The following is a 144,179-nucleotide window of genomic DNA, read 5'->3' as shown; positions in this document are numbered from 1 at the left end:
TATATATATATATATATATATATATATATATATATATATATAATGTGTGTGTGTGTTGCATATATATTCAATACTTGTTATCCATAATGTCATGCTGCAGTTTCCACAAAATATTTTCACCACCTGTACACTTTTGTTCATGGTATTGTGACAATAAAGTGATTTGATTTGAATTGGTCACATGTCTTTTGTTCGTCAGTTGTACTGTAGGGTGCTAGGTAACAATTGCAAATTGTTTAAGTCATGGAAGAACAAGATTATGATAGGGACATCAAAAGCAAGCAAGAGGAAGAAAACCAGGAGAGTTCTGATGAGAAGGAAACTGAATGTGATTCTATGATGCTCAGGACATTTCACTATGCATGCATTTTGGTGGCTTCATCTGATTAAAATAATTAAAAACTAATTTTTATTTCTCTTCAATATGATTTGTCTTTAAATGCTACTTTAGCTGTCTTTATGCTGTATTCTCCAGTAAAGTATTGCACATGGTGTTGGATAATAAAGTATGGTGAATATTCTGTAGGGAAGGTGTTTGGTAAATACCCCATTTAATTTTGTAAAATTTTGTACAACACATAATTACTATGATTGTTTTAAGAAATTAATATGTGATCATTAATTACTCCGTTATGAAGGGAATGCTGAAAGATGCACTAGAAGAGACTGCATGGACTATTGCTACAGACACTTCATGCACAACTGAGGGTGATGCACCAGAGAAATATCAACAGGAATCCTGTACTGTATTATAAGCAAGATGAGGATGGACATTACTGATGTTTAGTGCCGGAAGAGGACAAAGATGAGACATTTTTGACACAGAGATTAGAATTAGGTCTTTTATATTATGATTCTTTGAATTGCATGAAATGTATGGCTTTTTTGCATCATAAACCACACACTGTCTGTACCTTGTCTTACTGAATGACACATCAACATTGTGTGATAGTACAATAAAGTGTCACAGAATGTATTGCTTTTTAAATTGTTGTCTTTGTTTACAGTCAACACTGTATTCTTGCTCCTGATCTAATTAAATAAATGGAGCCCATTCCAAATAGGCACTAATGTGTATTTTTTGGGGTCTATTCTTATTCTAAGATAACTATGACTTGCAACTTACATATTGGCAAGTTGATGAAAAGACAATCTTAAAAATCTGACTCAACACAGTTTGTTGTCCATGATGATAATAGATCTGTGTATGTTTTACTGCCCTTCCATCCCCAGGGGCCCAGTAGAGTCCCCTGGAAAAGCAAAATAATTTTTTTTTCCAAGTTTTCAAACATATATGGAAAGGTGGTATAAAGGTTTTTTTTTAAAAGTGCTCTTAGTAAAATAACAAATTTCAGCCTGTCTCCTAAATATGTCATAATGTTTGCACAATTAACATGTTTAGATATACCTTTGTTCAAAAAAGATGGTATTTCCCCCATTTTATTATTAAATATTTTAAACTGCATGTAAGAACTCTACTCTGGGTCACTGCAGCTTTCTTCGTCTGTCGAGTGGATTAGCAACAAGCGCTTGGAATAGACAACAACACTCCAGATGTAAGCACAAGTGGTTTATTGTTCTCTACTACTAAAGAAGGGGCAATCCCATCTTTTATACAGCACACTCACATAAGCCTTCATGTAGGCGTGTTCATACAAAATTAAGAAGCACTTCTATACATGGTATGGAAGAATACAGATAGTCCAGAGCAGCTGGATGAGAGAATAAACAAAAAGAAGAGAGTGCAGCCGCATCCAACTGGTTCCCTGCCGACAGACAACCCTGAAAAAGGCAGATAACACACAGGAGAAAACATTCTTATCTAGAACTAACTCTTTCTAACTCTTAACTGAAGTAAACTGCAAAACTATTAACTCAAGGAAACTACACTGCAAAACACATTAATTCTTATAATCCCCTCTTCCAGACTCTCCTCTAGAGTCTGGATTCTCCTCTATCCTTTTGTGGCAACGGGCGATATCCTGCAGAGATAGCAGACACCATAGTATACATACGTTGTGTAAAACATTTCACAATACATGGGCCAAAAATACACAATAAAAACAAAATAAGTAATACCGGTATTATCATTGAGACATAAGGTGCAAGCGTGCCAAATAGGCTAGAGAGAATACCCCAATTCCAATTGTTATTTCTAGATTTTAGCTCATCCTCATATATCTGTGATGAGATTTGTTTCATTGTTGTTACTGCTGTGCCAATTGACCCTTCAGGCTCATCATTCGATGGGATATAGGTGCAGCACTTATCACCTACTACCGAACAAACCCCTCCCTGCTGAGCAAGCAACATATCAAGTGCCAAACGGTTTTGCATCACTACTTGTCTCACCGCTCTCAGTTCATCTTGTACCCCTGCCAGTGCAACTGTGGTGCTGTTAACAAATGATGCCAGTCGATAATGCATGATGTCCTGTTGTTTCATTAGGTCTGAGACGCCGAACTGAGGTATCATTGACTTCCAGAACCGAGTCCAGTGTGACCTCATCTGATGTTCATCAGGGACGTCCTCGTTGTCAGCTGACCTTTTGCTCCTGAAAAACTGATCACATTGTATATGCATAACAGTCACACGATGTTGTAGCTGTACTGGTGCACAGAGACCTGTCCACTTCATCTCGTAAGTGTTGTTGACAGTGTCCTCACCACAGTACCAGTACCAGTCATTGGCCAGTACTGCACCTTGCGCTGGCCAGGGGTTTTTCACAGTACAAGTTCAGGGAAATGCAGGAAGGGTTTTTAGAAGTATAACAGCGAGAGGAGAATTCCCCCCTTTCAGTACACCTTGTCGTGTTTTTCTCACACGAACCCCTCTTGAACCTTGGGCAGTAACGTGCTCCATCTGTCTCATGTATTATTTGTTTACAATTTGTAGCACTTATACCTGTTACGCTTTTACCTGATGTCCCATTAAAACAATAAGGAAACATAAAACCTTCTGGTAAAACCAAGCTAATTTTTACATCAACAGGATTGGTTTTGTTATATTTGGTTGTTTTATTCATTGTACAATAACTACGGCTGACATTCAATCGGCCACCAGGGGTGGTCTCTTCCGTTCTACATTGTGGAGACCATATGTATGTTTTCCCTGCATAGTCTGGACAGAACACAGTAAAATTCATTTATATACAAAGGGTTTTAAGGATATGGTTATTGCAGAGCTGAACACTTCCTGACACACTACACAAGGTGCATTGGTCAGTTGACGCGCTGTCCAGTTGGCATACTGCCAGAAGAGGTTTCTTTTGGCCTCCTCCGTTGAAGCGTTGGGTACCATGAATCCAGCTAGGACAATACAGGTTATTGCTCTGGAAAACAAAAGAAGTTAGTATATACAATTCATCTCCTTCATTTCATGGGTTTCACCCGAGTTGCGTGGATCCACTGTGGAAAAAGATCTGTTAGAACAGCCGTTCTTGTCACAGCTAGTATCTCTGTAGGCCCATCGTACAAAGGGTCATTAAGGCCCTCAGGTTTTAGTTTCTTTATCAATACTTGATTACCCACTTCAAAGGGGTGTGAGTTAGCTTTAGGGACCGCAGGGTGTTTTATGTTAACCCTTTCCCAGAACTCAGTTAATTTGTCTATTAGGCCTACAGCATACTCAGACATGTGATCAGTTATTACCACACCTATCCCTACCGTTCCGTGGCGCCAAGGGATGGGAAAAGGTCGGCCCATCACCACCTCATAGGGTGATAGATTATCTAAATTTGGCTGAGGCATCATTCTTAGGTCCGCTAAGACAATTGGAAGGACCCTTGTCCAATCAGATGTATTCATACTCACCATTGCTTTTCTTATCTTTTGTTTAATGGTCCTATTCGTCCTCTCTACAAAAGCCGAGGATTGTGGATGATAGGGTACGTGCAATCGCCAGTCAATCTGTAGCTCTTTAGCTAGTTGCTGTGTCACTTTTGATGTAAAAGGTGTGCCTTTATCAGAATCTATTGACACTGGGATACCATACCTGGGTATGATTTCTTTGGTTAAAAACTGCACTACCACGTTGGCATTTTCTCTGGCACATGGAAAGGCCTCCACCCACTTAGAAAATTTGTCCACAAACACCAAGAGGTATCTGAAAGGTCCCCTCTTGGGCATGTGTGTAAAATCAACCTGCCATTCAGTAAGTGGTTGGTTAGGCCTTGGCAGGTGTTGATGCTTTGCTGGAGCTTTGCTTATATTGTTTTGAGCACAAACCAAACATCTGTCAAGCATGTCATTAACCGTGTGTGGTAATTGGTCAACGCAAAATAAATCTCGCATTGTCTCTAGTACCCCTCTTCGTCCGCGATGAGTGGCACCATGAAATTCGCGGACGAGAAACTGTAAATCAGACGCAGGTAAACAGAGGCGACCATCATTGTCACGCCAAAGGTCATCAGGTCCCTGAGACGCAGAAAAAGCTGACCTTGTTCCAAAATGGAATGCACTATGACATCTATTCCCTTTGCCTTGTCCTCTGATAAAGGATATTGTTTAATATATACACGATCGATGTGTTTAATAGTGGCAGTCTATGGTGAACAAGAGACGGTACCTACATCATCCTTATGGGCAGCCCACAGACTAGCTGGTAATTGTGCTAACTCAGGCCACGTTTTAGGTTGACAGGTGGACAACAGTGACACCTGCAGGCCGTTCAGGGCGCCTACTTCATAGCACACCTCGTCCGAGGTGTGTACAACCAGTTTGCCATTTTTAAACCTCATTTCTACCCCTAGGGCAGCCATTAGGTCCCTTCCCATTAAATTATAAGAACATGATGGCATATATACAAATCTATGATTTAATCTGCAAGAGCCTACTTTCAATTCTAAAGGCGGTGTGAGCGGTGTGAAGAAAGGGGTACCATCAATCCCTACAGAATCAACACTCTGATTAGAGAGTGGCCCCTCGTAGCCCCCTCCCATCGATGACATAGTGGCCCCTGAGTCAATGAGAAAAGGGTAATCCTGCCCTAAAATGGTGATCATAAGAGTGGCAGGCTCATTTTCCTCTAATGCGAATCCACCTAAGTGAATCCATGCATCTTTAAACCTCTTAAAGAAAACGGGCACGGGTTCTTTCTTTTCCTGTTTACAGTTAGTCACATGTGAAAGGACCCGATTAGCGTGTCTCTCACCTATAAGAAATTTAGTCAGCTGCTTCTGGAGGGTGGCTAAAGCGTCAGGGTTGTCTCGCCAGAAAAAATAAATTCTACTCGCGGTCCTCTTAGCGCTCGAGGGTTTTTTACTCTCCCCGTCTTCTTCCTCATCCTCTACCGCCCTTGTATGGGACTCGTCATTGTCTGCGTGTAGACAGGGAACTACATCGAGTCTCTCATTATATCGAGTAAGCGCGTTTCATCGTACTTATTGCCCATTTTTGACATGATTATAAACTTATAATCGGCACCAGTAAATTGGCTGTGGCGCGACAATTTTATCAACATTTCCACGAAGTGTAATGGTTTGTCCACTTCTGGTAACATGCTCAAAATATCTTTTAAAGTCGAGACGGACGGCGGAGTTATCTCTATATGGCCCTGCCGTTTTGCTATCCACAAATGAGCTTCATTTATTTTCTCAACGGGTGCTGACGGGGGCGCGCGGGGGGCGCGCGGAAGTAAGAGGCGCGGGCACGCTAGGCGCGGGTGCAGGGTAAAACGGCGGCGCGCATGGCGGGAATGAGGAAATAGACGGTAATTCTGGATAGAGTTTAGTTGCTTTTATCAATTTGGTTTTCTGCAAATTCGACTCAGCCTCGACTAACAATTGTTTCTCGCTCTTCCCCTTAGGCTTTTTTGGCACGACATTCTTGACCGATTTCGGCAGCGAAATGCCTTGTTTATCATTCCACACAGTTTGCATCTTCAACCAAACATCATACCCGTCTTTCATATACTTTTGGTCCCAATCAGGGTCGCCCTCGCCCTTATATGTCAATCGAAAGGCTTGTGCCATGTGATTTGGGTCAAAAGAACCCGTTCGCGGATATGTAGGATACATCCCATTGGCTTCGGTCCACCCCGCCAAATTATCTACCCAGAGATTTGTATAAAATCCCCAACTACATCTATTCATCCAATCACTTGGTGTTTCGCCAGGAGTTGGTTTAGGATAGGTGGTTCCTATGACAGATATTAGCCTCCCCACAAGACAGACCGAAACTCGTGACGACCCACACTTTCACTTTTGATTTCGTTTTCTATTTGTTTAGCGCGCTCTTCTCAGCCTCTCGCTGAGGGTATTCCTGCGTCAGTCCACAGATAGTCAAACTATACTTTGTCTTATCCGACTACGCATCAAAACAATAATGTCACTAATCAGGTAGTCAACCAAACTTGTCTTACCTGATCAGAGACATCACGTCGGGGTCACCAAATTGTAAGAACTCTACTCTGGGTCACTGCAGCTTTCTTCGTCTGTCGAGTGGATTAGCAACAAGCGCTTGGAATAGACAACAACACTCCAGATGTAAGCACAAGTGGTTTATTGTTCTCTACTACTAAAGAAGGGGCAATCCCATCTTTTATACAGCACACTCACATAAGCCTTCATGTAGGCGTGTTCATACAAAATTAAGAAGCACTTCTATACATGGTATGGAAGAATACAGATAGTCCAGAGCAGCTGGATGAGAGAATAAACAAAAAGAAGAGAGTGCAGCCGCATCCAACTGGTTCCCTGCCGACAGACAACCCTGAAAAAGGCAGATAACACACAGGAGAAAACATTCTTATCTAGAACTAACTCTTTCTAACTCTTAAGTAAACTGCAAAACTATTAACTCAAGGAAACTGCACTGCAAAACACATTAATTCTTATACTGCATTACCCATAAGCCTCTGCCATTCAAGCGCAAAAGACATGGCGCTGGTATTTGTAGTTTAACAAAGCTATTCTCAGGGTTAGGGTTACGATCTCGGTAAAGTGGTAATATCTCACAACGTAACAACACTGCATTGTTAACTGAAGGTATTATTGACGTAATAATAACAGCAAAACGTACTTTGCAACATTAAGCGTTTTTTTTATTTGTGTTAAAACAGTCCAATCACAAGGACGTCTGCGAGTGCCAAGAGAACTTCCAAGCCAATGGCAACTCAGTTGAGCAGAAGCGTCACACTTACTTGTCCATATATGGTCATTGATGACAGGGAGCTTCCGGGTTCTTGTGGCGAATGGACAGATAATCAGTTAAAGATTTATTTGTCTCCACCCAGTATAAAACTGCAACAACAGATTGCATCGTGTGGTTAACCTGATGCAGCAATATTTATAAATTAATTGAAGATCTGATTGGTCACATGAGAAGTTAAACTAGCATTTCCAGACTCTCGCTTCTCGAGACAGATTTGTTCAATAAAAATCAACACGGAAAGAAAGGCAGACTATGAGGTGTGGACAGATATCATGTACTGTTAGAACGGGAAGAGACAGCACAAATTTGTAAAGATTAATAAAGAATACAATGGACTTAATATAAACTTTATGATATAAACACTCTGACATGAATGTAAAAACCACATAAGCTTCGAACAAACAACACAAAGCACTGTTACAGCACCAAGTGTTTTCAAAGGTGTCAAGATCATCCATATGCTTATAATAAATTAAAATCAGTCAATATCCTTGCTTGTACCATATTTGAAAATACAACAATTACATTCTGTTCCAAGTTGTGTTCAATTTTCTTCTTCCTACTCATATAGACAGCCATCTTGGCCTGTCCTATTACAAAATTCAACAATTGACAAGAAAATATTCTAACGTTAGATAACAACACTTTCTTGGATGGCATAGAAAGCGGGAGTACAGGAGTAAAAAGATTATCCACAACTATACCAGTCTCAACTAACTCATTTGCTTTCTCAACTGAGCTAAGAAAAACAACTGTGGCACTGTTCATCCTGGAGGCCGACATGATGTGTTCATGTCCCAAAACCTCACGTACAGTTAGGCAACAATCCTCTACACTCACCGTGGACGCCACTTTCACACCATGGCGCCGCGTGAGATTACTCAACACCTGTGACCATGGGGCCTTCATGCTGCCCGCAAAGTGAGCAGCATCACGCAGCCCGACAAGTCAAAAAGGTATCAAACACTTAAAAGAGGAAAGCCCAAGAAACCCAAAGCAAGAAAAAGAAAAAAAGAGCAGGGTTCACTCACACTCACCTGTCCGCTCACGCTCAACACCTGCACTGGAAGTGAGAGAGAGAGAGAGAGAGAGAGAGAGAGAGAGAGAGAGAGAGAGAGCATTTACAAGAGATGGCTTCTTAAAAGAGCTGCTGGAGTATGTGATCTGACTTAACTACAAGAGTGAAAAAACAAATTGAATTACTTCACAAAAAACATATTAAAGGCGTAGAAAGCATTGCGGTTACTGTGCTTTAAAAATAGTATACAGTAAAAACAGTTACCGTGGTAAAAATATGGTAAGTATTGTTGTTCCTGTGCTTTAACTACAAATACCACAGTAAAACTAGGGTTACGGTGGGAGAAGCATTTTGTGGTTATTGTGCATTGACTACACATGACATCGTTGAGCGACAGTTACTATGGTAAACATATGGTAAATGTGTGGACTTTTTACACGATCCCTTTCCCACCATAGGCAAATTTTAAATGAATAACTTCATTCATAAACATGGAACAATGGAGTATTTTATGAGACAGTCCCTCTATATGTATCCTGAAGTCATCTAAATCCATCTTCTAATGCGTTATTTTGCTGGTCTTTGGTCCGTGTACAGTTGTAGGCGTTGGGGAAATGATCGCCTCTGCTGGTACTCCAGTTGTAACTTCACCTTCATACATGTGTGCGGTGATTAAGGATGTGGATCGATGATAACAGCCTTCTCAGCTTACCAGTAGGCTCAGCAGATCCCTTCTGGTCCATATCTGTGACTTGATAACCACTGATAACGGCCATTCAATCAACTGATGTCATTCGAAGTGGGTGGTTGTGAGGCCGGTTGGATGTACTGCCAAATTCTCTGAAACGCCTTTGGAGACGGCTTATGGTAGAGAAATGAACATTCAATTCACGGGCAACAGCTCTGGTGGATATTCCTGCAGTCAACATGCCAACTGCACGCTCCCTCAAGAATTGTGACATCTGTGGCATTGTCATTTTAGGGTGGCCTTTTATTGTGGCCAGCATAAGGCACACCTGTGCAATAATCATGCTGTCTAATCAGCATCTTGACATGCCACACCTGTGAGGTGGATGGATTATCTCGGCAAAGGAGAAGTGCTCACTAACACAGATTTAAACATATTTGTGAACAATATTTGAGAGAAATAGGCCTTTTGTGTACATAGAAAAAGTCTTAGATCTTTGAGGTCAGCTCATGAAAAATGGGGGCAAAAACAAGAGTGTTGCGTTTTTTTCAAAATTTTGTTGAGTGTATATTTTTTATCACAGGCAAACTGCTCATCTCTGGATATTAGATTCATTTTCTTTAAAGACTGAAAGAAAAGAGAAGCAGATTCTTTACAATAATTAGACTTATAAAGGTCTGAATAGAAATTACTACAGAAAGAGGCAATTTCCTTGGGATTATCTGTCAAAGTACCATTAACTTGCAATGAATTAATAGTAAGATTCCCAGAATTATGTTTTTCCATTCTAAAAAAATAAGCAGAGCTTTGTTCTCCTTGTTCTAACCATTTCCTCCCAGAACGAACATAGGATCCTTCAGCAATTACCTGGGTGACGTACTAATTCTCGCGAGATTCAGACATGCGTCTACTTAAAGTGCATTCGAATATGCCTACTTACCTACTATACAGTAGGGGAGAAGCAGTAGGCGAGTGAATAAGTATGTCCGAAACCTCAGTATTCATTAAAGAGTAGGTGAGAATTACCTCAGTGATGTACTAATTCTCGCGAGATTCAGACCTGCGTCTACTTAAAGTGCATCCGAATATGCCTACTTATCTACTATACAGTAGGGGAAAAGCAGTAGGCGAGCGAATAAGTATGTCCGAAACCCCAGTATTTATAGAAGAGTAGTCAAGAAGTTCCCGGATGTCCTACTGCTCAGATTCTTGAGTGTTCATCAGATGGATACTTTTCAATCCCAGGAGGCCATGGGAGATCAATATGTCATCATCGAACGTGATGGAGAACAGCGACGAGTGTGTTTACAAATGTGAGTATTATCAATCAAAAACACGGTTACATGTTAAAATCACATTTGTTCAGCTACTGTATAGTAAACTGTTGATTTGCTGAAGGTGTAAAGACACATTACAGTATATTTATGATTTTGCTGTAAAAACATGTTTTATGTATAGTGAACAGTGGATCTCCAGTAAACACACACGTCTCCAAAGTGCATTTACATAAACCATATTCATCTTAAAAAGCAATTACCAAAGGTTTATTTAACATGAGACAGGAAAATGTACTAAAAGAATTACAGATGAGCATATCACAACATGGACACACATCTTGAGTGAGTGATGTATGTGTGCTGTTATGTAGAATTCACTGTTGTCAACACTGCTTTAGATGAATGCAAGTAATGTAAATAACCAAATCTACGTGGAATAACTAAATATAAAGTTATCTATTTCATTCGTCCATTAGTATTGTCGATAAATTGAGGAACATTTGTGCTGGATAAAAAGTCAGTGAACACATCAGCAACTACCTCAACATGTAAATAAATATAGCATTGAGCAGATAAATCATAGAGGTGACTGAATCTTGTCTGGATGTTACAGGGACAGATGAGATATGTGTGTTTTTCCAGTGCAGCGTGACTGATGGAGAAATGCTGCTATCAAAAGCTCTCAGTGATTATGAAATGAATAAAACATCTTTTAAATCTTAAGTTGTAGTTTATTTTACTTATGTCATTTAGCAGACGCTTTTGTCCGAAGCGACTTACAAATAAGAAAAACTAAAAGATCCATTTGCAGTTTTATTTTCAGAGCCCAACAAAAACATCCATATGAGCAAAACAGGAAACACCGATAACATACAGGAACAGAATGCAATACTGACGCAACTAAAGACAAAATGAACAAGATATTTATAGGGTGAGGCTAATGAGTCAATGATAACAGGTGGCAGTAATGAACCAATAATAAGTGCAAGGGTGATGGGAAACGCAGTTCAGAACACCCAAACAATAACTCAAAGAGAGTGCCCTCTGGTGACTAAACTGGGCACTCCAACAACTGACATTACCCTCCCTCTAAAGAGCGGCTTCCAGACGCTCCATAAAAAGTCAAGAAGTTTCAGGTGGGAGGTGGAATGGAGGTGGATTAGGGGGAGGGATGGTGGGCCAGGTCCATGTAGTGGAAGATGGATTAGAAAAGATGGCAGAGTGGGAGGCCAGGGCGGGGCCAGCAGAGCAGGCAGCAAAGGTGAGGCTGATAACCACCTTAACAGGACTAAGACGACCAATAGACCTCCAAATGACAACATCATGACTACAAAGTGAAGCACCAAGAGTTTAATAACTGCCTCAACGGCTGCAACAGGATGGACCGATAACTCGGCTATGGTCTCCTTGACCAAAACAGGGCAGGCAGACAGTACAACAGTTTCTTTAGCCATAACGGGGCAGACTGAGAGTTCAGGAGTGGGCGCCACCACCCAGAGAGGAGCTGAAGCGGACACCGCTGCCCCGGGAGGCTCCGCAGCAGAAATCGCCACCCCGGGAGGAACCAGAGCAGGCCCAGGAGTGAACGCCCAGACCGGAACGAGCTCTGGAATGGACTCGTAAATTTGAGTGGGCTCTGGAGTGGTTTCTGTGGGCTCTCGGACTGGAGCAGGCTCTAGAGTGGATTCTGAGGGCTCTCGGACTGGAGCGGGCTCTGGAGTGGACTCCAAGGGTTCTTGGACTGGAGCGGGCTCTGGAGTGGACTCCGAGGGCTCCCGTACTGGAGCGGATTCGGAGGATTCCTGGATTGGAGTAAGCTCTGGAACGAATTCGGGGGGATCCTGGACTGGAGCAAGCTCTGGAGCGGACTCGGGGGGGATCCCGGACTGGAGCAAGCTCTGGAACGGACTCGGAGGACTCCCGGACTGGAGCGGGCTCTGGAGTGGACTCCGAGGGCTCTCGGACTGGAGCGGGCTCTGGAGTGGACTCCGAGGGCTCTCGGACTGGAGCGGGCTCTGGAGTGGACTCCGAGGGCTCTCGGACTGGAGCGGGCTCTGGAGTGGACTCCGAGGGCTCCCGTACTGGAGCGGATTCGGAGGATTCCTGGATTGGAGTAAGCTCTGGAACGAATTTGGGGGGGATCCTGGACTGGAGCAAGCTCTGGAGTGGACTCAGAGGGTTCCTGGATTGGAGATAGCTCTGGAGCAGACTCAGAGGGATCCTGGACTGGAGCAAGCTCTGAAGTGGACTCGGAGGACTCCCGGACTTGAGCGGGTTCTGGAGTGGACTCTGAGAGCTCCTGGACTGGAGCGGGTTCTGGAGTGGATTCTGACCACTCCATGACTAAAGCGGTTTCTGTGGCAATCTCTGGGACCACCAGAGCAGACCTTCGCCTGCGGTTCAGAGATGGGGAGGCTTCACTATCCTCTGGAGATGTTATGATGGATTCGGGCATCCTCGGGAGCACTGCAGTGGGCTCAGATCGACATGACATCACTAAACTGCAGTAACGAGATAGTCAATGAAACTCCAAAAATCAAGAGTTTTAAGCCCCTCCATCTCAAAAGGAGGCAAGGGATTGTCTAGACACTCATTAAAAATCTTGTTAAGCTCAGAATTACAAAGTTCCAATCCTACCGACAATGTCCAAAAAGTCTGTGCCAGTCCACCCACTTACATCCCCTGTTGCCGAAGACCCGCCAACATCCTAAGCCGAGCTTTCTGCTCCTTCTTCGAAGCAGGAGGAAGAATTCGAATGCCCATGGTCCACAAATCGATAGCGAAGTCTAGATGCTGGATCTGTAAGTGGCGTCAGTATTCTGTCACGGAATGTTCACACAAAAAAATCCATTTGCAGTTTTATTTTCAGAGCCCAACAAAAACATCATCCATATGAGCAAAACAGGAAACACCGATAACACACAGGAACAGAATGCAATACTGACGCAACTAAAGACAAAATGAACAAGATATTTATAGGGCGAGGCTAATGAGTCAATGATAACCAGGTGGCAGTAATGAACCAATAATAAGTGCAAAGGGTGATGGGAAACGCAGTTCAGAACACCCAAACAATAACTCAAAGAGAGTGCCCTCTGGTGTCTAAACTGGGCACTAACAACTGACTATGACAGCCGGTGTCCCTGCCCGGTGGAGTCGCACGGTAGAGTTGATGGTCTTTACACTCTTCGGTCTTCACACTAAGAGGGCTTCACACGACGACTGCCGCGGTATAATAACCTTTTTTATACCACTCCAACAAATCACCATTTCAATTCAGCTGGACCCACTTTCCTGTTTATCAACTAAAAATGGCCAAGCAAGTGCACACACTGACAAGATACGCGATACAGTACGAGACCAAACGCGATTTCAGCACCTCTCAACACAGTAAACAAAATAAGCGTTTCCTAGCAACGGCAAATGCGCTAAACACTGAGACAAGTAAATACACTTACGAGCTGATTTTAAACTTCCGCTGATAGACTGCTTCTCTTAAAGACTATTTCATTACACTGCCTTCTGCTGGCGCTTGAACCCACTTTCCTGTTTATCAACTAAAAATGGCCAAGCAAGTGCACACACTGACAAGATACGCGATACAGTACGAGACCAAACGCGATTTCAGCACCTCTCAACACAGTAAACAAATTTTAATTATTGTAATTTCAAACAGAGCTATTACAGCGATTTTCTGATTGTTGATTACTGTGCATTTGATGCAGTGCTTTTGTGATGGAGCAGGTGAAGGCAGCATTTGTGAAAAAAAAAAAAAAGGAAAACTTGAAACAAAAATATAAAGTAAGAAATCGTTTTGTTACTTCTAACACAAAAATCAAATGACATTGTGCTGTTAAAATGACTGCTTGTGTATGATATTTGTGCATCTTTGCAGGATCTGAAATTTCCACAGACTGGTGTGTGCAGTGAGGATGGAGAGTCCAGAACAGCATCCTGGAAATGGTCTAGAGCCATGAACGAGATGCTCCATCACTCCACCTGACCTTTCTGCCTCATTTGGGCCAGATGCTGCTGTGGTCTCTTCATCATCAGTGACCCCAGAGCCAGTGAGAACATCTAGAAAAAGACCAAAAGACATGGAGGATGTGATTTTTGTTCAAGTTTGTTCTGCTGGTTTCTGTTCATACAACATCAGTCAATGGAGCACGAGTTTCAGAAGCTTCAAAAGCATCATCAAATAATTTCATGAAAAATCTAAAAGCCAGTCTCCATTGACTGACATTGTATGAACAGAAACTAGCAGGACAAACTTGACCAAAATCCCCTTTTGTGTTTGGAAAAACCCACACACACACACACACAAGGATTGAACAGCATTGAGGCGAGTAAATAATGACTGAATTTATATGTTTGAGTGAAATAACCCTTTAAAGCCCCAAATAGAAATTGTATGAAATATATGTAAGCATTTATATTATAGTAGTACCTTGAAGAAATTAAGAAATAGGCAGATTTATTGAGCGTTTGTGCATTTACATTTTAATTTATATATTTTTTTTTTACATTATTTATTTATTTATTTTTACATTTACAATATGCATTTGGCAGACACTTTTATCCGAAGTGACTTACAGTGCTCTTATTACAGGGAATCCAATCCCCCTGCAGCTACCTGGAATGAAGACACAGGTGGTGATGAATGCGAAGATCGAACCAGCAACCTTCTGCTTACCAGTTCACTACACCACAAAAGTAATGAAGCTATATTAAAATTTGCATGTAATTGTAAACATATGAAATGAAATTTGGCAAGAAATGCATGAGATGTAAATGTTTTACAGGTAGTTGTTCTCATAGAGAGTAGGCACACAGATGTTTGGAGCAGACACAGCTGCAGCCAGATTGTCCCACACGTTCTCCTACTCTTGTTCAAGATTGTGTGGTACGGGGAGCCTCATCCTCTCTGTGCACTCAGGCAATGATAGCCTTGATGTCCCTTTCTCATCCATGATCAGATTCATTCTGACTGCAGCAATGAGGAAAGTGATGGACGGCAGAGACAGTATTCATCAGTAACATATATATATTTCTATATATATGTTTACTTTTCTATATATATGTTTACTGTACTTTTTCTATTTGTATTTTGTAAACTTGAGGTTTTTTCTTAATTTTGTTGGACAGTTGTACAATACATTTCACTACATGTCGTACTATGTATGTATATGTATGTGACAAATAAAATTTGAATTTGATACAGGTGAAGGTGGACACGGTGGTCAGCTGCTTCATCAGAATAAAGCTGCAGAACTGGCTCAGCTGTGTTGAGATGGCAGTAGGATGTGGGCTCACCATCTGTAAATACATGATTGTCACAATATGTTTGAATAAAGCTTTTTTTCATGTGTCCTTGACTTGTATTTATTTATTGTCATGATTACTTTTATTTATTGTTTTACTCATTTATTCGTGTTTCCTGTTGTTGACAGTAAATAAAATATAATTGTTTCATTAACATATGCATTAATTCATTACCTGACTGAAAATTGAGATGTATTCACCTTGCCTGAATTTGTCTGTGTAGTCATACATAGCTATGGCATATGAAAGAGCAAATTACATTTTGCTTGTTTTACTAAAACAAATATAATTATTGGTCAGCATTTATCATTATTATTGTTCATAAGTGTTGGGCTACCAATGCTTTCTGAGGTCATCTTAATTTCTAAGTAGTAATACTTACCTTTTTTGAGTGCAAAATCAACAGTCTTCTCCAAAGGCAAGATCTTCGAGCAGCTGATCGACGTCTCCTTTGTGCAGATATTACAAACATTGCAAACATGGAAGAAAACGTACTAGGTAGGGTTGTGGATTTATTGATGCTATGAGGTGTTTGTGCGCTTGTCGCTCTTATTTTCCTTTTATTATAATTTATTATTATTACTGAAGAACATACAAGCTCAGGGAAATATGGTAGTATCTCTAACAATGAACAATCATAATGACCAAAAAAAAAAAAAAAAACCCAGAAACCATAACTATAATGGGTTTGCGTACATCATAGTATGATATTATATGCACAGGGGAAAAAAAAGATTAAATATCTTTGCTTAATCATAAAATCATAATGCATTAAAATTACATTTGTTTTTGTTATTTATAAGCCTCAGGGATAAAACAAGATAGTTCAACAAGAAAAAGAAGGAAACGAGATTTAAGCCAGTTTTGTGTGTGGGTGAACAATTTTGCACATAAAATTAAGAAATTAATAACATATTCAAGAGATAACGATTTAAGTTTAAAAAATATATATATATATCTTCAAGGACTAAACTGTGGGCTATATTAGTTAGAGTTAAAAATATAAAAACTTAAATCAACCCAAAATGTATTGGTTATACTACAATCATAAGGGCAGCTGTTTCTTCAACAAGACCAAAAATGAATTCCATAAGCCTGTCGCTCATTTCTTTTAAGTTTGTTTTTGCGCTTGCTATGACATCATAAATCACATGATAACGTAAACATGGCGGATCACATTCATACTCAATGAGATTTGGCTGTGGAGCACTTTTAGCACTCTTTAAGTAAGTGCTTATTGAAATTAAGTACCTACTCGGATGCAGTTTTAGGATGCAGCCACTGTTTCGTTCGCGATCGGTGCAGGTGGTTGTCACTCTTTAGCTCCCCCCACGGCGCGCCTCCAGGAGCTTGGCTTTTTTTCGGAGAGAATCGTAAAGCTATATCTTTCTTTTATAAATATGATAAAATTAAAGACTTTTTGGAGATATGAAGGATGCAGTGCTACTCTATAGGTACTCAAGATTAACATGAGATTGTGTGTGTTATGCCCCCTTTAAGCTTCCTGTCCGCCATTTTGATTTTCTTTGAAAAAAAAATTACTGTTTGTCCCATTATCACCAAATTCAACTCAGATCAATGATGTTTTATGCTGCAGCTATATTTATTTATTTCTGTATAGCATACACAAGGGAGCTTCTTATTTGTACAGTATTGTTTACGGCAGTGGTTCTCAAACTGGGGGTCGCAGAATAATTTAGTGATTATAATAAATATTTTTCAATATTAAAAGTAAATGCTACAAATAAATATTTTCAGATTTTTAAAGATATTACTGATTAGAGTGTTTTAAAAAATAATGTTAAATAATTTTTCGCGACTCGAAGATATCACTGTGCAGCGACTGGCTCGCTAGTTGTCACTACAGAGCGCAACTGCAGAGATGGATAAATTTGTAATTCGCAAATCCAAAAATGTTGAGGAAATTGTGGACAGTTTGCCTGAGTCATTGGAAGTGTATACTTTGACTAAACATAAGAGCAAGACCGTCAGACCAAAGTAAACGTCAGAAATATCAGGAAGAATTCATAAAGTATGGATTCACTTGCTCTACTGTCAACAACATAGATTTTCCTCAATGTGTAATCTGTTCAGAAGTGTTTGCCCATGAAAGTATGAAGCCCGGCAAAATGCAAAGGCATTTGGAGATGAAACATCCTTCTTTTATTGAAAAGCCTATAGACTTTTTTCGCCGAAAAGAGAAGGAATAACAGGGTCAAAAACACATGATCGCACAACAAGCCAAAATTACTTCTAATGCTCTGGAGGCATCTTATGAGGTGGCATACTTGATTGCGCACACCAAAAAGCCACACACAATTGGGGAAACCCTGATAAAGCCCACTGCTGTGGCTATGTGTCGGGCCATGCATGGTGAGAAAATAGCAAATGAGCTTATGACTGTCCCGTTGTTGAATGACACAGTCGCTCGCCGTGTACATGATATCGCAAGAGACATTAAGAGTCAATTGATTGATAGGATAAATGGAAAAAATATGCACTGCAAGTCAACGAATCTACTGAAGTGTCTAATTCTGCTCAGTTGCTGGCGTTCATCAAATACACATTTGATGGGAAACTTCATGAGGACATGCTCTTCTGCTCAGCACTCGAGGGGACTTGTACAGGCAGTGACATTTTCACCAAACTGGACACCAAAATAAAAGAGATGGGACTTTCATGGGATAATTGTGTTGGTGTATGTACTGATGGTGCTGGTGCAATGGTAGGTAAAAACAACGGACTCAAGGCAAAGGTTTTAGAAGTAGCTCCTCACGTGAAGTTTACACACTGCATCATACATCGCGAGTCTCTTGCTAGCAAAACACTTGATTCTGAACTTAACAGTGTTTTGAAATGTGCAATCAAAATCGTAAATCACATAAAATCTCGTCCAGTAAACAGCAGACTACTAGCCACACTTTGCAACGAGATGGGCTCACAGCACGAAGCATTGCTGTTTCACACCGAAGGGAAGGAAGGAGGGAAGGCACTCGGACGTCTTTATGAACTGCGAGAAGAAGTGCACTCATTGTTGAAAGACTCAAAATTGGAATTCGCCCACTGCCTGACAGATCCAGCTTGGTTGTCAAAACTTGCTTATTTGGCATGTATATTCAAAAGGCTTAACATGATTAATCTGTCATTACAAGGGCCAAATATCCTGACAATGAATGACAAAGTTGATGTATTTATGAAAAAGCTGGAAAGATGGGCTGAGCGAGTTGAACAAGGAAATGTGAAGATGTTTCCTGAGCTTTAGGAGCATCTGGAGGAGAATGGACTGAGTCTCAGCAGCCTGAAACACATCACTGGTCATCTGCGCAGCCTTTTGGAACAATTCAAGAAGTATTTTCCAAAAGAACTGAATGACTGGATACGGCAACCATTTTCTGAATCTAGGACTCATCTCCCCACAAATCTGGAAGATGCTTTGCTGGAGCTGTCCAGTGATCGAACATTAACTTTGTTTTCCAATTCCACACTGCCTGAATTTTGGATCGCAGTAGCAGACGAATACACAGAGTTATCCCATGCGGCAATGGATGTACTGCTTCCATTTGGATCTACATATTTGTGCGAGCAGTCTTTTTCCGCTGTTTACATAAAAAATAAATACAGATCACGTCTTGATGTTGATTGATCTGCGAGTAGCTGTATCCACCATCAGGCCACGAATGAAGCTTTTGTGCTGCCAAAAACAAGTACACCCATCCCATTGAAAGGTAAGCCAAAATTATTTTGATGTATAGTAAATATAGTTAAAATATTGTGAACAGCTTAACAGAAGTTATGTTTATTGTTTGTGTATGCTTTGGTAGTGGGGGTCGCGAGTTCTTGTCGATCTTACATTAGAGGTCGCTGGCTTAAAAGTTTGAGAACCACTGGTTTAAGGTGAGCTGGGATCATATGAGTTTTTTGTTTTGTTTTTTATAGAATGTATGCTTTTGTCTGTAGAAGCAATTTCTCTCAATTAAAAGTTTATTTTTTTGTTGGTTTGTTTGTGTGTATGTGTGTGTGTGTTCGATGTGTTCAATGCATAATTACGGCTTCTTTTTCTTTTCTTTTCTTTTTTTTTTTTTTGCCCTAACAGAATCTATATTTGAGCTTTTTACTGCTGATACAAAATGCTGTTAAATTTGTTTCAGAACTTATTTGTTATATGTAATATTATACACCCAGCAGTACACAAAATAACACTGGCCAGCTTTTTATGCTGTATTCAGTTTATTGCAAGCAGTCAATGCTTTAGAGAAAGACAGATAAGAGATAAGAAATCGAGGAACACTCTTCACAGATAATGGCTACAATTACTCAGGCTCACTTCAAAGACAGAGTCATATGATGAGTGTAAATTCATCATATTTACACTCATATATATTATTGGCAGCATATATACTATTGGCAGCATGCTGGTTTGGACCTTTTGGTTGCCTGTGGTTAGCATGCCGTTCTGGATTTCCAGAAGTAGTTCTTGCAGCCTGGTTTTCGCTCATTGTCTCCACTGTCTCTCCTCATTAGGTCCAATCCACTCTGTAGAAACCCCAGAGATGGGCTGTGAGACTGGATGGCTGTTGGGTCTGAGTTACTGAGCAACCACTGAAACTCTGGAAAGGAGTATCTCTCTGGCATCTGTTAATTCAATTAAATCAGTTTTTCAGGTTAGAAAGAAAGGTTAAGACTTAAAACAACAATATGCTCCAAAGATGGTCCATTACTGCTATTCAAGTGCAATGAGTGTTACTTTAAAATCTTACCTCTTCATCAGCAGGAGTGCCATGAGATGCCTGTAGTGCAGAGTTCACAACCATATGAGATCGGCCGCATGATATGATGCTTGCAGTCATGGCCAAACAGAACAGGGAGACAGTGAGGTAAAGTTGGGATGAGGCCATCACTGCTGTCTTAAAGGATGTGGCTTGTCTCACCTTGGTTCAAGCCTCTCAGCTGGACTGTGCTCCCTAAATGTGTTTTCTTCCTTATTCAGACGGTGTTTTATACTGGTACTTTCTCTAACATAATGGTACCTTCTCTAACAAATTAAAAATTAACAAGTTTTGCCGGTTACAGCTGGTATCTGCTGGTCAGATGTAACTTTAAGTACATCTACATGTTATTTTCCATCTTCAGCAAAGTAATTGGTGTTTTCCTGCTGTCTAAATAAACACAGAGTCCATCCACATGAAGCTGTACCCCCAATAAACTGCTAATTAGCCCCCATTAAATTGATCTGTTGATATAGTAGCTTTGCTACCAATGTTTCTGGGTCATAAATTCTTGATAGCCATCACTGGCAAAGGGCTGTTACCATGAAACAGGTAAACTTTTCCTTCAACAGTTTGTTATTGCCTACATCTTTCTATATATATATATATATTTATATTTAGAGCTGTCAAATGATTAATTGTGATTAATTGCATCCAAAATAAAAGTTTTTGTTTGTGCGCTGTGTATATTTATTATAGATATATAAATACAAACACATGTATATATTTAAGAAAAATGTTATGCTTATATAATAAATATATTTATATGTAATTTAAAATACCCCCCCCCCCCCCCCCGCCGCAAAAACAATTATACATATATATATATATATATATACCTATACATATACACATACTCAAACTAACAATAAAATCACCTTAAAAACTTTTTACTACCTTTCTATTATTATTTTTTCATACTTTTCAACTTCCTTATAGGTGTCAAAATCACTGTTTTCTCGTTGTCGCACACCCAGACTTTTAAACTTCAACAATGAAAATACAGTTTAAAAATATGACTTATCTGGTAACTATTAATGTACCTGAATTAAGCACTAGTAAAATAATTAAAATACATTACAGTATTTAATGTGAGACCACTATCAATATTACTTTTTATACAAAATATAGCTGTCGCACATAATTGGTGTCATTTCCACCACAACACTGTAATGTCCCTTTAAAAAGTTTATGTGAAAGATTGTTTAGGTGGTTTCTATGGAAATTTTCAGTGACATCAGAGCACATGTTGGACATAGAGGGAATTTAAATTTTGATCAACAACAAATGAAGAAAAATCAAGGTAAATATTGCTTGATCAGTTAATATATTTATTCTACATAATTTCCAAACATGCTGTACCTTCAAGGGTGTTTTTAAAAAGCTAAAAATGTTAAGTTAAATAAGAGTATTTTGCATACATGAAATGCTAAGTATTAATTCAAAGCTAATCAGTGAAGCTATCTTCCATTTTTTCCACAAAAAAATACAGAAATGTCATTCACACCACACTGCCCTCTGTGGTGGAAATGACATTTATGGTTACAAGGTACAATTGATTTGTTTAAGGACTTTGTGACTTGAGTTTAATTAGTGTGATGAGTTTAAGACATTTTCTAATAAATATCTCTACTGTTTCTCTACATTCACGTTAATTCATTGTCATTTCAACAACACCCTGTCGGCGTAACATTATGCAGCATGGCTGAATCCAGGAAATGTGCCTGTGTTAACTTGTGACCTGTTTGCTAGCCAAAATCTAGTTTTACTGTCACAATAAGTAATCCCATTAATGTAAACACTGTTATTGCATAACAACACCCCGAAGTTTAAGTCTAGTTCTATGTTGCGATCCAGTGGATCATTGGCAAAACACATTCTTACACTGGCAGGCTGCCTACATACACTTCTTGTTTTACAATGTTAAAAAACACACAAAAAACCCTATAACATCTGCTAACTATCCAAGACAACCTTTAAAGTGGAACTACTAGTACTAGTAAAACACTACTAGTAATAATCAGGATTTCGATATGGACAAATATCTGATGGGGCATTTTCCCCATGCAACATCTTAGACACAATTAAATAGGGAAAGGACAAATTTCCAAACTCTTTCAATCAGTGCTCCACAAGTTCTTTCACAATCACAATCCCTTTTATTGCCAGATACAATGGGTTTACATGTACAAGGAATTTGTCTTTGTGTACTGGACAAAAATACAACAAAGAAATTAAATTATATAAATAAATAAATGGACGTTAATGCTCTAAGCAAATCCTGCTACAAAAGACAGTGTACAAAGATGTGGTTCACTCCACTGGTTAATACATAAAAATAATTTTTTGCCTTGCTTAGTTGGGGACACTTGACTGATTGCACACTATTGGAAGAGAGCTGAAGTGGATGATGACGATGACATCACTAAATCATCAATGAACTGACTTTAGCTGGAAAATGACTGTTGTTGTCCTCTATTTTCCTGTTGACACTGTAAAGCTGCTTTGACACAATCAGCATTTTATAAAGCGCTATATAAATAAAGGTGAAAAACAATTCAAATTATACCTCTATAGCACTTGCCTTCTGCCCCTCTCACTCTGGTGTTCCCCAAGTGTGCCAGTGTGTCTCAGACATTCCACAGACATCCAGCCCCGCCAGCTCACCAGGACCACCTGAAAACCCGGCAGAGCACTGTGATGGACATCCTTCAGCCCAAAGCAGTCACTGACCTGCAATGGCCGAGAAAGGAACAGCGAGACTGCAACACAAGTGGACACCAGACACCCAGCCTGAACCACCAGGAGCTGACTAGCATCATCAACTCCTTGGCCCACACCCTCAAGGGCCTCAGACAGGAGGTAAATGAACTGAACCTGCAAAGTCACAGAGTTCTACAGGGAACTGACACCCGCTCACCAGTGGGTTCAACTGGATAGGCTAAAAAAAGCATTGAAATCCAATGACACCTACATCGTCATCGCATCTTGTGCTCTACTGATAAGGCAGCCTGACGAACACCTAAAATTGACTAAACACCAAAAATGTGGATTTTTATTTTAAATTCGATGATTATTCGAAATTCCAATTTTTTTTTGACAGCCCTAATGAGCATGCAGGAACTGAGTCGACATGCGTTCATCTGCACGTGGCTGCCTCGGCCTTTCCTCCTGCGGCTCGACGGCGACGGGGAGCGGAGGCAATGGATTAGCCGGTGCGCAGTCTAGGATCACGGAAATCCTGGCCCGGAGGGTTTTGACTGTCATTTGCTCACAGGAAGGACAGTCAGGCCCATCCAGAGTGGCCTCTGCATGGGCTCGGCCCAGACAGAAGACACGCGTCGTGTGCATCAGGGAGCTCAAATGGGCCCCCGCATGAATGGATTTTTATCATTCAGTGCATTTACATGCACTCTCTTAATACGATTATAATGAGATTATGACAATATTTTGATTAAACTTTACCTCATGTAAATGCAATACTTCGATCTAAATAATGCGATTAAGCAGCAGGCATAATAGTATTAACATAGGTGGTGTATGTTGATTTTAATCTAACTATACAGGCATGTAAACACCTTAATCGTAGTATTGCCACTCTGACCAAAGTGCACATGTGCTTGTGGCATGCATGAATGACGTGATACGCACCTGTATTAATACGCAGATTAGAAACGATATATATAATAACGATATATATATAATATGCAATGCCAGGTTTATTAGAAATAAACAAACTAGAATAGAGGTGAAATGCAGAAAAGAGAATAATATGAAGAATATACCAGTTTAGTAATTAATCCTCATATGGTGTCACTTACAATATGTTTGGAAGTCAAAGCCTTCTTAAAATAACTAATAAATAATACAGCGCTCCTGAAATGACAGTACATTTTTTTTATCAATATTTGTTTAGTGTGAAACATCAAAACGTATTTGAATTAGTTTTAGCTAATTTTCACTCACCATGTCACTGATTAACAGTACAGTGGATACTTTTAGGTTGCCAGCAAAATATTTACAAAACTATAACAACCTATCATCTACACATAATATGTGATTAAAAGCAAATATTTCATAAATAAGGTTTTATTTAATAAATAAATTTCATAAAGTCTATGGTTAGCCTACATCTTATAGTTAGCCTAACGGTTGAGATGCTAACGGACTTTTTCTGAAGACACTAAACCATTTCTATAAAGTAAATATTCAACAGAAGCATGTCAGTTGCATGCAAGAAAGAGTCAGGAACAGTTGTATGTATTATTTGTATAATTTTAGGGACTAAACTTACCTTAAAGCAGTGTGACAGACAGAGATTCACTGCTTGTCAGTTGAGTTGCTGCCCCGTTTCCATAAGTAACATTAAATTGCAAATCAATTTAGAACTTTTTTGAAATGCGTTTTTCTGGGGGTGGAGGGGGGGTTGTTATTCTTTCTTTCACTATTCAAATAAACCTACCATTAAAATTATAGACTGATCATTTCTTTGTCAGTGGGTAAACGTATAAAATCAGCAGGGGATCAAATACATTTTTTCCCCACTGTAGATGTTTGTGTTTCTATGAATTCTTAGTCACATGTCATACATTTTAAATTATTCTTACATTATGAAATATCATATAATTTATTATCTTTGCCTTACTGTATTATGAATTTCAGTGTATTTGTGTGTATTCGTGTAGGCTGCATTTTTATTGTAGGTTACTAGTACACACTTTAAGTTACTCTTAAAAAATTAATTAACAGAATCAAATAAGATCCTACAGGACAAAGTGAAATTCAATTAAAAAATCACACTATACAATAAGATTTTATTATATCAGTCAATAAAAGATCTTTTAATCTTTTTGCGGCGTCGCTTGTGCACTCAGGGGATTCTTGTCAGGTTTGTGAATGGAGAAAACTAGCTCTGAATGGATCTTTTGAATCAGTGATTTGTTGACTCGAGATCAGCTGCAATCGGATCAGTCCAACCCGCGAATGAATCGGTTGTTACAATTTGCGAACCAATTTAACATCTTCATTGAAAAGAATCAGTTTGTTCATAAATAGGACACCGCTTTTGCATCTCCGACCATGTGATGATTTCTTAATTTTAAAATAAGGAGTAACGATGTGTTTTATGAAATGTAGTGGAGTAAAAGTACGATCTTATCCTTTGGAATGTAGGAAAACTACTTTCAAAGTAAAACTACTCCAGCTACTTGAAAATTTTACTTAAGTACAGTAACGAAGTAAAAATACTTAGTTACTGTCCACCACTGGTCACTTTAACAATAAAATGCACAGATCCAGTATACTGACACCTAATGTCCCTAGGTAACATATGTAACCATGGTTCCCCTTCAGGAACTCGAGCTGCGTCGAGAAAACGCTTTGGGAATGAGAATACCCACTGCACCATACTATCAAGTCCCTGCCTGTGTGTGTATCTCACGAGCACATCACGACGAGAGGACTTGGAACCCTGGGGTAGATGACAGGTCCAGGTTATAGAAGCAGACAAATGTGTGCAGAGAGGACCATCCCACCGCAGCACAAATGTTCTGCAGGGCCATGCCCAAACTGAAAGCCTTGGAGGCCGCCATACTTTTATTAATCAAATAATGAATAAAACACAAATATAACAAATAAATTAAATTATAAATTAAAATGCCCCATTGGGACAAGACCACGGGAATCAGATAAGCCGTTTGCACAATCTGACATGGCTGGGGTTGGAATTGAACTACGGGTTTCATCTGGCCTGAGGAGAACTGGCCCCCCAACTGAGCCTGGTTTCTCCCAAGGTTTTTTCCTCCATTCTGTCACAGAGGGAGTTTTGGTTCCTGCCGCTGTCGCATCTGGCTTGCTCAGTTGGGGACACCTAATTTCTAGCGATTATCGTCAATTTGATTTCAGAGATACTATTTAAACTAAACTGAGCTAGACAATGACATCTCTGAATTAATAATGAAATGCCTTTAATTGAAAATTGAGTGTTTAATCTTATTATTATACATTACTGACACTCTATCCTCCAATTTGATACTGTTAAGTGCTTTGACACAATCTGTATTGTTAAAAGCGCTATATAAATAAAGGTGACTTGACTTGACATACTCCTGGTCGAGTGTGCTCTGAGCCCCATAGGTGATGGGAAACCAGAGGACTTTTGGGCTAGTGAGATGGCCTCAACCACCCACCTACTCATAGTCTGCTTGGTCGCCAGAGATCCTTTCTTGGGGTAGACCAAAGTAAACAAACAGCTGATCTGCCTTACACCAGGGGGCAGGTCTGTGTGCGTATGCGTCCAGTGCACATACTGGACAGAGCAGATTAAGCCTCTCTTGGCCTGCTTCCTGGAATAGAGGAGGACAGAATGCCTGTAGCACTATGGGCCCTGGCGTTGAAGTGGGCACCTTAGGGACATACCCGGCCCTCGGGTAAAGGAATGCCTAACCACACTCAGGCCTGATTACTGCCAGAGCTGTTGAATCAAGATATCACTTAAATAGAACCTGTCTGACAAAGACAGCAAAAGTAAATTTTTTCGAAAAGTAAAGCAAAGTAAAGAGCAACACATCATGCCGCAATCTAAATAAATTCAAGAACAGATGAGAAACAAAATAGTTGACATTCAGTCTGGAAAGAGTTATAAAGCCATTTTTAAGGCTTTGGGACTCCAGTTAACCCACGGTCAGAGTCATTATCCACAAATGGAGAAAACTTGTAACAGTGGTGAACCTTCCCAGGAGTGGCTGGCCTACCAAAATTACTCCAAGAGTGCAATGACGACTCATCCAGGAGGTCTTAAAAGAACCCAGAACAACATCTAAAGAACCGCAGGCCACACTTGTCACAGTCACTGAGGCGGAAGCAAAGATGCAGGTGAGTATATTTAATAATGGTCAGAAAACACAAGCACAATACAGACAACAGTCTCTCGGATGGGGTGGTGGCGCAGGGACCAGATGAACAACGTGCTGGTGAAGAGTGTCGAGGGTGAATCCAGTGCAGGTGATGATCCAGGTGAGACAAAGACTCCTGACACACTCGAACACGAACAGAAAGACGATGGTACACGAAGAAACACTGACTGGGGCACATCCAAACACATCCAAGTACATCCAACGATCTGACAAGGGAGAGAAGTATTAAGTGAGGCTTTATAGCTGAGTGAATTGGCAGCAGCTGGTGCGGGAATTGAGATCAGCTGGCGCGCTGATCACGGAGCGAGGGACACGCCCACTCGCACACAATACACAGACACAGACAATGATACACGAGACATGGAGGCAGTAGATTAATATACCGTGACAGTACCCTCCCTCCTAGGAACGCCTCCCTTACCTGACGATTGTAATCATCGATAAGGGAGTGATCCAGAATGTCTCTAGCAGGCACCCAACTTCTCTCCTCCGGACCGTAACCTTCCCAGTCCACCAAGTACTGGAATCCGCATCCCCTCCGCCTAGAGTCCAGAATACGATCGACCGAATAAGCAGGTTCCCCTTCTACGAGTCGCGGCGGTGGGGGAACCGGGGCTGGCGGATTAATGCGGGAATAAAACACGGGTTTAATTTTGGACACATGGAAGACGGGATGAATTCTCCTGTACACTGGAGGAAGATTGAGGCGAACTGCCACCGGACTAATGATTTTAGTGACAGCAAACGGGCCAATGAATTTGGGAGCAAGTTTATTAGAAACGGAGCGGAGAGGAATGTTCTTGGTAGAAAGCCACACTTTGGAACCGACGACGTATACGGGAGGTCTAGACCGGTGGCGATCGGCCTTGGCCTTGGTGCGCGCTCCCACTTGGAGTAGAGTCTCGCGGGCTCTAGTCCAAGTGCGATGACACCTCTGGACAAAGGCGTGAGCGGAGGGGACCGCGACCTCGGATTCCAGACTAGGAAAAATTGGTGGCTGGTAACCTATACTACCTTCAAACGGAGATAGGCCCGTAGATGACACTGGCAACGAATTGTGGGCGTACTCCACCATAGACAGTTGCTGGCTCCATGAGGAAGGATTTTTGGAGACCAGACATCGCAACGTTCTCTCCAAATCCTTGTTGGCTCTCTCAGTTTGACCATTGCTCTGGGGATGAAACCCTGAGGACAGACTAACAGTAGCACCCAGCAATTTACAAAACTCTCGCCAAAATTTGGACACAAATTGGGGACCTCTGTCGGAAACCACGTCCGTCGGGAGGCCATGTAACCGAAAGACGTGGTCAACGACTGTTACCGCTGTCTCCTTGGCTGAGGGTAATTTGGGCAAGGGAATAAAGTGGGCCGCCTTCGAGAATCGGTCCACCACGGTCAAAACTACCGTGTTACCCTGAGAGGGTGGGAGGGTGGTGACAAAATCTAGAGCGATATGGGACCAGGGTCTCGAAGGGACCGGCAGCGGTTGAAGGAGCCCATCTGGGGGTCTATTGGAAGTCTTACCAGTGGCACAAACTGAGCAAGCCAAAACAAAACTGTGAACATCACGAGCCATAAGTGGCCACCAAAATCGTTGCTTAACTAAAGATGTAGTGCGACTGACTCCTGGATGACAAGTCACACTGGAACAATGACCCCACTGAATAACGTCGGACCGTAATCCCTCTGGCACAAATAACCGGTTCGGTGGGCAACCGACCGGAGGCGTTACCCCTTGCAAGGCCGTCTTGACCTTCGATTCGACCTCCCATGTGAGTGGGGAGATGATAAGGGTCTACGGAAAAATACACTCGGGAGTAGACGGGCGATCGGAACGGTCAAAAATGCGTGATAAAGAATCGGGCTTGATGTTCTTGGAGCCCGGGCGGTACGAGAGAGTGAAGTCAAAACGTCCGAAAAAAAGTGCCCACCGAGCCTGCCTAGAGTTCAATCTTTTAGCAGTTTTAATGTATTCCAAATTCTTGTGATCGGTCCATACGATGAAAGGTACCCCCGACCCTTCCAACCAGTGGCGCCATTCTTCCAATGCTAGCTTGACTGCCAACAACTCTCTGTTACCAATGTCATAATTACTCTCGGCAGGGGACAAACGGTGGGACAAAAACGCGCATGGATGCATTCTGTCGTCCGCCGTAGAGCGCTGGGATAGCACTGCACCTACCCCCACCTCTGACACATCGACCTCCACCACGAACTGACGTGATGGATCAGGGGTAATTAAGATGGGGGCTGAAACAAAGCGGCCCTTCAGTTTGGCAAACGCAGCCTCAGCTGCGCTAGACCACCTGAACGTGGTTCTGGGGGAGGTCAAGGCGGTCAGAGACGAGGCTAGTTGGCTGAAATTGCGAATAAACCGCCGGTAAAAATTGGCGAACCCCAGAAACCTCTGCAGGGCCTTGCGGGAGTCTGGGCTTGGCCAATCCACCACAGCCTTAACCTTGTCAGGATCCATGCGCACTCCCTCAGACGACACAATGTACCCTAGGAAAGGAACAGACTGTGCATGAAAAGCGCATTTCTCCGCCTTGGCAAAAAGCCCACTCTCTAACAGCCTCTGAAGCACTCGTCGAACGTGCTGCACGTGCTCCTGGAGAGAAGAAGAAAAAATCAATATGTCATCCAGGTAAACATATATGAATTGATCGACCATATCTCGCAGCACGTCGTTGACGAGTGCCTGGAAGACTGCCGGGGAGTTGGACAGCCCGAAGGGCATGACCAAGTATTCAAAGTGCCCCCTGGGGGTGTTAAAAGCAGTCTTCCATTCGTCCCCCCTCCTGATGCGGACCAAATGATAAGCGTTCCGTAAGTCCAATTTAGTGAAGATCGACGCTCCCTGCAACCTCTCGAAAGCTGAAGACATCAGCGGCAAAGGATAGGTATTCTTTACCGTGATGCTGTTCAACCCTCGGTAGTCAATGCAAGGTCGCAGTGATCCGTCCTTCTTCCCCACAAAAAAGAACCCCGCCCCCGCGGGAGAAGAGGAGGGCCGGATGAACCCCGCTGCTAGAGAATCAGAAATATATTTCTCCATAACCTCTCTCTCTGGAACAGAAAGTGAATATAACTTGCCCTTAGGCGGAGACGTACCTGGCAATAACTCTATGGCACAGTCATAGGGACGATGTGGAGGGAGAGAAGCAGCACGAGACTTACTGAACACCTCCTTCAGGTCTAGATACTCCATGGGCACGTTAGACAAATCCCCTGCCTCCTCCTGCAAGGTGGAAACAGAAACAGACGGACAAGCAGACACAAGACAAGACTCATAACATTTAGTGCTCCATTCTGATACAGATTTCTGCTGCCAATCTATCCTGGGGTTGTGCTTGGTAAGCCAGGGGTGTCCTAAAACAATGGGTGACAGGGGGGAGTCCAGAATGTAGAAGGAAATGATTTCAGTGTGATTGCCAGATACAATGAGTGTGATGGGTCCAGTGGTGAAGGAAATGGTAGGCAAGGTTTGGCCATTGAGGGCGTGGACTGCGATGGTATGAGTGAGGGGTATGAGGGGAACCTGAATCCGGAGTGCAAATTTGTAGTCCATAAAATTACCTTTGTGGTGGTTTCCCTTCTTCCTGAAGAATCACGCTCAGAGCCTTGTGGGGTTTTGATGCCAGAAAATAGACTTTATTATAACAAGACAATAAAGCCGAGGAATTCTTCTGCAGAACAACCCTCTCGATGTTTTCTGAGTTTCTCTTTATATAGTCTAGTTTCTAGGCGTGTTCAGAACATTTCATACATGTGCATTTTTCCTTATTTGGCAATATTTATACATATGTTCTTTCCCTAGAGAGAAGGGGCTCCTAGACGTGTACAAGGAAAGAAGCCTTCTTTGTATTTCCACATATGTTTTCCATCATAAGGGTCTGAACCTTCCATCCATGCGAGTCCTTAACACACAGGCATATGCTTATATTGGAAATATAACTTAATACACAAGTGGTTAGATTCACATTAATTATACTTGATTAATTCATATTTTGACTAATAAAAATCTTCTACACCTTCTGCCCCAGAGTCCAATAGTGCTTGACCGTCGTGAGTGTGTGCTGTCCATCTTAGTCTTACCGGGAGGAGTGTAGATGTAAATGAGGTCTTTTCAGCGGAAATACCACCCGACAGTAGCCTCAGATTCACTGCCGGGCTTGGCCTTTTACTGGGCAGTTGTACGCGAAATGTCCCGCCGTACCACAGTAAAGGCAAAGGCCCTGGGACCTCCGCCTCTCCTTCTCCTCCCGAGACAGCCGAGCTTGCCCGACCTGCATGGGCTCGGGATCGTAGACGGAGCTGACCGCGTCCCTGTCACTGGCTCTGAGTGTCGGCGTTTCCTCCGGAAATCGAGCAGGTAACCTCCGCCGTTCAACTCGCGAGAGTCGGGAGTCCACCCGAAGAGCCAGTTCGATTAGTCCATTCAGGGTGGTGGGTAAATCCAGAATGTAAATCTCCCTCTGGACGCGGTCAGCCAGCCCATGCAGGAACATATCCCACTGCGCCTCCTCGTTCCACTGACACTCTGCCGCCAAGGTCCGGAACTCGATGGAGTAATCCGCTACCGATCTCTCCCCTTGTTTAAGATCCGCAAGGATCCGGGCCGCCTCTCTTCCCGCGGCCGCGCGGTCAAAAACTCTTTTCATCTCGGCGGAGAGTGTCTGAAACGAGGCACAGCAAGGATCCTGGTTCTCCCACACTGCCGTTCCCCATAGTGCTGCTCTCCCAGTCAGAAGGGTGAGCACGAACGCCACCCTGCTCTGTTCGTTGGCGAAGGTCCTTGGCTGCAGAGCGAAATGCATGGAACAACGCGTAAGAAATGCTCTGCAATAGTTCGGCTCACCACTATACAATTCTGGGAGACGCTCTCCGGTGGTATGAGGGGAGCTGGCGGTGTGGGCGGCGCAGCAGAAATTTGTAGATGTTGCATTTGCTGGGTGAGCTCGGACACCTGCGCCATAAGAGCATGAATCGCCAGCCCTGACTCCTTCATGCTCTTCTCCTGGGCATCCATCCGAGAGACGCTGGATCTGAGGAAGTCCTCCAGAGACGAGGATGATCCGCCTGCTGCTTCCATTCTCTGGTCAGATCGTTCTGTCACAGTCACTGAGGCGGAAGCAAAGATGCAGGTGAGTATATTTAATAATGGTCAGAAAACACAAGCACAATACAGACAACAGTCTCTCGGATGGGGTGGTGGCGCAGGGACCAGATGAACAATGTGCTGGTGAAGAGTGTCGAGGGTGAATCCAGTACAGGTGATGATCCGGGTGAGACAAAGACTCCTGACACACTTGAACACGAACAGGAAGACGATGGTACACGAAGAAACACTGACTGGGGCACATCCAAACACATCCAAGTACATCCAACGATCTGACAAGGGAGAGAAGTATTAAGTGAGGCTTTATAGCTGAGTGAATTGACAGCAGCTGGTGCAGGAATTGAGATCAGCTGGCGCGCTGATCACGGAGCGAGGGACACGCCCACTCGCACACAATACACAGACACAGACAATGATACACGAGACATGGAGGCAGTAGATTAATATACCGTGACAACACTTGCCTCAATTAAGGTCAGTGTTCATGATTCAACAATAAGAAAGAGACTGAGCAAAAAACGGTATCCATGGGAGAGTTCCAAGGCAAAACTCACTGCTGACCAAAAAGAACACGAAAGCTTGTCTCACATTAGGGCTGTGCGATTAATCGAAATCGCGATTTATAGACTAATCGCAAAGCCTGCAATATGGATGCGATATTACTCTGTTCCAGAGCATATGCATGACTGCCAGCGGCTGCACCGGCTGACATTTCTGAGTGTTTACCCTGTGATTCTGTGACCCTTTTGTGTATGAGCTTGGACCGTTTGACTACTGTTGATTCTCTGCCGCCTGACCTTGTGATCTTGCTCTTTGGAACTCCGACTGTTTTGCTGCCTGCCCTGACTCCTGCCCGGTATCGTTTCTGCCTCTGATATTCCTGCCATTGTTGATTGAACACTGCCTGTTTGACCCTGCTTTTGATGATTAAAGTTATCGGCAAATAGATCCACATTGCGCCGCATCCAGTGTAGACATCATCATATAATTATAGGTTCTATTGTATTTTGTTGCGCCGTCCGGTGTAGACATGGTGTTAGAACTCCTATTAAATACTGTTACATATGATGTATGTATGATGCCATCCATAATTGATAGAACGTTTCTATTTCAGAGACTGAAAATAATCAATAAACCAAAAGGTAATTACAACTTATTTGACGAAGAATAATAAGAATAACAAGAATAAATAAAAATGTATCCGTGGCTTAATATTGCTTATTGTTCAGTGGGTTGAAAGTTCTCATTAAACACATTGCTTTCTTCTCATCTTTGTGCATTTTCAGATGTTGTGCATATTTATGAATCATAATTTTTAACTTTATCTTGTCTTTCTCTTTTTATTTATTTTTTTTGGTTTAGCTCCAACCCCAATTAAGCAGAACTGAGCAGTTGATCAAGTATCACCAGAAACTCTGCAGAATGATGGTCCTCCATGCAGGGCTGGACACCAGTGCTGTAAGTCATCAAACTAGAAGTCATCCTGCCTCTCTGAATTGTCATGTTAGGAGACAACATTGTCTCTCAGGGTCCACTTACATGCAGAGTTTTGCTCCAACCTAGTACAGTGCACATGAACAAACTAATCAAGTTCTTCAGTTTTACTAACTATAAAGTCACAAACAGGTGAGCGTGATCAGGTGTGGACCTAAACTCTGGGTGTGACTTACTCAGTTCCCTTGCTCAGTAGTCCGTGGTTAAGGGCTGTCTCAATCACAAAATTTAGTTTGCTCCCTAAAAAATGACACGTGATAGATTTTAAAACACAAATCAATATTATATTTCAGCATAAACATACATCACTAGACAGGTAATGTCTAATCTAGCAAATATTTATTTATGACTGAAATCTTGCACATACATGTAACAAAGTATTTATCATTATGTGCTGAAAATAGCATAAAAAAATATCAGTTTTACTGTTGTGCATAAATGTCAGTAGTGATGTTGTACAATGAGGACGAAAATAGTCACCAGTGTGTAGTGAGCCACTGTCCTTACCAGTGCCTGAATTTGTGTGCACAATATAGTCATTCACAACCTAGCAAACTATGAAGCTGATTGAGACGCAACCTCTGTATGACAGTGGACCTTGAGGGCCAGAGTTGAGAACCCCTGACATACTGATTAGTTAATAATCACTCATGAAGAATGAGTACACTTTAATTTGTACAGAGATATGCAATATTTGACTCATATTCAGCGACACTATTATCTTTTTTCCCCTTTTGTTTGTGTGTCAATCACAGCTAAATAAAACCAAAGGCCATTCAGCCACAGGTCACTGCATCTTTTGCTGTGTAAATTCTTTTTTTTTTTTTTTTTTTTTGAATGTCAAACACATTCTCAGTATTTATATTTGGTTCGGTTTTTTATAACCATTTTAGAGTCACCGTTTTGGTACGGTTCTTATGTACTATCCTTTTTAACATTTCAACAGCTGACTTTTTTTTTGTACTTTCATAGTAATTTTAATTGTACCACATTTGCAATGCATATATAGCAGGGCTCCAGACTAACTTTTGAGAGCAGTGGCGCCAGTTCTACAGATGGTGGCGCCAGAAGCAGATTTGGTAGCGCTTGGGGTGGTGTGTGGGTGGTATTAAAAATAAAGATAATTAAATCATAAAATTATTATAGTTTTGCATTAATAAGTGTAGTTACTAGTAATATTACACATTTATTTCTTGGTAATGCACATGTGACAGTAAAGCACTGAGCTTGAGGTAGGAAGCACAACATTTTTTATACTTTTAAAATACTTTTATTAATAATAATAATAATAATAATTCATTACATTTATATAGCGCTTTTCTGCTTTTCTAAGCACTCAAAGCGCTCTACATTGTGAGGGGTAGTGTCTCCTCGTCCACCACCAGTGTGCAGCATCCACCTGGATGATGCGACGGCAGCCATAGTGCGCCAGAACGCCCACCACACACCAGCTTACTGGTGGAGAGGAGACAGAGTGATGAAGCCAATCAGTGTAAGGGGATGATTAGGAGGCCATGATGGTCAGAGACCAAACAGCAGTAACGTGCAAAATGTAAGTTTTATATAGAAAAATTATATTCTACTCTTATTAAATGTACCATTATTCTTCTGTAGTATTATATGGAACTGACCAACAACTTGATTATAAAAGGAGCTCTCTTGCTTTGTGTGATTCAGTCAGAGAAGTTTGTTTTTCAAGGCACTTTGTGACTTTTCTTACTTCATACACAAAAAAAGAGCAAACGTTTACTAAATTAGTTTTCTTGATGATTTAAAATTTTATAATAGTGATTTTTATCATTTCAAAATATAAAGTAAAAAGTAGAAATGAATGACTAATAAGCCTATAAGTGTTCCTCTGCTGCCATCTACTGGTTATAGTGGTAATTTAATGCCCCCTTTTTTTAATTTTACAAATGTGTTTGTTTATCACAAAGTATATTTTGGTCATCCCTTTAAAAATAACATTTTAATTGTATGCTTTTTAGAGTTTTAAAGTGCTGTAAATAGTTGTGTGAAATACTTAAATGTGCTTGAATTTCTTTCTCAAAAGTTTGTACAAACCCTGAGATGCATAATGTAATGAAATTCAACTATGTCTGCCACAACACCATGGTTATAGTTAGCGTTACTTCTGGTTATATGTCAGCACTGTTTGACTTGTTTATAACAGATTTCTGTGCAGAATTTGAATGCTTCTCACTGGATCTCTGAGCACTGTACAGTAACACGAAATCAACACTGCTTCCTGAGTAAACCTGTTCTGAGCTCGGAGAAGTTTGTTTGCGCTGCGCTGATCCGAGCTGATAAACGGTCCACGCTGCACAGCTCAAACGAGTAGCGTGGTTTCACTAGCTTTTGTTTCGCTGGCTGTTTGATGTTTCTCATATGTAACAGAAATAGCAGTGCTTATGAGCTGGGGCAATGTGCTGGTCGTGCTAGTGCTCACAAAATTTACTCGCACCGGCAGAAAAATCGGTCACAAAACAGGCTCCAGACTGTATATGAAGTGACAAAAAACTGTGCTTAAAATTGTAGAAAACTGTTCTTATCCTGTAAGTCCCCACTCTTTTGTAACCTGAGGTAGAAATGCCCTAACAGTAGGGAAAACTCAAGTGTATACTTTACATTTTGGACAACCATTTTTTTTTATTATTATTTTTATATTTACATTTGGGTTATTGTTTTCTTTCTCACTTTAGATGCTCGTGGAAAAAAAACTGCCAGGCTAAAGTATTCAAAGTGGAAACTTCTGTCGTGGCTCAATAATCCAGGATTGGGATGGTGGAAGGAGCAGAAGAACCAGAAGAACATAGATCTGGCAGAAATCTACTGGTGCTCCTGAGGGAACCAAATTACCTAATGTCTTAGTTAAACCAAAAATTTTCATCATTCACCTTCATGTCGTTCCGAACCTTTAAGACTTTTGTTCATCTTTGAAACATAAATGTAGATCATTTTAATGAAATCTGAGAAATTTTCAGGTAAGTTTGAGTTTAGTTTGCGCCAACTCTGGGTTTTAGGTACCATGAAAGTGGTTTGGTTTTTAGCAGTGTTCATCGCCATAGTAACTTACGCTCCACAGCTCTGGAGCATAAGTTTGATCTCTAAACTCTGTTCTGGTTTAGAAATCAAATTTAGAGATCAAAACCAATCAAATTTCCAAGCAAAGTGACACATCTCTGACGCAATAAAGCCACTCCTCCAGTTTCTCTTACTCCAAATTAAAGGATGCTACATAATAAAACATTTTTAAAGATAAAATCATCTGATTTTTAGAGATTATTTTTTATTATTTATATAATTATTATACCCTTAATCCATTACACAAGCCATCTTAATTTAATAGTAATTATTAAGCTTTTATTTTAAATTAATATAAACCTATAGATAATATGCAATATAAATACGTTTTAGAATCAATAGCTGTAAACATGACTACATTTGAGTTTAGATAGCCGGATTGGACTGGTTTGGTTTTGTCAACTCAAAACTAATCCTGTAACCCTGAGGTTGTTTAGCCACCATCATAGTACAGGCCCCAGTTTAACCTCAATTTATGAAGTGACGTGAATGTTTTGTGTGCACAAAAAAACATTGCATTTTTATTTACAAAATAACGTGTTCACGAGAGCATCATGATGCATCAGTGTTGCATTGGCGTGAGAACTGGTCATCGCATGCTGCTTTTGTGAAAATGCGTTGGATATACATAATTTGTGAATAAAGACATACTATTTTTGTTGTTGCTGTTTTTTGCATACACAAGGCATCTTTTAAAAATATCTTCATTTGTGTTCTGCACAAAAGGGTCTTATGGGTTTGGAGCGACATGAGGGTAAGTAATTAACCCCTTAACTGTCACCCCCCCCCCCCCCCCCCCCCTCGCCTTTTGAAAACTTTTTGAAAGTGCACTATTTAAAGTTAAATTGTAATAATTCATGAATGCTTTTGAATACAGACCTAAGATTGGTCTCCTTTTAAAGAAGACAATCAGCAGATTATTGCAGAAGTGAAATAATTTCAAAAAACTAAAGTAAAAAAAAGTTATAAAAGTTTAAATTTACTGTAAATAACATGTACGATACTATTATTATTATATAAAATAATTATTTTACAAAATATATTTTAATCCAAATTTGGCATAAAATTAAAGCCATATGTCTAAATATGTTGTGTTCCAAATTTGAAGTTGATATAAAAATAATTGAGGTTACTATGCAATTTTGTTTAAGCGTTATATCACAAACAGCCACCGGGTGCCATTCAAACCCCATTGAAGTTTTTTTTATGCACTTTTCTGTAACAAATGGATCAATTTCTCTCTCACTCTTACTCCTATCACAAAATAACCACCAAATATGGAATCTTGAGACTCAGACCGTTCCGATGATATGTATTTTGTCAAGATTATAAAAAGTTTTGATTCTATAAGACCGTAATACATTTAGAATATGGCACCTCCCACTAAGGGGGAGGAGCCCGCTAAAAGATTTTAAAGTACCATTTCTATGGTGACGCAATATCCGATTTCAAAACGGTTTTCACAGGATGAATTTTGAGATTTTAAGCTTTCAAATGATATATAATATATGATGATTACTAAAACATGTGATAGGAAAAAAAGGAAACGAATAGAATTTTTGTGTCAAAGGTCAGAGCTCCTATTATGGTGTATATGTTTTGAGGTGCGCTCTTGTCATAAATTAATCTATTACTGCTCCTACATAATTTTTTTTAACAGACAGTGGTGGAATATCTATTTAGGAGTCTTGGACCTTTCCAATGATATATAGTTTGTCATGATTAGATTAGGATTTAATGGTAATATATTGAAGTAAAGTTAGGTGTCCCGTATACAGGGCGTTGACAGTTTATGACACAATTTACATTTTTGGGTGAAATATGTTCACATGTGGTTATAATTGGTCATTGTTCTGTTTTATAAACATTTTCAATATTTTAAAGATTTTGAAAAATGATGTTTATACAGTCCACTTTAAGTACTTTTGTTCATATTTATACCTCTGTGATTATGGTATCTTTCCTTAATAATCTGAAATGTCTGCTAGCAAATATTATGCTATAGCATATCTGTTTTATAGTTATATGTATATAGTTATATAATGTATATCCTGTATATCCTATGTTTTTATTAATAATTTGGGTGTATTTTACTGTTCATATTTGTGTGTTTTTCAAAGTAAATTAAATTAATTAAATTAATTTTGAGTCAGTATTCATCATTCACAGCTGTTGAAACAGCCTTTAAATTAGTTTGGGCATATGAGGACATAAATTAGGTTAAACTACAGCATGTCCTCCCATAGAAAATAAATAATTATAAAAAATTGCTACCTGATTACCAGCACACAACTATTTGTCCGCGACGTCGCAGTTACGAACTGGCAACGTCACAAAGTTATGTCGTAGCGACGTATACGCATCTTTCACTTTTCCGGTTGCCTCGACATAACTTTGGTCACCAGATTACGTTGCAGTTACGTAACAGTTACGTATTTTTGTTAGCTGGGAGGTTTATGTGCTAATTCAGAAGACCGCAAACACAGCCCGTGTCTCTGAAAGCTTCTCATACTTGCTCCGCTCTGCGCGTCTCACGGACGAGCCGCGCCCGGTTCTGCTCCGCAAGTATGGAAAGCCAAAGTGCTCATAAACTATGGGATCAGTTTCCCGCCTAAAGTATTGCGGTCACGGATAAAAAAAATAATAAGCGTAAATCAAAAATTTAAAAACAGGTGTAAAATGATACTGCACAAAATCGAAAAACAAGTGCAAAGTTTTTCAGAATAGCAAACAACGCGGTCACGTATCGAAAAATAATAAGCGTGAATCAAAAATGTAAACACATTAAAAAATATATTGCACAAAACTGAAACATGAATTCAAAGTTTTCCAAATTGCAAACAAAATCAGGTTTCCCGCTCATATTTTTATTTTTTGTGTGCTTACGGTCTTTTCCCCTTCGCTCTTATTTCCATGTTCTGCGCTTGCGTTTCCAAATGTTGCGGTTAGAGTTTCATGTAAATCAGGGCGGGCTTCAGCGTCACCATTGGTCCACTAGTTCTAGATTGACAGCTGCTCCTCTAGCCAATCAGTCGAAGGGGAGTTGACGTCACTCCAATGCGACTCGTGGCTGGTTTGGCAGGTGTGTGTGAAGATGGATAACCAGCGTCAGCAGGCAAATGCTGGACAATCTCAGGTAATTAGCCATAAATATTTTGTTAGTGAGTGACAGGTGATATGTTTGATTTGTGAATTATTCCAGTTTTGACGATTTCGGTTTAGGTGCAAAGAATTAATTGATTGCTTTAATTTATTTAGATAATTTTACGTAATGTTTCATGTATATTCACAGGCAGTGTCAAGGCTGCTTTTAGAGAGACTGTTGTCACGACTACAGGAGGCCATGCAGCGCTTGCCTCTAGACCTGGATTATTTATATTTTATTTGCACAAATGACTTGGTTTTGATCACTTCACATACAAGTCGTGAACATGTACCTCAAGAGGTAATGCAGTGTCTTTCAAACCTGCGTTCTGTTCTTTTTAATTGCCTGGACACAAGACGCACCTCTTCAGTTGTTGTGAATGAAACTGCTGGACCAATGGGACGTCCCAAAACCATTGTATCTGAGCAGCACCTCAGACGATTGATTGGAATTGGTCTGACTGTACCTTGCATTTCAAAACTGCTTGGCATGTCAACACGAACCATAGAACGGAGAATGCAAGAGTTTGGTATAACAGTGAGAGGAACATGCAGTCAATTGACTGACGAAGAGTTAGACAATCTTGTGGTTGCAATCAAAACAACATCAATCACCACACTCAGGCTACAGAATGATGAGAGGACACTTGAAAGCTCTTGGACATCGAGTCCAGTGGAGCAGAGTCTGCGACTCTATGAATAGAGTTGATTCAGCTGGAGTCCTTGCTAGAATGTCACAACTTGGACATGTTGTGAGAAGATCATATTCAGTTCAGGCCCCTCTGTCACTCATGCATTTGGACACCAACCACAAGCTGATCAGGTAGGTTAAATAATTTTTGTAGAAGTCACTTGTTGTACAGCAAGAGATCCTATCTGTTATTAAAGGTGCCTGTGTGCATAAGATGTTTTCTTTTTATATTCAGATATGGCTTAGTAATATTTGGGGGCATAGATGGCTACTCAAGAACGGTTAGTGGTGGATCTTTATTTGTGTGACCCGTGTGTGTGTGAGAGAGTGTGATACAATCATGGAATAATTGTGTAAGATGCCAATAACTTCACTAAATTATTTTATCAGGTCATGCATGGGGGCTGCAACCAACAACAAAACAGAGACTGCTCTAGGTTTATTCCTCGAGGCAGTAGAAAAGCATGGAGTTCCTTCACGGTATGTATGTACATTTGAGTACATCCTATCTATGTATCTATCTATGTATCTATCTATCTATTTATATACAGAGTGACTGACTGACTGACTGCATGCATGGTCGTAAAACCCTCACAGAGCATTTAAAACCGCTTCAAACATCAAGATATTGCATGTAATTAACTTTCTGGCCAGGCTTTCTCAAGCCAACATCATAGGATGTTTTGTCAAAACTTACTATGTAGTGTTAATGTTAAATTTACTGTCTTAATTTGTAGGGTAAGAGCAGACCAAGGTGTAGAAAATGTGGACATTGCAAGGTGGATGTTCACTGTTCAGGGCTGCAGAGGAAGTTTCATTTCGGGGAAGAGCGTTCATAATCAAAGGTAATTTGTTGTTGCTTTAGTGTAGGTAATGAATTTGTTCAAGTCTTGGAATTATAAATGACTAAGAATTAAGGTTGTTTTGTCTCTCACATTTAGGATCGAACGGATATGGAAAGATGTGTGGATGTCTGTTTCAAACTTGTATTATGATGTTCTACATAATTTGGAAGATAGTGGCTCTCTTGATCCATCAAACACCATTCACCTCTTCTGTGCACATTGTTTTTCTTCCATGCCTCCAAAGAGACCTAGATACTTTCACTGATGCCTGGAATGACCATTCCATCCGAACAGAGCAAAATCTTTCCCCCAATCAGCTGTGGGAAATAGGACTTGCACAGAATCCAGTCAATGTTTCATGTGACATGGAGGTATGATTGTAATTAACTTAAAAAAAGCACAATACAATGTTTTGTCTTTACTGTTCAATTATTATTTTCATTTTGTTTTTTAATCCAGGACCTCAACATTTTTGTGCAAGATGGCACTTACCCACTGGAGGAGCAGAACACTGGAGTAGTGGTCCCTCAGGTGGAGTGTCTGCTCTCAGAGTATGAAATGGCTCGACTCAGGACAACCATTAATCCACTCTCACAGTCCAGAGACTTTGGCCGAGATATTTACTTATCAGTGTTAAATATTGTGCAGCAGCTTCTAACATACTTTTGAGCTCAGAACATCAGAATGTAAGTTATGTAAAAAAAAAAAATCTTGTGAAGTTTATGGTGTCATTTAACTATTGTGAAGTTGATCAGTGCTTACCACACAGAGATTAAACAAAGAACTGAATTATTTTTGTTAGCTTAATTTTTATTTTTATATATATAACTAATGTGGTAAATGTGACTAGACATCTTTGGCATGAAAATAAAACAAAAGCAATGACTTTTAAAAGTTTTTTTATTATTGTAATTAACATTGTCAAATACCTACTATAGTGGCAAACTTCTACTATAGTGGCAAACAAAGGCCCTACAAGGAAAATAAAAAGTTTTTTCAACATAAAATTAATGTTTGTTTGTATGTATATAGTAATAAAAAATGTATGTTTAAGTTTGTTTAACTTAAAAATGTCAACTTCAATAGTGTAGGGGTTTGACTATGTAAATGACAGAGTGCCTGCAAATTAAAGCTTTGAACTATTAGATCGGGTATCCATGTTTTGTATGGCCAGCAACATGCACCTGGCCATGTTCTGATCAATGGTGGTATTTGTCTGTCTTTCTTGTACTGCTGTCTGCTGCCCCTGAACTTGAACTTGTGGACGTGGCGTTACAGGACTCTGATTAGGAGTCTGTGTTAGCACAGAGATGAGGCTCTGTGCTGCACTTAAGCACATCCGGGTACTCGGTCTGCTAAACACAAAGTTAACATTAAGAGTTAATGCGAGTATAATGAGAAACAATGAGAAAACGTTTATATTGTGCATTCAGAAAGTATTCAGAACGCTTCACTCTTTATAATGTTGTCATTGTGGAATAAAAAAAAATAAAAAAAACGTACACTTGAACCACGATGACAACACACATTTTGGCACATTTATTAAAATAAAATAAAAACACATTGATTTAAGTATTAAAGCCCTTTACTATGTCATTTTAACTTGTATATCTTTCAGGTGTTCTGATCGGAGGTCTACCAGTGGTAAATTCTTGAATAAACTGGTCAAGGAAAGACAGACAGCTGTCTATATGTAACACTGAAAGGTCTGAATACTAATGTTAAGGTGATATTATTACTAAACCAAACTAACAAGATACGTGTTAACGGGCTAGATATCGGCCTACTCGGACTACATAGAACTTGCAGAAAATATCATAGCACACAAAGGGAACATATCTGTCACTCACTAACAAAATATTTGTGGCTAATTACCTGAGATTGTCCAGCATTTGCCTGCTGACGCTGGTTATCAATCTTCACACACACCTGCCAAAGCAGCCACGAGTCGCATTGGAGTGACGTCAACTCCCCTTCGACTGATTGGCTAGAGGAGCAGCTGTCAATCTAGAACTAGTGGACCAATGGTGACGCTGAAGCCCGCCCTGATTTACATGAAACTCTAACCGCAACATTTGGAAACGCAAGCGCAGAACATGGAAATAAGAGCGAAGGGGAAAAGACCGTAAGCACACAAAAAATAAAAATATGAGCAGGAAACCTGATTTTGTTTGCGATTTGGAAAACTTTGAATTCATGTTTCAGTTTTGTGCAATATATTTTTTAATGTGTTTACATTTTTGATTCACGCTTATTATTTTTCGATACGTGACCGCGTTGTTTGCTATTCTGAAAAACTTTGCACTTGTTTTTCGATTTTGTGCGGTATCATTTTACACCTGTTTTTAAATTTTTGATTTACGCTTATTATTTTTTTATCCGTGACCGCAATACTTTAGGTGGGAATCTGATCCCATAATAAACGCCTGCTCGGGCGTCTGATTGCACACTGACACGTCAAAAGCGTGCGATTTGACAGCAAACGCGCGTCGTCTTAGCGCACGCTTTGGGATTTTGTGTATCAAAACGCGCGTCCTCGACGTGTGATTTCCTATAAAACGTGCGTTCTTGACGCGCGCTTTGGAGTCACCAAAAACGCATGTTTTTGACGTGCGTTTATCATAACAGGAAATGGGCGTCGAATACGTGCGTTTGGAGTCGGACAAAACAATTGAATAGAAAAATTAATTATATATATCAATTTCTTATGAAATATTATATATTGTTATGAACATCTGGCCAATTATTACTCCCATTATGACAATTCTTTTTTCAACATGCTGTCCCAACAGCAACACATTAATATGCAAATTAGATACAGTATAGATACACTGTGTTTAATGGGAAAACCAGTTTATGGAAATTTTTACACACATACTGCATAAAACAAAATGGTATATCAAATCATTTTGTTATATATTTTATAACAAAGTTGAGAATCATCCTTAAAGTTTAGAAGAAAAAAATCCTGAAACCTAAAAATGTATTGGTGATTTAAAAAAAAGGACATATAAAAAAAATATGAATAAAATATATTTTTTTTAAATGTTAATTTTCCATTTTTTTCTAATGCTCTAAACAATGTAATGACATGAAAAAATGCTAAATTCACAAAGCTTTTGGGGGGGGGGGGGGGGGTCTCAGGAGGATATAGCGGACACATGACAGAATCGGGCAATGAAGTAAGCACACGCTTTTGACGCTTGCCATTTTGAGAACACTACAGAAAGAGCACGTTGTTTTCGCCTGTGTGGATACTTCAAAAGACGTTTGCTCTGCCTGTTTGGTTTACTTGTTTACACGTTCAGAACGTGCGTTTTGTCCGACTCCAAACGCACGTATTCAACGCCCATTTCCTGTTATGATAAACACACGTCAAAAACGCGCGTTTTTGGTGACTCCAAAGCGCGCGTCAAGGAAAACGCGCATTTTATAGGAAATCACACGTCCATGACGCGCGTTTGCTGTCAAGTCGCATGCTTTTAACGTGTCAGTGTGCAATCAGACGCCCGATCAGGCGTTTATGAGCACTTTGGCTTTCCATACTATTTGGCTTTCCATACGCAAGTCTCTCACGAGCGATTCTGGCATTATGGACGAGGCCTAACGGACACTGTGTCCACTAGTGCCTGGCTCCGCGTTTAAAAAGAATGTAAATTAAGTCTAACAGCTTGCCAATTTCACTTGGATGAAATGAAACATTCAGCACATTTCCCATTTGTTCTTAAAATCCCAAATACTTAAAAATGAATAAATCAGCCCGTGTAACATGTAATACTTTAATAATTGACTAAAGAAATACAGTTCTTTATTTATAAAAAATAAATCTTTCCTGTGAAATTAAGTAATTCTGTAAAAGTAGTAATACCATTATAATCTTCCCTGCAGAAAAACAAACAAACCAAAAAAAAAAACAACAACATTAGAACCCCTCCCAAAACAAATGTAATGGATTTAAGGGTTATAATGGGAATTGTATTGGTCTTAATGTAAACTATAATGGTGTCTACTGGTATTTGATGCATTCTATTGGTGGGATGTAATCTAGCAGGTGGCAACCAATAGAACAACAGTAATTCCTATTAGAATAATGCCCAAAACAAAATGGAATTTTGGAATGGTTTTTATAGAAACCATTAGAATTTCTGTGATGGTTTCTGTTGTTTTTTTGTTCGTTTTTTTCAGCAGGGTAACGATACTCATACTGTACTGCACATTATTGACAATATTGAGCAGAAGCTTGACTTTGCAAATTTAAAATCGCAAATCAAATCGCAATCATTGTAAATAAAAATCGCAATTTTATAATTTTCCCCAAATCGCACAGCCCTATCTCACATTTGCCAAAATATATCTTGATTATCCACAAGATTTTGAGCAAATATTCTGTGGACTGATGAGACAACAGTTGAACTTTTTGAAAGGTGTGTGTCCCGTTACATCTGGCGTAAAACCAACACAGCATTTCATTAAAAAAAAACATCATACACGGTGTACATAGTCAAACATAGTGATGGTCTGGGGCTGCTTTGCAGCTTCAGGACCTGGATGACTTTCCACAATTAATGGAACCATGAATTCTGCACTCTATCAGAAAATCCTGAAGGAGAATGTCCGGCCGTCAGTTTGTGAACGCAAGCTCAAGCACATTTTGGTTATGCAGCAAGACAATGATCCCAATCACACCAGCAAGTTCACCTCTGTATGGCTCAAGAAAAACATCTCAGGTCACGTATGTAACCCCAGTTCCTTGAAGGAACGAGACGCTGCGTCCAGAGACGCTTTGGGGGGAACGCCTTCAGCGTAACCGTCTCTGAATACTAATGAAATCTGTCCAATGGATGGGAGGGATGCCACGGGCGAGGTGATGTAATGACCAGCTGGTATAAAAGCACGTGCGGTGAAACCGGCATCAGCTTCTAAAATGAAGCAAGCGCTGGCAGGGATGTCAGAAGTGTGGCCTCGCGACGCAGCGTCTCGTTCCTTCGAGGAACTGGGGTTACATATGTAACCTGAGACGTCCCTCTTCAGGAACTCGAGCTGCGTCCAGAGACACTTTGGGGAACGAGATACCCACGGCACCAGACTTCCCAATCCCTGCCCTGTGTGTATCCGTACGGAGCAAAATTAGGGCGAGAGAACGGAAGAGCCTTGAGTGGCTCGCATGTCCAAGCCATAGAACCTGACAAAAGTCAGAGGCGTAGACCATCCCGCAGCGTTGAAGATGTCCTGGATTGGGACACCTGCAAGAAAGTCCTTGGAGGCCACCACACTCCTCGTGGAATGAGCCTTGACTCCCATCGGCGAGGGGAGGTCAGAGGACTCATAGGCTCGCACTGGACACATATGGTTAAGCTTTTGCTGGTCAGGCTCCCGAAAGGGAGGAGGACTAAAGGCCTGTAGTATGACAGGCTGTGGTGTAACCGAAGGAACTTTGGGGACATACCCTACACGAGGGTATAAAAAGGCTTTGGCCATACCAGGCGCAAAGTCCAAGTGGGTAGAGGCCACTGACAGGGCCTGCAGATCCTCAACTCTTTTCAGAGATGAGATCGCCAGAAGAAACACGGTCTTCAGGGTAAGGTGGCGATCTGAGATCTCCTCAATAGGCTCAAATGGAGGCCTACAGAGAGCATTCAACACCAAAGCCAAGTTCCAAGGGGGAACCCGGGACCGTACTGGAGGCCTTAGCCTCAGTGCACAACCGTAGACCTCCTTGGTGGTTGATATAAGAGACCACTGATGTGTTGTCGGTGCGACCTAACACATGGTGACCTCTTAGGTCTGGGAGAAACTATTTCAGAGCCTGAAACACGCCCAGCATCTCGAGCCTGTTGATGTGCCAAGCGAGATGATGACCTCTCCACAGACCGTGGGCAGGGTGGCCACTCATGACCGCTCCCCAACCGGTGAGGGATGCGTCCATCGCTAGCGTTACGCAGGGACACGGAGCTCCCAGCACCGGGCCCTGGGACAAGAACCAAGGTTGTCTCCGCATGTCTAAGGCACGTAGGCACCGCCGCGTGACCTTGATCATGCAAAGCGGGTTTCCCCTCGGGGAGAACCCCTTGGTCTTGAGCCACCACTGTAGGGGTCTCATGTACAGCAGGACAATAGGTATCACTTTGGACGCAGCTGCCATCAGACCCAGCAGGCTCTGAAACTGCTTGACAGTGAGTGACTGGCCTTCTTTCACCCTCTTGACTTTCGTGAGGATTGACTCGATCCGAGCAGGAGACATACGTGCCTGCATCGTGGTCGAATCCCACACCACCCCCAGATAAGTGGTTCTCTGTAATGGAGAAAGCACACTTTTAATGGGGTTCAGTCTTAACCCCAACACTTTTATGTGAGCGAGAACAACATCTCGATGTTGAGCCGCCCTCCGCTCTGATTGAGCGAGAATCAACCAATCGTCAATGTAATTGAGTATGCGGATGCCCCGTTGCTTCTTTTAAGAAGTTTTGCTCTCACCCCGCACTTCTTAAACGTGTGGGGTGAGAGTGCTAGGCCGAAGGGAAGTACCCGATATTGGTAAACTTTGCCCCCGAAAGCAAACCTCAGGAACTTCCCGTGAGAGGGAAGCATGGAGACGTGGAAGTATGCGTCTTTTAGATCGATCGCGACAAACCGGTCCTCGGACCTGATTTGAGACACGACCTGCTTGAGAGTAAGCATCTTGAACTTCAGTCTGCTGACTGAGCGGTTCAACTGCCGCAGATCTAAAATGTGATGCAACCCTCCATCCTTCTTTGGAACTATGAAGTACCGGCTGTAGAACCCGGACTTTCTTTCGTTAGGAGGAACCAGCTCGATGGCCTCCTTCCTTAAGAGAGTATCTACCTCTTGTTCCATTACCAGAGCCTGCTCGGGGCCCACTAATGTGGAATTCACCCCGTTGAATTGGGACGGACGAGAATCGAACTGGATTCTGCAGCCTCTCTCCACAGTGCACAGGAACCATCGAGACACATTTGGTAGTAGTTTCCACGCTGCGAAATAGTCTACTAAGGGAACCAGTCTCTCGAGTAATCAGAGCGGCTACACCATGTGTCGAACGACACACCGGCAGGGAACGACCGAACTAGCTGCTCCAGAGACCCCCGAAGGTGTGGCGAGCATCCGCTACGGTTCCAGGCGGAAGAAACTGAGATGTGTGCTCGCTGGAGACCGCGGCACCCTGGAACACCATATGTGGCAGGGTTAGCAGATCGATCTCCTGAGGGTGCTGGGGGGCGACGATCACCGTATGCTGCGGTGATCTTCGCTCTACCCCAGCGGGGGCTACCCTCATAAGCCCTGGTCCACCACCATCAGGGCTTCTTGGCCGAAGACCTCTTCGCCTGAAGCATGGTCCGCAGATCCTGCTTACGCTGGGAGGTCTTCTACCGTGTGCCCTTCTTACCACCCCGCTTGCGCGGAGGCGCACGGCGGCAACGCTCTCTTTCTGCGCCTCCCTATGTGAGGAGCCAGCACGTGGCAGGGGCTGCTCTCGCCCAGCAGCCCCGTGAGCTAGAGAGTGGCGAGGGAGAAACCGCTGGAACGCCGCCACTGGCCTCCTGGTGCCTGTCAACAACGGAGTCAACAGCGTCACCGAAAAGGCTGGAAGCTGACAGTGGGGCGTCCAGAAGGAACACCCTGTCGCGGTCTTTAATATCCGACAGGGCCAACCAAAGATGCCTCTCCGCCGCCACCAGGGCTGCCATAGACCGCCCAATGGCACACACAAAATCCCTCGCCCTCATCTAACTCCTTGAGCAGGTCAGCCTGGTATGCCTGACCCGCTCCCGCGTACCCCTTGCCCACCAGCACTGACGATGTGCGCAGCGGCTTGGTGGGCAGGGTCGGAGCCTTCAGAGACGATGCCGCATCAGGAGACAGATAGCTCGCAAGCGTCTGTTCCACAGGCGGCATCGCTCTGTAACCGTGCTCACTCGTCCCCATCACATTACCATAGTAATCAGATGAGGGGACGAAGAGGCGGGCCAAGAAAGGTTTTCCCCACGACCTCGACACCTCAGTGTGGAGGTCAGGGAAAAAAGGCAGGCTCCGATGTGAAGGTGAAGTCTGAAATCGCAGAAAACGCTCATCTAAGTTGCCTTTCTGCGGTTCGACCGGACACCCGGCCGTCCAGTCGAGACTCAACTTGGCTGCAGCACGAGTGATCACCTCCACAAGCTCCTCATATTGGGGTGACAGTGGGGGTGCAACATGCTCGACGTTTCCCATGTCAACCTCCTTGGAGGAAGACACGAGAAACGCCAAGGCCGCTGCCCGAGGGGAAGTATCCGCCAGGCGGGCTTCCGATCTCGGGGAGCGGTCATGGGATCTGACAGTTGAGGATGGAGATAGAGACTCGCTCATCTCCGATCCCTCCATCTGATCCTGCTGCGAATCCCATGAGCACCGCCTCCGCTCCGCCTCAGCGGAAGCGGGGCCAGCGCCGCACACAAAAAACGTTTGCAGGGAGGAACACACAGCTTGTATTGCGCTTCTCCCCCATGCTTCGCCTTAAACTGGCTCTCCTTCATCGTAACAGACAGACAACAGTAAATAAGACTGACAGAGACACAGAGCGCTAGCTGAATGACAGAAAGCTGATGCCGGTTTCACCGCACGTGCACGTGCTTTTATACCAGCTGGTCATTACGTCACCTCGCCCGTGACGTCCCTCCCATCCTTTGGACAGATTTCATTAGTATTCAGAGCCGGTTACCCTGAAGGCGTTCCCCCCAAAGCGTCTCTGGACGCAGCTCGAGTTCCTGAAGAGGAACTAAATTAAAGGGATCCCCAGGTATTAAGATATGTATAGCTTAATATAACGTAAATGATGTCTATTATTTAAATATGTAATAGAAAACCCATGAAAATGTATGTAGCCGATTATTCAAAATGATATCGGCCGATACCGATAGTTATGTGCGAGTTAAAATTTGACGTGGCCGCATTTGTGCCAGTGCACGGTCTGCGCTGCTCAAAAACGTCTGCTCTGCTCCATGCATAAAGCTCGTGCTGCAGAGCCGCCGCACAGAGCAGCAGGAGTAAGATTTCTGATCATGTGAAGAGAGTGAAAGAGGCGCTTTCAATGCGAGTTCTTTGGGAGCAGAGCCTGGTTTATACTCGCCACGTCAGCACGAGTGGCAAAAATTATGCGAATACTGAGAAAATGATGGTGGACGGGACGGAGGATTTGGTTTTTCAAGTGAAAGTAAAATAAAAGACTGCTTCTTAATCCAGAGTAGGTGAACATGTTGATTTTGTCTTTGCTGTTTATCTCATATTACACTATGGAGGCTTTCTTTAAATGTTCTTTATTTATTTGTTTTCTCAGTGTTTGCTAAACGTTCTGGTGTAGCCTATGCCATACCTCATCTTATTCGTTTATGTTAATTGGGTCATTCTTCAATTGGGGTGGCAAATGAGAGGCAGAATTTGTCAAAATGCTTGTTTGTTTTTTACTAATAAAATATATTGCTTTGCATTTAAAATTAGTTTAATATGCTTAAGAACATTTTGATTTTTAAATAAATTTCAATCAAATACTGGTGACACAGCCACTTATGTCTGTCATTTTTAAGTAACACCACAGACTTTATATTGCAAGTTACTATACAGGCTTTGTGGTGTTACCAGAAAAGACAGTAAAACCACAGACAAATCAGCCTAAATCCAGACTTTTCTAAAATGGAGGCTGCCTTAATGATGATTTCAAGATCAGGGGACATTTTGGAAATATTATGTGGCAGTGCAAAATACTTTGGGCCACAACATCTTTTCAGTTTACTTTCATTGTCACTTTGCATGATTGGGGTGGAGTTTGTCAGTTAATGGCGGAAGGAAGGAGGATGTAAGGAGTATTGCATCATCAGTAAGGTTTGCAGTGTGAGAGTGATTGGATTACCGTGCAAAGTGGAAAGATGGCCGCTTCTGGAACTGTTGCCTTCTGCGAACAATATCTGGTGCGTCGCGGTGTTCAACATGACTTTATAAGCGTTGCACTTCAAGATCATCTGGTTTTAGTAAGGTTGTTCTGAAGACAAGTCTTGGCTGTTTATTCACCTGTCCTGGTGTCTGATGACAACTCGATACACTCTCCAGCTTCCCTCATGACTGTAAACTTGTGTGACGCAATTACTACACGGATTTCGAATGACTTGAATTGACCCAAAGTGCTGAACTGTTTTTTTATTTTTGCTTATTTTTTGTTCTCTTGTTCCTTATTCTTCAAACAAGATTTTTTTCCATGGACATTGTGGAATAAATCTTCCCTTTGTGAAACAGTTTTCCTCTTAATATTGTAACAGGTGGTTTATTTTTTGACTATCCTGGGTTAATTTCATTTTGTCAGGATCAATCCTGGCTGGTGCCCGAAACTATTTTTTTTTTTTTTAACAAGGCTTATTTAGGCTAGGCCAGCCACCACAGTTACAATTAATAAGTAAATAAATAAAATATGTAAAATATTCAAGTTATCAACATAACACCACAGACACTAATAAAGTGTGGCACATGAAACTGTCAGAAATTTAGCTAAATTTAAGAAAATTAATAAGAATTTGTTTTAGTTTTAAACAGTGAATCGATCTTAGCAAAACAGACAATTATCTTTTCTTGTAAAAAGTGATGATCGTCAATTCGAATTTGAAAGCGAAAGTGTCTGAAGCACGGCTTATAGTACAGCAAAAGAGGAACTTCCATTAACAAAATTCTAATCACAAATAATACTGATGAAAAAGAACAGGTTGAATGTTAACCACGTTTGTAACCATAAACTTAAACATAAACTTTATTCAAACAGCATACATATATAATTATAAGTAAAAAAGCTCCTCTTCAGTATTGTTTTATAGCTAACTAATGAACTGTGAACAGCGGAATAACTTTGCTGAGGTAAATGTCACGTTAAGTGACATACTGTTCACAATCTGTTTTATTTCCATCTTTACGTGGTTGAAACACTGATTGAGCGATTACATTCGACAGACGTGATACATTTTGGTAAGCCATACTGTTTCTTTCAACATCTTATGATGTACATTCATGTGTATTTTGCGTTGTAACTTATTAAACTGGAAGAGATTTGAACTTGAACTGAGGTGCAATAGTGATCTGTCACATCCCATTTAAGTAGCAGCAATATGAGGTAGAGAAAAATTATGAATAGCTATTGATATGGGGATATTTACATGGAGTCATGTGATGTTATGACACAGAGTTAGAGTTTAGGAGCCTGATGGCCTGGGGGAAGAAGCTCCTCCTAAGTCTCTCAGTTTTTGCCATCAGACTACGGAAGCGCTTACCAGATGGAAGCAAAGTGAATAGTCGGTTACCAGGGTGATTTGAGTCCTTGATAATTTTGACAGCTCTATTTTTGCAGCGTTTGAGGTAGATGTCCTGCAGAGAGGGGAGAGTAGACCCTGAGATGCGCTCAGCTAAGCGCACAACTCTCTGTAGTGCTTTGCAGTCCTGATTGGTGCTGTTTCCATACCACACTGAGATGCACTGAGTCAATACACTTTCTATGGTCCCTGAATAGAAAGTTTTCAGGATTGCTGGTGAGACCCTGAATTTCCTCAGCTGTCGCAGATGGTACAGTCTTTGCCTGGCTTTCTTAACCTGTGTTTGGATGTGTGTAGTCCAAGTCAGGTTCTCGGAGATGTTTACACCGAGGTACTTGAAGCTACTCACCCTCTCCACAGGGGTCCCACTGATCATGAGAGGAATTTAGGGCTGCTGCTGTCTCTTCCTAAAGTCCATGATCAGCTCTTTAGTTTTGCTCACATTCAGAGAGAGACAGTTTTCCTGGCACCAAGATGTGAGTCTCTCTACCTCATCCAAGTATGCGGTCTCATTGTTGTTGGAGATGAGGCCCAGAACCACAGTATCATCAGCGAATTTGATAATAGATGTGGAGCTGTGAGAGGACACGCAGTCATGCGTGTAGAGAGAGTAGAGCAGGGGACTCAGGACACAGCCCTGTGGGGCTCCTACGTTGAGGGTGATGGAGTTTGAGGTAAACTGGCCAACTTTCACCACTTGAGGTCTGCCGGTGAGGAAGTCTTGAATCCAGTCACAGAGTGAGGAGTTTAGGCCGAGGTCTGTGAGTTTAGAAGCCAGCTTGATGGGGACTATAGTGTTGAAAGCTGAGCTATAGTCAATGAATATCAGCCTTGCATAATTCCCATTGTTGCTGTCCAAGTGTGTGAGGGAAGAGTGGAGAACGTGAGAGATGGCATCGTCAGTGGATCTGTTTGGGCAAACTGAAGAGGGTCCAAAGTATCAGGTATGGAGGAGCAGATGTGGCTCTTTACAAGTCTCTCAAAAACTTTCATGACTATAGATGTGAGGGCAACTGGGTGATAGTCATTCAGGCAAGAGGGTTTATTGTTCTTTGGCACAGGGATAATGATGGAGTTTTTAAATGCGGTGGTAGCAAGGGACTCAGTAAAGATGGAATTGAACAAACCAGCGAGCTGATCGGCACAGGACCTCAGAATACGGCCGGTTATCCCATCAGGTCCGGCTGCTTTCCTGACGTTCACTTTCTTTAGCGCCCTCTGAACCTCATCCTCCGACACGGTGATTACAGGATCAACGCTGCTCTGCCTGCTGCTTCCTGACACGCTGGGCGGCAGAGACGCGCCGCCGCCGTTGCCATCGAAGCGGCCGAAGAAGGTGTTTAACTCGTCGGCCAGCAACGGATCTGCTCTCACCTCCGCGGAGGATTTGTTTCCAAAGGCACAGATGGTCCTCAGTCCCTGCCACATCCGTCGAGAGTCATTGAGCTGGAAATGAGACTCAATTCTCTCTCTGTATCTGTGTTTAGCGGCTCTTACTGCGCGTCGGAGAGCATAGCACGATGCTTTGTACTCGCTCATATTCCCGGTCAGAAGAGCCTCATTGTAAGCGGCAGTGCGTGTGTTAAACGCAGCACGGATTGTTCTGTCCACCCACGGTTTCTGGTTGGAGAATGTCCTTATCGTTATTGTTTCTGTAGCTTGCTCGGTTAGCGTGTTTACAAAGCTCAATGCTACATCCGTGAACTCGCTGACGTCAGAAGAACTCGCCCGGAACATGTCCCAGTCGACGTCATCAAGAGCCGCCTGCAGCATAGCCTCTGAGTGGGAGGACCAGCGCGTCACTACTCTCTGCACCGGAGGTTCCTGAACGAGCCTTTGTTTGTATCCTGGTGTTAGAAAAATGGCGGCATGGTTCGATTTGCCAAAAGCCGGTAGTGAGCGGGTTTGTAGGCATTCTTGAACTGAGTGTAGCAATGATCCAGTGTGTTTGGTCCTCTAGTTGGACAGGATACATGTTGATGAAAGTTCGGCATGACCTGCTTGAGGTTGGCTTTGTTAAAGTCCCCCACGATGATAAAGGCAGCGTCAGGATGTTTGTTGATGTAGCCGCTGAGCACATCGTGAAGCTTAGACAAAGCCAAGCCGGTGTCCGCCTGTGGTGGAATGTACACAGCAGTAACTATGATCGATGAAAACTCCCGGGGCAGATAAAATGGACGGCAAATAATGGAAAGATGTTCCAGATGAGGCGAGCAGGAACGCGGCAGAATGGAGATATTCCTGGGATCACACCATTTCTTGTTAATCATGAAGCACACTCCTCCACCCCTGGATTTACCGGCCTCTGCTGTTCTGTCCGTCCGAAAAACAGAGAAGTTCTCACTGGGCATTACAGCAGTGTCCGGGACCGAGGACGAAAGCCACGTTTCGGACAAACAAAGGATGTTGCAGACCCTTATGTCCCGTTGGAAACTAATCCTGGCTCTAAGATCGTCCATCTTATTCTCCAAGGATTGGACATTTGCGAGTAGAATCCTCGGGAGAGGAGGACAGTGAGCCCTTTTCCTGAGTCTCTCTCGGATCCCAGCGCGTTTCCCGTGGTGTTTCTTGATCCGTCGCCTCGGGGGGTTATTGTTCATCTCCACGTTCCGAAGAATCTCCAGAGGCCATGAAGGATTCCTGGATAAAGTGTCCTGAAACAGGTTGGTGTAGCGGTTTCCAATGTCCAAAAGTGTTTCTATGTTGTAGGTGATCAGTGCCGACGTGAAATGCGTAAAAAGAGAAAGTAAAAGTAAGTAAAAAAGTAAGTTAAAGCAAAATCTCAGCGGAGCGGCCCGAACGGCGTCCGAACACAGCGGTGCCATTTTGTAGAATGGCGCCATTCTGCATGAGGTCCCAATCGCGCTTGTCCTCCGTGACCACCCATCTCAACATTTGCTTCAGGGTCTGGTTGAAGCATTCAACCAGACCGTTGGTCTGTGGATGGTAGACAGTGGTCCTCAACTGTTTCACCCGCAACAACCGGCAGATGTCAGCCATTAGCCAGGACATAAAGGGGGTACCCTGATCGGTCAGGATCTCCGCTGGGATGCCGACTCGGCTGGAGAGCAGGAAGAGTTCCTGGGCGATGGCTTTCGCGGTGGCTTTGCGAAGGGGAACTGCCTCTGGATACCGGGTGGCATAGTCAACAATAACCAGGATGTGTTCATGTCCCCGGGCAGATTTAGGCAACGGCCCCACGAGGTCTATCCCGATGCGCTCGAAGGGCACCTCGATGATGGGCAGCGGTATCAGCGGTCTGGGGGGAGGGTCCTGGGTGACATCACTTGGCAGGTGGGGCAGGCTTGGCAGAACCTCTTCACCTCTGCCTCGAGGTCCGGCCAATGGAAGCGGTCGCGTATCCGTTGGACCGCGTTCGCCACTCCCAGGTGCCCTGCCAAGGGATGTGAGTGGGCCAGTTCCAATACGGTCTCCGTCTTCGTGCGTGGCACCACCAACAATAATGTTTCCTCCCCCCTCCGCTGGGCGACACAATAGAGCAGGCCGTTTTGGACCACGAAGTGCAGGAGAGGATGGGGGCCAGGCTGAGCTTCTTTGCCTTCAATGACTCGGACCTGAGTCTAGCAATGCTTCAGCCTGTCATCCGCTCGCTGTTCCTTCCCGAATGAGCCCCCTCCCGTCACCTGCTGGAAAACATCATAGAAGAGGTTAGTATTTTGGGAGGGGGACTCACCATCTCTTCCGCTGTCCGAAGCCAAAAGGACGGGGCGCTGGCGAGGTCCTTTCCTGGACCTCCGTCTCCGGCGGTCCCCTCGAGGGCTGGCAGGCTGCGTCGCTGTGTCCAGCAGGTGGTCAAACACGGGCCAGTCTCTCCCGATCAGCACGGGCACGGGAAGGTCCTTCACGACTCCGACTTCGATGGGCCAGGTGCCAAATATGGCCGAGATGGTCACTCTGCGGGCGGGCACTTGTCGGGTGTCCCCGTGGACACAGGTGATGGGAAGGAAGGTTTTACACTCCATCCGTGGAGTGAGAATGTGAGACTGCACCAGACTGACTGCACTGCCCGAATCCAGGAGTGCCCGGAACGGCTTCCCGTTCACCTTAACCTCCACTTCTGGAGCCTCAGCCGGTAGGTCGCGGTGAACAGTGCAGCCTGCCAGCCAGGTCCGTGTGGGAAGTGCGGGAGCCTCTGTTGGCATGGGCTCATCCCGCGTAGGGGAAACCACCGGCCTGCTCAGAGGTCGCTGGGTGCCCTCCGGCACGCGTCGCTCCTGTACCACCCTTCGGAGAAACGGCGGCGCTTGCTCCCCAGCGTCCTGACGTTGGGCTGCATCCGCCAGCTCGATGGCTTCCACGAGCTCCAGGGTGGTGGTTGGGCCCCTCATCCCAACTGCCTGTCGGTGGGAGAGTGGAAGGGCTCGAAGCAGACGATCTATCACCACGCATTCCACCACCTGACTGGCTGATGATGTCCCCTCGAGCAGCCAATGTTGTGCCAGTCGCGTGAGTTCGGCGGCCTGGGCACGGGCTGGCAGACGGGGCTTATACTCCCAGTCGTGGAAATACTGAGCGGCACAGATAGAAACAGACAGAATCCCATGCGGGCGAGGATCTCCTTCTTAACCTCCACATACTGTGGGAAGAGTGAAGAACGTGCGCTGAGCTTCACCCATCAGCAGGGAAGCCAGGGCCCGTGCCCAGTCATCGGGATGCCATCCTTCAGAGGTTGCCGTTGTCTCAAACATTTGGAGGTAGGCTTCCACATCGTCATGCGGGGTCATTTTGGGGAGCAATTTCGTGGCTTGCACTCGAGGGTCCGGCAGCGGAACGCGTTGAGCGGCGGCTTGCAAAGCCGCGAGCCCTTGCTCCGTCTCCGTCTCAACCTCTGGGTGGCGAGGTGCTCAACGATTTGTTGCTGGCAGATACTAACCTCGGCGAGCCGCTGGAGGATTGCGTCCATGGTGAGGGGAGGAGTGCTCGCCTAAATAACAAAAAAAATAACAGGAAAAAAAGATGAGGTCAAGGAAATCGCTTGTCGGTGATTCCTCACGAATCTGCCCGCATTCTCCACCAGTGTAACGGGGTGAGGAATCACACGACATTAAAGACAGGTTAAAGGCCCCGAAGGGTGGCTTTATTGAGGCGGTGTGAAGTGCAAGGAAGGGGAAAAGGTCCTTGGGAGTGCTCCAGTGTGGTGAGTGCTCTCTTCCTCCTTTCCCAGTGCTGTGAGTCCATGTACTGTCCGGGGGGGGGTTGGTTGGTCACACGCTGCTGTCTATGGAAGAAATGAGATGGCGAGTTAGTGCTTGGTCTCATGGAGTCCTCTCCCTGTGTGTGGGGCTTGTGTGGCTTATCTAGCCACCGCCTGATGAGCCGCAGCTGTGACCGATCAGCCTGTGATGAGGATGTGCAGGTGTTCCTCGCTTGTTTCCAGGGTGACGCTGATGATCCTTTGGGACGCTCATCCTCACCAGTCATTCCTTACTCTGTTGTTCAATAAACGCTTCTGTGATTATATTAATCCCTTGTGTGAGTCTGCTTCCCGTAACAATTCCATATAGACTGATTGAGATAATTATGTGTGCTCTGATAATTTAACAATGACATTAAGATCTTAATTATTAACTATCAATTAGTTTGATTGTCGGGCCCGGGAAAATGTTTAAATTTCCTTTATAATTGAGATGGTAAGGATTAATTTGTTCTGATGGTTCTAATAACACAAGGAGGAATTAGTAATCTGTTCTATTCTAATTCAATTTAATAATTACAGTTCCTGTTTCCATACTGGTTCCAGTTGTAATTGCGCTTATTTTAATGACAAACATCATTAAGATCTTAATCCTTAACTGCCAATAATACTCTGCAACTAGGAAAACCATTATAATAAACTTATATCCCTCTGAAAATTTAATCTGAATCGATCCTATCAATTTTATTGACATCATTAACTTAATTAGGAATCACAATTTAGAATCTGAAATTCTAAATTCAATTTGTAATCAATTGGATCAATCTGTCTTATTTTCAATCCTGTATTTACTTAATTAACACGGAAGTTAATTTAAGTTTCCCTTTTGCTTGGGTCTAATAGTAAACAGGCCTCCCTCTAGTGCTTGGTTGGTGAAGTGACATTGTTTCCAGTGTGGGTTACAGCAAGTGGAGCCACCCGTTCCGACGTAAACCTGGTGCAGGCTGGGGGGAAAACCAAATACCTCTCTGCTATTGTTGCAAGCAGGCCTAGGAATCGGGTATCGGAGGATGAGTCAAAGGCTGACTGGGAGAAGGTGCGGATATACCACACAGGCTAAACTATTGACGAAGTACGTCAAACTTCGGGTTCACGCTGATGGATAGATACCGGGATCTAGCCTGCCCCTCTTCAGGCCAGCAGTCGGTGACGTGCCTCACCCGTGCCTCAGCCCGGTTGTGCCAAAAGCCACAGCTGTCTGAAAGGCTCACAGCAATACGGTGGGGACAGAGTGTTCAACAGGACCCTTACAGGCACTCACCTGGTGCGCTCGGGGGGTGGGCCTTGCTGCTAGACTCCACTGGACCAATTTAATTCCTCACCCTCCCCACTGGCATAAGAACTTAACCTTCTAACTAGCCAAACTCCAAAAGAAAATTAGTTTTTTCTCAATACTTAGGCCAGTGTGTTTTACCCTACTAAAATGAGCAAAGCCAAACCCCTAGGTGCATCGACTCAACAGCGCCACCGCGCTTCCACCCTTGTTACTAATCCTAACATTGGGAGTAAATCCTCACTCTTCTTCTTCTCTTTTCTCCCTGCCAATATGTTCTAATTTGACTACTGCTACAGTTTGCTGGGATTTTGCCTTAGGGAAAGCATGAGCAGAGAACTTAAGCAATTGAACTTTGCAATTGAATTTTTTTTGTATTCAGCACAAACTATGCTACAATAATATGTGACCAAGGTGGATGTACATGTTTGCATTTGTTAGAAAAAAAATATGCGTGGTTAGTAAGTTTTGGGGAAAAAAATGTAGCTGAAATAAGGCCATAAAACCCACACTAAATCATCCTGAATAAGACTTTTGTGTAATCAGTCTTCTAGGCTAGAATATTTACTTCATAATTATGTGAAAATCATTCAGCTTACTCATTCACAGAAAACAATATATTGATTTAAATTTTTAAAGACATGTTTTGTGATCGAAAGCCAATATGCAAGGGAGTGGTAATGGGCTTGAATATTAAGTGATTCTCACCTGAGAGACAAAGGGCCCTCCCCTAAAGGCTGCTAATGGGCCATCAGTGTGACTGTGACTGAGGCAGGTAAAACAGTGTGAGGAGACTGAAAAAATGGGGTTTTTAAATTATTTGTATTTTATTTACAACACAGTATAATCAAAACATACATAATGAAGGTCAAAGACACATTATTGTGCACACTGATCTAACCACAGATATGTGAACAGACTTTGAGTCATTCCTGCAACAGATTCTGTTCAACAAGTGAAACAAGTACCTGACATTTCCATGGATTCAAGAAGAAAAAAACAATCAGTAGTCAAGGATCTTGTTTTACCATAGAATATCAGTGTAGTTGACCATAGACTCATGCATGCTTTGTACTATCGTACACAAAAAAATACATTTTATATCTGAGAAACTAATTATTATTGTTTAGTACGTTATTCAAATCTATTTTTGAACAGAGAAGACTATTAATAATAAACATGTTGTAAACATACTTAGACTCGTAGCATTCATCATGTTACAATGTACTCTCATATTACTTTTATTGTTTTATATAGAGCATGAAAACATCATCGTGCCGTAAGAAATTTAAATAAAATGAATTGTCCATCATATTCAAACACTGTAGTCTGGAATTACAGTTTGGGAGAAAAACTACTATGATTTTGTAGTCATATAGCCTAGTATGTAACGTTATGATTTTACAGAAGCTGTTATGATTCTGCAGCCATAGACTCATGTATGCTGTGAACTACAAAAGGATGTACTTTGTACCATTAAAAAAGGATATTTTATATCTGAGAAACTAATTTTTATTGTTTAGCACGATATTAAATCTATTTGTGAACATTAAACATTCTTAGATGCGTAGCATTCATCATGTTGTCATTTGGGAAAAACCCAACTAAACGCATTCAGGTTTGTCACAATAACACACTAACTAATGCAAAAAACAAGCATTACTTACTCATCAGATCGATCGATGTCTTCTGGATGAACTCTCCTCTTATTCTGAGGTAAATCCAGCCTTTACTCAGCGCGTCTTCTTCCAGAAACGAACAGTAGCAGAGATGAACAGAGTCTCGTGACTGTTTGTTTATGTTGTTGGGCGTCTCCAAGCGCGCACGGGTCACGTGGTTATTTACATGTGAACACGAGGGGGCGGGATCACATTAGAAATAATGAATTAGACTGGACAGACTGAACATCGTGTCGGTTTCATACGGATTACTTTATCACAGAACATTTGTTTTCGACAACACTTACTTCAGTTGGAAGCAGACACTTTAGGCTTTCTATAGAGATAAATCTCATGTTTCTGTGTTGAGTATTTGCTGAGTTACACTTCATTTTAGTGACGCGTTACTATAAACAGATCGCGGAGACGGAGAAGACAGAGAGCGCACCCTGTTTGTTTTCTTTTTTCCCCAAAACCACAAAGTTTTGTTGTAATCGTGAGTGTACTCAAAAAAAGTAGACACTTAACAGTTTCAATTGATGTATAACACTTATTTGTGTGACCAAAATCAACAGAGTATTTTTAGTGTCTTTTGCACTTATCTTAAAAAAAACGAGTTCATATCGCAGGCGATACAGCCGACCCCAAAGGGTTAAAAACAATTTTATACACTATAATTTTCATTTCTATAAAGTGTGAATATATCCCCTAAAGCATTCTAAAACAAAACCAATCAGAGCGCCTTATCACTAGTTTTATTTTGATTTCAGCGTGGCTGCCGCTAATCTCGCTTAGATTGCTAATACTCTATTCGCACACATTACCATTGTTTCACTGTTACTTGCTTAAATGGCGGATCTGTGTCTACCTTTGAGTGCAGGTGAGGACACATTCGAGCTGCATTCGGTGCAGCTGGAGCTGGAGGCCGTGGAAAAGCAGATCCGCGACCTGGTGGAGAAGCAGGCCCAGCTGAGAGAGCGGAGAGCCGCGCTGGAAACATCCCGGGCTGATGCTCACAAGTCCGGGGTAAGTATACAGCACGCTGCTAACACTCCCACCACCTCTACACTGTGTGTTTCTCTGCACAGACCCTGTGCACCCAGGATGCGATCTTCCCAGATGTCCTTCACTCCGGTGCCGGGACGCCACGGACCCTGGGTGCACCAGCAGCGGAAGACACGAGCCAGGCCCCGGGCGACGACCACTCCGCCTCCGGTCTTTGAGATCTCCACCCGGAACCGCTTTGCTCCCCTACGCGAGACGGAACGCAACGCTGTGATCGTCGGAGACTCCATCGTCCGGCACGTCCGTGCTACGTTAGCTGAAGGTAAAGTGCACACTCACTGTTTCCCCGGTGCTCGTGTTCTCGATGTTTTTTCTTTTCTGGGAGCGTCCTAGGCTTTTTCGTGCTGATGGCCTGCACCCCAGCAGAGTCGGAGCGGAACTCCTGTCGGACAACATCTCCAGGACGCTACGCTCCATATGACTAGTAAGCCAATTCTCAAATAACTACAATGATGACTTTTGTTCTACCCACTTAAAAGATAGAAGTACTTGCGTTGTCCAATCTATACAGAGTGTGTCTGTTCCCCGAATAGCGAGGTCAAAATATAAATTTAATGCAGGATCTAGAAAAAATCTGATCGTGATTAAACCAGAAAAACGCAAAAGAAATTAACAAAAACAATTTTTAAGGCTTGGGATCCTAAACATTAGATCACTCGCACCCAAAGCAGTTATTGTAAATGAAATGATCACAGATAATAATTTTGATGTACTCTGCCTGACCTGGCTTAAACCAAATGAATATTTTGGTCTAAATGAGTTTACTCCACCAAGCTACTGTTATAAACATGAGCCCCGTCAGACTGGTCGTGGCGGCGGTGTTGCAACAATATATAGTGATATCAATGTTACTCAGAAAACAGGATACAGGAGGTTTAACTCATTTGAAATACTTCTGCTTAATGTTACACTGTTAGATATTCAAAAGAAATCTCTCCTGTCTCTTGCTCTGGCTACTGTGTATAGACCGCCAGGGCCATATACAGATTTCCTAAAAGAATTTGCAGATTTCCTCTCAGATCTATTGGTCAATGTTGATAATACAAATGATGCGTTAGGACTTCAAGTTTCAAGTTTCAAGTTTACTTTATTTATATAGCACATTTAAAACAGCCAGAAGACTGACCAAAGTGCTTTACACTTGGAAGCATCCACAAGAAAAATTTAAAGAAAACAAGACACATAAATAAGAAATGGAATAGATAAAATACAACCTAATAGGCCATTGAAAACAAATAGGTTTTTAAGAGTGATTTAAAAATCGTCAGACTAGGAGAAAAAAAGGAAGTGGAAGAGAAGAAATCTCCTAGCCTAACCACATAGTTCCTATCCGACAGGAATGACTGAAACCACTTTAAAACTGTGCCAGAGAGACCCACCCAAGATTCAAGTCTATTAATTAATATGGAATGGTTGATAGTGTCAAAAGCAGCTGATAAATCTAAGAGAACAAGGACCACAGAGTCTCCTGTGTCAGTGGCTAAGAAGATGTCATTTAACACTCTCAAGAGGGCTGATTCGGTACTGTGAGCAACCTTAAAACCAGATTGAAAGTGTTCAAACAAACTGTTTAAAGCAAGAAAAGATTGAAGCTGGAAAAACACAATCTTTTCCAAAACCTTTGAAACAAATGGTAGAACAGAGATAGGGCGATCATTTTTTAAAACAGACAGGTCGAGTGAAGGCTTCTTGAGGTGAGGTGTGACAGTAGCCACTTTCAAATAAGCAGGAACCACACCTGTTAAAAGACACTTATTAAAAAAGGACACTAGGCCCGGTCCAACTGAATCAACAATTTGTTTTAGAAATCTAAGATGAATAACATCATATGGAGAAGAGGATGGTTTTAGTTTAGCAATAGTGTCTTTAAGTGAGTGAAGAGAAACTGGTTCAAAAACATTCCAAGATGCAGACAACGGAGGGAAAACAGACAGCTCGGTAGAGGAATTATAAGTTACCAGTCCGGGTTTACTTACTTTGTCCTTAAAAAACCTCGAGAAGCTTTCACATAGAGCGACAGAGGCAACTGACACAGTATTTACCGGGGGGTTAACAACAGAATTAATGACAGAAAACAAAATCTTAGGTCTAGAATGATTGTCCAAAATTAAATTGGAGAAATAGGTCACCTTAGCTGATTTGGCGGCTCTCTGATAAGCCAGTAAACTGTCTTTGAACAGCTGTAATGAGATGTGTAAATTGTCTTTTTTCCACTTTCGCTCAGCCTTTCTACATGTTTGCCTTAGTAGCCGAGTCTCAGCAGTATGCCACAATTCGGATTTGGGTGTGTGCTTAAAAGGCTTCAAAGGGGCAGTTTCATTCATTACATCAAGCCAAGCACTATTTAACAGACTGAGATGTTCGTCTGCATCCAAGTCTGGTAACGGAGAATCCAAAAGTAGATGAGAGTGAGACTTTGTGAAACACTGACTAAAATTAACATTGAACTGAGGCGAATAAACCCGAGACAGAGGTGTCACTTTAGAGGAAACATGAGAAAGACTAGGAAGGCCCATGGAAAATAAAATGGGCTTATGATCGGAGAGCATATAATCAGAGACAATAACATCAGTAATATCAACTCCATAGGAGAGGATAAGGTCCAAAGTGTGTCCGTGAATATGAGTGGGACCTTTAACCCATTGTGTCAGATTAAAAACATCGATTATATTAAGAAATTCCCTCGAGAGAGGGTTTGACTGACAGCAAACATGGACGTTAAAATCGCCCATTAATAAAAAGCGATCAAATTTAGTGACAATAGTTCCAATGAAGTCAGTGAATTGCTGAAGAAAGTCCTTAACTAAATGTGGAGGACGGTAGATCAGCCCTAGGCAAATAGGACCGTTCCAGTCAAGATGGATAAGTTGAGATTCAAAGCTGGTGTAAGTATCCAGAGAGACGGAGCGACACTGCGCACGGTGAGAGTTTTTCATGACAGTCACTAACCCACCCCCACGTCCATTTTGTCGGGGGGAGTTAAAAAATGTACAATCAACCGGCACCAATTCAGAAAAAGGAATAAGATCGCCATCCTTGATCCATGATTCAGTAATAAACATGAAATCCAGATTTTGCGAAGAAAAAAAGTCATTCAACAGAAATGTCTTATTTACTACTGAGCGAGCGTTGATTAAAACCATGGTGGAGGAACAGCGCCGGGAGAGAGTGGCGCTCTACCCAGCGGATGTAACATACCATGAGCTGCTCCGATTCTCCAGAGATAGGACTTGCGTTTAGTGACCTAATAAACTCTTTTGGAGTCAGGCAAAGCGTCACCGGGCCCACTCATCATTTTAATCATATGCTAGATTTAATTATATCGCATGGAATTGATCTTACCGATATAGATATCGTACCTCAAAGTGATGATGTTACTGATCATTTCCTTGTATCATGCATGCTGTGTATTACTGATATTAGTTATATGGCTCCGCGTTATCGTCCGGGCAGAACTATTGTTCCAGCCACCAAAGACAGATTCACAAATAACCTGCATGATTTATCTCAACTGCTCTGTGTACCCATAAATACACATGAACTAGACGAAAAGACTAGCAACATGGGCACTATCTTCTCTAATATATTAGAAGCTGTTGCCCCCCTCAAATTGAAAAAGGTTAGAGAAAAACGTACTGTGCCATGGTACAACAGTTACACCCATTCTCTCAAGAAAGAAACTTGTAATCTTGAGCGCAAATGGAGAAAAACTAACTTAGCAGTTTTTAGAATTGCGTGGAAAAACAGTATGTCCAGCTATAGACAGGCTCTAAAAGATGCCAGGGCAGAGCATATCCGCAAACTCATAGATAATAACCAAAACAATCCAAGGTTCTTATTTAGCACAGTGGCTAGATTAACAAATAAACACACGCCACCCAATCTAAATATTCCCTCACAGTTTAATAGTAATGACTTTATGAATTTCTTTACTGATAAAATAGATAACATCAGAAATACAATATCAAATGTAGATTCTATTGCGTCTAGTATTTCAGCTTCATTCATCGCACCCAAAGAAAAACTGCAGTGCTTTACAATTATAAAAAGTAATCCTATACCCACTAAACTATTGAAAGAGTTGTTACCTGTAGCAGAAGAACCGCTTCTCAATATTATTAACTCATCGTTATCTTTAGGACACGTCCCAAAACCATTCAAGCTGGCGGTTATTAAGCCTCTTATTAAGAAACAACAACTAGATTCTAATGAACTGGCAAATTACAGACCCATTTCAAACCTTCCGTTTATGTCTAAAATTTTAGAAAAGGTTGTCTGCTCAATTGTGTTCCTACTTGCAAAAAAATGATCTCTATGAAGAATTTCAGTCAGGTTTGAGGCCTCACCATAGCACAGAAACTGCACTTGTTAAAATGACAAATGACTTGATTCTTGCTTCAGGCCAAGGCTATCTCGTTGCTAGTATTACTTGATCTTAGTGCTGCGTTCGACACTATAGACCATGACACACTCATAGATCAATTACAAAACTATACTGGTATTTAAGGGCAGGCTTTAAGATGGTTTAGATCCTACCTGTCCGATCGCTGCCACTTTGTTCATTTAAATGGGGAGTCATCTCAATTATCACCAGTAAAGTATGGAGTACCACAAGGATCTGTCCTAGGTCCTCTGCTATTTTCAATATACATGTTGCCCCTTGGTAATATTATTAGAAAATATGGGATTAATTGTCATTGTTATGCTGATGATACTCAACTATATATCTCAACAAGACCAGATGAAACTTCTCAACTATCTAAGCTAATAGATTGTGTAAAAAAATGTAAAAGACTAGACGGATGTACTGTTACATCCTCTAAAGTCAAAAATCTGGGTGTTATATTAGACAGCACCTTTGAAAATCATATTTCCCATGTTACAAAAACAGCATTCTTCCATCTTAGAAACATTGCCAAGCTTCGAAACATGCTACCTGTTTCTGATATAGAAAAGCTAGTTCATGCATTCATGACCTGTAGACTGGACTATTGTAATGCACTGCTAGGTGGTTGTCCTGCATCTTCAATAAACAAGCTACAGATAGTCCAAAATGCAGCGGCTAGAGTTATTACCAGGTCAAGAAAATATGATCATATTACCTACGATCCAACCCGCTCCCTAAGGTCGCAAAACTCTGGACTTTTGGTTGTACCTAGGAAAGCAAAGTCCACTAAAGGAGGTAGAGCTTTTTCACATTTGGCTCCCAAACTCTGGAATAGCCTTCCTGATAACGTTTGGGGTTCAAACACATGCTATCTGTTTAAATCTAGATTAAAGACACATGTCTTTAGCCAAGCATTCACATAATGCATCTTATAATCTTGTACTGCAGTTATATCTGATCAAATGCACATTATTATTATTCTTTAGCTTGGGTTGAACAAATCATTTTTGCTTAAATGGAACAGCAGCTAAACTAATTATGTCTCTATTTGTTTCTCTGTTTCTGCCATGGGATTAACATCCCGTGGTAACTAGGAATTACAGAAGCTTCAGTCTGGATCCAACCCTTAAATGATCTGAGATGACCGAACACCTGAGAAAAGATAATGCCAACCCCTCAGAGGACCTCAGAGGATGCAAATGCTCATGGCAAAATTTGGTAATTCTGTATGTTGTCTAAGTTAAATATATTAAGGTTCTGCAATATATGAATATATTGTGGAAACTTAATTTTCTGTAGAGCTGCTTTGCAACGATTTGTATCGTAAAAAGCACTATACAAATAAACTTGAACTTGAACCTATGTCGAAAAGGATTCCCTCAATAAGTCTCCACACTGGGATACAAAGTATCCATGGATTCAGGACCCATCTACCCTTCTGTACAACAGAAGTGGAGTGGAAAGCGTTTTCCTAAGAACAGAGAAACAACTCGGAGGGTACCAGAGTGGTGGGGCATTTATGCAGCTCAAGTGCATGACGTGGTCGAAAGAAGGGCAGCAACAAAACTCACCAAGAAAATGATTGATAATTGGAATGGTCCAGTTTGGTATTTCAGCCACTTGGTGGCACCAAACCCCCACTCAACGACCACTTTGGCTGGTCTGGAATAGTAGCCAAAAATTCAAGGGGCTGAGCACGAATGATCTTCTAAAAGGACCAGATGTACTCAACCCCATCAGAGCTGTCTTGCTTTGATTCAGAAAGGGAGTATTTGCTGCTCTTGGAGACATTAAAAATATGTACAACTCCGTCTGGCTGGAAGAGCGTGAAGTCCAACTTCACAGGTTCCTTTGGAGAGATACTGAGGGAGAAGAAATAGGCGAGTATGCCATCACAAGGGTTAACATCGGAGATCGCCCCCGCTGGATGCATTGCACAATTAGCTATGCGTGAGACAGCAAGATTGGCAAAGTTCACTCATTTGAAAGAGGAGTGCCGAGTCCTTGAGGAGGATTGCTATGTGGATGACATCCTTACGTCCCACAATGACCAGGAGAGACTGGCCACGATAATGAGTGGACTTGAAGAGACTCTGACGGCTGCAGGTTTGCACTCAAACCATGGGTTCGGTCAGGGCAAAGTGGGAGGCAAATGACTGGTGGGCAAGCTCAATGTCAAGTGATCATACTTCCAAACCATATGAAAGAAAGAAAACAAGGCTTTGGGTACAGGATACTTGGTAGAAGAAGACAAACTCTACATTATGACTTCCGTTAACTTCTCGAAAAGGAGAAAGAAGATGAGAACAGGCCAGAACCTCCTTGAAGACGAAGTGAAACTGAAAACTCCTAACCCTTTGACCAGGAGACACCTGCTAAGCTAGGTTGCTGGGCTCTATGATCCAATTGGTCTTGTTACACCTGCCAAGCAAAAAGGTGCAATTCTTGTCAGGAAGGCATTCCAAGAGACAGGAAATGGGAGCTTAACTCGACAAATGTGGGACAAGCCACTTTCGGGAAATCTCAGGAATGAAGCCATCAATCTTTTTGAGGAATATGTGCAGCTTGGTCAAGTTGAATTTCACAGAAGTCTCACTCCTGTTGGCTGGAAAGGAAAACCATGGGGGATTATATTCTCAGATGGTAGTGACAAAACTTATGGAGCCGTCTTGTACCTAAGGTGGGAGACAGACCAAGAAGTAGATGTCAGATTAGTTGAGTCAAAGGCCAAATTAGCACCATTGGACCAGAAGGGAGATGCCATCAAGGCTGAGATGGGTGGTACGCTTCTCAGATTAAGAAAGAAAACATGGGTGGTTAAAGGTCAGAGACTAGCCAAGAAGGTAGTAGACAGTTGCGTGATTTGTAGAAAAGCAAGGGCAAAGAAATGTCAGCAAATCATGGATGCCTTCCTGCTGAGAGGGCAGAGCCAGCTACGCTCTTTGAATTCACAACCTTAGACTTGTTTGGTACAAGTCTAGGCTATCCCTACAAAAGATTAAACATTATCCAGGGAGAAGTTGACAAATTTTGGAAGAAATGGAGTCCGTTAACAGGCCCAAATTTGTTCGTGAGAAGCAAGTGGCACACGAAAGAGTGGAACGTTGCTGTGGGGGACGTAGTCTGGTTGGCTGACCAAAATGCACTAAGAAGTCAGTTCAAGCTAGCCAGAGTGGTCAAAGTAAATCCTGACCACAAGCGTGTTGTCAGAGACACGTATGTGAGAGTCTTTACCCAGTCCCAAGTACAAAGCCCAACCAAGCAAGAGTCACAGACAAAACAAAGATAGTCACCAAGAAGTTGACAAACAAAATTCCTGCAACCATCCTCCATAGAGATGTCAGACTATTAGTCGTCTTGATGCCTGCAGTAGAACAGACAGAAGGAAAGGAAAGTGTGTCCTACTTGGGTTCAAGAACCATTAGTTCAAGTGGGAGGTGTGAGGCTAAAATAAGCGGAATGACGGAGCTGAATTCAAACCGAACAGTGGAGAATGACGGAGAACAGCGGTTTGAGCGAACGCTGGCGTGTTTGGCTGCCGCTGCTCTCCGGTATTTTATTATTCTAAAATTAAGCCTAATTTTGAGGATATTTTATGCCCTTTGATCGAGGAGATCTCACCTGATTATTGTTGGGTACTTTCATGGTTGAATGAGTCGGAGGATCTGAATGCGTGGATCTATTGAGATCCGTTTGGTGAACTTGAACGTGGAGGAGTGAATCCAGATTGAAATGTGGTGTTATATCATTTGCACACTGGTGTGCTGGAGTTCTACTGTTTGTTCTTCAAAGTGGAGTCTCTTTGTCGTTCCCGGTGTGGATAATTCTCCAAATATGGTGCTTAAATACTCTTCGGTGGATTTACAGAGACTAAATTCGTTCTGCCGTCTCTCCGGCGGAACTTACAACCGCTGCGCCGCATTGGGAATCGCACGCCGCCACAGGTACATCCATCGTGGATCTCGCCGTGACCCCCTTGTGAGGACTTCGACTGTGTTTCAGGATAATTATCCCATTCCGGTCATCTGGTCGCCACATCGCCGCTCTTCCATTAGATCAAATGGTAAGAGTCAGAGTGTCAATCTTGAAAACATTAGTTTGCTCAAACACGCGCCTCTCAGATCTCGGCAGTCTGTTTGCCCTGTTACTGTAAAGATGGCCTTAGTGAATGCAAGGTCAATATCGAACAAATCTTTTATTTTAAATGACTTGTTTACATCTCACTTCCTAGACTTTTTATTTGTGACTGAGACCTGGTTAAAACAGGGTGACTTGATGCCTCTTGCCGAGATTGCGCCTCCTGACTGTGCTTTTCTCAGTTCTCCACGGGCCTCTGGACATGGTGGTGGAGTTGCAACAATTTTTAAAAACTGTTTCAAATGTAAGCCTGTACCTACGGACACCTTTTCTAGCTTTGAAGTCCAGTTACTGAAGGTTGATTTAAATGGTCCTATGCTATGTGCTCTGATTTACAGACCCCCTAAATACAATAAGGATTTTATGCAACAATTTTCTGATTTTCTCTCTGATCTGGTGACTCGGGCTGATAGACTATTGATTCTTGGGGATTTTAACATTCATCTCTGCTGCCCTTCTAAAACGTTGGTCAAAGAATTTGTAACTATTTTAGAGTCTTTGAACTTTGTACAATCTGTATGTGGTCCAACTCATAATCTGGGTCACACACTAGATTTGGTTCTGTCTCGTGGCTTTTTGATTTCAAAACTGGAGGTTATTGATGCGTGTTTGTCTGACCATTATCCTATTTTGTTTGAATCTGAGTGCTTTCTCCCGTCTTCTATTTGCCCTCAGCCTTCATTTCTCTCTCGAGCTATTCACTCAAATACTGCAAATTTGTTTTCTGAACATTTTTCTTCACATTTTAATAATAATTTTCTGAATGAAACGGATACTGAATGCTTGACTGAGATATTTTATAAAGCATCCTCTATATCTATGGACGCTGTTGCTCCGCTTAAGCGTAAAAAGATGAAGGTTGCTGGCCAGCCGTGGTTAAATGATGACACCCGCGCTTTCAGACAAGAGTGTCGAAAAGCGGAGCGAAAGTGGAAAAAAGATAGGCTACAGATTTCATTTGACATTTTAAAATCAAGTCTGTTTAACTATCAAACGGCAGTAAAACAGGCAAAATCAAATTTCTTTTCTCAATTAATTTCTGACAACGCTAAGCGACCAAAAGTCCTGTTTGATACGATTGACTCTATTCTAAACCCGACCACGAATATTTTATCTGAGGCCTCTATTGAGCTTTGTGAAGATTTTTTAAAACATTTTACTCAAAAAATTGCTGATATTAGAAGCTCTATTGTTCCATCTGAACCATGTCACTTGCAACTGCCCTGTCCTATGAGTTGTCTGTCTAACTTTAAACCTGTCTCTCCAACTCAGCTAGCTGATATTATCTCTACTATGAAGTGTTCAGGTTCTAAGTTAGATATTATCCCGGTTCGTCTTTTTAAGGATGTTTTCTCTACCATTAGTCATATGGTAACCGCTATTATAAACAGCTCTCTAGCCAAAGGTGTCGTTCCAGCTAGTTTTAAACATGCAATTGTGGAACCTATGTTGAAAAAACCTCAACTTGATCCAGAAATGTGCAGTAACTATCGACCGATCTCTAAACTGCCTTTTATCTCTAAACTTTTAGAGAAAGTAGTTTTCTCACAGCTCCAGTTTTATTTGAATTCTTTTAATATTTTGGACACGTTCCAGTCTGGCTTTAGATCGTTACATAGTACTGAGTCAGCTCTGTTGAGGGTTACAAATGATATCTTGCTTTCTCTAGATTCAGGCTCTTGTGTTGTGCTGGTTTTGTTAGACCTGAGCGCTGCATTTGATACCATTGACCACAACATTCTTCTTGAAAGGCTAGAATATATGGTAGGTGTCAAGGGCACTGTACTAAAGTGGTTTGCTTCCTACCTCGAAAAGAGGACTTTTTCTGTAAATTTAGGAAATTGTTCCTCGCCATCTGCGCCTGTTTTGTTTGGTGTGCCCCAGGGATCTATTTTGGGACCTTTATTGTTTTCCCTCTATATGCTCCCCTTGGCCCTCATTTTTCAAAAGTACAACATTTCATATCACTGTTATGCAGATGATTCTCAGCTTTACCTCCCAGTAAGGCTTGACACCACTGCTCCATTTGATGTGTTATTGGAATGTGTAGATGATATCAAGAGGTGGATGACAAATAATTTTCTGCAGCTAAATGAGGATAAAACAGAGGTTTTAATTCTGGGTTGTCCGGCAGATTTCTCTCCTGCTTTGAAAGCCCAGTTAGGTCCTCTCTCAACGAATGTATGCAAACAAATCAAAAACCTTGGAGTGATTTTTGACTCTTCACTATTCTTTGATAAACAAATTAGTGCGGTTATTAGAGGAAGCTTTTTCCATTTAAGATCTATTGCAAAGTTGAAGAACCTTCTTTCAAGCAAAGATTTAGAAGTTGCAATTCATGCATTTGTAACATCACGATTAGATTATTGCAACTCTCTTTATTGTGGTCTTCCTCAATCTTCACTATCTCGATTACAAATTGTGCAAAATGCAGCTGCAAGACTGTTGACTGGGTCTAAAAAGAGGGATCATATTTCTCCTGTTTTGGCATCCCTTCACTGGCTTCCCATTAAGTTTCGAGTTTATTTTAAGATTCTTATGTTTGTTTATAAGGCGTTGTCTGGCTGTGCACCAAGGTATATCTGTGATCTTATTGTGCCATATTGTCCTGCTAGGGCACTCAGATCTTCAGATCACTTGCTTTTAAATGTGTCACGAAGTCGCTACAAATTAAAGGGTGATCGGGCCTTTTCTGTGGCTGGGCCTAAGCTTTGGAATGCTCTTCCTTATCATGTGAGGTCTGCTTCTTCATTGGACATTTTTAAATCTACTCTGAAAACACATTTTTATTCCTTAGCTTTTGGAAATTTGTAATTGTTGTTTTTTATAGTGTAGTCCTGCTATGCACTATGTACAGCACTTTGGATCAATTTTTATTGTGTTAAATGTGCTTTATAAATAAAGGTTGTTGTTGTTGTTGTTGTTATGCAAATTGTGTTGTGCTCACATTTAATTAGAAATAATGATGTATTCTTTTCTTTGTTTAGTTTTAGTTTTTCATTTAAGGTTGTGAACCTATGTGAATCTACCTACCCACTTGAGCCAAATACAACAGTTGAAAAGTGATTCTGGAGTTGTTCCATGTGTCCCCTGTAGTTGGCTGATCCTTTTGTTCGAGTTAGAAGCAGAAGTTGATGTGCAAAATTCCCAGTTAACTTGATACTGGTGGCATTTTCTTGAATATTGGCAGGCGAGATGGTTTTGTACCCTTCCAAGTTCATTCTGCTACTGTCATCATACATTAAGTCATCATAAAGTTGACAGGGCCTGTTCCAGAGGCAGCCATACGGGATGTTTTATTAACAAATTTCGGGAGGAGCGCGCGCAGTTAATTAACACGGCCAATTCACCATCAGCAATCACTCAGTCTATCCTATCAGCCGAGAGAGAACTTCTATAAATAGACCATGCCATCTTACCTTCATTCTCTTTACAGTTTTAGCATTCGGTTTTGCTCCTTTGCTATCATATCACAGACGTATCTTTTTCTGGAGAATGAAAAACCTGGACCGGAGATTTTCGTATCACATCGCAATCTGCAAGCTCTAGGCTCACTCCCTTTCCGTCAGTCACCACCGCCGAGCACCAGGCTTCATCGCAGCAGGTGCTCTGCTAGACCAGCCACACGCTCTCCACAATGCCGAGGTTTAACCTCGCCTCAACCGACATCCTCGTCTCATTCGGCCATTCCAATATATCCTCCGATCGGAGTCTGTATTTAAGCCCGAAGCAAACGCTGATTTATTCTGACGAATCCTTCTCGCAGAGGGCAAACAAAGCGGATACGTGCGATCCGTTCGTTACACTGCAAATCAGCCAACCTCACTCCTAAATCCACTCCAGGCACAAAGGCGGCCAATAGATCGAGCAAAGCCCCGATCTCGCCTCACTCTCCACCATCATCGTCCCGTACAAGACCCGGCTCTCCTAGAGCATTGGGTCGCAGTGGCAGGCCTCAAACGAGCAAAATCTCACCCGGCTCTTCTTTTCTCCGCAGTTCTTCCGGCCGCAGTGCCGTATGTAGCCGGACCTCCAGCTCTCGTAGGAGTCAGCGCGAGGCTGCCTCCAGTAGTGGCGCAGGCCATGTTGCAAACAAACGTTTGTGTGAAGGCAAGTCCTTTGTTGCTAAAAAAATCGTCAAACAATGTGATGACATTATGGACGTGATGTCATTTCAGTAACCATGACGCAACTGCGCAGATCACGTAAGGAAATGATTCATTTCTGTATTAATTTAAACCAGCATTTTACATGTATTTTAAATTGCACATTACGCCGATAGACGGATAAGGTGTAAAAGATTGTCGGAACTTAATTCTTAGGAAATCATTGTGCCTAAATGAACAATTACAGGTGCAAACTAACAGCTAAGGCGTATCATAAAGAACCATTCATGCCATTATTGAACAATGCAACCCACCTTGCATGTGTCGTGTATACGACTAGGCACCCCTCTTCAAGTCATGATTGTCCGATACTGCCGCAGCAGTGCCTGCTTCCGCAGAAGCCACATTCCCTTTCAGACGCCACAGCAGTACCCGCTTCCGCAGAAGCCACATTCTCTTCCAGATGCCGCAGCAGTGCCTGCTTCCGCAGAAGCCACATTCTCTTTCAGATGCCACAGCAGTGCCCGCTTCCGCAGAAGCCGCATTCCTTTTCAGACGCCGCAGCAGTGCCCGTTTCCGCAGAAACCACATTCTCTTTCAGTTGCATTCTCTTTCCAGATGCGGCAGCAGAGCCGCTTCCACAGAAGCCACATTCTCTTTCAGATGCCACAGCAGTGCCCGCTTCCGCGGAAGCCACATTCTCTTTCAGATGCCACAGCAGTGCTCGCTTCCGCAGAAGCCACATTCTCTTTCAGATGCATTCTCTTTCCAGATACGGCAGCAGAGCCGCTTCCACAGAAGCCACATTCTCTTTCAGATGCCACAGCAGCGCCCGCTTCCGCGGAAGCCACATTCTCTTTCAGATGCATTCTCTTTCCAGATACCACCGCAACAATTCCACTCCAAGCGACGTCCAGCGCCTCTCCATCCTGAAGCCTTGCAAATTTCGGGGGGTTATCAACGCCCCACTCCGGCTGCTGTCCCGCGCGAATCGCATCTTGGGGGGAGCGCTCTGGGTCCGGGCTAAATGCCGAGCTCGGACCCCTCTCCCCGGACAGGGGGAGTGCCCCGGGTTCGGGAGTAATTTACAGAGCTCGGAGCCCCCCCCCCCCCCCGGACAGCACGCCAAATACGCATAAACCTTGACTCTGTTCATTATACGCAAGGGCGAACTCGTGAAGTGATGTTTTATTAACAAATTTCGGGAGGAGCGCGCGCAGATAATTAACACGGCCAATTCACCATCAGCAATCCTATCAGCCGAGAGAGAACTTCTATAAATAGACCAAGCCATCTTACCTTCATTCTCTCTACAGTTTTAGCATCCCACCTCCACCCCAACTCCTCACCATCAGCCCGCTCCTACCCCAGCGGGGAGGAGCTCAGGGGGAACTCTCTGGGTCCGGGCTAAATGCCGAGCTCGGACCCCTCTCCCCGGACATAATGAACAGAGTCAAGGTTTATGCGTATTTGGCGTGCTGTCCGGGGAGAGGGCTCCGAGCTCTGTAAATTACTCCCGAACCCGGGGCACTCCCCCCGGACAGCACGCCAAATACGCATAAACCTTGACTCTGTTCATTATACACAAGGGCGAACTCGTGAAATGTCCATGCCATGACACCACCTCCACCATGCTTTGAAGATGAGACTGTATGCTTGGGATCATTTGCAGTTCCCTTTTTTTCTCCACATTTTTGCGTTCCCACCACGTAGATAAAGGTTCATCTTTGTCTCATCGGTCCATAAACACAGTTCCAAAACTCTTCTGGCTCACCTTTGTGTTTTTTTGCAAACTCTAATCTTGCCTTTCTATTTTTGGTGCTGGTCAGAGGTTTGCATCTTGTTGTGTAGCATCTGTAATTCTGCGTCAAAGTCTCCTGAGGACAGTAGATTGTCAGAGATTCACCCCAGCTTTCTGGAAGTTGTTAGTGATTGTAGACATGTCTTTTAGGGTTCATTTTCACAGATTTTATGATTTGTCTGTCATCAACTACAGTTGTTTTCTCAGCCGATCAGGTCGTTGTTGGTTGCTGGTGGTTTCCAAACTCTTGATTTCTCCATGCCCTTTATTTTTGCTATAGCTCTAATTGACTTACTCTTTTCTTTTTGCATCCAAATTGCTTGCTTTTCTCTCAAAGTCAGCTCCCTCATCTTCATCCTGGTTTGTGTGTGTCATCATCGAATGCAAGATTCAGAATACAGAAGTAATGGGTATAACTGATACGACACATTCCCTGCTTTAATACCTGAAGAATTAATGCAACAGGACAAAGCTGATCACTTAGAAAGACCTGTGAGGCAACTGTTCCAATACTTATGCTCCCATCAAATAAGGGGATGAAACTCTAAAAGTGCTGAACTTCTTAGCTGGTAAAACATCTATGTGTTGAATCACCCAATAATAAAATGTGGCATTCTGTAGTTTTGCCTCATATTCATCTTTTAATCATATTTGTAAATGTCTTGACTCCACAGCCAACAGAGCAATTTTGTCTTTTGGAGGGCACTGTACATGCATGTGTTTGTATTTATATATACATAATAAATATACACAGTACACACAAAAACTTTTATTTTGAATGCAATTAATCACGATTAATCTTTTGACAGCACTAATATGAAGAGTTCAGAAGCAAAAGTGCCGTTTGATATTTTCTTCTAAAATGATTATTTTTGTCAGGCTCCTATGTGTAGGTTCAGTACAGGTTCTTTTCATGTGTTATGTAGCTGTTTGTGCATGTACTGTATAAGATCTGCAGAGTTACAAAGCTCAAAGTCTCCCACAAAAGGATTTATTCTAACCAAAAGAGAAGGCTGATCCAGACTGGGCTAAAACGTCTCATTCAAACACGCCCCCAAGTCTATGTCACAATATGTGGGGCTGTCATGGCCTAATGGTTAGAGAGTTGGACTAGTAACCTGAAGGTTACGGGTTCGAGTCTCAGGTCCGGCAGGAATTGTCGGTGGAAGGAGTGAATGTCCCTCAATACCACAACTGAGGTGAGACCCTTGAGCAAGGCATCAAACACCTAACTGCTCCCCAGGTGCTGCATCATTGGCTGCTGTGTGTGTTCGCTTGGATGGGTTAAATGCATAATTTGGGCGATATTAGACATTTGGGCGATATTACGCAAAATAGGAAAGGAAAGGACGTGACATGTGGACAAGTATGCTTGGTCACATGTCACGTCCTTTCCTATTTGCGTAATATCGCCCAAATGTGCACGCAAAGAAAGAAGGCGTGGTTTCAATAACCGCAGTAGTGTTGATGCAGCCATTTCAGGGAGACTGTGTGTTTCTATGCAAAAGCACTTTATTTGGCCTTCCGAAAATAGATGCAATTAGGAATCATTGGTTAAGATTTGTTTACAACAGAACAGCACAACCCAAATGTTCAAATTTCTGTAACGCATTTTATGGATGACTGTTTAATGAACCTCGGCGAGTACAAGGCTGGCTGTGCACAAAGGCTATTTCTAAAAAAAAATGGGTCAATTCCGGCTTTGCTATGACAATCTGGTACTTCTGAATCAGAAACTGTAAGTATTTGCAATTAACTGTTTGTTACAACCGGTTCCCAATTGCAACATGAACGAGAGCCAACACGGACCAGCAAATAGCAAAGGAAAAGAGTTTATTTAACAAAAGCATAATTAAAATATTCAAACAGTCAGTAGTCAGTGTTAATGTAAGTCAGTAATGAAGCGTGCATGGCAGCGGACTGTAAGTTCAAAATCTGAACTGGATGCGAACAAAATAAACAACAAAACGAAAGCTCAAACGGCAAGCCCAGCTAGCGTGGTCACATCGTGCCCCTCTCCTCATCAGCGCTGCAGTCTTTATAGCTCTGCATAATGAGCCTCAGGTCAAAAGACACAACCACAATAACCAGAATATCTGTAAACCAAAAACAAAACAAGAAAAACACAGGCCCAGCACTCACTGGGACGTAACACTGTTCAAATGCAGAGTTTTACACAGTATAGAGTAACACATCGTGTGTGTGAGGGGAACAGGGTCACATCACAGCGGAGTGTACAGCCCATCAGAAATCATAGCACGCCAGCTGTCTTAAGCGCAGCTTGTGCACTGCAAATACATACGAGCATCATCACTGTGTCTGTCACACGACTCTGTTCCTCTCTCGGACTTGAACTGATGGTAAAACTAACGACATTATTAACTGTCTTTATATTTACTATGTAAGCTGAAGCTCGTGATCATAGTAAGGGGCATTTCATTTCCGATGTGCGCTTAATCACAATGCACTGGCCAATCAGAGCAGACTGTGCTTGTCGGAAGGAGGGGCTTTGTAGAAAACGACGTGTTTGAGAGAGGCGGGGCATAGAGGAACTACAATAATGTACAGTATTTGAAAAATAATGTTTTTTGAACATTAAAGCATGTCAACATATTCTGTTACACCAAATACACAAAATAATGATGTTTCAAAATAGCATCAATTGTCACCTTTAATATTTGCTAATGCAAAAAAAAAAAAAAAAGAGAGAGAGAGAGAGAGAAAGCACATCAAGGAAGTTTTAAGTTTATATATTTATTTATTAATCTTGAAAATTTTAATCTTGACAATCATACTTTTTCCAATGGCACTGTACAGAGAAGCGAACCCTCAGTGCAATAAGACAAAGGACATAGGCTTTTTGTCTGTCACAGTGCACATTTTACATACAAAGAGATTGTTCATTGTTACATTTTCAAACTGCACCCTCTGGCCACAAGAGAGTGAATTCCAAAGTTTATTGATGATCTGGTAGCTTGGCACACACATAAGAACAGGCTACAACATATTGCAACCCCCATGTTTTTGAAACTGTATACCAAGCACTACCTCAGTTATTTGTTCCTCTTATCATCTAACTTATGATCAGCTCACACAACCACTATGAGTTAAATAAAATGGATCATCTGTTTCATACTGTATCTAAAACATTATTTCAGACATTTAATAGTTTTATTTCTCCAAAATGCTTGTAACTAGCAACCATTGCTCTATACCACTTTTAGGGGGTTAGTATACAGTTTTTGTGACTGTGTTCACCCAGTGTGACACAGTTACAGTGAGTACCGGTCTCCAAGGCAACACATTTTGTACAGGCATCAGTTTCAAACATGGGGGTCAAAGGAAGGAATGACGGAGGGTGAGGTGAGGGAATTTTACTACAATATCCAAGTACTTTGGCAATACAGATGGTGCATTGGTTGTGCAAATGAATGACAACTTGAACTGATTTGAGAGGTTGAGGTAGACGGACAACGGTTGGTATCCAGTCAGGTAATATGTGGCAGAGGATTGTGAATTGCAGCTCTCTTGTGTACAGCCTCATTGTTTATGCAGCCATAAACCCGGTTACCAGGCCTTGAAGCCATAGGTACTACTTTCTTACTGTAGCTGAGAGCTATTGGTCATTGGTTTGTTTTGCTAATACAGATAATTGTGTCTGTCTGAAATGTCCAAATCTACTCCATTAACTTCTCCATTGTCATTCTATACAAATCAATTACACAAAAATCATCTCATTTTACAATTATCAGTCCATGTACACAATTCTTAAAGCTGCAGTCCGTAACTTTTACCTCTTTGTCGCCATCTATGTTTGAAAACCTGGAATTACAGTTTCTTGAATTATCTTTCGTGTGTGGGGATGTGATCCTGTGTTCCGGCACAGCTCCAGCGCGGATGAATCTAATGTTTTGAGGTGAATGTGTAGTTGTCAGTCACTGCACCGGTGTGGATATTTACTGTACTTCGCAATCACAGATTCTAGCCTATGCCGTGGAATATATGACCCAAATCAGAATTTTCACCATATATTACCATCTGAACAAGTAAGTAACAAGTCTGCCACGTTTGTTCTGCCCAACTGAGGAAAATCTAACTGTGCAAAGTATTATCATTGTTATACTTTGTTCTCAAATTATTAATGTTAACAACATCAGCATTGCGTGACTATGAGTATAGTATTAGTGTGTAGATTTCAATTTCTGTACAGTCTAATATCTAATTGTCATACCATTCAAATTTCATATTAAGAAATTCTTTTAATCCAAAAAGCAAATTAATCTTCTTTTAAACTGGTTCTATTTAAAATACAAAAACTTGTGTAATCCCACATTGGCTATCTGTAATCAGAAGCACATTTAAAACTGGAATATAATTTAATTTCATTCACATGTGTTTCATAAACACATAATCCTTTCTGGATTACAATCCGCCATCAAAATTATAAATTGAATTATTCTAGCTGCTCTGAGAAAAGGCTATAAATGATCTGCCACTTGCAGGATGCTCACATGCGATAGACTATTAGCCAGGAAAACTTCTTTATGTTTACAGACATGACGTAAGGACGTAGTGCCATGCTCGAATTTCCCGCGGAAACCTACCCGTACCACTCAAATTAGAAAACATTATTATAAGATAAAAATTGTGAATCAGGCTAAAGTAAGGCGATAGTTTTGAACACTGGCTGGTTATGTACTTAATACTTTTAGGGGGGCAGTCGTGGCCTAGTGGACAGAGAGTTGGACTTGTAACCCAAAGGTCATGGGTTTGAGTCTTGGGTCCGGCAGGGATTGTAGGTGGGGGAGTGAATAACCAACACTCTCTCCACCCTCAATACCACGACTGAGGTGAGACCCTTGAGCAAGGCACTGAACCCTCAACCTCAACATACACACGCAGCATTGGCTGCCCACTGCTCTGGGTGTATGTTCACTACTGTGTGTACACTTGGATGGATTAAATGCAGAGCACAAATTCTGAGTATGGGTCGCCACACACCACTTCCCTTTTTTTTTTTTTTTTGATCTATCAAATATTGATTTCGGGATAATTGTTCATCAAAAAAAAGTTATGGATTGCAGCTTTAAATAATGCTGAGATGAAAAAAATAAAACTTTGATATTCCAGATTGTCATTAATCTCTGGCTGACCATCTTTGCACTTTGGAGGATTCTCAGTGGCACCTGCCAGCTATTGCCACAGACCCAAAAAAGAGAGTCCTGTCCCTCTGGTTTTACACCTGTACATGTCATGTACACACAGAGCTGATACAACATCCCATAAAGGAGACATTTTCTGTATTACACAGAAAAACTGTTACCCTTTTTCTATGTGCAACAAACTGACCTTAAATCAGAGAAATACTCTCTGAAAACTAACACTCACTTAAAATGACTACAGAAACTAAAGGCAGAGCAAATGAGAATGTAGTTGAAAACAATATAACCCTTTTGAAGATCTTTATTTCTTAATATTAGACATTCAAATAAATGTTCTAATGTGTGGAAAGGCAGCGAGAAGGAAGCTAGCCCTAATCCAATCATCATAATGTCAAAAGTGTTAAAAATGACTTCATTCAGTGTAGTAAAAAACCACACAAACTTCATTTCCAGAGGTCTTAAAATAGAAAGGCAAGTCAAAGCTTGATGAAAAGGTATTGATTGTGTATTGCAAAGTTAAAAAAGAAGGAAAGAAAGAAACAAAGAAAAGAAAAGAAATGGTAGAGAAACTCTACACAATCTTTGCAAAGATAATGTATTTAATTTAGAATATATCTACTGATGCTAAGTCATTAAGGAATAACATTGCATATAAAAATATTAGATATCAACAATAATACGAAAACTTCATAAACTGCAACCTCTGAAATATTGCTATGGCGACCCCACTCATCCTCTGGTGGGTTCAACCTCGCCTGATTTTAAAGGACAGAGCATGATCCTAATATGCTCACAAGACCACAAAGTCAAATGGCTGTGTCCCAGAAGACTGTAGTCTGATTAGGGTAGGGGGGTGGGCTGTGCTTCTTTGCCCCGTTAGTTTTTTTCCAGCTGGGCATGGTAGGCAGGCTTTCTTTCTTGCATGGACTACGGTCAGGAAGACGTTGTCGAGACCGTATCTCCCGACAGAGGTGTTGTTTCCTCTCGATCATCTCCAGCATGGTACTGTCACTATACAACCATGGCATAGGGGGCATCTATTGGACAAGGAGAAAACATAGGTTGTCAACTCTTTGTAATTTTACAGCTGCACAAATAAGTTCAGTGATGAAGACATTACCCGTTGGACATCAGCTGGTTGTCTCTGAGGTGTGCCTTTTGGAGATCGTGATACTGTTGTGGAAGAAGACCGTCCTGCCTTTGGAACCATCTTCAGATCTGCAAGGAAAGTTTCTACAGATGAACATGGAACATCAGTTATGACACTATCTTTCCAACTGAAAAGACCACCCTTGACTGGCATGAAGACAATGCAAATCTGAAGCCAAAACTCGAAGACCTAGTTGGTAGAGAAATTGGTCAGCAACTTTGTCAAATTAGCATCCTTTCTTGGGGCCAGCATTCAAAACGTGTTATTATCAAATTGTGCTCATCTTTTTAGCTAGACTGTAAAACAAATTATGTTCTTACCAGAGTTTGAGTTCCCTAACATTATATTTGGACACATGGAGGATTGTCCAGACCAAGTGGATGATGGCATGGCTGAAGATCCAGGCCTTGTATCCTTGTCCTGTGCTTTGGATGATTCTGTGCTATGATTAATTCTATCTTTCTCATCATACCAGGGTAAAGTCCCATTTGTGTATACTTCCCTTTCTTTGCATTCCCATCTGCTCATGACATCATTGTCATTCATGATCCTTTCCTTGCTCCCCCTCCTGCTCTCTGTACTGTGGTTGCTTTTCTCCTTGTCCTGTCCAGATTCTATGACATGCTTGCCACCATCTTTATCCCATTGACGTTCCAAGCCTGATCTACACAGATCTTTATTTTCATGTCTGGGAAGAAGGTCTATCCCATAGCAAACATTCTCTCGGCTATCACGTCTGCTGTCTAGACCATTTCTTAGCAGATCTTTACTGTCTTGTCTGGGCAAGTGTTCTGGACCAATACAACATCGGTCTTTACTGTCATGTCTGGAAAAAGGTTCTGCACTATTGCAGCCCCTGTCTTTGCTATCTTTTCGAGGCAGTGCATCAGTACTACTACCTCGATCTTTGCTCTCTTGTCGGGTAGGCAGCTCTGGGCAGTTATATCCCCTGTCTTTGCTGTCCCTTCTGGCTAATGGCTCAACATTACTGTATCCACAGTCTTTGTTGTCATGTCGAGATAAGGCTTCAGTGCCATTTGGTTCTCTGTCTTTGCTGTCACGCCGATGCAAGGACTTTCCATTGCTGCTGCGGTCTTTATCCCGCTTGGATTCTTTACTGTGATGACTCCTCTCCTTGTGCTCCCGTTTGGACTCAGAACTGTGAGCTTTTCCTTTGGTTTCAACTAGAAGAGGGAAACATTACAGATATTTCAGTGACTTAATCTCATGTTGAACAACTATAAATGGCTATTCACACTGATGCATTTTAGGGTGGTACACACCCAAATAATTTTACAGATGGGCTGCACAATATGTATTATATTAATAAGGTGCATTGTTTAAAAAAAAATGTAATACATGTAACCAGGTGGTATTAGAGTGTGGGGCACGCAGAGAGTGTATTTCCCCTTTAAGAGAGCGGCTGCTAATGATGACGCACTAAGAGTGCAATACAGAGACGGACCGTTCAAGCAGTGCATGAGAGACGAAGACACTAGTGTATCATCCTAGGTTAAATCCATTATTTATGTGAGTACATATGATGATATTCATTTAATCTGCTGTGATACGATGTGTTTGTTTCATCCCATGTATGTACAATGTGTATTTTATGGTTAGCGATTTGGATGAATGGAGATTGATCTCTCTCCACCCTCAATACCACGACTGAGGTGCCCTTGAGCAAGGCACCGAACCCCCAATTGCTCCCCGGGCGCCGCAGCATAGCTGCCCACTGCTCCGGGTGTGTGTTCATGGTGTGTGTGTGTGTGTGTGTGTGTGTGTGTGCGTGCATTTGTTCACTACTCACTGCTGTGTGTGTGCACTTGGATGGGTTAAACGCAGAGCACCAATTTCGAGTATGGGTCACCATACTTCAATACGTCACGACTTTTGTGTGACATTGCACGTGACAAGTGATACGGATTCTCAGTAAAATAGAATTCGGGTGCCACTACCGTGTTTGTGTAATCCTAAAGAGTATTGTTTCACCCTAAAAGTGTGCCCTAACATCAGGAATAATTGTGCATTCGGAAGAATTGACACTTTGAGTTTTTCTGTAATTACGTTTAGATTTTTCTGGTGAAACCTCCGTTTGGAGTTTAAGCACAGTTATAGTGACACCGTGTGGTGAATCTGAGTATTATTTTTGATGTAAGTTGATATTGAATTATTTGTTGAACCATTGAGTAAAAATCCCCTAATATCACAACTAATAGATCTAAACAAATCTAAATCTAAACAATAGATTGAGTTAAAATACCATAATAAATTAGAAAAACTAAAACCTGATTCTGTGTCAATTGATTTATTTTGTTAACTGGCAACATACAATTTAAGAAGTTTACATTAACAAATGAACTTAAATTGGTCAGTTAGAACAATAATTTTTTTTTATGTGACAAAATTAGAGAGACCAGACAAACCAGCATAATTTTCTCAGGGTGTACTCACACTAATTGCACTTTTCCACTGCATGGTACGGCACGGTACGGTTCAGTGCGGCTCAATTTTGGGGGGTTTTCCACTGGGTATAGTACCTGGTACCTGGTACTTTTTTAGTACCACCTCGGCTGAGGTTCCAAGCGAGCCATACCGTTACCAAAACGTGACATGTAAACTCTGCTGATCACTGATTGGCCGGAGAAAATCGTCACTGCCTGCGTAATTGTACTTGCGGCACGAGACACAACAGACCCCCTAGATTTAAATCGGCACAGCCAGCGAAGGATCGAATGCAACTGTTTTGAATGAGTGCACCTTTCTTTTAACAACCAAAAAATGGCTGTTTCGTTGTCTGTTGAGGAAGTACAGACGTTCCTCTCGTTCATAGCTGAGGAGCAGATCCAGCAAGAGTGTGATGGAGCGACGCGGAATTAAAAAGTTTTTCAGGAGTCACTGCAGTAGAGGCGGCGCAACTATAATGACACATGAATAATCCTGCCCACTCTAAAGCGGTACTAAACTGCAGTGGAAACGAAAACCGAGCCGAACTGAGCCGTGCCATGTCGTTCTGAACCGAGCCGAGTCGTACCACGCAGTGGAAAAGCGCCATAAGTGTTTTGAACTGTGCCCGAGCACGTTTGACACCCAAAGCCCAGTTCATGTGACTAGTGCTCCATTTAGCCGTCTCTGGCTCGCTTGGAAGAGGTGGGCTAGAGCATGGTTCAGTTGGGCTGGGGCGCAGTATGCAGGGCACAGAACAGCTACTATTTTGTGCTAATATCATCGTTATGACCGCAAACGTATTCAATAACTACTACTATGCTACACTTTTCAATTAATTTAATTAAATCAAGTATATTTAGGTTTATAATGGATCTGGTTCTCACATTATTGATTAACAGGAATTGTAGTTTGCAAGTAAAGCTGCAAATTATTTCATTAACGTCAGCTGCCTCCATAATAATTCTCGGATACACTAAAAATCGCTGCATGGCATAAATTGTATTTATTAGGCAGAATATTAGCGGAAGTGGTTTTCTCCATTATCGTGTACATGAAGTGTGCTCCAGCTAGGAACGTTTAGTGCAATGTGAGTGCAGGCCAGCAGGGGAGTGGGGAGGGGGGATAATCACACTTGGGCTCAGTTCGAGGAAACCGTGCCTAGTGTGAGTACACCCTCACTCTCATGTCATTCCTAACATGCATGCACTTTTTTTCTTTCATCCTGAGGAACATAAAATAAGATATTTTCAAAACTAGCTCAGTGTTTTGTGTCCATGGAATGAAAGTCAGTGGGGTCCAGAGTTGATTTTAGATTTCCGTTGAACTGTTCCTTTAATGACTAAAAAGTAAAATTTTGTTATGTAGGGGAAAGGGAAAGGAAGTGATGTGTGGCCAAGTACTCGGAATTTGTGCTCTGCATTTAACCCATCCAAGTGGACACACACAGTACTGAACATACACCCAGAGCAGTGGGCAGCCAATGCTGCGGCGCCCAGGGAGCAGTGCCTTGCTCAAGGGTCTCACCTCAGTCGTGGTATTGAGGGTGGAGAGAGCACTGGTTATTCACTTCCCCCACCTACAATCCCTACCGGACCTGAGACTCGAACCCACGACCTTGGGGTTACAAGTCCGACTCTCTATCATTAGGCCACGACTGCCCCTAAAATTGATACCCATATTTCTATGGCTGCTGTAGTTTGTAATTCAAATTGTGCTATGACAGTCTTAAATATGCCTTCCTGATTATCCACAGTCAGTGAAGGTTTCACAAAGACCTTTTGTGTACTGCCAGCCAGCATTGTTTAAATGTGCAGTGCGCCTGTCTTTTGCTTACAACACAATCGATGAGTGGGTTTATAGGTCAGACACTGTTTTCCATCCATCAACAAGAATAGATTATACTTTTACCTCAGTACAATCAGAAACTGTGCCAAACCCAACCCATTAAGCCTTCTACAGACTATGATTTTAGCAATCCTATAAGATCACTGCAAATCACACTGTGCGACATGGATCTAATAAACTTGTGTATGACATGCATGTAGACTGTACGATGATGACATCTATTGAGTTGTACACTACGACGCACGTTACTATAAAGAATAAAACGTAATCAGCATGTGCTAGTGGTAAACAAAAAGCATGATGAATCACACTTTGGCAGTTAGCCTTTTTCACAAAAATTGGAAATAACGTCAGCGCAGGGTAAAATTAGTTCTGTTACAGGTCTGCACCTATTATATTAGTATGACCTTTTCTCAAATAATGCTTCTTTTCTGTTTTGTCTGTTTTCCAAGTTGTTATATTAACTACAAAGAAATAACATTTTACTTGTTTGTAACTGTATATGGCCACTCAGACTGCTGACTCGTGAGATAATATGCTCAACATAGTGCCAGATGGTTTCTATTCTCCATCTCCGACATCCCTTTTTGTATTGTTTTTGATCTCCGGCACATTTGAGCATATTATCTCAATTTTCATTTCCCTCGAATCACCACATGATAAATTACTTAAAAATGACAACATTTATGTCCAGATGCACATTTTTTCCAAGAATACATTAAACAATTCTATCTGAGTCCGGTTGAAGCATATTAAACTCAACACAAAAACGTAATCTGATACATTAGAATAAGTCATGAATCCGAGTCATCTCTTGTTTAATATTTATTTCCCAGGGCACATTATATAAACATACATTTAAACCATCATGTTAATAATGCAAAGGAGTAATAATAATAATAGTGAAAAAAAATTCATGTGGAGAGTCATAGTGCACAGCCAGCACCAAACGGACAGAACGGCAAAACTACCTGAAGTATAACTGCCACCATTTAGAATTAAACAAACTTGTATTTGATGACCCGAGCTGACGCAAAAAAGTTAATTGTGAAATGTTTGCACTTTGTAGAGTAACAACCTGCAACCTGCTCATATATGTTAACATCTCAAAAAAATGTGTTTTAGGGTTTCATGACACTTTTAGTTTCTGTCTGTTCAGTTTTAGTTTGTCGGGTATCGTCTATGTTACAAGCCTCTCTTCTGTCTGGATTTACCTTTTGTGGATTTATTAAAGATTATTTATCTTCATCGCCATCTTCATGTGTGTTTAACAACACAGTAACCATGACACCTTTAGGTTACTTTGCCTAGGCTACTATAAATGCACTAATAGCACATGATTGGATTATTCATCCAGTCAATCAATTCATGTGGTTAGATGTGTACCAAAATTCACAATTTAACAGTAAGTATACTTTTAGCATTTGTGTGTGTGTGTGTGTGTGTGTGTGTACTTGTTTATGCTACATTGTGGGGACCACAATGGATAGTAAAATGTCCCCACAAGGATAGTAAAACCTGAAATTTTTGACATTGTGCAATACCCACGAGGGAGAAATAATTATTAAAAATAGTAAATGATGTTTATCTGAAAGTGTAATAATGCAAAAAACGGTTTTCTGTAAGCAGTAGGTTTAGGGTTAGGGGATAGAAAATATTGTTTGGAGGTCTGTGGAAAGTCTCCACAATTCGGAGAAATAAACGTGTGTGTGTGTGTGTGTGTGTGTGTAGTACAGTACATGCCTGAGCAGGTAGCACTGCTCACAGGCTTTTTCAATCCACTGAGTGCAGAGAGCTTCACACGTTCACAATGGGGCTGCCATGACCTGCATCCTGATTGGTCTTTAGCTCCTCTGAGGGAAACTCTGCAGGGAAATCCCCCCTTCTGTTCAGCATGATCAAGCTATCAACTATTCATGTGTGCTTTATCAGTTGTTCTTTTTAGATGAACACATTGACACCCAATGTATGCATCTAAAAACACACTTTGAATGCAGAGGCACATTGAATGTGCCTCTGCATTCAAAGTGCACAAAATAACAGTTCACTTATATTAAATAATGGCAGTTTACATACAAATGAATCACAGTTTAAGAGTCCATTTTATAGTACTGCATATATCTATCTATCTATATATATATATATATATATATATATATATATATATATATATATACATATACGTGCATACATACAGTGGCTTCCTCTAATATTAGCACCCTTGGTAAATATGAGCAAAGGCGGCTGTGAAAATAAATGTGAATCATTTATCTTTTCAATCATTCATTCAAAAAATTCACAAAATTCTAACCTTTCACTGAAGTAAAATAATTGAAAGTGGGGGGGCATTATGAAATAAATGTTTTTCTCCAATGCATGTTGGCCACAATTATTGGCAATCCTAGAAATTCTTATTAGTAAAATATCTCTGAAGTATATTCCCATTCATATTTAAATTTTTTTTAGCACACCAGGGTGACTAGGAGCATGAAATTTTCCGGCCAATACTTCCTGTCCCACAGGACTATAAATATGAGATACACAATGGCGAAGTTCCCTTAATCATCCATCACAGGGAATAAAACCCAAAGAATACAGTTCTGATATGCATAACAAGATAGTTGAGCTTCACAAAATAGAAAGTGGCTGTAAGAAAATAGCTAAAGCATTGAAATCCCCATTTCCACCATCAGGGCAATAATTAAGAAGTTCCAATCAGCCAAAGATGTTACAAATCTACCTGGAGGAAGATATGTGTCTATTGATATGAGTCTTGGGGTCAGAAAGCCTAAAATAAATCTAAATCTAAATTAAAGCTGCAAGCAGTATTGAAAGGGCCCTCACATCCGTGCTCACTGCCTCCCGGTGGCTTTAGGAAAACAGTGAAAAGTGAGCAATATGCATTTACAGTGGTAAATATAGGAGGAATGTACCAAACCTCCTTCTGCCAGCTGGTGGCACTATGACTGAATATTGTCATGTAGCTGTCTTTAGGCCAGGACATATCCTGTTACCAACAGATGGTGCTATGATTATAACTGTATATTGGCCTTTAGATGTCTTCAGTCCAGGACTCTACTCAAACATGTGAAGTCTAGTGCAAATTGGACAGTGCATGTCCTGTTGCCAGCAGGTGGTGCTATGGTTATAACAGAATATTGGCCTTTAGATGTGTTCAGGCCAGGACTCTCAGATCGGACATTTTCTGCCTGAATTGTATCAAATTGTATATTTCATGGCAAAACATCAAAGTCTGTCAGGCCGCTACGGACACTCCCTTCATTGAAAACACAAGCAGTGGTGTAGTGGAGGGTATACGCAGGTACAGGGTGTATACCCACTTCTTTATCAGTCGGCATTCCGTATACCCACTTCTAAATCCCCTCTGATGCACATCATTCAGTAGTGTCCTACACTTGCTAAATCATGACAGTCCAGCATATGAGTAAATCCAATCGCATGTGAATAAATGCAAATATTCCCTAAAAACATCCAGTAAAGACAGTGCAGTTAGGAACGAGACATAAACACTCTCGTGCAGTGTATGTTTCATTTATAGGTTACTTGAAGCCAGATGGCGCTTTCGCGTATAAAGTCTGAAACGGCCTCATAGAAGTACAAACTTACAAGACACGACGTGCAAGAATCCAGCTATCGCTGTTGCCACAGCTAGCTCTACTGTAGCTAAGCTGAATAAAAAGAAACGTGAAGACAGTAAACACATGATTATGAGTCCTTTACACAATATGACTTTGCCGCAGTTGGAATTGAACTGCTGGTTTCGTCTGGCCAGAGGAGAACTGGCCCCCATACTGAGCCTGGTTTCTCCTTTTTTCTCCAATCTGTCACCGATGGAGTTTTGGTATCTTGCTGCTGTCGCCTCTGGAGTGCTTAGTTGGGGACAATTCATTTCCAGTGATATTTTCAACTTTATTGCACAGATACTGTTTAAACTGAACTGAGCTGGACAATGACATCACAGAATTCAATAATGAAATGCCTCTTGTTAAAAGCGCTATATAAATAAAGGTGATTTGACTTGACTTGACTTGACATGATTGCAACAATATGATTTATGTGTGTTTTTCAAGTCATCTCCAGGTAATAAAAAAACATTTGATTCTGAATAATGCAGTGCTAACTAAGTAAGTTAATTGATAGCATTTATTACACTTGCCAATAGATACTAGGCTATAAAATATATTCTGCCTTATTCTGTGATAAAAATGGAGGGGAAATGTAGTATACAGGCTAAACAAATCATAAAATTGTCATTAGGAAAATACAGGAACATTTTTATAAATTAATGATTATTGTCCAGGAGTGTTTTTGATTTCTCAGCCAATAAAAAGCAAGAGGTAATACTTAATAATAATAATAATAATCTAAATAAAACCTGTCAATTATACAAAAAAAAGTTATTATATGTGACCCTGGACCACAAAACCAGTCTTATGTCGCTGGGGTATATTTGTAGCAATAGCCAAAAACAGGGCTTGAAAATGAAAAAAAATGTCAATCGGTTCACTCTGAGCAGAATCGATATTTTAACGTTTCCGTTCCTGCGTTCCTCTGTATTATTACCGTTCCGAAACCGGTTTGAGTAGAAAAAATAACGGTTAATACCGTTATTTTTAAAATTGTCTTTGCCTATAATAATAATAATAATAATAATAAAGTACTGTGTTTTCTTTACACAAAAAGAAAAATAAAAAAAAAAAAAATACAGAAAGAGATGGTATCTTAACCCGCTGCGCTAATAGGCTATACAGCATAATCTTTTCTAGATTTTTACATTTCTAAATGTAGGCTACTAAACAAAATAAAAAAATCTATTAATGCTTTAAAGACATTAAATATTTTTTTAAAGATGTTTGCTGCAAATTGTAAAAAAAAAAAAAAAAAACGCTACTTGTATAAAATGTTTTGAGGGGAAAAAAACAAAGGCTAAGCCTGCATTTTATTAGCCTATTATTCAGAAATGATGTAGGCTAAAATGCCGGTAAATCAAAAATGTTTACAAACATTATAAACACTAGGGATGTGCTCTACGACTAATTTGACTGTCGTTTAAACGGAAGTTTTGTATCCGACTAGTCGACTAGTCTAAAAGCTAGAAACCCCCAAAAAATGGCAAAAAAAAAGTGTGTGTGTCTATATAACAGCCTACACTTGAAATACTTAAATCTTTGAATCACACTGTCAAATCCCTCAATTAATTCTGCTAAAAATAGGTCATGATTATGCTTGCCTCGCGTTATCATCATTTAATATTAGGCGGTCGTTAAACAGAAAAAAATAAAGAGCATACACTCAACAGAGCCCTGCACGGCCCTCAAATTTAGGCCCTAGCCCGGCCCTGGCCCGAGACGCTCAGGCTAGGCCCGGCCCACGTCCGACAGCTCATCAGAATGTCCGACCCGAGCCCTTTTTTCCCCCTTCTCCTAAAACAGTTTATACTACTGTTTCGGCTATTAAAATAGTTCCGTTTTGTGTGTAATGGCAAAATTATTCTATTTAGTTTTGTTTTTTTATTAAGTTAATTTAGAAAAACGTTGGGAGCATTTTTGTTAATTAAATAGCCTATACGTTTTTTTTTTTTTTAAGGTAACGACCAAGCGGCCAGCGGCATGAGCTGATCATAGCCTATGTTTGATAAATTTAGCCTTCTCATATCATCACGACTTGCCTAAAATAAAATCTATAGATATACTAAAACAGTTCAAGTATATAACAATGTTTAAACGTTAAACCTGCTATAATAATAATAATGTGTGTAGCCTATATCTGAGTTTGTGCAGAGAGTGGAAGCTAAAGCGTGCTCTGCAGGACATGGAGGCACCAGCGCAAACACTTGGATTGCTTTCAGTGGAAACAAATTAAAATAACCTACGCCGTCATTTTTTGTTTGTTTGTTTGATAAAGGTAAGAATAATACATCATTCCGACATGTAAAGGGTCTACTTGTATTTGTGTGCACTCACAAAAAGGTAGTTCTTTTATAAAACAAAGAAAACAAACATGATGTGCTTTCTGCCGTCTCGTCTTGAACAGGAGCGCTTCATAAAAATGAACCGAAGCTGAGCGAATACATGCCTCACAGACATGATAAATATATCTATAGAAAGCTTTAAATTATCACTTAACGAAATAAAAAATTGAAAACAAAAACTCTTTTATTATAATCTTAATCATAATCAATAAAGATTCATTTCTCTCTAAAGGCGCGTCTAATGAGGAGACGGTGAGTCAGGATCAGCAACTTCATCCTTGCGACACGGACTCAGAAAACATTAGTTTATTAGTAAATAGTTCAAATATCTCCTTACTATTTCCCGCAGACACATTCATGGTTATGTTTGCTGGGGTTTTGCAGCAAGCTTTAGCCTATTGCGTGCATTTGAACGCAGAACTATTCCGCTGCGCTGAAGTCACCTGCTGCGGGACACTAAACACCATCGAGCTGCTCTCAGTCGTGTGGTCTCCTGTTGTTTCCACCAGCACGGTGATTTTTTTTTTCATCACTAATCGATAGATGTCTACAATATAAAAATAATTTTGCAGGGCTCTAACACTCAACATAAACCGGTGCATAGCTTATTTATTCAGATCGGCTGGAGCAATGCAGAAATGGAAAATCAATCAATAGACTGATAGAATTCTTCATTTTCATATAAAGTTAGCCAACATATAAAAACAAAAGTAAAAAAAAAATAGGAACGTTTATCAAGGAATAGCATTAAAATGGCTTTAAAAATGTTACTTCATGTTGGCTATATTGTCTAAAAACAAAAGAATGCTAGTTTTACTTACTCCATGCACATTTGTTAACGTGGTCTGGCGAAAGACTGGACTAGACGATTCTGCACTTGAAAAAAAAAAAAAAAACGCTCGGCAGGAACTGAAGTCACAGGCACGCAGAGAGTTTCGAAAAGAGCCTGGAAATCCCGCAGCACCACCGAAGTGGGTCTTCGTTTAGAAGAATAGATCGCGTGCATGGGATCACGGACCGCAGCGACATATGAACGATTGACATTGCTGGCTTTGGCTAGCCTCCGAGCTAACGCATAGGTCTTTCGTGTGGTCATTCTAAGCTCGCCGCAACTGACGTGAAGACAAGGCATGAGAGGTCTGAGGTAAAAATGTAGTTTCTGCCCATATATGCTTTTAAAAATATTTTAATATTTTGATATGTATTCTTTTTCAAAAGTTTTATTTTAACTTATTTAAATGTAACGTTAAAATGATGGTAATTTGAATGATAAAATGTTTTTTTTTTTTTTCTCTCGTGTAATCGACTATTGTTTTCAGTGTCGACTAGTAGGAGCTGTACCGTTTAGTCGACTAGTCGACTAGACCCGCACATCCCTAATAAACACAGTAATTAGTTTCTCTCCACAACAAATCCTCTAAACTTAAGGATAGCCTATAGGCTATAAAAACGTCATTCCAAAAACAAATTAAAGGTGAAACTGATGCCTACCTCTCTCACTCGGCACGAATCCAAATGTTTCCATATTCTCGATGTATAGCCTACTAAAATATTATTTATTGGCTTTTACTTTCATCGAAGCACCGCTGGTGTGTAAGATCTGTTGAATCCATCTTACACTGACGTCGGATAAACGCTAACGCCGGTGTTCTGACGATTTGTGCTACCCTGTCAGATTTTCCATTAAAACAGATGGTAGCAGAATTCATTGCCATTGCGACTAGGGTTCACAGCTGAGCACGGGCGGGCATTTCACTCGCTGGATGCGTTAGCATCACATTTGTATAGTCTGTACTACTTGAATTCGTGATTGGTTGACAGCAAATTTAAAATATTAAATGGAACGATAAAATAACGTTATTAACCGGTTAATGGCCATTTCAAATTTTCGATTCTGTTCGGAACTATAAAATTTGATTTAGTTTCTGTTTCCGGTTCTGTTCCAGTCAAAATTTTGTTCGTTTCCGGTTTTCGTTTTCGTTCCTTGAACCGGTTCAGAGCCCTGGACAAAAATACATTGTATTGGTCAAAATGATCAATTTTTCGTTCATGTCAAAAATCATAGGATATTTTCTCAGTATTTAGATTTTTTTGCACCCTCCAAATTCCAGATATTCAAATAGTTGTATCTCAGCCAAATAGTGTCCTATCCAAACCAACCATACATCAATGGAAAGCTTATTCACTCAGCTTCATCATCAGCCATCACACTGTCTATCCTATCAGCTCAAGAGAGAACCCTCTCCACATCGCCAGGCCTCCAGTGTTTATGACACAGGTCATTCTTCCTTCGCCGAGCCATTTAAAAAAAAAATTGGGGCATAAATTAAGAGTATACCCACTTCTCCAGGTACCACTACAGCACTGAACTCAAGATCTTCGCAAATTAACATCACAAAGGGCTTTAACCTGTTAACCTTCGCCCCCATTGTGGGCTTCATAGGTGAAAATAACCTACCTAAATTAAAATGGTAACAGTTCGTGACAAAGTATGCTACACACACAAATTAGGTATCTTTGGAAAGAAGACACTCTGGGCTTTACTATCCATCATCCAAAGTTGATAATGCTCAAAAAGATAAAAAGTTATACACACTGACGTGCCTTGAAAAATGTTTTCCACACTGAATGTTTTTTTATTTCATATACAAATACATGAAATAAGTCCTGGAGCAATCCAGAAAAGTAATGGGTTGAAAGCCATGTGTCTCATGAGTTTATATATCAAATTTGAAGAAGATACCATGAAAAATTAGATTCCTGCAATATTTTTTCTGAAACTATTTATAGTCCCCCACCCCCCTGTTTGAGGAAAAATAACCACCAAATGGATTGCAGAATTATACAAGCTATTTTAGTCATTATACATGTTCCTGCATAGTTTTTCAACTATAAAATAATAGACAGATTTATTTGAGCACAAAAAAATACAAAAATAATTATTTGAGTAATAAAAAAGGAAAAAAATAGAAAAAGAATGCTTTGTATATAGTATGTATACTGAAGTATTCTGATTGCCAGACATGAAGTGATATTGCCAGACATGGTCATACAGTCAGTAATCACACGCTGATGTGCTTCCATTCAGATGATAATCATACAGATGGGCCATATAATCAATAATAGCTGATCAATGAATCACAATGATAGCCGTCATAGACTCGGTAATAAACACGCTGATGTCTGTCCATACAGATTATAATCATGCAGATACGGCCACATTCCCCACACAATACACACACACACATATAAAAAATGTAGAAGAAAAAAAAAAAGTTTTTTTATGGATAAAGCAGATCGCTTAGTCACAGCGTCATTGCCTGCGTCACACGCTGGCAGGAGGGAGCGCCAAATTCAAATAATCTATATTCCGCTTTTCTGAGACTTTTTTTTCCGTGGACGGTCTCATTCTGTTTGTAAAACAGTGTTGTTTTTTTACTACCAAGACGCTGTTTTTGAGTGTAATTTACTCCATAACGGACGCGAACAGTAACTCCCGAAGAAATGAAACGTAAACAAAGGAATATTCATCCTTATTACAACGTTATTGTTTCGCTGGACTAAAAGTGCTCGCTGGGATGTTGTTCTGTGGACCCTTACCTCTCTAACTAAACTGGGATTTCAGCAGTGGACGCGTTTGTGGCTCGTTATTACAATGATAAAGGTACGTACTGCTTTTTTACTCTGCGTGTTTGGATGTGTACTGCTTACACAAATGTAGCAAATACATTCCTTATAAGCTTTCCATCGAAAAACAGCGATCTGTCGTCGATGCTTGAGGCTTAGACCCTCAGAATGATACATAGTTTGTCAAGATTAACTTTGTCCCGTTTCATTTATTCTATTAGAAAACAATGACACATGCAAACAAAGAGCGTTCAGTGCGACGTCGCTCTGGTGAACGTCTTTTTCAAGTATTTTATAGTTGAAAAACTATGCAGGAACATGTATAATGACTAAAATAGCTTGTATAATTCTGCAATCCATTTGGTGGTTATTTTTCCTCAAACAGGGGGGTGGGGGGATTATAAATAGTTTCAGAAAAAATATTGCAGGAATCTCATTTTTCATGGTATCTTCTTCAAATTTGAAATATAAACTCATGAGACACATGGCTTTCAACCCATTACTTTTCTGGATTGCTCCAGGACTTATTTCATGTATTTGTATATGAAATAAAAAAACATTCAGTGTGGAAAAATATTTTTCAAGGCACGTCAGTGTGTATAACTTTTTATCTTTTCGAGCATTATCAACTCTGGATGATGGATAGTAAAGCCGAGAGTGTCTTCTTTCCAAGCACACTGTCACAAACTGTTACCATTTTAATTTAGGTAGGTTATTTTCACCTATGAGGCCCACAATGGGGGGCGAAGGTTAACAGGTTAACCAAACCCTTAAGCAAATGCTCCGCCGCGTAGCCGCCGAAGACAAAAGCGACTGGGAAAAGATGCTGCCATATGTGCTCTTCGGTATCAGGGAGGTGCCCCAGGCCTCCACCGGCTTCATGTCCTTCGAGCTCTTGTTTGGCTGCCAGCTGAGGGGACTTTTGGATGTGGCAAAAGAGGCCTGGGAGCAACAACCGGCCGCCCACCGTTCCACTATCGAGCATGTCCGAGACATGAGGGAGAGGATTGACAGGGTGATGCCGTTAGTCCGGGAACATCTCGCAAAAGCTCAGCAAGCCCAACAACGCCACTACAACTGGGTCGCCCAACCACGGGAGTTCCAGCCGGGAGACCATGTGATGGTTTTGGTCCCAACTTCCACCTGCAAATTCCTAGCCTCGTGGCAAGGACCGTATACTGTTACAGAAAAGGTGGGGCCAGTTACCTACCGAGTCCGCCAGCCAGGCCGTAGGAAAGAGGACCAGTTGTATCACATCAATTTGCTAAAACGCTGGGTGGGGACTAGAGCCCAAGTCTCTGCCCTTGCCACCACGGACCCCGTGGTTGTCGATGTCAACCCCCACCTCTCGGCGGCCCAGAAGAAAGAGCTACAACATCTGGTCAGTCAGTTCTCCGATGTGTTCTCCCCCCTACCCGGGCGGACCAACATCATACAACACGATGTCCGAGTCCCAGCAGGAGTTATAGTCAAGCAGCGGCCCTATCATATCCTGGAAGCTCGGCGACACGCCATCGAGGAAGAAGTACAGGAGATGCTGAGGTTAGGGGTAATCGAATGCAAGCAGCATTGAAAAGGCCCTCACACCCAGGCTCACCACCACCCATTGGCTTTAGGGAAACAGTGAACATTGGTGCTGTTGCCAGCAGGTGCTGTTGAGATTATAAGTGAATATTGTCATGTAGATGTGTTTAGGCCAGGACTCTTATCAAACACGTTAAGTTTGGTGCAGATTGGACACTGCATGTTTAAGTTTGTGTAAAACAAGTCATTTCTTGTTGCCAAAAGGTGGCGCTATGATTGTAACTGAATATTGGTCTTTAGATATGTTCAGGCCAGGACTCTTATTGAACGTGTGAAGTTTGGGGAAGATCAGATGTTGAATGTCTGAGTACAACAACTTCTATTCCCATGGAACATATTCAAACATCGAACTTCATCAAGCCACCGTGGACACAATCTTTAAAGATAATCTTTGCAATATACCATCACAAAGGCCTTTAGATTAGACTGACCAAATATAATGTTGATGTCATTAAATCAATAGGAGGAGTTTGATAAAGCATAAAACATGTCACTTCCTGTTGCCAGTAGGTGGCGCTATGACTGTAACTGAATATGGACATGTAGATCTCTTCAGGTCAGGTGTCTCATCAAACATTTGAAGTTTGGGACAAATTGGACATTGTATGCCTGAGTTATAACAACTTCCTGTTTCATGGTGAAACATTGAAATTTGTCAGGCCGCCATGTACAACGCCCTTCAATGAAAACTCTTTGCAATTTAACATCACAAATAGCATTACCAAATGTAATGTTGATCTGATTAAATCTCTAGGAGGAGTTCATTAAAATACAACATGGCAAAAATGACACAAAATTTGCAGACAAAATTAAAAAGAACTTACTTCCTGTTGGGTTTCGGATTTTGCTCTAAGATACTTTTTAAAGGTATTGGAGTGTTAAGGCCTTTTCACACTGAACACGAAAATTTGGTGGGAATGTTCGGCGCAATGACATTTTTTAATCGAAACAACAGATCTCTGTGGGGCTATTCACACCAGGTGCGATCATTCGTGGTGTGAAAAAAACAATGTTGTTGGGTTTTTTTTAGCTGAAATCATGTGCCCGGAGCAGCTGCTGTTGCATATAAGGGTGAGAGTAGTGGCGCTGTTTAGAAAACCAGTGTAAACAAACACCGCAGAAGAGTATTGAGAGAGAAGAGGATGCATTCTTGTTATCACTGGTATCTGAGAATAGATGTTCTTCAACAATATAATTTCTTTTAAGTCTCCACTGAATGTGATCTGAAGAGCACTGTCCATTTTCTTCCATGTGTGTCCATGAGTGTTATGAGTCAGAGCTCGTTCACTCAAGATCTGTCGATCATGAGCTAGCCTATTATCTTCTGCCATTACGTATGAAAAGAAAATTGAGAGAAACGTATGAGATAAACATTCTTCTATACATGAAATATGAAAGCAAATAGACATGATTATGATGTTATATTTTCTGTATGTGTTTTATGCAGCTCATGATATTTATATAACAATAAATTATGTTTATGACAAATGATAAGCAGGTGTCACATTCAACCCATTATAAAAAGTGCATGTATCCCTGTTATAGAATTCAATATAGATCTCAATCTGATGTTATTACAAGCACTCTGTGATGGTTTAAAGTGTTTTTTAAGCAAAAACATAAATAATCACATACATTTTCAAAGGTAGTTTGATGCTAATTGTACCTCTGTTTATATTTTAAGATGTATTCTTGTAAGCATTATACATAGTTAGTGTTTCTGGTGTAAAACCAAACTTGAGCAGCGGACCATACACAAGATACAGTGGTGTGAAAAAGTGTTGGCCCCTTCCTGATTTTTAATTTTTTTGCATGTTTGTCACACTTTAATGTTTCAGATCATCAAACAAATTTAAATGTTAATCAAAGATAACACAAGTAAACACAACATGCAGTTTTTAAACGAAGGGTTTTTTTATGAAGGGAAAACAAATTCCAAACCCACATGGCCCTGTGTGAAAAAGTATTTGCCCCTTCCCCCCCTGTTAAAACATAACTGTGGTTTATCACACCTGAGTTCAGTTTTTCCAGCCACACCCAGGCCTGATTACTGCCACACCTGTTCGCAATCAAGAAATCACTTAAATAGGACCTGCCTGACAAAGTGAAGTAGACCAAAAGATCCTCAAAAGCTACACATCATGTTGAGATCCAAAGAAATTCAGGAACAAATGAGAAAGAAAGTAATTGAGATCTATCAGTCTGGAAAAGGTTATAAAGCCATTTCTAAAGCTTTGGGACTCCAGCGAACCACAGTGAGAGCCATTATCCACAAATGGCGAAAACATGGAACAGTGGTGAACCTTCCCAGGAGTGGCCGGCCAACCAAAATTACCCCAAGAGCGCAGCGACGACTCATCGAAGAGGTCACAAAAGACCCCACAACAACATCTAAAGAACTGCAGGCCTCACTTGCCTCAGTTAAGGTCAGTGTTCATGACTCCACCATAAGAAAGAGACTGGGCAAAAATGGCCTGCATGGCAGAGTTCCAAGACGAAATCCGCTGCTGAGCAAAAAGAACATAAAGAATATATTGCCAGAAAATATCTTGATGATCCCCAAGACTTTTGGGAAAATACTCTGTGGACCAGTGGCGGCTGCTGGTCTTTCAAAGAGGGGAAGTTCATTTTCGGCCTACATCATAAAAATTGTCCATTTATTTATACGTAAATTCTGCCATCGTGTGCAGTTTGCTAGCTGGCTAGTTCACTGCCTGGCCTACTGTATGAATGAACAAACGATGTAAAAAAAAACACATTAAACTCGATGGAGGAAATGTGGGAATTAGGTTAAACTGAAACAAGGAATGTGGTGTATAATTGTGTGAAATGTATAATGAAAATTGGCCAGCAATTTCGCCAAGCAAATATCAAGAAATAGTTGCAGCAGTTTGTCTTTTCACTACACTTGCAAAGTCCACTATGGGACTGAGCTCGAATCAGTGTTGCCAACTTCTTTCGATGGAAAGTAGCTGATGACGTCATGCGCTAATTAGCATATTCATTACATCATTGCGTCATATTGCTTTTTACATTTGTTTGTCTCTCTGAGCTGGAGGCCCGGCTGCATGCGGTGCTGCGGCCGGAGGAGCTGCGGTGAAAGGCTGAGCCGAAGCGGGAAGCGAGTGAGGCTTTGGTGCAGTGAGAACTGGGATGTGGCCCAGGCTCATTGAAGGCCTGTTGCTGCGACCCGACGCTTACAGAGAGCCGGGTCTAGTGTGGGACGATGGCAGTGTCGAGCGAGGTGAGTTCAGGGCTTTGTTCGATCTATTGGCCGCCTTGGCTGCTGGAGTGGATTTAGAAGTGAGGTTGGCTGATTTGCAGGGTGACGAATAGATTGTACAGATCCGCTTTGTTTACCCTCCGCGAGCACAGTGCATCGGAATTAATCAGCATTTGCCTTGGTTAAATACTTGCTTAAATACTGTCCACTTTCCAATCTGAGGAATTGTTGGTACAGCCGAATGATACGAGGATGCCAGGTAAGTTGTAAGTGTCGCCAGTGGAGGCCTGGCGATGTGGAGAGGGTTCTCTCTGGAACTGATAGGATAGACAGTGTGATGGCTGATGATGAATCGGCTGAGTTAATTATCTGAATGTGCTCCTCCTGAACATCATTTAGCAGAAGGCGATAAATCGTTTTGCGCTCAGTGTGAAAGCACCATTCGTCAGTGATTCACCTCGCTTTTTCGCATCGGGCTCAGTGTGAAACGGCCTTTACATGTGGGTGCCAATTGTACATGTACGTAAGACCTAGTGGGAGGGGCACTTCAATGGACGTGAAAGAAGACACTGTCAAGCCATTTTGCCACATCCACTTCTGAAACACATATCAGATGTAATTTTTAGCGCTACTTCTAGTGTTAATGCAAAGTTTCATGAACATCACGTTTCATGAGCATTTTTGTAGCATGTGTAGGCCCTCAAAACCATGATTCATTTTGGAGAAGAAGAAGAATCAGAGCAATTTCAAGAGGGTCCTCGCACTGCAGTGATCGGGCCCTAAACCCTGGCTCGGCCCTGGCCCGAGACGCTCAGACCCTAGCCTAGCACATTGCAAAGACTGCTCGATCCTGCAGGTTTGCACTACACAACATCAGAAAGATCAGGCCCTTTCTGACAGAACATGCTGCGCAACTTCTTTGTTGGACACACTTGTCCAACAACTTATCAGAATTCTCAGCCCGAGTTCAACTGGAGCCTGAGTCCTTCTCTCTCTCTCTCTCTCTCTCTCTCTCTCTCTCTGCATAACAAACCTGCTGTTGCAGCCATTACAATAGTTCAGTTTTGTTTTTAATGGAAAAGTTGTTATAATTCTTTTCATTTCTTTATTAAGTTAATTTAGAAATATGTTTGGAACAGATTTTGTTTGTTAAATTTAAGTTGTTGTTTTTTTTTTTAAATAACAACCAAGCAGCAAGCAGCTGGCAGTGAGTGGATCATAGCCTATGTTTGATCAATTTAGCCTTCTCAAATCATCACGACTTGCCTAAAATAAAATCTATAGATATAACACACTTCATGCATATCACAATCAGGGGCGTAACAGCCCACGCCTGCTCTACAGGCGATTATGTTCCCCACACTTTTTTTGACCCACCGCCAATATTTCCTCCCATGTTCCCTGATTTGTTACTTAGATTTGAGTGAACTAACATTCAGCCAATCACTAGGTGAATCATCTCTTGGGCACGTCTGCCATGAGCTTCAAATCTCCTGTTGCTCTCACAATTTCTTTCATTCACTTCTTTGCTTTTTCTGGGGTTCATTTTACCCCAGACCGCCAAAGAGCAGAGGATGATTACATCCTTTTTTCAAACACACACTGTAAGTATGTGTTATGTCGTGGTGACACAAATAACGCAATCAAATTTCCATGTTATGATTTAACCTACTATAACATCATGTCTACACCGGATGTGAGCGATGCGACCGTGCGACACAACAAAAGACAATAGACATGGAGGCACCAGCACAATCACATTTTTTCATAATTATAGAGGAAACAACTTCAAATAAGTCGTAATTTTTGCTCATAACTGCAAGAGATAAGAGTAATAGAGCATTCAGAACTGTAAAGGGCGTACTTTTATTTGTGTGCGCTCACAATATCAACAAAAAGCACACTTTCTGCTTTCTCAGTCTCTGAACAGGAACGCTTCACAAAAATTAAACGAAACTCAGCAAATACTTGATACCTCACAGACATGACAAATATATATATACAGTATATATATATATATCAAACGATCCGTCGGACCTGAGTAGGTATCAGTCTTTGCTTTCATCTTTCTCTACTGAAGTCCACACTGCCAAATCCTCACATTTCCACAACAAGATCACCAGCGCTCCAGACATGCGTAATCTCTTCAGAACATTTAATTCTCTCCTCTGTCCCCCTCCTCCACCTCCCACCACTTTGATAACCGCTGATGACTTTGCCTCTTTTTTCACAGACAAAACTAGAACAATCAGTAACCAGTTCTCAACTCCACGGGACCTCCAATCAACCACATCCACTGCTCTAACTCCCATCTTCTCCTTCTGTCCCCTCACCGAGGCAGAAGTATCCAAACTTCTCCTCTCCAGCCATCCTACAACATGTCCTCTCGACCCGATCCCCTCACACCTTCTCCAAACAATCTCTCCCACACTCTTACCGGCACTCACACACATTGTCAACACATCTCTCCTCACAGGCACCTTCCCCACAGCATTCAAGCAGGCTCAGGTAACCCCACTGATCAAAAAACCTACATTAAACGCTTCTCTTTTAGATAACTACAGACCTGTCTCTCTCCTTCCATTCATAGGGAAAACACTCGAACGAGTTGTCTTCAACCAGCTCTCGCGGTTTCTTTCACACTACAACAAACTGGATGCTAAACAGTCAGGCTTCAGGAGTGGCCATTCAACAGAGACTGCGCTACTTTCAGTCACTGAAGCCCTGCGAACTGCAAAGGCTGATTCCAAATCGTCAGTCCTCATTCTGCTGGATCTTTCTGCTGCTTTTGACACTGTCAATCATCAGATTCTCCTGTCTACACTTTCATCACTGGGCATCACTGGGATTCCTCTTCGCTGGTTTGAATCCTATCTCACCGGTAGATCCTTCAGGGTGGCCTGGGGAGGGGAGGTATCCAAACCACATCAACTGGTCACTGGAGTTCCTCAGGGATCGGTTCTTGGACCCCTCCTCTTCTCCACATACACTACATCGCTGGGTCCCATCATACATGCACATGGCTTCTCCTATCACTGCTATGCCGATGACACACAGCTCTATCTCTCTTTTCAACCAGATGACCCAACGGTAGCTGCACGGATCTCAGGCTGCCTGGCGGACATATCGGCGTGGATGAAAGAACATCACCTACAGCTCAACCTGGCAAAGACGGAACTTCTAGTCTTCCCTGCCACTCCGACTCTACAGCATGACTTCACGATTCAGTTAGGCTCATCAATGATTACCCTATCAACTTCGGTCAGAAATCTTGGTGTAATCTTTGATGACCAGCTGACCTTCAAAGAGCACATTGCAAAGACTGCTCGATCCTGCAGGTTTGCACTACACAACATCAGAAAGATCAGGCCCTTTCTGACAGAACATGCTGCGCAACTTCTTGTCCAGGCCCTTGTTGTTTCTAGACTGGACTACTGCAATGCTCTTCTGGCTGGTCTGCCATCAAACACAATCAAACGATTCAGAATGCAGCGGCACGACTGATCTTCAACGAGCCCAAAAGAGCGCATGTTACACCTCTCTTCATCTCCTTGCACTGGCTACCAGTGGCAGCTCGCATCCAGTTCAAGACACTGATGCTTGCGTACAGAACTACCACAGGCTCAGCACCCTCCTACTTCCACTCACTATTACAAACCTACATCCCATCCAGAAGTTTGAGATCTGCTAGTGAGCGACGCCTTGTGGTACCATCACAGAGAGGCTCAAAATCACTCTCCAGAACATTCTCGTTCACCATTCCTGGCTGGTGGAATAATCTTCCCACCCCTATCCGGAACGCCGGATCCCTGGCAATCTTCAAGCAACAACTGAAAACTCATCTCTTTCGGCAGGACTTGACTTCATCCTAAACTCAAAAAAAAAAAAAAACTCTTTCCCTCGATCTTTCTCTCCGCTTACTAGCTTGTACTTATTTGAACAATGTCTGAGACTTGGTGTTACGAGCACTTCCTCTGTCTGATTGCCTCTTCAAGATTAATCGCTTTGTGTATTCCCCAATTGTAAGTCGCTTTGGATAAAAGCGTCTGCCAAATGACTAAATGTAAATATAATGTAAATGTGTGTGTGTGTGTGTGTGTATATATATATATATATATATATATATATATATATATATATATAAGTTCTGGCATGAAACTCAGATAGATCTAACTCAGTATGACATAATGACATCATTATAACATGTCACAGCTGATTTATTCTCTCCTGTATCGGTAGCCAATGAGCTCGCTGCTCAACATTCAAATACTTTTTTTTTTTGCATTGCACTTCAGAAACCCTCCACCTTCCCCAGCTCCAACTGTATAGATCTGCTATGTGGTTATTCATTATATATGTGCAGCAGCAGTATTTCTTACATGCTCACAACAGCATGTTGTGGATGTATTGGCAGTAACAATGTATTGTGCTCTACCACAGCAGCAGCAGCAGCAACGGTGGCGTAGCAGATCTATTCCGCCAAGACCAAATATATTAAAGTTGTCATGTACATTACTAAAATAGTTATTTTCCTGCATATATAAAATAGCGTTTTATATCCTTTTATATTCGCTATAAAATGGGTAGGTTAAGGTTTGGTGGTAGGTTAAGGGGTCTAAAAATATAAATCACATTGATAAAATGATAAAAATGCATATTTGCTATAAAATGGGTAGGTTTAGGTTTGGGGCTAGGTTAAGGAGTCTAAAAATCTAAATCGCTTATTGATAAAATTAATATCTTAATGATATAAAAGATACGTAAATAGTTTACGTTTTTTAGCTAAAAATATGTAGCGATTTATATGTTTTAAACATTGAAATATATCTAAATTTTACGTTTTAGCATCACTAAAAACTTACAAAAATGTAAATTTTGTGCTTGTAAATGTTACATATTAATAACAGTGCTTGAAGTGGGCCTGTGCGCACCGGTACGCAGTACTGGCATTTCTGTATTTTATTATTTTGCGTACTGCCACTTTTTCATGCGTACCGGCACTTCTGACATGTTGCCGGTACTCAGAGTCATCACTAACTGACACACACTAACAGGAGAGGGGTCACCTCTCATCTCAACAAATCGCGTGAATGAATGCAAGCGGAGTCAGTCTACTGCAGGAGTTGTTGCTTTTAAACTGTCTGGCCAGTGCGAGCCAAAGCTAACAAAGAGCCGGGTGGGGCCAATGCTGCGTTTCCACTGTCGGACCAGTGCTACTCTAAAAACCAGCCATTAACACACCTCTCTGAAGCAAACGGCACACAACATCATTTCACCAGCGAGGGCAAAAATGAATGAAAACTATCGCAAGATGAACTTGACAGAAGCAGATTTTTAAAAGTCTCCAGCATTGATATTTTACCAATAATTTGCGATTTTAAAAAGTTACAGTTACAGTAATTTATTATTTTGTGTCAGAAGTGCACATCAGTGAGGTTAAATCCAACTAATATTTTTAATAATCTCACATAAAATTAGAAAACACATACTTGTTCAGACACGGCTGCTCCATTTATTTGTAATCACAAAAAGTCCAAACGCATGCACATAGCCTATAACACAATAGAAAAACTTTGATAAACCCATATGTCTGCTTCAGCTTCTTTAGAAAGATGGAGAATATTAATTTTCTGCAAAATAATATAATGTGAGGATGTTTGGGTGTTGTCCTGTTTCACTATAGGCTACTGTTATTCTTTCAGCCAGATTGTGTGAGGTGGAAGCGCATGTCAGGAGAAGTAGAATAATAATTAATTACTCATTTGAATAAGTACATTATAATGAAAACAATAACTTAAAAATGAAAAGAAGAAAGTTTTTGTGATCATTAATGTAAACTGATAAACTCCTGGAAAGTTCAAAGATCCAGTAAGTGAATTCACACAGTTGTACAAAACAGTGCTAATGCAGAGAGAACACGGCCGATTTCATCAGAGATTGTGGAGAGAATAGTGACTCACGTCCAATGTCAGTAAATTATTCTTATCATTGTGTATTTGGCTTAAAAGCAAGAATGTTTTATAATGGACACTGGCTGACTGAATGTTATGCAGTAGTAAGAAGTTTAGCGATTCTGAATGTATCCAGTCAGGTCAAGGCAGGAGGTTTAGTGGTCTTTGGCATTTCCCTGTGGTCCTGTTTGGCATCACAGCTTGACTTGTGCTTATTTGTATTGAAAACGTTTATTTAATTATTGACTGTGGCACTATAGATAGCACACACAGTGAATTATATTAAATAAGTATGAAAATACTTATTTAATATAAAAAATAAAAATAAAAAAAATGGGGAGGGGGTGTACCGGCACTTCTTTTTTTCCACTTCAAACACTGATTAATACCTACGCATAAACAATGAGACCAGGCTGGATTATAAGGGGACCTCAGAGAACAGTACAAAATAATAAAAAGGCAGTTCATGACCCCTTTAAAGAAACATGCTGCTTTGGTTTAATGCATCAGTAGCAGATCTGGGCCAACACTTACTGGGCCTATCCCAATACCCCAAAAAAATGGCAGAGCTCAGTGCTCCCAAGTGTATCTTGTCATTCATTATGATCAGGAACTTCAAGGAAAATTTTATAAATTTTAATTTTTTATTAATTTGATTTTAATTTTTTATTAATTTTAGTTTTATTAATTAGATATTATATATATATATATATATATATATATATATATATATATATATATATATATATATATATATATATATATATATATATATATATGACCGTGGACCACAAAACCAGTCATAAGGGACAATTGTTTTAAATTGAGATTTATACATCATATGCAAGCTGAATAAATAAGCTTTCCATTGATACAACTATTTGAAAATCTGGAATCTGAGGGTGCAAAAAAAATCTAAATATTGAGAAAATTGCCTTTAAAGTTGTCCAAATGAAGTTCTTAACAATGCATATTACTAATGAATTTTTTTATATATATTTACAGTAGGAAATTTACAAAATATCTTCATGGAACATGATCTTTACTTAAAGGTGCCATAGAATGTATTGATACAATATTTTAAATTGTTCTCTGATATCTACATAGAAGGTATGTGGCTTAGGTAAGGGCAAAAAATCTCCAGAAACGGATTTACATGTTCCTTTAAAACACTAGGATTTGTCCCTAGAATGAAATGGTCTGTTATTACCTTATTTGGAAGGGTCATGTATAATAATGTTGAGCTCTGCTCTGATTGGCTGTTTCACAGTACGGCTCATTTACGTAGCTCACATGGCAGGAAGGAAACACAGGGAAAATATATATTTCAGTACTTTCTTGCGAAGTTATATCATTGGGTAATTATACTGTAAACAAAATGTGGGCATCAGGGAGCTGCTATTAATATGCAGGGCATTGAATCTGCTTTGGAATGCACGATCGCTTTTTAGTTTCACTTTCACATTTCACTTGAGATTCGCGATCGCACATACTCTGTTTATACTATGGAGCGGCAGTACTTACCACACATTTTACAAGATCAGATGTTTGTAAGTGGTGCTCAGGATCTGTAAATCATTTGCCATCATCCTCAGTCAACTCTCCTTACTTTGTTTATGTGGTAAGTGAAATTTTATGTTCTGTAATGTAAAAGGATACCGCTAGCAAGAAGCTAACCATGTCCCTTTAGTGGTTCGCGTTATTTTATTAGAACACGTTATTTGCTTTCCATGCCTTACTGAATACAGACACCAGCCCATCCCTGCAATGCACATCCCCTGCGCAGCCTGGAACATAGCATTTATTTCCATGATCTGTCATTTTTGCCGTTGTCCTCACTTTTTCTTCACAATACTGCAGAACTTCTGATGATTCGGCTGTGCAGGTTCGGCTGCCAGACCTCTTCTCGTTTGGCTCTCAGCGAAGGCGGTCGCATTTTCTTCCCTCCCTCCCTACCCTTATCTCCCCTGCTTGCTCTCTTGTCTTGTCCTTGTCTAACACTGAAGAGACTCTCTCTGCACTATTCGACAAAACCGAAATTATGGATCTGATCAACTGGTCTCTTAACGCAATTGACACCATCTTCTTGACTAGAAGTTTGGGATCGGGAGAGCCCGGGTGTCCTGCTGGAACTTTCGCAGCTGGCTACACGATGGACGCATGGGAGAGGTGGCGGGTCGTGTGTCTGGCGGCTCAGAGACTATTAACCGCAATATGGATTCGATCACGGATAAGCTCTCGGCTTTGGAAAGGAAAATTGATGGACAAGGAGATCAGAATGGACAATGAGAATAGTTGTGAAATTAGGCAGCTGTTCACCCAAAGACCAAACAATCTTATCTCTTTTCGGCTTCCCAAAACAACAGAACAGCTTGACAAGGTTGCTCTGGAATATAACTCCCCGGACGAATGCTGCAGGGAGACGCTCTTTCTTCCCTCCCCCCCTCAACAGACACCTTGTGATTGTCGAGCGTTTGGGCTCCGGCCAAGGTCGTTTCCATGGCAATTGCTGTGTCGCACCACAACCTGCGGACTGAGACAACTTGTTTGGAGTGCCAGCGCGGCGGATCTCTAGGCACACGAACTTACACATACACGCACTCATACGCTCATAGATACAGATATTCATTCACCTCCCTTTACCCACATCCAACGCCTTTGCCGCTTCTTCCCGTCAGTCTGATAACGGGTCTGTGTTAGCGCTGTAACGGCTGCAGACCGGATGGCTGGTCGTCTGAACTGGATTACTCTCTGCAAGTTCCTGTATTGACTGTGCTCTATGCTGAGGTTTTTTGTCTGTTCTCACACTGTACTCCCATTCAGGAGCATAGTGTGAGGATTATTTTTTTCTCCTTCCTTTCCTCATGTTGTGCTGTATTTTTCTTCTCTATTGCATTTCGTTGCCTTGTATCTACATGTGCAATGACAATAAATTGAATCCAATCCAATCCAGTGTTCTGTCAATTTGTGCTACCCTGTCAGATTTTCCTACCTCCCATTAAAACAGTAGGTTGTACAATTCGACAACGAAAAATGCTACCTGTTAAATTATGATTTATTAATGTCTACACCTACCACAACCCTAAACCCACCTGTACAGTAATGCAAATACAGTAATTGTGTTATATTCGCGGTTGTGGCTAGAAGGGATACAGCTACCGGAAAACAACAATAAATATTTTTTTCTACCTATTGTTTTATTAACGTCTACACCTACCCCTTACAGTAATGCAAATACATTAAATATGGTTGTTCAGCGTGAGAAAAAGGACAAAATATTGAAGTAAGCCCCGGTAGGAAAATCTGATGGGTAGGATAAAATGTCAGGACACCAGCTGAACACAGAACATGGGCGGGTATATGCAAATGTTGGGAACATACGTATTAGTGTTCCCGACTGTAGCGTCACATTCGGTCTTATCGGGGGAGTTTCCTCCGAGGAGGCAAGGGAGGCAGTGTCTCCTCTCCTCAAAATTGGATGAGAAAATAATCGATTTTACAAAAATAAAACCGCGCAAATATGACTAAATATGACATTAAAAGTCTAAAAGTCACTCGTTTTTATAAAGCAACACTGTCCAACAGCGACACCCGCAGGTAAATTTACAGCGGAGGCTTGCCTCCCTTCGGTCCATAGACTTTCTACAGAGACCCTAAAGCATGCGGTGACTTTTCTGGAGGCTCATTGAGATGAATGGGGGAAAGTCACGTGAGAGGAGGCAATGCCTCCATCGTGCTATAATTGGATATGATCGGTTATGATTGGATGTGATTTGTTTGCACTCTTTGTTTTCGTGAGAGCTCTCGGCATGAATGAAGGAAATAATGGCATCATTGACTAATTATAAAGTAAGTAAACAACTCTCCCGCTTATCATAGATATCACTGCTTTGTGTCATGTCAAAATGAAACATGAAATGTCTTGAAAACATGATGATTGTCAGTTTTTAGTGAGCATTCAGCTTGATGAAATGAAAGATGCATCTTCGTGGCTTTGAGTCGTGACAATGTTTGTGACAGGGCTTTTATGATGATGACCCGAAAATAAGTTGACTATTAAAAAAAACAGCTGAGCATCAGTTCACAAATAAAAAAACAGAGTGTCTATTTTAAGTGCATATAACGCGCCTTGTTGGCCACAGCTACTTACGCTAACTCTGCCCACCAACGTGTGATTACAAAACATTACTAAAGACAATCGTCAAGTGACAGCTCCAGTGGCGCAAATGGTAGAGAGAACAAAAATAATTATATTTTGTATTTTATTAACATTTTTTTTAAATTTTATTTAATATTTTAAATTATTATACATTTCATAGTGTTGTATGCATTTTTACATTTATTCCAAAATGAAAGACTTCATTAGTTAGGCTAACATTAGTTAACATGAACTAAGAATGAACAACACTTCTACAGCATATTAATCTTAGATGCTATTTACACTTAGTGAAATTAGCAGTATTTTCTTAGCGATATGCTATTTACACTAAGTGCTAATAGCAATAGATTCTATTAACACTTAACACATGTTAAAATAGCAGTAATTAACACGTTAAAATGGCAGTAATTTCTGCTATTTATACTAATTTCAATAGTGGCAATTATCTGCACCTTATAGTATTGTAGAACATTGTAAAACAGTATGCAATAACATTGAGTGTAAATTATAAATTTAATTCAAATGATTAAATGGAGCAATATAAGCCCTCCCTACACCTACCTGATGTGATGAGATTTGAAAATGGAGGAGGGAAAAAAAAAAAAGTTTGGTAAAGGGCGGAATCGAACCCGGGTCGATCGCATCAAAAATAACTTAGGCACACATTTTACTATCTTCGCCACCGGACTTGGTAATGAACATTTGTCTTTTTGTAGTAACATTACATTGATAGGTGGAGTTGGTGTAAATAGCTTCTGCTGACAGTTGCACTTACACTCCGTTTTTAAATAGCGAACTAATGTTCAGCTGCTCTTTTTAATAGTCAACATATTTTTGAGTCATCGTCATAAAAGCCCTGTAAACACTGTCACAGACACGAAGATACATCTTTCATTTCATCAAGTTGAATGCTCACTAACTGACAGTCATCACGTTTTCAGGCCAATTCAAGTTTTATTTTGAGGTGACACACAGCAGTTATATATCTAAGCGGGTGAGTTGTTTACTAATAAATATCAATAACGCCATAATTTTCTTAATTCAGGCCAAAAGCTCGCACGAAAACAAGAGGCCGGATTTATCGCATGAACCAATCACATTCAATCATAACCGACCATATCCAATCATATCGCGATGGAGGCATTTCTGCGCAAAAGGACGGCACGAGTTTGTGTTTATGCTTAAAGTGTGCAACTGCATCACTTTTAAAAGCATGAATACTGCATTGCATATAGACCAGTTTCTTTGCCGCGATTATCATTTTAAATGAATACACTGACAAATAAAGTAAACTGTTAATACTTAAACTTGAGATTTATACTGGAGCACAGTAAATTTATACTGGGGCATGTTCCCCAGTAAAAGGGGTCTAGCGACGCCCCTGCCTGTGGGTACCGTGAACTCATCAGGTCCTCTGGCATCGCGGGACGTTGCATGTCAACCCGAAGAACTGAATCAATCTGCACGAACAATTCGATCACATTGGATCATTGAGGTAACACAGACTTTATTTTGTTTTGCTCGGCAGAATATAGGTGCATCTCAATAAATTAGAATGTCGTGAAAAAGTTCATTTTTTCTTGTAAGTTATTTCAAAAAGTGAAACTTTCATATATTTTAAATTCATTGCATGTAAAGTAAAACGTTTCAAAAGTTTTTTGTTTTAATTTTGATTTTGGTTAGAGCTTACAGCTGATGAAAGTCAAAAATCAGTATCTCAAAATTTACATTTCAGTTTCAATTAATGACCATCCCTACAGTATAAATTCCGGGTATCTCTTGTTCTTTTAAAGTAAAGTCGTGACGTATTGTCAAGTATGGTGACCCATACTCGAAATTGGTGCTCTGCATTTAACCCATCCAAGTGCACACACACAGCAGTGAGTAGTGAACAAATGCACACACACACACACACCGTGAACACACACCCGGAGCAGTGGGCAGCCATTTATGCTGCGGCGCCCGGGGAGCAGTTGGGGGTTCGGTGCCTTGCTCAAGGGCACCTCAGTCGTGGTATTGAGGGTGGAGAGAGCGCTGGACATTCACTCCCCCCACCTACAATCCCTGCCGGCCGGGGACTCGAACCCGCAACCTTTCGATTACGAGTCCAATTCTCTAACCATTAGGCCACGACTTCCCCAAGTGACCACAATAATGGAGAAGACTGCTGACTTGGCAATGATCCAGAAGACGAACATTGACGCCCTCCACAAAGAGGGTAAGTCACAGAGGGTCATTACTGAAAGGTGTGGCTGTTTACAGAGTGCTGTATCAAAGCATATTAAATGCAAAGTTGACTGGAATGTTTAGAATATGACATAAACATGACATACAATTAATAAGGCTAGAAAAACTTTGCCTCTATAATGGTAAAAATGTACCTGTAAATCAATTTAAGGGGCAAATATTGTCCCTTCATGGAAAACGTGTGACTGCGGTCTAAGTGGGGGTACTCAGACGATGTTTAGGCTAAATGCCCTAGGGGCATTGTTGCCAGATTGGACGGGTTGCCGCCCAATTGGGCTTGTTTTGATCGGCTTGGACCGGAGAATAACGCATTGGGTGGGTTGACAAAATTTGGGCTGCTTTTAAAAAATTAAAACCCGCCCAAGCTGCTTTTTTCTTCGCTTTTATCTTTAATCATATTATTTTAATATGTTCAAACTCAAAGTATCACAGTAAAATAATGTATAGCAGTAAACAAAGCAACGCAGCTCCTGACTTTGGCTGCGTCCGAAATCGCATACTTCCCTACTATATAGTATGCGAAAAACAGTATGTGAGGCAAGTAGTATGTCCGAATTCATAGTATTCGAAAAACAGTAGGCAAGAATTACCCACATGACCTACTACTTCCGCCCGAATTCTGTAGTACACATACGATGGACACTTTACTATCCCATGAGGCCACGGGAGAGGAGGCGTCATATTCTAAAAATGGCGGAAAGCGGCGACGCGGCTGTTTTCAAGTGCAAGTACCTCAGGGAAAAACGTCGTTCATTGTGGTTAAATTGCACTTGTTTAAAACAATCAAAGTAAACGGCTGACTTATTAAAATTTAAACGTTGTAAATCGATGAGATGACTTCATGAACATGGCGGATGTAGTACGTCCGAATTCCATTCATACTACCCTCATTCATACTATATAGAACATACTTTTTTAACGGTCGAGAAGTACGTTTGAATTCAAATGTAGTACCTACACAAGTAGTATGCGATTTCGGACGCAGCCTTTGAAACTTGCAGCTCATATTTAATCAATTAAACCATAGCCTTTTGAAGTGTAAGCTATATCTCAATTTACATGTTTTTTTTTTTTTTTTTTTACCAAAGCACCACCAAAGTCTTCTCCTCCTATTTCTATCAGTGAACCATTTCTGTCACTGCAACATCCCGAACACACACACACACACACAAACAAAATCATATGCCTGATGAAAAAATGTATTTAAAACATGTTCATATTTTAGAAAATGTAGTTAATATTTGCATCATTAATGATTTATTTTATCCACCCGCAGAATGCCTTTTATTATTACCCAACCCGCGGATTATCCACAGCGCCCGTGGATTAACCGCCATCCGCACATCAACTGCGCAGATATCAACAGCATCACTGGGTTGTAGGTTGCCAAGTTGAGGGGACAAATGGGTGGAAATTTGTGTGAGAAGGATGCGTTTCATACAAGATCTGGCAACTGGACAACCTTGGAATATGTTGACGTGATTATTCATATAATGAGGCCATACAAATTATGGGAGTGTTAACGGAGACGAATGAAGCAAACATATAAAATACGCCCAGTAGGATTTTTTTTAATAGAAAGATAAAAAATATGGGAAAATATTTAAACGGGATGATAGCGAGATTGAATGGTAAAAAACAGGAGAATCCCGGTAAAAATGGGAAAGTTGACAGGTAGCCTGCTCCAGAGTACTGGACACGCCTTTAGAGAGAAATGCAACCCTCATACAGATTATAATAATCAGGAAGTATTTGTTTTTGAATTGGTTCGTTTAAAACTACACATTTGAAACTTTCTATAGATATAGCCTGTTTCACATGTCTGTGAGGCAGCCACTGGGTTTCGGTTCTTTTTTCAGATGCGCTCCAGCTTCAGAGATGGCAGAAAGCGCGTCCTGCTTTCATTATTTTATAAAAGCAACGTTTTGTTGTTTTTATGAGTTTACAGAAATAAAATCAGTTTCGAACTGATTTTAAGTTGTTTCATTATCAGGAAACAAAGCTGTTGCCTTGAAAATAAAAGCAGTGCGGTTGTAGTGCGTACACCTAATTATATCTATTTGCGATTGACTTTTAATTCACGAATTACCTCATGCAGGCCGGTCAAGGATAGCCAGAGGGCCGGATGTGGCCCGGGGGCTGTACAATGCCCAGGTCTGCTTTAGGGGCTCCATACAAATGTATCTATTTGTGTTACTAATTCACTTTTTAAAGTTTTAAAACTGGCAAAAAATTACTAAATGTGAATTGATGAGTGAATATGATTATAGTCAGTAGGCACTCACTTTCTCCCTGCTCCTTGCTCTTTCTGCCGCTGGTATTCTTTTTCAGCATGTTCCTGCCAGTGGTGAAGAGGTTTGTGAGCTCATCCAGAGGGCTAGTGGGCGTCCGTGATCGTGCCACTGAGATGTTCTGCATAGAGCCATGATGCCGCCCCCCTGAGCCTGCATCCTGCGGTGGTGATCCCTTTCCATGAGGTGTGACAGAGGTGCTGCGAGGAAGGCCTGCTGTAGGAAATGGCCCATCTAACGGTGGTGATCGCATGAGGCTGAGGGGCGTCAGGCAGCGGCCCATACTCACAGGTGAGGGGCAGGCTGAGTGGCTGCGCTGATAACCGTGTGATGAGGAGGAACTTTTATAGAGTGCACAGGGCAGTGGCGGCGCCGACGATCGCCCAGATATTGTTATTGTTGGAGTTGCAGTTAGCTCCCTCTCAGCACGTCTTAGGTGTGGCGTAGATGCAGAGCCAGAGGATTCTAGAGAAGATGAGGTTGGTGACTTGCCATAAGAACCATTCTCTAACATAGGAAGCTTTGCTACATCGAGAGGGGTGAGTGGGGACTCGTCCGACTTGGGTGAGCACTGAGCAGGGGCTGGAGGGAAAACCAGTAAAGGTGGCCTATGGGTCAACAGGTTGGGGAATGGGGCAGGGATTTCACAAACTAGCGTGCCACGAGGGGTGGTACAACGACTTAGGGGGGCATAGATATCAAGCTCAGTTGTGCAGGGTGTGGCACGACTGCTAGAAAGATCCCATCGCAAGTCAAACTCATCAAGTGCTGGATACTTCATCTCTTCATAGACAGCCTCACCCGGCATATCTTCCTCAGGACGAAGTTTCGGTTCTCGTCCCCCATTCCCAGACATCTCAATGTAGACAGGTTCATCTAAATCTGAATCCTGTGGGCTCTGTGGCTGAGCAGGAGAAGGACCCTGGCCATCACTTGAGAAAAACATGGTGGGAGAACCTTTTGAACCATGACTGCGGATGTAAGACTCGTCAAAAGAAGTGCTCAGTTGCGTGTTGGGATTCCTCTTAGGCTTCGGTGGGGGAACTTTCCTGCAGTCCTCACTGCAGCCTTGTGTTCCTGAGTAAGCAGAAAAGCATGAAGAAAAATATATGATTTAGCATACTACCATAGTAGCAGAGAGTTTGGATCACTGTACACAGAACAATTTAATAACTTTCAATTATTCAGATACCATATGGTCCTGCTACTCCAGCTCTATCACCATCTTTATCACCAACACCATATACGTACACACCAATATATTTTATACAACGCAATTAAAAAGTTGCAGTTTACCGAAATACACACATTGGGAAACACAATCTGGGCACTGCTTCAGAAGTGACACATACACACTAACTCCAATGATCCTGAGAATAAAAATGATAAAAAAAAATGCCCTGATTTCTGTGCCGAGAAAAGACAATCTTTTATCTGATCAAAGAACATTTTCTCTTAAATGCTTTGGGGGTTTGTAAAGAGAATAAAAATAGTAAAACTGCTTTTTGGCCAGATTAAAGTCATTTTTCATGTTCTCTCAGTGACTCTCAGTGAGAGAATCCTTTTGCGCATGCCTGAAAAAAAAAAAAACCTGATTATAGTTTTGCTAATTCTGTGAAAGTGTAGACTGAGAATCTTGAGATCTGTTTCAACACCTCTGAACATGCCCCTCCTCCTGCTCTCTCTGCCTTTCCCCTCCCTACGAGTGGATCTGTTATCCCTCCTCCAGGGGAACTAAATCTAGGTCAGTCGCTCCTCCTGAATGAATTCTGCGATGACTGCTCCCTCCCCCCACACCCCCTCAACCTCCCGTTCAACATGCAATTGTCCTCTGAATGTGCTCTTTGGTGCTCATTGGCTATAGCGCTGGCTGCTAGCCCATTCCTTATTGGTTGTTGCCACACTCTGTCTTCTTGTCACCTCGCTGATGATTGGTTAAGGCTGATGTCTGATGTCTGGATTGGTGGAGCAGCAGGAGGTCTCTGTTTCTGTGGGCTGGTTGCCGTGGTATTAAGGAAGATCTGCGTGCGCACTGTGATCCCTTCAAATTTGGTCAAAAAGTAACTCACACGGCACACTTCAGAACCTGAGAAATATAAATTGACTTAATACTTTCATAGCCTACAGCTAAATAAAAGATAAAAGAGGGCCATCACTGCATAGACATAAACTGATGGGCTTGTTGAGATCTGCATGGGGATGACCCCAGAACACTGTTGACACTCACTGCCTTTTTGCAGGAATGAAACCCTGCAAAATTATAATTACAAATTATAAGCAAGCAGTTTCAACCACTACACCATATCTTCCCAAATGATGGGAAGAAAATGGTGGGAGATAAATGTAGGGTCAACTGCATAAATGCTTTGGCATGTGTAAAAATGTACTGTCATCACATCATATAGTCTTGTTTGTACTCAGTCTATATATGTCTTCACATGACTTGGCTATTTAAAATTATGGCATTGTCCACATTGTTATGTGTGTTTGCTTTTACATGAAACAATAGCCACTGTTCAATTTAACCCATTCAACCCAATTTCATCCACCAGTATATACCTGCAGAAAAAAACAATCTCAACATTTTGTGTAAAAGGAATTGTGAAAGTAAAGCTTGGATTAAACAATCACAGAATCTTACCGTCACACTTCGCTGAGTCATCACCTTTACACCCGGTGGGACTGAGGTCCACAGCTTCAGAGGAGATGCTGAGCTTGGTGCTGGGGTCCCGCCGGGGTTTGGGTGGGGGCTGCTTACGGGATGTGGGACTGCCCTCCTCTTCCTCTCCTTCCACAGAGTGCAAGGACTGAGAGCGAACAGTGAAACCTGGGTTACAGGGGGGTTGGTGCTGGTGAGGGGACATGTGTTCCACAGGGGCTGGCATGCTCATGGAGCCCATTTGCAGGTGCTTACCCTCGGTGATCACCTCTCCCCCCCTGATAAGAGACCACAATCAAAAAAGGGTTCATGAATGGATTTTAAAGTAAAGAGCAGCATTGTGTGATATATTAAAGCAATATGTCACAGTTTATTTGGTAGTTAGTATATTTTTATTTTTAGATCACCCTGACATGTCTGGAGAAATAAAGACTATATGTAATAATAACAGTATGAAATACATACTCTGTTTTATAGTGAACCAATTCCTATTCTGAAATACTTCATGTTAAATTCAGTTCATACACCACAAATGTAAAATTTCTGCACACCACATGACGACACAGAGGATCACTTGGAATGAATGAAAATAAATTCAAAAGCACATTTTTGAGCATAAATGATAATGAGCGCTCATGAACATTAGTCAACTACACACTACAGTTCCCTAAACAAAGGATTTTTTTTAACCATTTGCTTTCAAGGATCCACCCCCCCCCCCCCCCCCCCCCCCAACACACACACACACACACACACACACACACACACACACCCCACACACATTTTCACATTTGAAAAAAAGAAATACTCTGCTTTAAATAATACTATAAGAGAACTGTTAGATGTATAAACATGAAAATATATATTTTAAATTTAAGTAATTTCATGAAATGTATCTTAATTTTTTAGTGGACCACCCAGCACTCCATTGCAGCCCCCTGGGGATTCCTGTTTGAAAATCCCTGTACAAAATCATAATATACAGTGCTGCTATGTAAATCATTCTGTTTTTGTGTAGGCTACGTCTGTGCTTGTAGTTAGCAGCACTCTGATGAGATCTGTGATTAAGGTACTCATCTGAATGAATGGGTAATTTGGAACTATTAATTTCTGTTTTGCCCCATTAGATTTAATGAAACAGTAAAAGGCCCCCAATATATATTTTTGGATATATTTTGTTTCTCGTCTGTTCTTGAATTTCTTTAGATCGCAGCATGATGTGTTGTTCTTTAAGCATGCTTAATTTTGTCAGACAGGTGCTATTTAAGTGATTTCTTGATTCAACAGGTCTGGCAGTAATCAGGCTTGGGTTTGGCTAGTGAAATTTAACTCAGCTTTCTAAAATAATGTGGTTAATCACAGTTCTTTCATGATTTAACAGGAGGGGGTAATTAATATTTCATGTAGGGCCAGGTAGGTTTGGACAGCTTTTTTGCATTAATAAATGAAATTATTTGGTCCCACTTTATATTGTGTCCCTAATACCTGTGTACTCATATAGTAACTAGATGTGTACGTAGTATGTAACCACAGTCAAAGTACACATTGGTACATAGTATCTACAGCTGTAATATTTCTGTAACTACACACATGTAACAACCCTCAAAATGGTATGTGTTAGTACAAATGTGTAACAGGTCATTGGTAACAGTACTTTTTTCACTAAGTACTAGTGTAACAGGAATTATATAACTACATTTTGTAACAACAGTATGTATAAGAGTAATTGGAACAATTTGATCAAGGGGGAGGAAACGGGTAGGTTTAGGGTTATGTAAAGTGGGAGGAGTTGGATCTCGAGTTGGTGGAGTTGGTGCACCACTGTAATACCAGTGTACTTGCATGGTAACTCCTCAGGAACTGTCCACTTAAAGGAACACTCCACTTTTTTTGGAAATAGGCTCATTTTACAACTCCCCTAGAGTTAAACAGTTGAGTTTTGTCGTTTTTGAATCCATTCAGCCGATCTCCGGGTCTGGCGGTAGCACTTTTAGCGTAGCTTAGGATAGATCATTGAATCGGATTAGACCATTAGCATGTCGCTCAAAAATGACCAAAGGAGGAATTTTCCTATTTAAAACTTGACTCTTCTGTAGTTACATCGTGTACAAAGACCGATGGAAAGTGAAAAGTTGCGATTTTCTAGGCCAAAATGTCTAGGAACTATACTCTCATTCCAGCGTAATAATCAAGGAACTTTGCTGCCGTACCATAGGTGCAGCAGGTGCAATGATATGATGCAGCACCTGAAAGTAGTCCCCAGCTATATCTGTCACGAATCTGGTTCGTGGTCTTTTGTCCAACTGCCACATGAGGTTGCCTCTCCATCATATTGACTCTCACACCACGCATCACATTGGACTGCATTTCCCATCATCCATTGCACTGAAGACACACAGCTGTATGCACTGATCACACAATCACTCACCATACATAAACCATGGACTTCCTTTCACAGATCGCTGACTATTGTTCTGCGTATAGCACTCCCCTAGTGTTAGCTGCCTTACCGAGCCATTCTGTGTTTTTCTGTTTAGTTCCAGTATTGTTCTGCATTTATAACTCTCCTAGCTCTTTAGCTGCGATACGGAAACCACTTTGTTGTCATAGTCTTGCCTTGTGTGTTTTTCTAGTGTTTTGATTCTTGCCCGTGTTTCCTGGATTTACCCTTTGCCTTGCCGTTTGGACTCTGTCTGCACCTTTCTTGGACTACTGCTCGTATACCTGGATTATCTCTCTGCCTTGCCCTGTTGGATATTGTTCGCCGATCCTCGACTCTCTCTAGCCCTAGGATTGTTCTGTGTCTTGCCCGTACCATACCTGTTTGCCATTGTTTGACCCTGCCTGTTTTTGACTATGTTTATTAATAAAAGCTTGCACATGGATCCGCACGTCTCACGTCTCGTTCGCCCCGTTACAGAATACTCGGCCGCACAAGGATCCAGCAGCTGTTTAGAGGACCTTTGGCCAGGTATGGACACAACACATATTATTTGCTATTAAGCAAGACACACGATCGTTGGAAAGCTATATGCGAGAATTTTTAGCCATAGCTCACTATTCAGATTTACCAGATATTATTTTGATAGAGATTTTCTGCGATGGCATAAATCAACCCCTTCGATCTAAACTTAGACGCGTTCATCACTCTGTCAGTTTATGGATTATGCTTTGTTGTGTGTTGGCTCTCCATTCACTGTGGGTGTCGCGGAGGAGAAATGTGACACCGCTTCTTTGACTGAGATGGTGGCTGCACCAGAGTGCTCTCACAATATGGCGGTGACAGCGGAACCTGATAGCAAAATGGCAGACACAACAACACCCCGTCATGCCATCACTGCCAGTCAAGAGCCAAATCAAGTCACAGTTGATTTTACAGAGCCAAGTCAAGTTATCGATAATCTTCGTGAGTCCAATCAAGTCACCATTGATCGTCAGTCTCACCACGTCTCCGCTGATCTGCCAGAGTCTCTTCACGTCACCGCTAACCATCCAGAACCACGTCACGTCACAGCTGAGCAGCCAGAGTCTTTTCACGTCCTCTATGTCACACCCAGATATTCAAGGTCAGTCCTTCGGTATCCTAGTCTGGTGTCCTATGTGAGGGATGCACCACTGGTGTCTGCACGTGCAGCTGGTATCCCCAAACCAGTTCACTTTACCCCTCTTGTTCCTGCACTAATTCCCCTGTCCGAAGAGCTTTCCATGATGGGGATCGCTTTATGTTGCGTTTAGGCTGCGTACACCACTTCAGAACTGCCCCAGGCACCCGCTGCAGCTTCTCCAGAGGTGGCGGCACAGACAAAGAGTTTGTGAGTGGATAGCACTGACACCACTCCATCATATTGACCCTCACACCACGCATCACATTGGACTGCATATCCCATCATCCATTGCACTGACGACACACAGCTGTATGCACTGATCCCACAATCACACACCATACATAAACCATGGACTTCCTTTCACAGATCGCGGAGTATTGTTCTGCGTATAGTACTCCCCTAGTGTTAGCTGCCTTACCGAGCCATTCTGTGTTTTTCTGTTTAGTTCCATTATTGTTCTGCATTTATAACTCTCCTAGTTTTAGCTGCGATACGGAAACCACTTTGTTGTCATAGTCTTGCCTTGTGTTTTTCTAGTGTTTTGATTCTTGGCCGTGTTTCCTGGATTTACCCTTTGCCTTGCCGTTTGGACTCTGTTTGCACCTCTCTTGGACTGTGCTCGCTTCAGCTTCTTTTATGGTGGTGGCGCCCAGCAATATACTCTCAGCCTGTCATGTCAAGGTCAAAGAGACGGTTACCACTGTAGAACATCCAGAGGTGGCGGCAACCGCTGCAGAACCTTCGGAGGTGTCAGTGGTATCCACTCACAAACTCTTTGTCTGTCCTGTCGCAGCCAAAAGGGCTGTCTCTGAACTCTCATCCTGTCCTGTTACGGCTAAGGAGGCCATCTGCGAATCCTCATCTCGTCCTGTCACGGCTAAGCAGACCGTCTGTGTATTCTTTGCCTGTCCTGTCGCAGCCAAAAGGGCTGTCCCTGAACTCTCGTCCTGTCCTGTCACGGCTAAGGAGGCCGTCTGCGAATCCTCATCTTGTCCTGTCATGGCTAAGGAGGCCATCTGTGAAATCTTTGCCTGTCCTGTCGCAGCCAAAAGTGCTGTCCTGGAATTCTCGTCCTGTCCTGTTTCTATGAATGAGCCTGACTGTGAATTATCTGCCATTGTTTTCCTTATTGAAAAAACCACCAGTCCAGTTTCAGTTAATGCACCTGGTTTTGATCTGTCCGCCGGACCACTACCCCATGTAGGTTTAATTCTGACTTATCTGTATGTCCTTTTCCAATCCATGAGTTTAATATTGAACTTTCTGTCTGTCCAACCACTCTCAAGGAGGCCAATACCGCATTTGTTGCCCTGTCTGTCACTACCCAGAAACCCGCCTTTGAACCCTTAAACCTGCCTGTCATGAGCTCAGAGACTACCAATGCTTTTAATTATGAACTTTCTGTTGGTCCAGTTACAGTCACAGAACCCGATTATGAACAGTTTGTCCATCCAGGTTCAATCACTGAATTATCTGCCCGTTCGGTTGTCACCAGGGAGACCATCAATAAACTTATTGTGTTCCCTGCCTCGGTCCTTGAGGCCACATATGCTCTGCTTGTCTCTCAGTTTCCCCTAGGTCCCAGTCTCTGCCAGAGGTCTCTGCTTCGCTGTGGCGGTTTTCTGCTCTGCCGTGGTGGTCTTCAGTTTGGCTCTGGTGGTCTTCTGCTCCGGTCTGGTGGTCTTCTGCTCCGCCCTGTTGGGCCCCTGCTCCATCTGCTCTGCCAGGGAGGTCTTCTGCCCCGTCTGCTCCGCCGTGGTGGTCATCTGCTCCGCCTTGGTGGGCTCCAGTCCCGTCTGCTCCACCCTGGTGGGCTCTAGTCCCTTTTGCTCTGCCTTGGTGCCCTGCTCTGCCGGCTTTGCCTCAGTTCTGGGTCTCATCACTTCCTCACGGACCTGGCCCTCTGTCCCTCCCCCTGTTCCGCCTCCGCTCCACCGCCCTCCTGGTTTGTTCTGAGTTTGGAGCATCTGGAAGCCACTCCTTGGGGGGGGGGGTTCTGTCACGAATCTGGTTCGTGGTCTCTTGTCCAACTGCCACAAGAGGTAGCCTCTCCATCATATTGACCCTCACACCACGCATCACATTGGACTGCATTTCCCATCATCCATTGCACTGACGATACACAGCTGTATGCACTGATCCCACAATCACACACCATACATAAACCATGGACTTCCTTTCTGCGTATAGCACTCCCCTAGTGTTAGCTGCCTTACCGAGCCATTCTGTTTTTCAGTTCCAGTATTGTTCTGCATTTATAACTCTCCTAGTTTTAGCTGCGATACGGAAACCACTTTGTTGTCATAGTCTTGCCTTGTGTGTTTTTCTAGTGTTTTGATTCTTGCCCGTGTTTCCTGGATTTACCCTTTGCCTTGCCGTTTGGACTCTGTTTGCACCTCTCTTGGACTACTGCTCGTATACCTGGATTATCTCTCTGCCTTGCCCTGTTGGATATTGTTTACAGATCGTCGACTCTCTCTAGCCTTAGGATTGCTCTGTGTCTTGCCCGTACCATACCTGTTTGTCTTTGTTTGACCCAGCCTGTTTTTTGACTATGTTTATTAATAAAAGCTTGCACATGGATCCGCACGTCTCACGTCTCGTTCGCCCCGTTACAATATCATAACTAGTTACCTAGCTGGGGACTACTTTCAAGCGCTGTGTAATATCATTGCGCCTGCTGCACCCATGGTACTGCAGCAAAGTTGGTATATTAAAATAATATTAAAATTAGTTTGATGATCTGAAACTTTTACGTGTGACAAATATGCAAAAAAAAAAAAAAAAAAGAACAGGAAGGGGGCAAAAACTTTTTCATGGCACTATATATATAAATACACACACATACAGTATATATTTTGAAAATATTTACATGTATATACATTCATATATTTATATTCTTAAATGTTATATTATGAGTATAATTTAATAAAATAAACAACATATTTTCATAATAAATATATACATGCATGTATTTGTATTTATATATAAATAATGTACACAGTATACATACACAGTGCCCTCCAAAATTATTGGAACAGTAAAGACAAAATTGCTCTGTTGGCTGTGGAGTCAAGACATTTACAAATATGATTAAAATATTAATATGAGACAAAAATACAGAATGTCAAATTTTATTATTGGGTGATTCAACACATAGATGTTTTACCAGCTAAGAAGTTCAGAACTTTTAGAGTTTCATTCAGTTGCCTCACAGGTCTTTCTAAGTGATCAGCTGTGTCCTGTTGCATTAATTCTTCAGATATTAAAAGCAGGGAATGTGTCATATCAGTTACATCCATTACTTCTGCATTCTGAATCTTACATTTGATTATGCAAGCAATTTGGATGCTAAAAGAAAAGAGGAAGTCAGTTAGAGCTCTAGCAAAAACAAAGGGCATGGAGAAATCAAGAGTTTGGAAACCACGAGCGACACCAGCAACCAACAATGACCTGATTGGCTGAGAAAACAACAGTAGTTGATGACAGACAAATCATAAAAGCTGTGAAAATGAATCCTAAAAGACGTGTCTGTAAAATCACCAACAACTTCCAGAAAGCTGGGGTGATGCTCTGACAATTTACTGTCCTCAGGAGACTTTGACACAGAATTACAGATGCTACACAGCAAGATGCAAACCTCTGACCAGCACCAAAAATAGAAAGGCAAGATTAGAGTTTGCAAAAAAGCACAAAGGTGAGCCAGAAGAGTTTTGGAAGTGTGTTTATGGACAAAGATGAACCTTTATCTAAGTGATGGGAAAGCAAAAATGTAGAGACAAACTAAGGAACTGCAATGATCCCAAGCATACATCCTCACCTGTTAAGCATGGTGTGGGTGTTGTCATGGCATGGGCATGCATGGCTGTCTCTGGAACAGGCCCTCTCAACTTTACTGATGATTTAATATATGATGACAGTAGCAGAATGAATTTGGAAGGGTACAAACCCATCTTGCCAATATTCAAGAAAATGCCACCAGATTCATTGGGAAGTGCTTCATATTGCATCAGGACAATGACCCAAAACACCCTGCCAGTTCAGTCAAGGAATTTATAAGGGCAAAGAAATGGAAAGTCTTAGATTGCCCAAGCCAATCTCCAGATTTAAATCCGATTGAACATGAATTTCACCAGCTGAAGAGGAGAGTAAAGGCAGAAACTCCCCCAAACAAGCAACAATTGGAATTGGCTGCATTAAAGGCTGGGAAAAGCATTTCAAAGGATGAGACCAAGAGTCTGGTGATGTGGTCACAGACTCACTGCTGTGATTGTGCACAAGGGATCTGCAACTAAATAATAGCTTTTAATCTTTTATATCTGCCTTATGTTCAACTGTCCCAATACGTATGCTCACATCAATGAGTGGAATGAACTCTAAAAGTGCTGTTCTTTTTATTTGGTAAAACATGTATGTTTTGAAACGGCTAATAACAAAATGTGACATTCTGTAGTTTTGTCTCATATTCATCTATTAATCATATTTGCAAATGACTTGACGCCACAGCCAACAGAGCAATTTTGTCTTTACTGTTCCAATACTTATGGAGGGCACTGTATATTATGTAAACAAAGCTGGGATCTGATGGACATCGGATAAGGTGTCTCACTGGTAACATCCATGAAAACGAAAGGAAAAATGTTCTATGGTGCAGATAAATGGTGCTGAAAATTGGGATTATAACACCTAGTCCTATTATGTAAATTAAATTGTATATTATATATAAGTATATTTAATAAACATAACATATTTTTCTTAAATATATACATGCGTGTATTTGTATTTATATATACATAATTAATGTACACGGTACACATGTATATTATGTAAACAAAAACCTTTATTTTGGATGCGATTAATCGTGATTAATCATTTGACAGCAATGTGATATACTATTGCCAAAAGTATTGGGTCACCCCCATCTAATGAACAGGATTGATTCAGTCAGTGTGGAAGAACTTGACTGGTCTGCAGAAAACCAAGTCCTAATCCCAGCTGAACACCTCTGGTGTGATGCAGACCTTGAGCCTAAAACTCATCAAGAAACACCAATGACTTGTACACATGGGTACAGTCATTTTAGACACTTCCAAAACTGTTGCAACAGAGATGGAAATACAATTTTCAAATAAATTAATTATGTTTCCATCTTCGTTGCCACAGTTTTGGAAGTGCCTTTTTTGTTCTAAAGAAGGTGGTGTCCCAATACTTTTGTCCATATAGTGTGTGTACAAGTCAATGGTGTTTAGTGATGAGTTTTAGGCCCAAGGTCTGCAACGCTATAAATCCATTTTGATTAATAACCACTATTTTCTGTTCCAAACTTTCACATAGCATCTTTAGGTTATAATAACATTATAAATTCAAATCCAGATTTTGATTTTCAAAGATTCATTAAAAAAAAATTTTTCCCCAAAGCAATAAGTCCACGAAGGTGTTTTTTTCTCTCTTTCTTTTTAAGGCAATAAATCCATTGAATCAATATAAAAGTTATTTTTCTTATTGAAACTGTTGCAAATACACAACAAAGCAAGTTAATCCACATATGACAGCCTCTGTACTTGGTCAATACTAATCTTATACAGGCACTGGACTAAAAATACATTCAATCAGTCATCACTCCAAAATTTAATTGAACAGGTTATCTTGTTAATGCTTTACATTTTATTTTATTGTTCTAATTAATTTAATCATGAATAAGAACATGAACAACAATATCACATTAAACCACAGAAATTCCAAAATGGCATTTCCCTTACATTCAACTTCCAAACGTGCATTGATCTTTGCCATGTTATATTCATTTAGTTGACTGGTGCTATACACTGTATTAACAAAAACATTAATGGCATTATTAAAAGCACTTACACTTGTAGTAAACTTTAGAACCATTGTTCTAATTTTAGCTTTTAGGGAATCACTCTTAAGATTCGATATTTATATGATTAATTGAGATTAATCAGAATGTCCAATTTATATCTTGTTAACGATACCTTATTAACAACTTGTCCAGCAAGCATTAAAATCAGCCCGTTATTTCTTAACAATTTTGTTTATCTTATTCGCGGCCAACTATAAAACAAACCAAATAGTTAGTTATCAAATTCATGAGCGTAGGTAAACGCGATCTTTGGCGAATAAATTCAGACTTTGCAAAATCACATAGCACAGACATGATATTTCTTAATAGAATCAAAGTTTATTTCACTACTCTAACACAATACTTAAGCTAAATGACACAAACAGAAGACGTAAACAAACACACACACACACATTCGTTGCAATGAATTGTTTTGATCTGAAGAGAGTTTTAGGTCCTAATGCTCGTTTTCAACCTGAGGGAAATCACACACACATAGAACTCTTCTGTCTTTACTCTTAGCGATGAATACAACCAGCTTCCAGCAGATGTAGGAAATATTGTCTTACTTTCTTTGCTTTCACTTGAGTTGAGTTCCTTCCCGGTTCAGGAAAGATCGTGCGCGGATTGGCGGCTTGGTTGGTCGTTGTCACGAGAATACTCTTCAGTGGTTGGTTGGCTTCGTTCTGACTTGATGACGCTCCCAGGAAGTTGGTTTCAGTTTCTGAGGCTTTAGATGTTAAAGTTCTTTGGAAGTTTGAGTCTTGATCTCAGTTCACTGCTCGATCATAATGTTAAATGACTGAGCGCGCCGAACGAGCTGAGCTTAAGCTTGAGCTTAAAACTTTTCTTTCCAACAACCCAACTCTGAGACACAGTTGGGTATCTGTTTTTAACGGGCCGATTTGGGATCCACCCACGGACGACTGACCCAATCGGATTATTCCTGTGGGGCGGAGTCCCGCCCTGCACAGCTTCTTTCCGTGCATACATTATCTGCTGCCTTATTTCATAAAATAACACACATATCGTAGCAGATTCCTATAAGTGTCCTAATTTGTACATTATGATGGGAAAAGACAATTTTCATCAATACCAGATTATTGCTAATAAAATCAGCTTTCGTCTGAAATCAAACACCACATATTTTTGCATAACCAAAGTACATATATCAATTGTATCCATTACGCGGTTAATGCATCGATTAAACGATCCTAAATTCTAAATAAACACATCCACGAATGTGAAACTGAAGAAATATTGATCAGGAAAATCATACATCACAAGATTACAACAATACCATAAGTTCCAATAACACAGCAAGCTCATACATGTCATGAAAACAACCTTAATATATGTTGTAAATATATTGTATATATTGTTTTCGAGTATATTGCTTCAATAGTAGAAACTAGTATAATCTGTAGCTTTTAAAATACTTGAGCATAGCATTGCGTCTCTTTGTCTGTTAGGGAGCAAAAAGGCACATTCCTCTTTTGGAGAGAAATGCAAAGTCACGAGTGTCACTTTCGTGGAGATCTGGGAATCTTCTTAGCTGGACATGTGTAGTAAACACATCATTGAATTACTGCGCTAATGGAAAGGAACTCAGGGATGGTTTGTTTCAGCGTTATCCCAGATGCCAAGGTCTTTGCCCTGTTCCTGGTTGAATTATGCTTAAGTGACAAGAACCAACCATGAAGTCCTGTTTTAAATACATTCCAGATTTCTCCACACATATGCCCCTTTGTTTTAGGGGTCTCGTGAGGCATTAAGGAGAGCAGAGCAGGATGCTTGAGCGTGGTGCTGGTCGTTAATCAACTTTATGACCACAGATATGTCAGGATCCTACCCTGACAGTCTTGTCTGTCTTGTCCCTGTTCAATGTTTCTTTGTTTGTTTTGTGTCTGAGCACATGGCTCTGTCTCTGTTTGTGTTTGCCACGTGCTCCTCTTGTCCAACCTCCCTGTTTTCCATGGTCACGCCCCCTTGTTTAGTCCTTGTCTAGTCCTCGTTTGCTTGATTGTGTTCACCTGATCCTCGTGTGCTCTGCTGCTTTATATTGCGTTCCTTTCCCTTGTGTCCTTGCTGGTTCGTTTTGATGTCTACCAGTTTCTTGGCCCTAAAGATATCCTTTGATCTAGCTCAAGTGATTTTTGATCTCTTGTCTTGTTATTTTATATTCTCGGTTCCTTTTTTTGTTTTCTCTAGTTCTGTCTAGTTCTTGTTTTTTTTGATTGTGTATTCTTATCTAGTGTTTTCTCTTGTTTAGATTTTCTTTTGTCTGTCTTGTGTCATTGTGTTGTCTTGAGTCTTGTCTTGTTTGTTATTGTGTCTTGTCCTGTCCTGTCCTTACCCAGATTCCCTGGCCTCTGACCCCTACCACCTGGAAGCAGCTCTCCACTCTCACGAGTCAGGTCTCTGGATCTGTGAGTCACTACCTGGCGGCTAGACTGGGGCGACTTCTGAGATTCACTTCAAGCTACGGGGTCCCTGTCTTCCTGCCTTCCTCTGGAGCTGCTGCCTCTGTGCTTGAGTCCGCTGCCACCTTGGACAGGCTCAGTGGTCATCCCTCCTGCCTGTATTGTTGTCTGCCCTGCCCCTCTGTTTGGACTGATTCACTTCTCACTCCCCCTGCTGTTTCTAGTCAACGTCTTGTCAATTAATTACCATTGTCCGCTCATTTGCATCTGGGTCCCATTTCTTGCAGATCCCTGACAAGATAGGGAAAGTATTTTTTCTTTCCGGAATGTTGCCGTCCTGTTAAAAGACCTGTGTGTGTGTGTGTGTGTGTGCTCGCTTTTCGACCAAGCCCTACACACTTACATTCGTAATCGAATGTGATTCATCTGTGATTATGAACGCGATATTGCATAGCTTGCTATCAGTTGCCTTATTGGTTAAAATCCCCAAATGGTTTACTTAAATATTAAATTAATAAATTACATTAAAATTCAAAGTAATTACTTTGGTAATGTAAAATACTTTTCGGATGTAGCTGTAATTTGATTTCGTATTTTAAATACGTAACGCCTTTACATGTAATTCGTTACTCCCCAGCCCTATATATATATATATATACATATATATATATATATATATATATATATATATATATATAATGTATGTATATGTATGTATGTATATATATATGTATATAAATATACAAACCCAATTCCAAAAAAGTTGGGACACTGTACAAATTACGAATAAAAAAGGAATGCAATAATTTACAAATCTCATAAACTTATATTTTATTCACAATAGAATATAGATAACATATCAAATGTTGAAAGTGAGACATTTTGAAATGTCATGCCAAATATTGGCTCATTTTGGATTTCATGAGAGCTACACATTCCAAAAAAGTTGGGACAGGTAGCAATAAGAGGCCAGAAAAGTTAAATGTACATATAAGGAACAGATGGAGGACCAATTTGCAACTTATTAGGTCAATTGGCAACATGATTGGGTATAAAAAGAGCCTCTCAGAGTGGCAGTGTCTCTCAGAAGTCAAGATGGCAAGAGGATCACCAATTCCCCCAATGCTGCGGCGAAAAATAGTGGAGCAATATCAGAAAGGAGTTTCTCAGAGAAAAATTTCAAAGAGTTTGAAGTTATCATCATCTACAGTGCATAATATCATCCAAAGATTCAGAGAATCTGGAACAATCTCTGTGCGTAAGGGTCAAGGCCGGAAAACCATACTGGATGCCCGTGATCTTCGGGCCCTTAGACGGCACTGCATCACATACAGGAATGCTACTGTAATGGAAATCACAACATGGGCTCAGGAATACTTCCAGAAAACATTGTCGGTGAACACAATCCACCGTGCCGTTCGCCGTTGCCGGCTAAAACTCTATAGGTCAAAAAGGAAGCCATATCTAAACATGATCCAGAAGCGCAGGCGTTTTCTCTGGGCCAAGGCTTATTTAAAATGGACTGTGGCAAAGTGGAAAACTGTTCTGTGGTCAGACGAATCAAAATTTGAAGTTCTTTTTGGAAAATTGGGACGCCATGTCATCCGGACTAAAGAGGACAAGGACAACCCAAGTTGTTATCAGCGCTCCGTTCAGAAGCCTGCATCTCTGATGGTATGGGGTTGCATGAGTGCGTGTGGCATGGGCAGCTTACACATCTGGAAAGGCACCATCAATGCTGAAAGGTATATCAAAGTTCTAGAACAACATATGCTCCCATCCAGACGTTGTCTCTTTCAGGGAAGACCTTGCATTTTCCAACATGACAATGCCAGACCAAATACTGCATCAATTACAACAACATGGCTGCGTAGAAGGAGGATCCGGGTACTGAAATGGCCAGCCTGCAGTCCAGATCTTTCACCCATAGAAAACATTTGGCGCATCATAAAGAGAAAGATGCGACAAAGAAGACCTAAGACAGTTGAGCAACTAGAAGCCTGTATTAGACAAGAATGGGACAACATTCCTATTCCTAAACTTGAGCAACTTGTCTCCTCAGTCCCCAGACGTTTGCAGACTGTTATAAAAAGAAGAGGGGATGCCACACAGTGGTAAACATGGCCTTGTCCCAACTTTTTTGAGATGTGTTGATGCCATGAAATTTAAAATAACCTTATTTTTCCCTTAAAATGATACATTTTCTCAGTTTAAACATTTGATATGTCATCTATGTTGTATTCTGAATAAAATATTGAAATTTGAAACTTCCACATCATTGCATTCTGTTTTTATTCACAATTTGTACAGTGTCCCAACTTTTTTGCAATCGGGTTTGTATATATAAATTTACATTTAAGCGACTTACAAATGAGGACAATAGAAACAATGAAAATCAACAAAAGAGCAATGATATGCAAGTGCTACAACAAGTGTCAAATAGCTTAACGCAGTATATGTAGCAAGGTTTTTTTTTTTTTTTGGAAAAAAAAATACAGCGAGCTAGTGTTAGAGGCCTTTTTTGCTTTTGTTAACTGTATAACAAATAGTCCAGAAATAGTCCAGCTTGGACAGAACAGTTGTGAAGCATGTTCCAAAAGAAGGGCCTGATCTTCTTGATGTTAAATAAAGCAAATCTGCAGGACCGGGCAGTTTTGGCAACCTGGTCTGAGAAAGTCAGCTGATCATCAATCATAACTCCAAGGGAAGGGAAGGAGGCAGCTGTTAATTAGCCTCTGGGATCCTAGAGTGCTCAGAGTGATTACTCTGGATCACTTCCCTGAGATCTTTCCTTCTCCCTCTAGCTTTGTGCCTCCTCCGTGCTCTACCACTCAAAGAAGGGGGAGCACGAGAAGCGGTGCTAGCCTTCTGGTCTTGCCTCCGGTCCTCAGACTGGGATGAACCAGTGCCCTTTATGGCTTGAGGCTTGGACCTGGACTGGCGCGGCATAAAGTTTTTAAAAGCAGCGGAGCGCGCCTTCACTTCCCGAAACTTCTCAATAACTGTCTCAACGGATGTACCAAAAAGCTCGGAAGGCAAAACCGGAACATCGAGGAGAAAGTGTTTCTCTTTTTTCCCCAATATCTGCCATTTTTAGCCACAGATACAGGTGCATCTCAGAAAATTTGAATATGGTGAAAAAGTGAAACTTTCATATATCTTAGATTCATTACATGTAAAGTAAAACACTTCAAAAGTTTTTTTTTTTTGTTTTAATTTTGATGATTAGAGCTTACAGCTAATGAAAGTCAAAAGTCAGTATCTCAAAATATTAGAATATTTATATTTGAGTTTCAATAAATGACCATCCATACAGTATAAATTCTGTGTATCTCTTGTTCTTTGAAGCCACAATAACGGGGAACACTGCTGACTTGACAATGGTCCAGAAGACAATCATTGACACCCTCCACAAAGAGGGTAAGTCACAGAGGGTCATTACTGAAACGGGTGACTGTTCAAGGAATGCTGAATCAAAGCATATTAAATGCATAGTTGACTGGAAGGAAGAAATTGGGTAGGAAAATGTGCACAAGCAACGGATGACCGCAAGCTTGAGAATACTGTCAAGCAAAGCCGATTCAAACACTTGAGAGAGCTTCACAATGAGTGAACTGAAGCTGGAGTCAGTGCATCAAGAGTCACCACGCTCAGACATCTTCAGGAAAAGGGCTACCAAGCCGCTTCTGAAACAGAAACAACATCAGAAGCATCTTACCTAGACTAAGGAGAAAAAGAACTGATTCAAGATTCAAGATTTTTATTTGTCACATACACAATTATACAGAGTATAACCAGCAGTGAAATGTAGGTCAGGTCCGCTCCAAGGACAGTGCAATTATAAAGTATACAAATATTAAGAAAAAGAAAAGTAGAAAAAAATTAAATAATAAAATAAAATAAAAGATAAAAAAATATAAATGTGCAGGTCAGTATGTTGTTGACTTAGTAATAAGAGGAATGTGCAAAAAGAATGTGCAAAAACTTGTACAGGGTATTTAAATAGCTGCAATATGAGGTAGAAAAAATTCTGAATAGCTTATTGATATGGTGATATTTACATGGAGTCATGTGATGTTATGACACAGAGTTAGAGTTTAGGAGCCTGATGGCCTGGGGGAAGAAGCTCCTTCTAAGTCTCTCAGTCTTTGCCATCAGGCTACGGAAGCGCTTACCAGATGGAAGCAAAGTGAATAGATGGTTACCAGGGTGATTTGAGTCCTTGATGATTTTAACAGCTCTACTTTTGCAGCATTTGAGGTAGATGTCCTGCAGAGAGGGGAGAGCAGACCCTGAGATGTGCTCAGCTAAGCGCACAAGTCTCTGTAGTGCTTTGCAGTCCTGATTGGAGCTGTTTCCATACCACACTGAGATGCACTGAGTCAATACACTTTCTATGGTCCCTGAATAGAAAGTTTTCAGGATTGCTGGTGAGACCCTGAATTTCCTCAGCTGTCGCAGGTGGTACAGTCTTTGCCTGGCTTTCTTAACCTGTGTTTGGATGTGTGTAGTCCAAGTCAGGTTCTCGGAGATGTTTACACCGAGGTACTTGAAGTTACTCACCCTCTCCACAGGGGTCCCACTGATCATAAGAGGAGTGTAGGGCTGCTGCTGTCTCTTCCTAAAGTCCATGATCAGCTCTTTAGTTTTGCTCACATTCAGAGAGAGACAGTTGTCCTGGCACCATGATGTGAGTCTCTCTACCTCATCCAAGTATGTGGTCTCATCGTTGTTGGAGATGAGGCCCAGAACCACAGTATCATCAGCGAATTTGACAATAGATGTGGAGCTGTGAGAGGACACACAGTCATGCGTGTAGAGAGAGTAGAGCAGGGGACTCAGGACACAGCCCTGTGGGGCTCCTACGTTCAGGGTGATGGAGTTTGAGGTGAACTGGCCAACTTTCACCACTTGAGGTCTGCCGGTGAGGAAGTCTTGAATCCAGAGTGAGGGGTTTAGGCCGAGGTCTGTGAGTTTAGAAGCCAGCTTGATGGGGACTATAGTGTTGAAAGCTGAGCTATAGTCAATGAATAGCAGTCTTACATAATTCCCATTGTTGCTGTCCAAGTGTGTGAGGGAAGAGTGGAGGACGTGAGAGATGGCATCGTCCGTAGATCTGTTTGGGCGATAGGCAAACTGAAGAGGGTCCAAAGTATCAGGTATGGAGGAGCAGATGTGGCTCTTTACAAGTCTCTCAAAAACCTTTATGACTATAGATGTGAGGGCAACTGGGCGATAGTCATTCAGGCAAGAGGGTTTATTGTTATTGCACAGGGATAATGACAGATTTTTTAAATGCGGCGGGAACCACGGAGGTAGCAAGGGACTCATTAAAGATGGAAGTGAACAAACCAGCGAGCTGATCGGCGCCTGACGTTCACTTTCCTTAGCGCCCTCCGAACCTCATCCTCCGACACGGTAATTAATTCTTTTTTGCAAATCCTTTTTTTTTTTTGATTGATCTTAGGAAATATTCTAATATTTTGAGATACTGTTTTCTTTTTACTTCCACATCAAAGTTAAAACAAAAAATTATGAAATGTTTTACTTTACATGTAATGAATCTAAAATATATGAAAGTTTCACTTTTTGAAATAAGTTACAAGAAAAAATGAACTTTTTCACGATTTTGTAATTTTTTTAGATGCACCTGTATCTCTCCTTAGCCACCATCCCCACCATCGAACGACCAATAGTGGCGACTGTTTGCTTAGTGGCATGAAGAGCCAAATCTTTGGTACGGCGCAGCTCCTCCACCGCCTCCGGAGGGAGTCCCCGGCCCTGGTCCAGGTCTTTCAGCATGTCAGCCTTGTAGGCTTGCAACAAGGCCATTGTGTGCAAAGCCACCCCAGTCTGACTCGCTGCCGCATATGCTCTGCCGTTCAACGTTTTTTAACAGGTGCCTTTTTATACTCTCGGGCGCACCTGTCGTGACGTCATGGGCTCCCGTCTGCCAAAGTCAAGTTCATTGTCATGTTTAGACTCATACTTCAGACACTGATCATGCCGATGACATTCCCCAAAAGCGCCCTCTAGGGGACACAGTGTGTGTTCCCTTCAAAGGGAACCTTTTTATTTCAGATAAATGCTGGTCTTTGGATCTTTCTATTCATCAATGAATTCTGAATAAAAATGTTCTCAACTGTTTTAAATATTGATAATAATGATAATGATAATAATACTAATAATAAAATCAGCATTTTAGAATGTTTTCTGAAGGGCCATGTGACACTAAAGACTGGAGTAATGATGCTGAAAATTTAGCTTTGATCACCGGAATACATTACATTTTAAGATATATTCAAATAGAAAGCAGTTATTTTAAATAGTAAAATATACTTTAAAATACTTTTGCAGTATTTTGGATCAAATAAATGTAGGCTTGGTGAGCGAAAGAGTATTCTTTAAAAAACATAAAAAATCTTACTGTTCAAAAACATTTGACTGGTGTAGAATATATGGAGAAATACAAGCTTAAATACCAAGGATCTTATTTTCCTGGGTTTGATGCAATGATAACAGTGATTTAGTATTGCAAAAATATGACATCATGTTTTATGCACTACACTGGAAAATATCCTTGATATTTCTTAGTCTCTCATTACCTGCTAAAACCACGCTTGCCATTTATTTGCTACTATATCTATGTTTCTAGTAGTCATAATCTACTTTGGTTCTTTTGATGTACTAGATCAAAGTTATCTGTTAATGTCTCTCTCTCTCTCTATCTCTCTCTCCCTCTAAAGATGTCTGTCTCACAAATAAGAGTGACTGCATTAGCCATCAGTTGTTTGAGTTAAAGATGCAATTGTTGTTTGTGTTTCCAAAGTTCAAGGTGTGTTCATTAATTACCTGAGTGTGTGTATGTGTTTGTATAACTTGGTAACTCCTACATGCATAGCTGCTAAACAGCAGGAGTCTTGAGAGAAGAGTTCATTGGTCAAGGGCTTAAGTTTGCCTAGCAACAGGGTACACACAGAAACCAAACACAAAATCTGCTGCTGCTGCTTTGTGTAACCAGTCTCCTCGCACACACTTGCATACATGACACCATCTAAAAACACACACCCATGTGACAGATCAGGCATTAAGCTCTCATTAGGAAGAGAAACGCTGATGTTGGAGCAGCTGTCTGCACTGCATGTGCCTGTTCCGGCTTGGCGCAGACACGTTTCCTACTGTTAAATGTAACTGACACCATACTTCTCCTTAGCATAGCATTCAGTGCAGTGTTACACAATCTTTTTTGAAATTCTGAATAAAGCAACCATAAAACAAGAATTACAATTAGGCTGCCAATATTTTTATTTATTTGTTTGTTTGTTTGTTTATCTTAAAATGACATATTCAGAAAACCTGATTAAAAATAGTAGTCATTATTTTGAAAATTCCATTTGGTGTTAGAAATTACATCACCTTTAAATACGGCCAATTAAACAGACTGTATCTGAAAACAGGTCTATTATTTATTACATTGCCCTTGCCCAGTAAAAGTGTTAATGCCATTATGCCAATGTATTGAAGCTGCTCAACAGCATCCCTACAACCTTTTCAAAACATAAATATAAAAAAAGATAAGTATTTTTTTACATTAAAATGTCACACACAGAACAATCTAAAACATTGAATTATTTTTCAGCCCTGCATAGTTTCATATAAACTTCATTGTTTCCTTTCATGTCTCTCCATGATCTTCAGTGTTTACAGCATAGTTGCTGTAAGCAAATAAGCACGTGAGGCTGTGTATGGACAAAGTTTCTGTGTGCTCCCAGAGACAGTGAAAGCTCCAACAGAATGGCAGAGAAAGAAAGAAGACCCGCCTCACTCAGAGCAATGTGCATGTGCAAGCAATTTGATTGGTTGGTGACTGCTCCAGCTGTCACCAGGCAGAACACAACTCCTGTTAGCACACTCTTCACACTTAATCTCTTTCTACCAGATCTCTCTCTCTCTCTCTTCCAATCAGTTCCTGTAAAAATGGGTCGTCTCATTGACCCACTTATATGCCTCATGAAAAATCCAGATTTTTTTTTTTTTTATAGCCCTCATCCTCCAGCCACTGAGTTTGAATATTTTATATAAGAAACAGCTGATAAGCAGACCAATAACAGAGGGTTAATATTTTCTGTACCCTTTCATGATCAAGAATGTAACTTGAGGTAATATTTTGGTGAAAGCTCTTCAGCTTCAAGTAGCTGCAACAGTGAAGTGTCTTATCACCTTTATTTATATAGCTCTTTTAACAATACAGATTGTGTCAAAGCAGCTTTACAGTATTAAATAGGAAAATAGTGTGTATAATAATGCAAAAGGACAAATTGATAGATAAATATCAAGTGTGCTTTTTAAAACAGTATGCGACAACAGCGGGAAACTGCGTATATTCATGCAGTGTGTGCAAAGATTAAATCTGATCAGAAGCTTATATATAAATGACAGTGACATATAAATGCACATATCAACCCAATCACTTTATTTAGCGTTCATGTAAACACTACTTTCGGTTTCGTCACAAAAAGTGTCCGTGTAAACATAGCTTTTGATTCAGTGATGTCATCGTCCAGCTCATTTCAGTTCAAATAGTATCTGTGCAATCAAGTTGACGATATCGCTGGAAATTAAGTGTCCTCAACTAAGCAAGCCAGAGGCGTCTTATTTAAATCAGGGTCTCACTGAAGACTGTTTGGTCAAGCACTGCTATCTGCTATCTGACAGTTAGCAAAATGAAGATTCAGTGATCATTTTGTCAAAAGATGTTGAGATGACCTAAAAAGTGAATGGTAATCTGGGACATTAGGTAACGTGGGACACCTGAGCTATTTTGGAGACTATATTTGTTTGGATGACAACCAAAATAAACTGCTCTAATTCACTACAAATGTTTTTATTATAAACCCTTTTTTTTCTGGTTTGTAAAGTATTAAAATGTCTGAACCAAACTCATCTTTGTATCATTAGATTGAATAGTGCTTTAAAGCATAAATAATTTTTAAAATGTATTCCTAAATGCGCTAAGGTCAACAAAAGTGACTGCTGTGCATGTTTTACCATGCATGTGATTCCTTCCAGTAACTGGTGTATTAAGATACCGGCTAATCTTAATACACCAGTTACTGAAAGGAATCACATGCATGGTAAAACATGCACAGCAGTCACTTTTGTTGACCGCATTTAGGAATACATTTTAAAAATTATTTAAAAAATGTATTTTAAAAAAGTTATTTGTGCATTGCTCTTAAGCACAAATTTACATCATGTCAAACAGAAATAAAAAAAATTTAAGTAGCTGAAGCCTGAGCCATATGCACGAAAGAGATCTCGGAGAGCATTTAGCTTTTATTGCACTTAGAAGACTGTGCCAAATGTGATCAATACAATCTATGCCAATGGGTCTAGGGCAGCACTCAACAGCCCACAGACACAATTACAGCTGCATTTATGTTATAGCAAGGCCACTGATTTAAAAAAAATCACGACTACAATCAATTTTGTATGACTGAAACTACATTAAGATGCAAAACTAGACTATATTTAATGACTAGTATGCAACTGATACAAATGTTGTGCAACATTATCCAAAATTATCTTTGGGCATGTCTTGCACATAACCTTTAAAGTCACAAGGATGAAACTTTATTAAAATGTCCAAGCCCAAAGTATGTAAAAAATAAAGAATTAATCAACATCCAGATATAGAAGGGGACTTTCAGTAAATACACAGGGGGACACAGAGGTAAGTGCAAACAACAGCAGGTTATTGAACACAGGCAGGTGGAGGAAAGCAAGACAACGAGTTCAGGTGAATATACGGGGAATGGCAAGGGTTCTTGGGGAATAGTGGAGCGTGGAGACGATGGAGCACAGGAGAACGGGGAGCAGAACGCTGGAGTGGCTAGCAGGTAGTTAATAGCAGGTGAGAGTCAAGTATGTAAGCATAGCCAACTGGGAGACCAGACAATGTGACAACGGGGAGAGTGCAAGGATATAGGGAGCTAGATTAGCGGTGACAGGTGCGGGGAATTAAACTCCAAGTGAAGGTGATCGTGGACTGAGAGCAGGTGTGAGCCGGGGAGGATTCTGGGAAATTAAGTCCTGAGCTGGTGACTAGCTGGTGAACTTGTGACAGAGACATGGTCATTTCTGTCATTGTCAGAGGGATTCAGTGTGAGGGAGTACCCTGGGGAATAATATTAAGGTTTGTTTCTTCTTGTGACTGTCATTTACATACATGTAATTGGAGTGTGTGCCGATGAGTGAATGCTCATAATGTTTTATGTAAGCTTGAATGAGTCAAGTGAGCTATCTCCACAGTCTTAAATGAGGGTGTTTGCAATAAGTGCAATCTTTTATTTATTCATTCATTAATTCGTTCATTCATTCATTCATTCATTCATTGCTAACATATTTTCCTTCTTACCTTTTAATGGCTTCTTCCTGCTTTTGCTTCTTTTCGATTTTCCCCTGAAAGTTAATCCAGTTTTTCTCATTCCACACGTGCCTGACGTTCTGTGAGACCAATCTGTCATATGCTCTTAGTCCACAATCTTCAACATACTGCAGAAATGTTAGTGAATCTTCCTCTTTTGAGCTAATCATTGCTTACAGGTATTTCAACAGGGCATTCTGCAAATAAAAACAGACTAAGTTATAATTGTGATCATGTGAATTCTTGAAATTATTGTTATTATTATCATATTGCTATAGATAGATAGATAGATATGCTTGGAACTGTTGAATTCATACAGTAGTGCTATTTTAATTGTTTACTGTGTAAACAAGGATTCTGGATCAATGAGATTGTCTCGCCATTAGATTCAAGATTTTTATTCGTCACATATACAATTATACAGAGTATAACCAGCAGTGAAATGTAGCAAACACAGGAGAGAGATAGCTGAGTGTTAAGCATCAGGAGCACACATACAAAGAAATTGTTTATTAGTTCAAGAAAGCATTTTTAACAGCCTTGTTCTCATGAAAACAGCATTTATCAGCCTGGATTATGAAGTATACAGTGACAGGACTGTATGTTAGTGGAGTATTGGGCTGCATTTAGTGAGACACAACGTTGTGTGACTATTGTTTAAGCTTGAGTAACCCTTGAATAACCAAATTTTCTACAAAATGTGTGTGGTGTGTAAAGTGCACATAAAATCATATTAATGCAGAAATGAGTGTGGAGTCCATTGCAATGTATATCTGCAGAGGTCTGGGAGGAGGAGACAGCACTCTGTGTTATGTAGGTCAGTATTTTCAGAGTGATCCAAGAATATGGGCAAGCTTGTTTATGTGTAAAAGGCAGTATTTGTGTCTGAGGAGGGAGGTTGGTGGGGGAAGGGGGTTTAAAGCAGTGAAATGGGTAATGCACAGAGACCCACAACCGTTGTTCAGCATCCTCTGCATCATCTACAGTAGACCTTTGAGAAACTTGTTTTCAGAGCAGATGTTCAGTTGTTCATTTGAAATGGGGGAGGGGGTTTAGAAAATCTTAATATATTCTTTGAAAACAAAATATAATATCCATGATTCACCGGTAATTTAATGTAGTTTTAAGGATATTTAAGATTATTTGTACTTTTTGTGCATCTGTGCATGATGCTATTATACAGCACACTGCTGATGGCTTGGTTCTAAACATCAGAGACACTTATTAATCCTGTAATTTCACTGTTCTCTCCCTTTAACCTATTTCCTCTGTAGATTCTCTAGCATGTTCTGCCAACATCTCATCTTATCCTCCCTGTTTACTTGACAATACTTGAAACAGCTGGCCCTATGAGAAGAGATGACCCTATCTTCCATCTGAACACAATTCATTAAATATTTTGTCTGCCTGTGAGTATGAATATGTCGTTGTAGTTTCAATTCAAAAGAGAAAGTTTATCCAGAAGGTTACATCTAAAATCACAAGTCTGTAATATAAGAATACATGTCAAATTTGAAGAAAGGGATGAGAGCTCAGAGGAGTTTTGTACTTACAGAGGAACTAGGTCCCTGCAGGCTACAATGTCTCCCAGTTCAGGTAGCTCCATTAGACTCCCAAAAGTGCCTGGGTCTGATATCCTGACATTCCAACTCCAGTCCAACAGGAAAGATTCAAGCCATTTCAAAGTCAAGCTCCAGTTCGTAAACTCGAATTCCTTTAAAATTAGTTGTCTGCAGCTCCTTGTAGTTGAAGAACCTTCAGCCCCCTGGGTACGAATGTAACTCTAGTCTAAAAGATGCATCCTCTTCATCTGTACATACTATACCTGCTAAAATGCAACATCATTTTGGAAACAACCTAAGAAAAACATCCTTTCTAACTCCCATCCACATGCACTTATAAAAGTCTTACTGTAGCACAAAGCAAAAAGCTCCTCAAGTCTTCCAAGATGTACCACACAGGCTCAGGAGAAGACCTTTTGAAGTGAATGCTTTTTTTATTTTTTTTGAAGGACACACTTAATCAGGAGCTGTGCGCGGCACCTCACAGCAGTGCTGGTTCTCGGATGTATGGCTCCTCTCTGAGTAGATGCCACAGCAGATTAACTCGGGCTGCACAACACAAAGAACACGCCTCCACCCTCCTCCTCTCTCCCACTCAAATGCACTTGCACACACCGTTTCCCATTCTCAGTACCAAGGACAGCTCCTCTGCAGCTCTGCTATTGTTGGTGGGCTGTAGTAAAAGGGGCAGGAAAACACGTGTCGGTCATGGCACAGTGGGAGGGGTTGGTGTCCAGGGTGTGACCTCATTAGACTCAGCCCCTTGGCTTTACAACTAGAAGCACCACTCCCAGTGTCCTCAACCAGCAAATAACAGTGAAAAACCCAAACCTTAAAAGCCTTAACTTAAAAGACCCATTATGAAGTAAACTACATGGTTTGTTTATGCATTTATATTTGTTTTCAATTTTACAAGCAAAAATAACTAACAATTTATCTTTTTCTGAATCTTTCAGTCCAAAAAAATAAACTAAAATAAGATAGATAGATAGATAGATAGATAGATAGATAGATAGATATCAACACAGAAAACAGAATGGAGTTGGGATGCTTGAGATTTGTTCATATGCAGCGATTAATGCAGAGGATTATTGAAATGGATTATTACTGTCGACACAAAGGGATGAAAAGCAGCGATCTGTTATTTTGCTCAAGACCCCCCCCCCCCTCTCCCCCTCCCTAACTTTCCTCCTCCCTACCTCCCACAGCCTCTGTTTCTGTGACTAATCTAGCACTCAGAAAATGGGAAAACTATGTCAGAGGCATAGTAAACTTTTGTGGAAAAACTACAAAAAATTAAAGAGCTCACAGGCCTGCTAGCCTGATAATTGATATGAGGCTTTTGAGCTGCTTTTTGGAGAAGAATAAGGGCTGGTTTTTCATCACTCTTGGGTGAAAGAATTGAGCAGGCCAGTGGATGAGAAAATGGCATTTTAAAAGATGACAGGCTCTCATTAAAGTTTTATTGCAC

General features: G+C 41.3%; 2 protein-coding genes across 2 annotated transcripts; both read right to left on the bottom strand.

The window, feature by feature from the left end:
• Positions 1 to 19,672: 19,672 nt before the first annotated feature.
• On the bottom strand, positions 19,673 to 20,422 carry sst2 (somatostatin 2). The gene is made up of 2 exons (XM_079378534.1): positions 20,214 to 20,422; positions 19,673 to 20,088 (listed from the first exon to the last, which is right to left on the bottom strand). The coding sequence occupies exons 1-2, from the start codon at positions 20,349 to 20,351 to the stop codon at positions 19,897 to 19,899; spliced, it is 330 nt and encodes a 109-aa protein (XP_079234660.1). The 5' UTR covers positions 20,352 to 20,422; the 3' UTR covers positions 19,673 to 19,896.
• Positions 20,423 to 81,519: 61,097 nt separating this feature from the next.
• Positions 81,520 to 143,228, bottom strand: nyap2b (neuronal tyrosine-phosphorylated phosphoinositide-3-kinase adaptor 2b). Its single transcript, XM_079379747.1, has 7 exons — positions 142,700 to 143,228; positions 141,138 to 141,343; positions 118,815 to 119,110; positions 116,168 to 117,250; positions 83,127 to 83,990; positions 82,777 to 82,874; positions 81,520 to 82,693 (listed from the first exon to the last, which is right to left on the bottom strand). The coding sequence occupies exons 2-7, from the start codon at positions 141,314 to 141,316 to the stop codon at positions 82,463 to 82,465; spliced, it is 2,751 nt and encodes a 916-aa protein (XP_079235873.1). The 5' UTR covers positions 141,317 to 141,343; positions 142,700 to 143,228; the 3' UTR covers positions 81,520 to 82,462.
• Between the last annotated feature and the right edge of the window lie 951 nt (positions 143,229 to 144,179).

This window comes from Barbus barbus (assembly GCF_936440315.1).
Source record: "Barbus barbus genome assembly, chromosome: 26".
NCBI lineage: Eukaryota > Metazoa > Chordata > Actinopteri > Cypriniformes > Cyprinidae > Barbus > Barbus barbus.
The sequence above is the reverse complement of the archived record's forward strand: the minus strand, read 5'-3'. Positions and strand labels throughout refer to the sequence as shown.

Coding starts and splice junctions, on each gene's coding strand:
- sst2 (XM_079378534.1), bottom strand. CDS start 20,351: ATGGCCTCATCCCAACTTTACCTCACTGTCTCCCTGTTCTGTTTGGCC. Junction 20,089..20,213: donor GCACTCCTGCTGATGAAGAG/GTAAGATTTTAA, acceptor TTGAATTAACAG/ATGCCAGAGAGATACTCCTT.
- nyap2b (XM_079379747.1), bottom strand. CDS start 141,316: ATGATTAGCTCAAAAGAGGAAGATTCACTAACATTTCTGCAGTATGTT. Junction 117,251..118,814: donor TGACTCAGCGAAGTGTGACG/GTAAGATTCTGT, acceptor CTGCTTACTCAG/GAACACAAGGCTGCAGTGAG. Junction 82,694..82,776: donor AACCAGCTGATGTCCAACGG/GTAATGTCTTCA, acceptor CTTGTCCAATAG/ATGCCCCCTATGCCATGGTT.